The 121,896-nt window shown below is 54.1% G+C and overlaps 5 protein-coding genes and 1 long non-coding RNA gene across 14 annotated transcripts; 2 read left to right on the top strand and 4 right to left on the bottom strand.

Annotated features, from left to right (window-relative positions):
• Positions 1–24,927: 24,927 nt before the first annotated feature.
• SOX13 (SRY-box transcription factor 13) lies at positions 24,928–55,374 on the top strand. 2 transcript variants are annotated; one of them, XM_061381906.1, is made up of 14 exons: positions 24,928–25,828; positions 42,789–42,987; positions 44,267–44,408; positions 44,551–44,637; positions 45,743–45,915; positions 46,529–46,597; positions 46,993–47,107; positions 49,559–49,644; positions 49,802–49,964; positions 50,321–50,430; positions 50,556–50,652; positions 51,560–51,703; positions 52,516–52,732; positions 53,584–55,374. In XM_061381906.1, exons 1-14 carry the CDS (start codon positions 25,707–25,709, stop codon positions 53,858–53,860), a joined length of 2,001 nt encoding a protein of 666 aa, XP_061237890.1. In that variant the 5' UTR covers positions 24,928–25,706; the 3' UTR covers positions 53,861–55,374. The 2 variants fall into 2 exon arrangements, with proteins under 2 accessions (XP_061237890.1, XP_061237891.1); XM_061381907.1 differs by having other exon boundaries at positions 46,996–47,107.
• Positions 55,375–58,716: 3,342 nt separating this feature from the next.
• On the bottom strand, positions 58,717–77,084 carry ETNK2 (ethanolamine kinase 2). 3 transcript variants are annotated; one of them, XM_061381908.1, is made up of 8 exons: positions 76,839–77,084; positions 74,897–75,156; positions 71,953–72,075; positions 67,018–67,160; positions 66,393–66,476; positions 63,497–63,642; positions 61,886–61,959; positions 58,717–60,290 (listed from the first exon to the last, which is right to left on the bottom strand). In XM_061381908.1, exons 1-8 carry the CDS (start codon positions 77,004–77,006, stop codon positions 60,218–60,220), a joined length of 1,071 nt encoding a protein of 356 aa, XP_061237892.1. In that variant the 5' UTR covers positions 77,007–77,084; the 3' UTR covers positions 58,717–60,217. The 3 variants fall into 3 exon arrangements, with proteins under 3 accessions (XP_061237892.1, XP_061237895.1, XP_061237894.1); XM_061381911.1 differs by lacking the exon at positions 76,839–77,084 and adding an exon at positions 75,389–75,577; XM_061381910.1 differs by lacking the exon at positions 71,953–72,075 and having other exon boundaries at positions 76,839–77,038.
• Positions 77,085–78,980: 1,896 nt separating this feature from the next.
• On the bottom strand, positions 78,981–90,014 carry REN (renin). 5 transcript variants are annotated; one of them, XM_061381912.1, is made up of 9 exons: positions 89,923–90,014; positions 85,383–85,533; positions 84,797–84,920; positions 84,160–84,278; positions 83,181–83,377; positions 80,812–80,931; positions 80,295–80,439; positions 79,912–80,010; positions 78,981–79,321 (listed from the first exon to the last, which is right to left on the bottom strand). In XM_061381912.1, exons 1-9 carry the CDS (start codon positions 90,012–90,014, stop codon positions 79,160–79,162), a joined length of 1,209 nt encoding a protein of 402 aa, XP_061237896.1. In that variant the 3' UTR covers positions 78,981–79,159. The 5 variants fall into 5 exon arrangements, with proteins under 5 accessions (XP_061237896.1, XP_061237898.1, XP_061237897.1 ...); XM_061381914.1 differs by lacking the exon at positions 89,923–90,014 and adding an exon at positions 89,749–89,894; XM_061381913.1 differs by lacking the exon at positions 89,923–90,014 and adding an exon at positions 88,862–88,942.
• On the top strand, positions 80,438–90,532 carry LOC133227462 (uncharacterized). The gene is made up of 5 exons (XR_009729827.1): positions 80,438–80,578; positions 80,689–81,663; positions 83,048–83,351; positions 85,782–89,543; positions 89,892–90,532. It is a non-coding gene; the product is annotated as an uncharacterized LOC133227462 (long non-coding RNA).
• A 9,932-nt stretch (positions 90,533–100,464) lies between these two features.
• On the bottom strand, positions 100,465–107,316 carry KISS1 (KiSS-1 metastasis suppressor). 2 transcript variants are annotated; one of them, XM_061381919.1, is made up of 3 exons: positions 106,135–107,316; positions 103,112–103,246; positions 100,465–100,897 (listed from the first exon to the last, which is right to left on the bottom strand). In XM_061381919.1, the coding sequence occupies exons 1-3, from the start codon at positions 106,247–106,249 to the stop codon at positions 100,593–100,595; spliced, it is 555 nt and encodes a 184-aa protein (XP_061237903.1). In that variant the 5' UTR covers positions 106,250–107,316; the 3' UTR covers positions 100,465–100,592. The 2 variants fall into 2 exon arrangements, with proteins under 2 accessions (XP_061237903.1, XP_061237901.1); XM_061381917.1 differs by lacking the exon at positions 106,135–107,316 and having other exon boundaries at positions 103,112–104,129.
• A 100-nt stretch (positions 107,317–107,416) lies between these two features.
• GOLT1A (golgi transport 1A) lies at positions 107,417–120,950 on the bottom strand. Its single transcript, XM_061381920.1, has 5 exons — positions 120,816–120,950; positions 110,814–110,905; positions 109,524–109,702; positions 108,268–108,331; positions 107,417–107,712 (listed from the first exon to the last, which is right to left on the bottom strand). The coding sequence occupies exons 1-5, from the start codon at positions 120,838–120,840 to the stop codon at positions 107,674–107,676; spliced, it is 399 nt and encodes a 132-aa protein (XP_061237904.1). The 5' UTR covers positions 120,841–120,950; the 3' UTR covers positions 107,417–107,673.
• Positions 120,951–121,896: the final 946 nt, after the last annotated feature.

Genomic DNA, 121,896 nt, shown 5'->3' on the forward strand with positions numbered 1-121,896 from the left:
TGTAGCTTGTTGGTAGAGTCTGCCTGCAATGCAGGAGACCTGGGTTCGATCCCTGGGTCGGGAAGATCCCCTGGAGAAAGAAATGGCAGTCCACTCCAGAGTTCTTGCCTGGAGACTCCCGTGGGCAGAGGAGCCTGGCGGGCTACAGTCTACAGGGGGTCTCAAGAGTCAGATGCAACCAAGCGACTAGGCACACATACACACACAAAGGCAGGGGTGGCTGGGGGGAGAATTGAATGAAAGTAGTCAAAAGGTATGAACTTTCACTTGTAAGATCCATAAATATGATGGATGTAATGTACAGCATGATAAATGCATCCGGCATCGCTGTATGTTACATATAAAATTATTAAGAGTAAATCCTAAAACTTCTCATCACAATAAAAAATATATATATTTTTTCTGTTTCTTTAATTTTGTACCTAACCGAGATGTTGGAGGTTCACTGAACTTTGTGGCAATCATTTCATGACATATGTAAGCCAAATCATCATGCTGTACATCTTAAACTTACAAGGGCTGTAAGTCAATTGTATCTCAAAAATACTGGAAGGGGAAAAAAAAGTAGTAGGAGTTTTTACTGAGAACCCTGTCCAGCTCTGTGTTGGGAGAGCTACCTTAGATACTTATCTATAGAGAACAACCTATCAGGAGGCAACTTCAAGGAATGTTTTGGAAGGATGTAACTATTATCCTTTGTTGGTTTAGAATTATGCAGGATTATGACTCAATTTGTTTATTGTAAGGGCTGAAGATAGACGGGAATGGGCATGAGGGGTATTATGGACTGAATGTTTGTGTCTTCCCCCAATCCAAGGTGAAGCCCTAACTGCTCAGTGTGATGGCATCTTGATAGGAGACCTTTGGAAGGTAATTAGGTCTAGAATGATGAGATCATGAGGGTAGGGCCCCCATGATGGGAATTAGTGTTCTTATAAGAGGAGATGAGGGTGCTCTCTCTTTACCAAGTTCAGATAGAGGAAGAATTCAACAGCTTTCAAGCCAGGGAGAGTTTTCATCAGGAATTCAATCATCTGGCACCTAGATCTTGGACTTCAGGTTTCCAAAACTGTGAGAAATAAATTTCTGTTGTTTAGGCCACCCAGTCTATGGCATCTTGTTACAGTAGCCCAAGCAAACAATTATAAGGGGTTACTGTCGTCTGATTGAGTAGAAGCAAGACTAAATTCACAGTGTTAGGATTTTACTGAACTTTCAGCGCTGGGAGAATCTGTAGGCTTTCACAGCAGCCTCTGTCTGCAGAGGGGCTGGGCTGATGGCAGGGAGTTTCAACAGCTGAGGAAGTAACTGAAAATGTGACTAGGGAGCACAAAAGTAAACATTTTAAGGGCCAACTTGGACTTCTATGCCAACAGTAGAAAATCTGGAGAGAAATCACATTGCTGGTAGGAGGGGTGGGATCAGTATAGTCATTGGTGTAGATTCTTCTGATCAAAGATTGTTTTTAACAGAATAGGTTCTTCTGTTTGCATAAATCGTTTTGTCATGAAAAAGATTTTTAAAGTGGGAACAAGTGCTAAGACCTGGCTTACTTTTCCAGATTCAAGAGAAGAAGATGCAGCCAGGAGGCTTGTATAGTCATGAAATGCAGCAGCTCATCCACCTTCATGCACCTGGTGACAAGGAAGGGTTCTCTTTCTTACCTACAGGAGCAACCCAGCAGGGATATATCTAACTCTTCTCTGAAACTGCTCAAAAGAACATCATTCTGGGCTCACCTCAAAAGAAGGGAAAGTCTGGGGGGAGATGTACATACTAAAGAGAACTGATTCAGCTGCTGTAACAAAGCCAATGTCACAGTGGCTTACCTGACATATCAGTTTATTAGTGTCTCCTGTAATTGTTCAAACCTACGTTGCATACAGCTTCCTGGGAGCTCTGTAGTATCAGAGTATCCTTTTTTAATGCCCCAAGTCATGGCCTGAAATACTTAATAGTTCTTGCCACCATACGCACATTCTAGCCAAGAAAAGGGAGAAAGAATGGACAGAATACATCCTTTCTTGTTAAAAACATGACCAGGGAGTTGCATGTATTATTAACACTTTGTGTAAATCTTATGGGGCAGAACCAGGAAGTTGTATTATCACTTCTGCTTATGTCCTGTAGGGTAGAACCTAGGCATATGGCCGTGTTTAGCTGCAAGAGAGGCTAGGAAATGCAGTTGTTTGATTGGTGGTCAGTTTTTCAGCTAAAACTTGTATTACTCTCGAAGAGAAAAACAGATGTTGTGGGACAACTAGTAGTCCCTGTCACAAAAACCTTCTGTAATCCTGCATGGAAGGAGGGCAAATCAGATTAGTCACAGATAAAGATCCTTTTATTAGATTATAAACTTATGACAACAAGGAGCCTAGCTCTTTTTGCTCTTCACTTTGTCATCATTGCCTAGCACAATTCATGCACACAGTAGGTTCTCAATATTTATCAAATACATGAATGCATGAGAGGCAGCTAGGAGGTAAGTATTCAGAAGACCTTCCACTGTGTCTCCTCCCAAGGACTGTTGTTGCAAGGATCCAGAATATTTGATTTCTTATCAAATTTAAACATGAGAAAGTATGCTGGAATTCCTTCACAAAGCAAAATTTCCTACCCAGCATAGCCATCTTTATAAATAATGTGGTTTTTTATAACTCTGGTCTAACATCTAGCGATGTCAAGTGTTGGCTGACACGGTGCACATGGAGCAGGCTGACGGCATGATAGGAGAACATTAGGCTCTTCCAGCAGTTTTAATGTGCTGTTACTACAAGCAAACTTGATGTGTTCCTGGGAGGATTTTATCCCAAGTTCTTCTATATTACACAGATTAATTCTTGTAGATGGGAGGGGCCAGCTTTGGAGCAAATGGGACATCTTCTGGGAGTTGCTGGGAGGGATCAGCTCAAGGAGGTAGAGCCTCCAGCCTCAGCTTGGGGGCTGGATCAGCCTCCCAGCTCTCCCCTGGGGCCTATGTTTTCAGATCCAGCATTTAATAAGCTGAGAGAATCAAAAACAGTAAAATATGGAAGATAATACAACAGTCAATAGAAAGATAAAGTAAACTAAGAAGAAATAAAAAGACAGTAAGAGTCGTTTAAAAAAAAAAAGGCAGCAGGCAGGCAAAATGACAATATGAACTAAAAATAAAAAAAAAATGAGCTAAAAAGAAATTAAAAGATGGAACAAAGGCACGATAAGGCAAAGGGTTAGAAATAACAGATGGAAATAAAAATATAATAACAAAAAATCTAGAAGATAAGATAAGATAAAAGACATAGTATAAAATAGCTAGAAGAAAGAAAAAACGGGATTAAAAAATGACTAAATAAAATCATTAAACTCACCAAAATAAAAGACTAAAGGGATTAAAACAATAAAACGTGTTAAACCAATACCAAAAGAAATAAAAAATTTAAAAGACTAGGCTCTGAGGGAAGAGAGTAATAGATCAATTTTGTTTCAAGTTAAAATAAGGCTGTACTGCAAGGGCAAAACCCTTCCCCTCGTGCAGACTCATTCTTCTGAGTCCAGGCATCTCAAGGCTGTGCAGACCTCCCAACACAGTAATTAGCATTCACAGCACTACATAGCATCTGGAGTAATTTGCTAGAGCTGCCTAACAAAGTGCCACAAACTGGGTGGCTTAAGCAGCAGAGTCCAGAGGTCCACGATCACAGTGTTGGCAGGGTGGGCTCCTCGTGAGGGCGCAAAGGGAGAATCCGCCTCGGCCCGCTCTCCCTGGCTGGGGATGCCTGTCTTCTCCCGGCGTCTTTCCTCCATGTGCGTCTGCAGGCAAATGTTCCCTTCTGATCAAGACTACAGTTCTGTTGGATTCGAGCTCACCCTAATTACTTCATTTTAATTTAATTGCCTCTGTAAAGACCATGTCTCCAAATATAGTCACATTCTGAAGTATTAGGGGTTAGGATATATGAATTTGGGGGAAGGGCCCAAAACAACATCCCTACAAGTTGTTCCTGGGAGGATACCCTCTAGGCAGAGAGATACAAGCAGAGAGCAGATTCTTCAACCTTTTGCCTAGTTTGGGGCCCTTGATGGAGCTAATTTTTTTTTTTTTTTTTTTTGATTTCTGATTAATATTCTTCATTTCTCTTGGATCCACAGGGCAGCAAAGCTGAGTCCCAGAAGGATAAGCCTCTGCAGTCTGACCCATTTTCTCTCATGACTTTAGGGCAGCTGGGAGCAAGAAACGACCTGGCAGCGACTGTCTGGTGGCCAACAGAGAGGCCCACCCACGAGGCTGGGCTGGTGCGCCTGGCTTCTCCTGCCAAGACACTTCTGCTCTGGCTACAAACACCTTGTGAGATCGACGGTGCCTTCTAATTCCCTGCAAACCCACAGCATGATCGCCAGCCAGGTTTTGGCGCTTGTAAGTCATTTTCTTCTGCCTTTTCCAAGCAGGAAAGCCAGGGAGAGCTGGGCACTGGAGCACCTCACTCTTAGGAATGAGTGTTCTGTTCTTGGTTACTCTCTGAGGTGGAGCTCAGGACTGCGTGCAGCGAGAAAAGACTAGAACATCCTCCTCCTGGAGAGGAGGAAGCCCTGACCCACAGATCACCTAATGCAATTTCCTTGTTAATAGTTGAGGAAATAGAAATTCAGGAAGGAAAGACTTGCTCCCAAGTGCTCTCTCCGTCTCCCACACGCAGGCACACACAGGCACCGAGCAGGCCGGCGCCCAGGCCCCAGGCAGCCTTCTGACAGGGACAGCTTCCTGGGCCTTCGGCTTGTGTGGCTGTGCAGGGCCTTGTGCTCAGAAGGGCCCTGGGCTTGATTGAACGCTCTGCTGTCACCATCTTGAATTCTTAATCATTTGAAACAAAGGCACCACGTGTCATTTTGCAGTGGGCCCTGCAAGTTGTGGCAGCGGGTCCTGCCCCTCACCCCCACTTCCCACTGCGTTCTGATGAAGAAGGAAGCACAGGCCATCCAAGCTCTTCTTGGCCACGAGCTGGGGCAGAGACTTTGGGTACTGTTCTTAGCACAAGATAAGCCCTTCAGAGAAGGCGGAGGAAGGGAGGATGCCTTTGCTTCAGGCCCAAGGCTGTGGCTCTGGCCTCGGCTCCTCAGCAAGTCCTCAGCTGGGGCATGAGCCTCAGTCACTCCCATCAGATCTCTGGCCTGCCAAGATGGCCCGTCCCAGCCCTGTTCCTTTCCAAAGCCCCTCAGTCTCCCTGGCAGAAACCCAAGGGGGCGGGAGAGGGGAGGGATGAAAGGAAAGTGAAAGTCTCAGCCTCTCTGGATGGCCCTTCTCCTCCTCCCCCCTCCCCCTGCCCCCCTGCCGTTGCCATGGAGACCAGAACAAAGCCTCTCTTTCCCCTCTTTTCTGGATTGTTAATTGTCTTTACTCCATGGTGCCTTTGTTAATTGTTGCCAGTCCCTCCCAGGATGAGGATCTAGGTCTCCTCAAGACAGGAAAGAGCGGAAAAAAGTTAGGTGGTGGGGGTGGGGCAGGGCAAGCCAGGTGGTGGGGGTGGGGATGCAGGGAGGAGGCTGCCGCGGGCTTTTCTGAATCATCCCGGCTTCTAGGAAACAAACACCCTCTTCACCTCTGTCCCTCAATCAAGTGCCTTTTGAGGTGGGACCCAGTGACCCCCCTCTATGGGAAGGGATAAGAAAGAACAGAAAGAGAAAAGGAAAAAAGCGGCCGTTGTGCATATGCCCCGCGTGTGCGTGTGCGTGTGTCTGTGTGTCTGGCAGGTGCCCTCTCAGAGGGAGGTGGCTGTCTTGGCAGTGCACCCATTCCAGTCGTCCAGTGAGACGTGCGACTTGGTTTTATCCCCAACTTTTAGCATGACTAGTGATTAGACTTACAGAGAGAATGCGTGCTAGCTCGGGAGGTGAGAATGACTACGCCAGCTCTCTCCCCCCTGCGTGAGTCCCCATAGTAGCTACACTACTATGACGAATGGAGCAAAGAAGTTTTAGAAGCACACACGAGTGTAAGTGTGCGTGTGTTTGTGTATAAAAAGGACCCAAGTCAGCATTAGCACACTCAAGAGCACATGCACTGAGTGGGCTCCCTGTCTTTGCATGCATATGCTCGTGTGCCAAGTGACAGTGGCGGGTTGAGAGTGATATGGGTCTATCCTTACATGGGAGAAAGTCCTCCTGTTGGGTGACAGGAGGTTGACTTTCACATAAGAAGCAGAGTTGTTTCTACTTCTGGGGTCTAAGCTAGAATCTAGGCTGTTAAATAATACTCAAGTGTTAGTTTATATGGTTTGGAGTCTAAGGACCCCATGAGAAGTGGAGCAGGGTGGTTACAGAAGAAAAAGCATGGATTTGAGGGCCAGAAACCTGGATTCAAATGTCACCTCTTGCCCCTTCACTATGTGGTCTCGGAAACTTCCCTTCCCATCTCTGAGTATCATTTTCCTCATCTGTAAAATGCAACTGTTCCCATCTTCACAGAGCTGTTGAGAGATTAAAGGAGATTATGCGTATAAGGTACCAGAGTTGGGCTAGATACCTCTCCTTTCTTTGCACAAAGAGAGGAGCTGGAGGAGATGGTTCTAGAAGGCTGATTCCTTCCAGACCTTATATTCTCAGATTCTGATAGGCAAATGAAACATTCTGTGAATCCATTTGTTATCTTCTTGATTAGCTTCCATAGTAATTAAGCCTGAGGATGACTCTCTGGAAGAACTCAGAACTAAGTAGAGGCCCACCAGCGTCAGCCGGAAGGGAGTGCCTCTATGAAAGCTGAGGCCCACCCACGCACCACCGGGGCACTCCTGACTTACTCCTGACTCCAGTGTCTGACTATAGGGATTGAGACAAGCACTTCCTTGGTCAGCGGGAGGAAGAGCTGGTGCCCAAACTAGCTCTGCTAGCCTGGGCCTACCTGACCTGGCCCAAGACACAAGCTCCCTCCTCAAGGCTTCACAGAGAAAGTGGCACTGGGGAGGTCGCGGTGGTCTGCCGGAAGCAGGAGGGGCTTCAGGCAAAGCAGTGAGCCAGGGCTTTTCGTGCTCTCAGCTCACTTCCTCTCCTGGAGCTTCTCTCCAGGCCCTGCTCCTACAACAGTGAGGAGAGTAATTCACACCAATCTGTGAATCTAATCCCTTTATGACTTCTCCATAAATAGGGAATATTTATACTCCTTCAGCAAATATTTTTTAAGCATCTCCTATAGGCTCTGGAAATTAAATGGAAAGTACAGCAGACAAGTTTCTTTTCTCACAGAGCCTACAGTCTAAGGGTAGACAGAAGAACGCAAGAAAACAGAAAACTAATAAAATAAGCATGACTTGCTGTGATATGAAGGAGGCAAATGGGGTCTAAAGGAATAAAGGTGGGAGATGATTGTAGGTGGGGGAGGAGGAAAGATGGAGGAAGGGACATTTGTGTTGAGACCAGAGAATGAAAAGGAGCCACTCTGGGAAGGACAGAGTTTGGGGAGGCACTTTCCAGGTAAAGAGATATTTATAGGGTTTGAGGTCTGGTTTTAAGACTGATCCTTTAATAAGGAGATCTGACTGGGATTGGGCAAATTTTGCAAGATAACAATTCAGGATTGGAGCACACAGCAAGGGGAGAGTCTTTAAAAATAAACAATTGTTTGATAAGCTAGTGGTTTGCCAGGTTAAACAAACTATTGTCCTGAGAAGGGGGCTGTCTGAGCAGTCTATTGTTCAGATAAATTGATTTTTAGCAAGCTCCTGAAGCAAATAATGAAGTTATTTACTGGTTTGCAGTCTTATCTTCCCAGGCAAGAAATTTCTGGAACAAATATTAAAGTCATGTCATTGTAAGCAGCCTTATTTAAGTTCTGTGGCCTATAAGAATTCTCGGTTTCTCAGTTCTCAGAAGCAGTGAGTTTGTGGTAGTCTAGCTGAGAGACTACCACAGTGGCCTGGGCTAGGGTGGGGACAGTGGAGATAGAGAAGTAGATGGATTGGGATATACTTTTGGAGACAGATCAACAGTACCCAGTAATCAGATTAGATCAGACAGAGGGAATCAAAGATGACTCCTAAGTTGTAGGCTCAAGCCACTGAGTAAGTGCTGGGTACCATTTACTGAGATAGGAAAGATGGTACAGGGTATAAACAGTCTTAGGGGAGTGGTTAAAGGCTCAATTTTGAACGTGTTAAGTTTAGGATGTCTGTGAGTTCTTGGGTAGAAATGACAAGCATGTGGTTGAATACATGAATCCAGAGTACATTAGGCAGTCCTAGAGATTTAAATAAAAAATTGGGAGAATCATCAGTGCCTCATTGGTACTTAAAGTCATGGAAACAGTTAAAATTTCATCTAGGGAGAGAAAGTAGAGAGAAAGAAAATCGGGATGCAGGATGCAGGCGAGCCCTTAGACACTCCCACCTGGAGACAACAGTGGCGGGAGAAATGTAAACAGAGGAGGCTGAGAAAGGGCGACCAGTGAGCTCAGAAGAGTGTGGGATCTTGGAGTGAGTGTTTTAAGGAGGGAGTGGTCACATGGGGTTAAATGTGTAAGTCTGGTATTGTCAGGAAATAGTGCAGTAGGCATAGAAAGTCCTAGAATCTTCAAAGTCAGATTACTTCCTCCCATCACTTTCTGGCTATGACCTTGAGCTTCATTTTTTCTTACCTAAATGGGGATAGTGATACCACCCTCACGGAACTGGCATGAGGTACAAACAGATAGCGTACGTGAAAATAGTACCATGCCTAAGACACAGTAGGCAGATACGATGAAGATTCCAATTCAAGTGTCGGTGATTGGGAAGAGTGGACACCAGTGATGTGAGATATCGTGGGTGGGGGTACTGGAGAGAGGAAAGCCCACTTCCTAAGCTCTCCTTTCTTCCCATCTCATTTGCCAAAACTAAGGATCCCTACAAGGAGGGATCCATAATGAGGTTACCCACTGAAGCTGATCAGCAGCCAGAGAAGACAGCCTGATACGTGGGAAACCCTGGCATGTTGGCTGGGAGGAGGAAAAGCTTGGTGGCACCTGAGAGGCTTCCATAGTCTCTGAAATGGCTTCACCCGCAGTTGGCTTCATCCAAACGCCAGTCCCTGAAGAATGAATTTTGACTTTTCTCACCTCCTCAACCCCACCCATTTCTTCCTTTCCACTCTCCTCACCCATACCTAACTCAGGCCCACATTATTTTTACCTGGTTACCGCCACTGGTCACTGGCCTCCCTGCCTTCAGTTGGACTGATCTCAGTAGAGGCCTGCTTAGAATTCCTCACTGACCTCCTATTTCCTTTCAATCAACCAACTGATCAATGAATATTTATCACGGGGCTGCTCTTTGCCAGGACCTGGCTAAACACAGGAGTCTAACAGTGAGCCCGAGAGACACATTCCTGCCCCTGCAGCACTTACAGGGGAGTCAGACAAATGAACAGTCACCATACTATCTGTGACTGGGGTCAGGGGGCGCTTTCTGAGCCAGATTGGCCACCAAGAGAGGCTCTGGGAAAGTAGATATCTGGGCTGAGACATAAAAGATGAATAAGAGAAGTTAGCCAAGGAAGGTGGTGAGGAATGATGAAATCCAAAACCTCAGAAAGTCTTAGAGCCCGGTTGACCATCAGCTGAGATCCCGGCCACCTGCACCGTGAGTGTTATTTGCAGATCCAAGATGGCCACACCTTTAATCTGCTGTTTTCCAAGATCCAGTTCAGATGGCACCTCCCCCAGGAAGCCTGGTCTGTCCCAGGCCCTAGCACTCTCGGTGGCCCCGTGCTCCACGTGCCTGGCTGAGCACCTTTCCACAGCACTGTAACCATATGCTCACTCCTCTGTCTCCTCCAGAAAGGACAGGGCACTTTCTCATTCATCCTGGTGTCCCTTGCACTCAGTTGGGTCAGGCACAGGCATTTAATAAGTACACTGATTCAAATTAATCCATCCTCCCCTCCCCCACAATATCAAACAGATCAGGGAAAAAATAAAAGGACTTGAGAGAGTGCAAAATGACAGGGCTGGGGAGTGGTCTGCCACATTAGGAAGCCGTCCAGCTGCAGGTGGGATCATATTCCTAAGGGAGGTTCTGAAACAGGGTTTTGAAGTCCAGATTATCTGTCTGGAGGGGTTGGAAGGCTGGGAGTTGGATCGACAACTTCTTGGGTCTTGCTCTAAGGAGCGAAGATCCCCTGGAATGACCTCATACCTGGGCAGTGAGAATGAAAGGAATCCACCTCTTTCTTCCATTCTCTCCATCCCTTCACCCACCTCCACCCGCGTGCGCCGCCCAGGAACCCTCGCTCTTCCCTGGGCAGCAGAGGTTTCCAGCTGTTGCTGCCTGGAGGGACCTGGCCGCAGGGAGGAGGAGGGAACTCTCTGTCCCTCCCTCCTCCTCCATCTCCCCACCCTTCCTCCTCCTCCAACCCCAGCCCGCTCTCGGTCTCCCTCCCTCTTTCTCCTCTGAGGCTGTGGAGTCGGCTCGCAGCAGCCAGCAACCGGCAGCGAGCGCCCCGCTCCCAGTCCCGGCTTGGAACTGAACTGTGTTAAGTGCGGGTCTTGGAAGCCCGGCCCGGGAGCGGTGAGCCCGGGTCTGAGCCTGGGGCGCCGCGACCAGCCTCCGAGGCCGTGACTGGGGACCGAGCCGAGGCGAGGATCGCGGAGCGGGAGAGCCGGGCGGGCCGGCGCCGAAGCCCGCGAGTCCGAGCGCAGGACCGCGGAAGGCCGGGAGCCGGCCGCGCGCCGGGGCCAGAGGGCAGAGTGCAGGGAGCGGCCTGGCCCGGCCGAGGGCGCCGCCCGGCCGGAACCGAGCTCTCCGCCCGCAACGGCGGCGCGCGGCAGGGCGCGGACCCGGGGTGGCCGCGAGTCCCGGCCGACTGCCCGGCCGACGGCGGGGGGCGTGCCTCCTCCCTGCGCGGCCGCCCCGGCCCGGCGCTCCCGGCCGCCGCGCCGCGGGGGCATGTGAACTGGAAGCCCGGGCTGCCGGCCTCGAGGACCCGGACGGAGGAGGAGCGGGAGCGCCGAGCCGCGAGCCCGGCGCCCGGCTGAGTCGTAAGTGCGCCCCTCCGTGCCCGGAGCGCGCCGTCGCGTCTCTCTCGCCGGCCCTCCGAAGTTTTGACACTCGCGACCCGACGTTTCTGAGCACACGCTGGGTCTTTTCTCTGCGAGTTTCCATCCTCGGCAAAGTTTTTCACAAAGGAACGGGTCCCCACCTACCCCGCACTACGCGGGCACTGGCGGATACCCGCGGACAGACTTGGGCTGGTGTGGAGAGGGCTGGAAGCCTGGAAAGGCCGTGGGTGGCTGTGTGTCTGTCTGTGCGCACCACACGAGCCGGGCTTGGGGTGCCCCCCCACCCCCGGCTTCTCACTCACTGCTCAGGGGCACTGGGTTTTTCTCACTTGTACGTCCAGTTCGAGGATTTCCTAGCGAGAAGCCGGGGCTACCAGTGAGCGCCCGGCTTGGGGCTCCGGTGCCCGCCCCGCAGCGCAGATCTGCCCCTGTCCTGCTTATGTTGGGTGCGGGGGGCCGGCCACGCAGCCTCTCTCACCCGTCCAGGTTTGTTTCCCAGCGGACCAGCTGGGCTCTGCATCCTGTTTGTTTTCTGCTCCGGCTGCTCCAGTTTCACCCCCCTTTCCCCTCCCACCCTAGCCTTCTTACCACCCCCAACCTCCCGCCTCTGCATGTGGAAGGAGAATCTTTTCATCCCCATTTCTCTGCAAAAGCAAATCGTGCCTGGGGGCGGCGGGTGGGAAGGGGGTCTAGACGCTCTGTTCCCAGCGGCTCGCCATTGTTTTCCCACCCCGCGCGTTCTGTACGTAAACACACACACACACACACACACACACGTGTGCGCGCCGGCTGCTTCGAGTCACACACATGCACACACACTCACACACGCACGTGTGCGCGCCGGCTGCTCGAGTCCCCAGACGCGCGGGGATCGCCCGCGGGACTCTCCCATCTGCCCGCCTGGTCTTCGGGCTGGAGGTGCCCCATTACTTAACCGGAGCTGGGGAGGGCAAGACACGTGGGGGTTGCCGGAGAGTCCAGGTCAGAGCCGAGAGCGGGCCCAGGGCGGGAAGTGAATTTTGAACTTCAGCCCTAGACCTTTCTGGGAGGACCCCGAGCGCACAAGCCGCGGCTTCCCGCCCTGGAGGGCCGACGGCAGCTGCAAGGACTCCAACGGCGCTCTTGGCAGCCTCCTCCGTGACAGGGGCTAGGAGGAAGCCCAAGAGTTTTCCTGGGAAGTTTGCTTTGACTCTGTGGGAATTTCCGGGCAGGGAGCCTTGGCGCTGGTGAAAGGATCCGGCGAAAGACAGCCAGAGAAGATGCTGGTGCTCTGGGCGGAGTTTCCAGAGACCCTGCTTTCTACTGTGCTCCCTCTGGGAAGTGGGGCTGGAGATGCTGGGGTATAATTCCCCACCTATGGACAGTGTGTGCTTGGTCAAGTCCCTTAACGTTTCCAGATTTCCCCCCCATGCAAAATGGGCAGTTATGCACACATCTTTGAAACTGGGGTCTAATGATCAGGTAAAAGGATACAGGTTTGGAAGGTATGAACTCCAAGAGGGTAGTTGGAGCATTGAAAGCCTAGCTTAGTGATTAAGAGACAGGGCTATAGACTTGGATCCCAGATACTGCTACTGGAGACATGATCTTGAGAAGTTTAACCTGTATCTGTTTGCTCATTTGTAAAATAGGTTTAATATGGACAGTACCTACTTCTTGGGGCTGTCTTAGTGAAGCTCATACAATAGTACCTGGCACATGGTAAGTGCTGGAGAAATGTGACTTATTATTATTGCCATTATTACTCAACTGACTTTGTACATGGAGAAGGCAATGTCACCCCACTCCAGTACTCCTGCCTGGAAAATCCCATGGATGGAGGAGCCTGGTAGGCTGCAGTCCATGGGGTCGCTGAGGGTTGGACATGACCGAGCGACTTCACTTTCACTTTTCACTTTCATGCATTGGAGAAGGAAATGGCAACCCACTCCAGTGTTCTTGCCTGGAGAATCCCAGGGACGAGGGAGCCTGGTGTACTGCCATCTATGGGGTCGCACAGAGTCGGACACGACTGGAGCGACAGCGGCGGCAGCAGCGGCGGACTGATTGTGCTCATTTAATCAATTATAATTATTGTCCATTTCTGGGAAGGAAAAAACCTCACACTTCTTCCCACCCTTTTCTGATTTTAGCACCTCCCTACTCCTTGTGTGAGCTTCCCTAGCGGCTGGTTGATAAAGAAGTTGCCTGCCAGTGCAGGAGATGCAGGATCAGTCCCTGGAAAGATCCCCTGGAGAAGGAAATGGCAACCCACTCCAGTATTCTTGCCTGGGAAATCCCATGACAGAGGAGCCTGAAGGGCCACAGTCCATGGAGTCACAAAGAGTCAGACACAACATAGTGATTGAACAACAACACTCCTTGTATCTTGTGAAGTCTTTTTGCTTTTTTCTTTCTTTTTCTCCTTCCTCTCTTCTTCCCCTCCTCCATCCCTTCACAATTTTTGTGAAAGGCATTTTATTCCCTCCTTTTCCTCATTCTTAAAAATCAATCTTGGCTCGAGGCAGTGTTCTCTCAGTGGAAATCAGGCCCCAGGAAGGGAGCATCCCCAAGAGTGCTCTGGCCTGGGCTCCTGGCTCAGGATTGGATGCCCATATCTGTCTCTGGGGCCGGGTGAATTTCTGGAGAGCGGAGCCCAGGTGTCTGAGGCCCCAGGGAAGAGTCAAGTGGGATGGGCTGAGGCTGTTCCTGGGGGAGCTCTGCTCCCAAGGTGCCATCTGTGTTGCCTGCTGCTGGGGCTCACTTGGGAACTTGGAATATCCCAGCTGCCTGGGCAGACTGGATGTAGGATTTGGGATAAATAAGGGGCAAAGATTCCACCTTCAATTTTCCACTTGCAGTTGCAGTGGCTACTAGGAATCTGGGTTTGTCATAAGCTCCTTGTCTGATTCTGGACCCTGCAAATGCACCGCACAAGTAAGGGGGAGCTGGGCAACAGGAAGAGGAAGGCAGCTGCTGCCCACCCACCCTACCTTGGACAATAGGTTCCTCTCTCTTCTTTCTCTGACCCCCTAACCCCCTCCCCAGTCCTGGGAGAAGATGGCCAGGAAGTTGGTCCTTGGAGATCCTGCAAGTGGGCTCTCAATGATGAGAACCAGCATTTTAGTCTCTTCATTCATCCCTTTAAAAGAAATGTGTTGAGTTCCTATTGTATGCCAGGCCTGTGCTAGGCATCAGGGCTTCAGGGTTGAACAAGACAGGTAGTGCGCCTGCCTTCTGAGAGCCTTCTTTCTGGAGGGAGGCAATAAATCTCTTGAAATAAGTAGCCAAAGCAGTATTAGATCCTGTGTGATGTTCAGAAATACAACACGGTGGTGTGATAGACAGTGTATGTGTGGGGACTGTCAGCAGAGGTCCTGGGTGGGGAGGCCAGTAAAAGCTGACCTGGGGAAAGACTCGCTCCGTCCAGGCCTAAAGGATGAGAAGGAGCTCGCTGCACAAAGACCTAAGGAAGGGGACTCAGGCAGAGGGAGCAGCAACAGAAAGACCCCTGCAGCCAGAACAGGGTTTGCAGCAGCAGTGCAGCTGGAGAGGGAGCCCAGAGAAGCCAGGAGGGCCGGGGCTGGTCACCCGGGGCCCAGAGAAGCCAGGCGGGCCGGGGCTGGTCACCCGGGGCCCAGAGAAGCCAGGCGGGCCGGGGCTGGTCACCCGGGGCCTGGTGCGGAGCCTGCATTTCAGGACCAGGTCTGAAATGGTCTCATCATTGAAGCCATTGAAGAGTTTTCAGGAGAGGAGTGACATTCTGATTTATGATTTTAAAAGATTATTTGGAACATAAAAAAAGGTTACTTGGTAGTCAGAGTTGCCCCAGGAGAGGGAAATGGTGGCTGAGGGGTGGGATGAAGGAAAGATGGTGTTTTCTCTGTAGACTCTTTTGTCCTTTCTGAGTGTATCAATAGTACCATCTGTATGTGTCCACTATGCCAAAAAAATACTCAAAACCAGAGAGCATAGTTAAAAAAGTATAGCGTAAGCCTGGAAGAGGTATATAATAAAAAAAAAATCTAAAACTGTATATTTTAGTACAAATTTTTAAAGATAATGGTATGTACATCACACACATACGTAGAAGACTAGATGACTACCTTAATGTTTGCAGAGGTTAATTCTGGACACCAGACATATGGGTGAATTGTATTTTCTCCTTTATCTTCTGTTAATTTTTCCAGCCTTCTACAATGGTCACAAATTACTTTTACAAGTGGGGGGAAATGTGGAAAAAAGGTATCACTTCGGTTACTAAGTAAAGAGTAGTTTGAAGAGGAGCAGGAACTGAAGAAGAGAGGCTGGCTAGCAGACTGTTTCTGAGTCGAGGTGACTTGGATAAGGCGGCCTGGAGGGGGTCATTCTGGAGGTAGAGCCAGTGAGTCTCATTAGCACACCATTGCCTAACACAATGCTCTGCTCTTGCTTTGAGTGGGCATTCCACCTCCAGCTCAGATTTGGTAATCAGGAATGCTGGGATCCGTAATGCTGACAATTTCCAGTGCTGCCTTGGCTTTGGAAATATCTTGGGTTTCATCTACATCCTTATTCTCATCTTTCCTCCTAGTAGGGAGGGCCCGATCCTGAACATTTGAACATTTTGCTACTGTGATACTTAGCAGCCTCAGGGCAACATGATATATACGGTAAGAAGAATTTAGAGCCAGGAGAGCTGTTCATCACATAACGTCTCTGAACCTCCATTTCCCCATCTATGAAATGGGATGACAGCAATACTTCCCTGTTAGAGTTTGGGAGGCTCACGTCTGTTTGAGTCTGTAGGTGGTCCATGAATGGTGAGGATCTGGGTTTGCTGTTGTCAGACAAGTATTCGTTTGAGCAAGGCCTGCTCCTCCAGAGCATCTAGGTGTCCCGTCCTTGAGGGTTAACACCTGATTCTGTGGGTTTTCTGCTCTCTGGGGCTGCTTTGAGTCTGGCCCTTATTGGGCAGCTCCCTCACTAGGAAGCTGAGGCAACTGGAAAAAGGGGAATTCAAATGTAACTGTGCCCACACGCCCCCTTCCCCAGCCTTACTCAGGGGTGAAGCTGAGTGTTTGAAAAGGGCTCTGTGCTGGGAAGGCCTGGCCAGGCCCACAGTAAATTGTGCTTTGAATGGGAATTATTTTTGTGTTCTGTGTTTGCTTAAGAGGGCTCACTCCTGCCTGAACTTGCTGCGATCCTCACCCTCGGCTAGTCCTCTCTTCCTGGAACTCAGGTATGTGAGCCAGGAAGGCTGTCACGGTGCTTGTCACCACTCAGGGGGCCAGGACACATGGAAGATTGCTTTCACATACCCTGTCATCGGCCTGTCTCCCCACTCCCCAGCAGGAAAGCATGCCCTGGGCTACCCCTGTTTTGACTGCCCTTTCCTTGGCCTGCCTTCCAGCTCCTTGGGATGAGATTTGTTACAGGAGATTTGTTACAAACCAGCTGAGTAGCACCACGTTTACCTCTGCCAGCTTCTCTGATCAGGAGTGACTCTTCCTTCTAAAAATTCAAATACTTCCTCTAAGCAGCAGTGATATGGTAGTTCCCTCCTAAGAGGGGTAGAATGGGGTGGATGGGACATTCAGTTCAGCTCTAGGACCTGTTGCATCCACGGGCCTAGCCAGAGAGCCCTGAGACTGACCCTGCTCAGGCCTCGTGATGGTGAAGGCCCTTGTGGTTCCCCTAGGAACACATCTCTGTCCAGAGTGAAGTGGCCAGAGTATCCCCTGCCTGCTCCCAGGGTCATCAGGGGGTGAATCCAAGGCCTGGGCACAGCCCAGGATATGCCGTGTGGGGCCCAGCATCTCAGGTGCGCACAGGAGGACCAGCTAGAGGAGCAGCAGGGGCTGGGATCTCATCCAAAGGCTGACGATACCAGCCAGGAGTGTTTTTATGGGGGAGGGATGTTGGGGCCATAGAGGAGAGGAAGAAGTGAAGACAGTATCTCTAGCTGCCAGGTTTTTTTCTTAAATAGCATCACTGCCTAGGCCCACTTGGTCCCTCTGGGAAGCCTGACACATGCCATCAAATCTTAATTCAGTTCTCTTGATACACGCAGCAGACTCCTGTCCCATCGTCAGTGGCCTTAGCATTTAAATGGCCTTGGCATGAAGCCCCATACATGAGCAGCCCAGGCGATCGCGGCCTGGTTGAGGGGGGATGGTTTAGCGTTACTCCCCGTCTTGTCCTTCTGTGTCTTCTGGGGACATGTCAGAGGTAAGGTGTCAGTGCTTTGGCTTGAAGAGAGGGGAACGCGAAGGAGCCACAGATAGGGCACGCCCACTCAGGCTCCCTTCTCTGGTGGTTTGGGTCTGTAATCCCTGCCAGACCTGGAGCTCTCTGGGGGCCCCACCCCAGAGGAGGCCAGACTGATCTCCCCGGCCTCACCTCTGCTAGGCCCGCCCCTCGCTTGACTCGGAATGGAATGTGCCGTCTGTGCAACAGGAAGGGGTGGGAGCCAGAGGGCCTGGTCCCGTCCTCTCCCACGGAGGGGCAGGGGCCTCAGGGTTCTGTCCTGCTTGCTCTTTGGCAGGGCTGAAGGTGCCCCACTCCAGCCTCAGGGCCTGCGCTGAGTGGGCATGAGGTGGGTGCCCTGGGGATCCAGGTGCAGCCTTTTGAAGGAGCAGCCAGGGTTGGGGGATTTCCTTGTAAGGCCAAGACGAGGGTCAGTGACCAGTCAGAGTCAAAGCGCACAGCGAGCCAAGCGCCAGCAGCTGGGAGTAGCCCACCCCAGACCTCCATCCTTTCTTGACTTCTGTTTTGTTTTTGTTTTTTTTTTTGACTTCTGTTTTAATTGTGGCTTATATTTTCTTATTCCTATATTTCTGTAGTTTCCAAAGGTAGTACAACAATAGGTGTTATAATCAGAACGGAAAGAATTTAAAATATATGTAGAATTGCCAGACGGTGAAACAGAAAAAGTGGTCCGTGTTTCTTCTCTGGAAGACTGGAAATCAAGGCTTGACCAATAGTAGAATATTCTGCTGAAAGAGAATGGTAGGAGAAGCAATAGTTGGAAGTATAAGAGGCCTGTAACACTGGGCTGATACCCTTTCGGGATGACCGCTGAGCAGGCCCCGCCCTGCGCGCCCCAGCCCCCTCCCCTCCCCTCCCCTCCCCGGTGGGCTGTGGGCTGGGGTGGGCTGCCCAGTGGCTGGCCCGTAGGCCTCCTACTTCTGGCACCTGGGAGGAGGCAGGAAAGGGAGTGAGCTCTGGCTAAAGCTGCCCTCCTGCTGACTCAAAAGAATCAAGTCCTACCTGGCCACACAGGCTGGCCCGTGCACCCCGGGTGTGCCGCTCTGACCCAGCCTTGCTTCAGCACCCTCACCCCAGCCCAAGGAAGGAGCCTGAAGTCATTCACCCATTCCTGCGAGGCTCTGGTTCCAGGCCCATCCCTTGAAAGGTAGGGTGGGGTGGGGTGGGGAAGGAAGCACGAATAAAAGGCTAGTGGGGAGGGGCTGGAAGGACGCTTGTTTCCAGGTACAACCAGGCGGTCTGGGGCCAGTGGGGAGTGAGTGGGGAGCCGCTGAAAGCAAAAGGGAGGGGCCCTCCAGCACCTGCCATTTCTCTGACTTGCTTGGCTCCCCTGTCCGTAGCTGGTGGAGAGGGAGGGTATGTGAAAGAGCGTGTAAGCGCGTGTAAGCCCGTGTCTGCTAGCCCTGCGGAACCAGGCAGTACCTCTAACAGCCCCTGGAAGGCAGTGGGGACATTAGACCGGTGTCAGGGAGGCAAGGGGAGAGAGAGTCCGGCAGGGCCAGTGCTCAGGAGCCAGAGCGAGGCCTCCCTTCCCCCCACCCCAACACTGGGGGCTCAGTTCTAGCCTACCAGGGAGGCGATCACCCACCATTCTCCTCTCTGCAGGGACGCAGTCTCCTCCTGTGTCATTTTTGGAGGGGGGGCGGGGAGTGTAGCCCCACCTCTCCACCAGAAGACTAGGGTTGGGGAGTTCAGTGGGGTCCCCTCGTTTGGGCTGGTGAGGCCAGGAGATCAAGGCTTCTCCCCTTAGTGGGGGTGAAAGGCTCAGCTGTCCCAGGTCCCCAAGCCAAGAAACAGGGCAGAGAACAGAGAAAGGGCATCTTGCTTGGGGTAGAGGTAGGTGGCAGGGGAGATTTTTCTCTTTGGTGTCTGAGGAAGTCAGGGATGAGCCTGACTCTCACTTCTGGGAGAGCGGGGCTCTTGCAGTTGTGCAGCGCACACCCTGCACAGCTATGCATGCTGGCTCTTTTGGAACTGATGCATGTAGAGCATCAGCCACCTGTGGTTTTCACAAGGTAAGCTCCTTTCTCTGCTATCAGATCTCCCTGCCCTGAGATCCATACTCCTCAACTTGAGACTGGCAATTTGGAGATGATATTTAGATATTTGTTTCCTCTCTCTGGGTGTTGATTGACTTGGAGTTTGGGGAACCAGAATTGAGGAAAGTGCTGTACGTGAGCATGGGTGTGTGTGTACCCGGCAGTTTTAGGGGTCTGGAGAGTCTGACTCCGGCCACCCTCCTGTGGGGTCAGCATCCTGTTCAGACAGTTCACCAAAGGGTGAAGCGAATTTCCCGAGTCCTGAGTCGAGGCTCTCAGATAGGGCAGGGAAGTGGGCAGAGGGAAAGTCCCTGCCCCCCCAACAGTAACCTCTCCCCCAGGTGCCTTCCCTGGCCTTTGGCCCGCTGAGTCTTTGTGTCCCTGCCTTCCCCATTCCCTCTCCCATCATCAGACTCATTCATCCCTTGTCCTTCAAGACCCTGCTCTTTGATCTCTTAGGAGATGACTGGCTAATCAGATTTACCCATCTAAATTCATGTGCTGGTGGCAAGTTAACAGGTAGTTCCTGAAGCTCTTTCAACTGGCCACCAGGCCCTATCAACCCAAGAGGTGACTGTCCAAGTGGGAACCTGGGGTGGAGGTGGGGTTGGCCCAAGGGCGCTGCCCCATCATGCATCCGTCCAGCAGGCGGGAGGGCAGCGGCCTCAAAGCTGTGCCCTGCACACGGGCTGAGAGACCAGTGAGGCCCTCACAGTTTTGAGGAAGGTAAAGGTTAGGTACTGACTGATGAAGTGAAGGTTGGGAGGTGCCGGGGGAGGGTTGCAGAGTGTCCAAGCATCCAGGAGGGCACCACAGCCAGATCTGGGCAGTCAGGGAAGGCTCCCTGGTGGCTCAGAGGGTAAAGCATCTGCCTGCAATGAGGGAGACCCGGGTTCGATCTCTGGGTCGGGAAGATCCCCTGAAGAAGGAAATGGCAACCCACTCCAGTATTCTTGCCTGGATAATCCCATGGACGGAGAAGCCTGGTGGGCTACAGTCCATGGCGTTGCAAAGAGTTGGACACGACTGAGTGTCTTCACTTTCTTTCTTTCTTTCAAGGGGAGGGTAAAGCGTCTGCCTGCAATAAGGGAGACCCGGGTTCAATCTCTGGGTCGGGAAGATCCCCTGGAGAAGGAAATGGCAACCCACTCCAGTATTCTTGCCTGGATAATCCCATGGACGGAGAAGCCTGGTGGGCTACAGTCCATGGCGTCGCAAAGAGTTGGACATGACCGAGGGTCTTCACTTTCTTTCTTTCTTTCTTTTAAGGGGAAGCATAGTGACCTGGAAGGTGAGGAGACAGCTTGTCGAGAGCAAGTCAGGGAGAAGGTTGTAAGGGCAGGTCTCCCCACATCTCCCAGGGCCCCACTGGGGTCTCCAAGGGCATTTCAGATATCCTGTCCCTCACCAAGGACCTGGAGCATCGTGACTTTGCAGGGGAGGGCAATTAGTGAGCGCTCAAAGACAGGGTAGCTGAGGGCTCCTGGCAGCCTTGTTTGGCTATGGATTGTGTGTGGCAGCATGGGCAGGGGGGGTTTTGGGGTGCACTGATATGCATGAGATGTGTGGGGCTGCCTGTGGTGGGAAACCCAAGTGACCCAGGGACGGGAAGCTCAAATCTCTCCTAGGCAGCCGGGGGGCAAGGAGTTGGGGGAGCTGGACGAGGGATGGGGTATAGGATTGCTCGGGCCAACTGCAAATTAGCAGGCGGACGCTAAATGCCTTTGCTGCTTCTGCCCTCCCGTCCCTCCCGAAAATCAGCAACTGTGTCAACAGCGGGGTGATTGTGCTTGGCCGGCGGCAGGGCCGGGCAGGTGCTGGCAGGGCCGCCCAGCCCCATGCTGGGAGCAGGCCACTCTGGCTGCCAGGGCCGCGGGGTAAACAAGGCTGCACACTGGCCGGCCCTGAGGGAGGGCGGCCGCAGGCGGGCAGGAGGGGGAACAGGTGTCTCAGGAGGCTGCAGACACAAAGGCCGCTTGTCTCCTCCGCCCTGGCCCGGGGAGCAGCCGCTCCCCGCAGGCCCGCCCCAGACCAGTGGCCAGGTCAGCCAGAGGGTGCTGGGCTGAGGGGAGGGCCGCTGCTGACCTCCAGACTCCCCTATCCTGGGGCTTGCTTTTTTAAAATTTTTTGCTTGAGGCAGAGGTAAAACCAGTCCCTATCAGGCGCTACCCTGGGGGCAAGACACGTGACTCTGAATAGATCCACTGTCCGTGAGGCCTCTGTGAGTCTCAGTTTCCCGTTGGAAAGACAGAAAGACCCTTGCAGCGGCTGGGGCACTGCAGGAAGAAGTGGACAGGAGCGAGGCAAAGGCCCTGGAGCTTTTCAGGAGAAGGGCAGCCAAGGTCAGGAGTGGTGGAAGGTGGAGTGACAAGTAGGGCATCCTGGGGGCTTCCCCAGGGCTGCAGGTGGGCTTCGGAGTGGAGGTGGCTGGGAGCAGCAACACCCCGTCCCTCCATATCTTTAATGAACCAAACCTTTACTGGACAATGCCAGGGGCCAGGCACTGCACTAAGGATGGGGGAGGCAAGGAAGAATAGCAGCGCCTTCGCGGACAGGAGCATTCTGGAGCCAGACGGCCTGTGTGGCCTTGGGCAAGTAACAAAAGCTCTCAGAGTCTCAGTTTCCTCATCTGTAACATAGGGTGACAGGAACCACTGCAGACAGGTAAAAGAATAATTGCAGTCCAGTCAAGTACTAGAGGCCAGGGGTGTCCAAGGGCTCTGGAATGCCCTGGAGGAGCAATCGGCTCTTCTAGGATCTTTAGGGAGTGATTCATAAAGGAGGAGCAGCCTCATTTAACTCATTAATTTCTTCCGTTTTGACTGCGCTGGGGCTTCGTTGCTCTGCGCAGGCTTTCTCTAGCTGCAGCGAGCAAGGCTGCTCTTTTTTCTGTGGTGCGCGGGCTTCTTGCTGAGGGTGCTTCTCTTGCTGCAGAGCAGAGCACAGGCGCTCTAGCTCCAGCTTGGTGGCTGCGCTGCACCGGCCCAGTGGCCTCGCGGCATGTGGAATCTTCGCAAGCAGGGATCGAACCTGTGTTCCCTGCACTGGCAGGTGGATTCTTAGCCACTGTGCCACCAGGGAAGTCCAAGGAGGGGCAACATTTGAACTGGGCTTGGAGTGAGGTCTGGGTGTTTTCTGCTCAAGAATGTAAGCCTTTCAGGCATGGGCACCCTGTGAGCTGCAGCCCTGAGGTGTGAAGGCGCCTGTTCGCACCTGCATTAGGGTCTGTGAGCCTCAACACTGGAGGCCAGGCCAGGCTCCAGAGGGCCCTGGCCGTGGGTGAAGGGGTTTGAGCTCATCCATAGCCTGCTCCAGGGTCCGGTATCTTTCTTTCTCCTCCCACGCCAATACCTTATGAACCACTCAGTGTCACTCTGGAATGCTCTTCAACTTATAGAGAAGCAGGATGGTTCGGTAAAAACACCGTGGAGTCTTAGAGTCAGAAAGTTCTGGACTGGAAGCTTTTGGTTTTTGAATCTTGAGGTTGGGCCGTTTACCTAAATTCTCTGAGCTGCATTTTCCTTACCCATAAACTGAGGCAGTGGGTTGTCCTTTTTGGCAGTCATTGTAGCCATTGGAAGGAAGTGCTGAGACACAGCAGTTGCCCAGGATTTGCCTCATGGGAGCTGTTGGGGCTGCGCTCTGCTTGGTCTTGCCAGTGCCATCACCCTTCCTGTGCCTAGGTTTCTATATCTGTAGGGGGGAAACGGTGCTCTGTTTACTTCCTTCCTTGATTTTCCAGCTGGTAACGGGTCAGGCTGCCCACTTTCTGGGTCAGGCCTGACACCCAGGGCCAGAAGGATCAGCCGCAGCCTTCCCAGGGCGCTAGCTGGGCCTGCTGGACCGAGTGCAGTGCTGACCTCCCATAGTCCGGCCCAGGTGCTGCCCCCTAGGCAGCAGTGGGTTCCTTGTCCTGCCTTTCCCGCAGCTCCCACAGGCCCTCCAGGTTCCTCTAGCCGTTGCTCTGCGAGTGCTTGTGGGGCCAGTGGGCGCTGAAGGCCTGTGGACCCCAGAGGAGACCAAGGCCTGCTCTAGACTGTGTCCTCGGGCCTGTCACGCCACCGCTAGGAACCTCGCTTTTCCCATCAGCAACTCGGGAAGGACCACTTGTACCCTTCCTGGGAAAAACTGTGTTGCTGTAGCAGTAGAGTCAGATGAGGATGAAGACAGCTACCCTGGTGATTTTTGTTGCAGTTTCAAAATCCGGTTGTGGGGTTAGACACTTAGTCACAATTCTGCATCTGTTCTTGGTGGTGCCTTCCACGCACAGGTCCTGCCATGTGGCTCATCTCAGGGATGCCTCGTGAAACCTTGTCAGTTAGGAAGGGCGGAGGGTGCCTCATCCCTCGCTTTGTGCATTGGGAGACTGAGATGTACAGGCAGGGTGGTGGGGCCTCTTAGTTCGACACTGACTGTGGGTCTGAAGAGATGAGGCTGGTCCACGGGGCCAGTGTGCCATGTGGCAACGCACGTGGGAACCATGGTGGGGTGTTTGCAGGAGCCCCTGGCCTGCTGCCCCTGGTTTGGGGGAACTGGTGATGGGAAAGGGCTAAGGGCATCAGGGAATGCCTGGGGTCTGAGGGCCTCTTGACAGCTGCAGGGAGCCCGTCCTGGGCCCAGATCTGGAAGGATAGTTGCCTTGGCAGAGGCCACCATCCTCCTCCCCTCCTTTCATTTGCTACCTTGGCCATGCTCCGTTTTGTCTCTCTCCTCTGTACTCAGCGTTTCTCAAGTAGCCTTCCTGGAGAGGTGAGGTCAAGGAGAGACGTTGATACGAAGGGGAAGGCGGGAAGATGGACTGGGAAAGTACTCTGCAGTACCCTGGCCAGGTGGTCAGATAGTAGCTTCCTAGGTAACCCTGGAAACAGCTTGAGTAAGAGACAGGCAGAAAAAGTAGAGGCGACACTTGGATTCTTCTGAGGGCTGTGTACATATTTACATATAATTTGCATATAACCAGTACACTGAACACGATTTCTATAATGTATACCTAGCCACATTCACATTTGCCTCTTACTGTTGCTCTTTTCAAAGATGTCCGCCCCTGGCTCTTTGCTCTTGTCCAGCCTCACTCCTGCTCTGTTCTCCCAGCCCCTTCGCAGAGGGCAGGGAACGCTTGCGGGGAGGGACAGACAGCCAGCTTCACGGCAGCCTGCTGTCGATCGCCCTCCCCGGGGTGAGCACAGGAGGTGGTCCCCAGTGACCCCCACCTGTGAGTGGGACTCTGCGCCTTCGTGTTAGGTGCACAGAGTTCAGCACTTAGCAAGTGCTCAATGAATCTGAGGATAAATTGAGCTTAGCGATGAGGAGGGACCTTGGAAAATGGACGTTTCCTGTTCAGACTCCTCGGCCCCAGCTTTTGTGCCTGAAGACAGGTGAAAGTGAGCCTCTGGGGAGCAGCTTTCTCCCCTGTGGCCAGAGGAGGCATCTCTTTCTCTTCTTGGTCTTGCGGAAATAGTGGTGTGGATGCTGCTGCTGCTGCTGCTAAGTTGCTTCAGTCATGTCCGATTCTGTGCAACCCCATAGATGGCAGCCCACCAGGCTCCCCCGTCCCTGGGATTCTCCAGGCAAGAACACTGGAGTGGGTTGCCATTTCCTTCTCCAATGCATGAAAGGGAAAAGTGAAAGTGAAGTCTCTCAGTCGTGTCCGACCCTCAGCGACCCCATGGACTGCAGTCTACCAGGCTCCTCTGTCCATGGGATTTTCCAGGCAAGAGTACTGGAGTGGGGTGCCATTGCCTCCTCTGTTGTGCGGATGAGAGGAGCAGAAAAGAAGGGCCAGGCCTTCTATGATGTTGTTTTTCAGATTGAGAGCCTGTTACTAGCAATTTATGATGGCCAGGTTTGCAGCCAAGCACGTTCTGTTCTCCAGTGTTGAGGGGAGACTTGCAGGGCCTTAGCAAGAGGCTCAACAGGAAAAACACCCGGGTCGCTAATTTCAGGACCGACCATGCAGGGCCTCAGCCTGTGCTGGCGGCAGCTTTAGCGCAGGGCCAGTCTGAGCCCAGCCCCATGTGGAGAGATGCCCTTCTGAGTTGCACGGCCTCCCCACGGGACCGCAAATGGCTCCTGTAAGTGGAAGGAGCCCCCTCCCACCTCGGCCCACTGGGTCTTGGGTTGCTGATTGCTTTCTGTGAAATGGGGTCAAGACAGTGATGAGAGCAGAGTCACTGTAGTTTCTTGAGACGGCAGGGCCTGGGAACACTCCTACAGAGAAAGAAGAGCGGCTGTGTGAGAGAAGACCCCGGAAGAGGGGCAGCGGGCAAGATGACCACCCTTGTGGAAAGAATGGTGCACAAGCAAAGCAACCCCCTTTCTGCAAAAGAGCTGAGCTGGTGGAATTTAGCTCAGCGGCCGCGAGATCGGGGCAGTAGATAGCGCTCTGCGGGCGCAGGGCCCGTGTGTGTGCAGGTTGTCGTGTGGCGTCCCGGAAGACCATGGAGAGGCCAGGAGCAGCACCTGCGGCGCCCCCTCCTCCAGGCTGGCCTCCGCGCTTCCCTGGATTCCTCACCAGTCCCCGTTCCTGGAAGCAAGCCCCCTTTCTCCATCCGTTCCTCATGTAAGTCGGTTTCATTCTTTCTGTGATTTCCCTTCATTCTGTTCCCAACTGTTTGGCTTTGACTAGAAGCAGCCACATTAGCCATTCTTCAAGGGGTCCGCATCCCCCAGGTGGCCGAAGTGCCAAAGGGCAGAGAGCTTTGGTTGGCGGGGGGCTTCTCGGGGTCAGGTACAGTGCTGCCTGATCCCCGGCCTCTGCTTCATGCCTGGGAGGAGCCTCGTCTGCTTCCGGAAGAGCGAATCTCTCAAGTAGCCATTTCTTGCATCCCAAGCATGTCTCCAAGCTTGCTGCCATCAGATGGTTGTTGAAAGGCAGACTCATTGGAAGGATAAGAAGCTTTTGTGGGACTCCGGAAAGAGCCAAGGGTGAGAACGTAATGCGTTGGGTAGTGGGGGAGAGAGATGCTGGGCAGTGAGAGAACTGGCCTGGTTTCCAGCTGTGAGGATTCACTGTTATCTTATTATCCTCACACAGCTGACGGCCACTCAGTCCTGAAGCAGATTCCCTGTCCTCTCTTCTGTGGGTTGACATCCTTTTCTCCTGCTAGCTCAAGGCTCTTGCCAGGGGTCCGTGAAAGCGTGAACTCAGGTCTGATCCAGCATGGATAGGTTTGTTAGCTGTGGAACACACGCTCTGGGCCGAGCACGAGACTTGGGGCTCCACTAGCAACCCCCATCCCCTGCTAAGACAGATGTTAGTAAGGCGCCTCCGTGCCAGGTGCCGTGGAACAACGGCGACTAAGCTACCAGCCAAGAGGTTGAGGAACCCTGCTGGGGTAGAAACAGGGTGGGGGGGTGAGCTTAGAGAGCAGTTTGGAAGAGATCTTCAAGGTCAGAGGGAATCTTGAACGCAGGCCAAGGAGCCGAGACTTGGTTGACAGTGAGGAAGCAGAGAACGTCAGAATGGGTGGCTCATTCATTGAAGCCGAAACCTCTCTGTTCTGCAACAAAATTCCTGCAGAACCCTGTGCTTTTTCTTTCCATTCAAAGACATTTTTGCTGCTTTCAAATTGTGCTGAACCACCTGGTAACAGAGACAACTCTCCTTCCCCCGCAGGGCTCTGGGCTCCCAGGATCGGGACCGAGCCTGGCAGCCTGCGGAGGGGATGTTCCTTCTCCTGGTCTCATGACCACACTCACCCAGGCTTCAGTCCCACGGGTGAGTGAGAGCAGCCAACTTTCTGAGATGTGCCATTTCTCCATAAATGAGCAAACTCATTTTGTTCAGGCTTGATGAATGTTAATCTCTAGATGTCTTTTTTAAAGGCAATGGTTTGATATATTTTTTAACAACTAAGATATTCAGAGTATGGATAAGTTTTCAATTCAGTTCAGTCGCTCAGTCTTGTGGCTTCCCTGTCCATCACCAACTCCCAGAGTTTGCTCAAACTCATGTCCATCGAGTCACTGATGCCATCCAACCATCTCATCCTCTGTCGTCCCCTTCTCTTCTCACCTTCAACCTTTCCCACCATCAGGGTCTTTTCAAATGAGTCAGTTCTTCACATCAGGTCGCCAAAGTATTGGAGCTTCCACTTCAGCATCAGTCCTTCCAATGAATACTCAGGACTGATTTCCTTTAGGATGGACTGGTTTGATCTCCTTGCAGTCCAAAGGACTCTCAAGAGTCTTCTCCAACACCACAATTCAAAAGCATCAATTCTTCGGCTCTTGGCTTTTTTATGGTCCAACTCACATCCATACATGACTACTGGAAAAATCATAGCTTTGACTAGACCTTTGTTGGCAAAGTAATGTCTCTGCTTTTTAATATGTTCTCTAGGTTGCCCATAGCTTTCCTTCTAAGAAGCAAGCATCTTTTAATTTCATGGCTGCAGTCACCATCTGCAGTGATTTTGGAGCCCAAGAAAATAAAGTCTGTCACTGTTTCCATTGTTTCCCCATCTATTTGCCATGAAGTGATGGGACCGGATGCCATGATCTTAGTTTTCTGAATGTTGAGTTTTAAGCCAGCTTTTTCACTCTCCTCTTTCACTTTCATCAAGAGGCTCTTTAGTTCTTCTTCACTTTCTGCCATAAGGGTGGTGTTATCTGCATATCAGAGGTTATTGATATTCCTCCCGGCAATCTTGATTCCAGTTTGTGCTTCATCAGTCTGGCATTTCGCATGATGTACTCTGCATATAAGTTAATAAAGCAGGATGACAATATACAGCCTTGACATACTCCTTTCCCAATTTGGAACCAGTATGTTGTTCCTTGTGCGGTTCTAACTGTTGCTTCTTGACCTGCATAAGCTTTACTCCATACCTCATCATGTGAAGGCACTGGGTGGGGTTGGGGAGGAGACCAAACCCTACCCACCAGGAAGCAGTAATCTGTCTCAGGAGGTAAGACAGGAGCATTGGAACCAGCTGCGTTGTGAGAACAGAGCTTTTAGCTGAGTGGGCCAGGGCCCCAGAACTCTTTTTCTTTTCTTTTTTAATATTTGTTTTAAATTTTTATTTATTTATTTATGTGGCTACTCTGGGTCTTAGTTGTGGCATGTGGGATCTAGCTTCCTGACCAGATATCGAACTTGGGCCCCCTGCATTGGGAGCTCGGAGTCTTAGCCACCGGGCAACCGGAGAAGTTCCGTATCAGGACTCTTGAAGACATTTTTGTCTCTGTGGGCTTGGTTTCAGAGGCTGGGTGCAAGGTGGAGTTAGACAGATCCCTCTTTGCATCCTATCTCTGCTTCTTCTGAGCTGGAAGATTTCTGGTAAATACTAGAACTTTCTTTGAGCTTAGTTTTTTCACCTACAAAGTGGGAAAAGAATACCTACCTCCCAAGTTTAAAAGGATTCAATGAAGTGATGTTATATATTACAGTGTCTGGAGTATACTAGATTCCAGTTAGTGGGAGCTGATGTTAGTATCATGGCCATTATGGTGGTGGTGTTGGGATGATGGTGCAACTCTCCTGCAGACTGTCTGGATGTGGGGGCAGCTCCTCCCTTGGGTCATGAGCATGGCTTACATGCGATTTGGGAAAGGGAGAGTGTGGTGAACAGACTCCGTCAGCTGTGACACCTCTCTCAGCCCCCCATCAAATTCTTCCTTCAGATGTGTACAGATGTGCCACGTGACCCTGGCCAAGTTACTTAGCCAATCTGTGCTTCAGCTTCAGGAATTATAAATTGCTGCTGACAATCATACCTGGTACTTAGAGGATTGAATAAAAAGGGTTACCTGGAAAATTCAGACACTGTCTGCTATGGGGGGCGGTGGGGGTGGAGTTCTTATCCAGGCATTTGCTGCTGTTACTATTGCTGTGATTATTCTGCTACAGGAGTGACCCATATACTCCTGTAGCCCAAAGAAACAAGGGCAAGAGCTGCTAACCCAGGTGATCCCGGACCTTGGAGCAGGGGTAGGGTGTGGGGTGGAGGTGGGCTCGGGTGTGGACCCCAGCGTGTGGACCTCACTGTGCTGGCGCTGGAGGGCAGCCCAGAAAAGACGGTGAACTTTCTCACCCACCACCTGCAGGCAGGGTGTCGCCAGGTGGAGCATAAATGATAGTTTGGCTCAGTGTGTGCGGCCTCTTGTCCTTTACCCGGTGTTGTCCCTTGATCGAGTCACTAAGGGTGACAGTTCCACACCAAGTAGAATGGACTTCTGCAAAACTGGTGAAATTCGCTTGTAAGTCTGAATCGCTTGAAAGCATGAAACCACTGCATTCACCAGACCCAACCAACTGCTGGTGAATTTTTATAATTCATAGTAACAGACCGCCTTTAACTAACCTTTGGACTCTGGGCACTCCAGAGCTCCTGCAGGAACCCAGCAGGAAGTGGAGGCTGTCCCCCAGCACCCTGCAGCAGACAGGGCTGATTGGTTTGGGTGCACCTGCGGGGAAGCTGCCTGTTCTCCAGAGTCCTTGTGCTGTGGTTTTGGATTGGAGGCAGGTGGACCTTCTGTGGGATTTGGCTTCCACCCTTTAGCTTCAGGTGCCTCAATTATAAAACGGGTTTTGTTGCTACCAAAAATGCCTGTGAGGTGCTTAGCTGGTGCTCACTCAGAAACGTGGCAGGAGCTGCCACTGTCTTTCTGCTGATGCGGGCTGCGGCCTGAAGGTGGGAACCAGGGCCTTAGCCGCACCTGTATTTCTGCAGCATCAAAGACCTTGGAGCCCTCCCCGACTTAAAGTTTTATCTCTGAGAGAAGAAATAATCATTTATCCCATGAGCAAATGGAAAAACTGAGACCTTGCGAGTTTGGGTGGTGTGTCCCAGGCCCCACAGTGAGTTCCAGGTGTCCAAACCCCTAACAGTTGTAGGGGGGTTTCTAAACCATCAAGTGTGTGAAGCATTTTGACATTTAGAAAATCACTATGCTGAGGCTCCAAGCCACACAATGTGTATGTTGACTGCCAATTCATAGATAGGAAAACTGAGGCTCAGAAAATTAGGACTTACCTAGGATTGTACCTTGATTTTTGTGGCAGAGCTGGGGCTCCAGCTCAGACCTCCGGCCTCCAAATCCAGGGTTCACTTCCACCGTGCACTCAGAGTTATCACGTGGGTCTGTGTGATCCTCTCTGCAGTGACTTTTCCCCTCCGAGCAGGTAGATCTGTTAGGGTGACTAGTCGTGAGCCAGCAGGGAGAGGGTTAAATTCCTTCCTAAGCGAGGGCAGGTTTTGAGCTGGGCACCTCTAGTGACCCCGTCACTGACCCTCACCCCAGGTCAGGGCGCGGGCTGTGGGGGAAGGGAAGGAAAGCAGCTCTAAGGGCTGGGTGGGGACGCTCATCTCCCTTCTTCGCTGGACAAAGACGGACAGGTGCCAGTGGCTCTTCCCAGTCTCCATTGACAGTCCCTAAGGTTCCCCTGTGGTGGACGGCCATCAGCAGGGCCTACCCTCTCACTCAGGCCCTGGGGCCCCGGCAGCGCTTAGAGACATTGGAAGCCCTGTGATGTGTTCTTGGGTAAGTGGGAGCTGGGCTAGTTTTTTTACCTGTAAAGGCACCAGTAATAGAGAATGAAACATCAAATGACCCTTCTGGCTGGATGGGACTTTGGTCCCCGCCTGTGATTCACTAAAGAGGAGAAGGAAGATCAGGGTGGCCCACAGAAGCCAGCGTCTCTGACGTAAGTGGTGACTCTGAACACTGGGAAGGCTTCTCCATTCCCTCCTCTCCCCAGGCGGCCCCCACCCCAGTCACCCCCTCTGTTAGCTCAGACCTATTTGAAAGCATGTGTTTGAGTTATTGTCCCTGTGTCCTCCCTAGATGGACCTCAAGGAGGTCGAGAGCTGTAGAGTAGACTGCCCAGGGCTGCTCAGCAAGTCGGGGATGGGGAGAGCTGTTCTGGAAGCCAGGCGTCACCAAGCACTTTCCTTGAGACTGCCACCCCAAGAAGGACAATTGAGGAAAGGATTTCCAGGAAAGCAAGGAGCTGACTTAAAGGAAGTGAGCAAAATCTCTTCCTCCATCCCCGCCTTCCTGCCCCCAGACCCTTCCCCTCCCCACTGCTGCTGCTGCTGCTGCTAAGTCACTTGAGTCGTGTCCGACTCTGTGTGATCCCATAGACGGCAGCCCACTGAGGAATTCTTAATACACCTGTCTCTGAGTGGCAGGGAAAAGCCTTTAATTGTACCTAGAGGCGAGGGAGGCACTGAAGGGAAAGCCTGCTGACTGGTGGGGCAGGTCCCAATCTATCTGGCTCTGGCCCTTATGGACACTTCAATTAATGATGTTAATGATGGCTTTGCGCGCAAGGGGCTCTCCGAGGCAGCTGGTCTCCAGGCTGCACAGCCCCGATACCTGGCCAGACCTGAGTCCCCAGTCCGTGAGTCTGTTTTATGCCTGTCTGCAAGATTAAAGGTGCCATGAAACTGTAAATTATTAGCAGTTTCATGTTCTCCATCTTTTTTTGTGTGTGTGTGGTGACATACATATTAATGAAATTGACCGTTTTAATAATTTTTAATTGCATAGTTTGGAAGCATTAAGTACATTTGCATTGTGCAACTGCCCCTGCTGTCTATCTCCAGAAGGTTGCCTCCCCCAAACTAAAACTCTGTACTTGTTAAATAATAACTCCCCCTTAGCCCCTCTCCCCAGCCCCTAATAACCTCTATTTTACTTTCTGTCTCTGTAAATTTACTATTGTAAGTACCTCATACAAGCAGAATCAAGAAATACTAGTCGTTTTGTATTTCACTTAGGCTTATTACATTTAACATTTTCAAGTTTCCTCCGCATTGTAGCATGTGTCAGATCTCCTTTTTAAGGATGATGATATTCTGTTCTTATCTATACCACGTTTTATTGTATCCGTTCACTCTTCCACAGACACTTGGGTTGTTTCCACCTTTTGGCTGTTGTGAATAGTGTTGTAAAAGCACGGGTGAGCAGCATCCCTTCGCGGCCCTGCCTCACATCCTTTGGTTATACACCCAGAAGGAGAATTGCTGGATCGTATGGTTATTCTATGCTTCAGCTCTTAAGAAACCACCGTACTGTTTTCCATAGCAGCTGTAAAATTTTACATTCCCACCAGAAATTGTCTGCATCCTTGCCAACATTTTTTTTTCTTTTTTTTAAAAATAGTAGCCATCATAATGGGTGTGACATGGCAGCTCACTGCGATTCTCCATCTTTTGAAGGGGAAGTCAGGCCCCAGGAAGTACTAAGACATGTCCTCCGCATTGCAGAGCAGCTAGGCCCGGGCCCATGTTTCTGGGTCTGTGTCACAGCCTCCATCCTGTACTTCTGCTCCTCAAGAGGAGGCAGACGAGGGGAGGGTTTATAGATTAGGAGGTTGGGATTAACGGATACACTCAACTGTATATAAAATAAAGCCAGTAAGAACCTACTGTGTACCACAGAGAACTCTTCTCAGTATTTTGTAATAATCTTTAAGGGAAAAAAATCTGAAAAAGAATGTATATGTGTAACTGAATCACGTTGCTGAACACCGGGAGCTAACAACATTGCAAGTCAACTAGACTTCAGGAAAAAAAGAAAAGTAAAGAAAAAGAGGAAGCAGGTGAGGCCCTTCTCCTACCTTGCTCTTTCTGCCGATTGTCAGGGCCCTTTCCCTGCCTTCTGTCACAGGAGCAGAACAGCCTTGGCCCATCAAAAGTGTCTGGAGGGTGAATGACCTTCAGGGGGAGAAGGGGCTTTCAGTGATATTGAGATTTAAAGAGTTGGATTGTTTTAACCCTGGGCATTGGGTAAATTACGGTACAGCCACTGCAGAGATGTGCAACAATTACAACTGACTTCATAACGAATTTTCTTTCTGTTTTGCTACACTGCATGGCTTGTGGGATTTTAGTTCCCCAACCAGGGATCCAAGGCAGGCCCTCACAGTGAAAGCACAGAGTCCTAACCACTGGACTACCATGGAATTCCCTGAAGAATTTTAAATAATTTCCAGTTTTTAGTAACAGGAAAGCTTCCTCTGATATTACGTGTATATGGAGGGGAATAGTGTAAAACTTCTTTATGAGCTTAATGATGAAAAAGAAAACTAGACACAGGAAAAAGATTTAATGGAAATATGCCCAAGCGTTATCAGCTGCTGCCACCTCTGGATTAATGTGAAGTGGGTGACTTTAATTTTTTTGTCTTTTTGTTATTCTAAATTTTTCAGATTATCTATTGTACATTGAGTACATATTCCTTTTATAGTCAGAAAAAAGATTGATAATAAGATGATGGCCGCTCTTCATTTGGCACATGTGTTGAGTGATCTGTGAAGTATACAGCTCTGCTCAGGCTGATGGTGGGACGCTAAGGTGTGGAGGTGTGGGGACAGAGGGCAAGGAAGGAAGGTCAGGACCCCGGCGAGGTGATCGCTGGGGGAGGTCAGGGACGAGGGCATCTCTGCGCCCTCCGATGCCGCCCTGAACTCATGACATTAGGACCCTGGTTTTGAATCATTTGATGTCTGCATGTGGCATTTGCCTTTGACTTTTCTCACTTCAGCTGAGCTGGGACCTGCCTGGACCCCTTGACCCCCGTCATGAGAGCAGCGGTGGCCCTGCAGAGGTTAGGGTCGAGGGGTGGGCGACTCAGCCTCCAGTGGGTGATTTCCCATGGCTCTTAGGACCTCGAACACGTGGGAGAGAAACCAGCATAATCCAGCGCTTTAAAGAAAGTGCTCGACAGCCAGTCTCTGGGCCAGTGTTTTGCTCACCACTCATTGGCCATAAGCTTTGGCAGCCTCCTTAAGGCTTTGTGTCCTCAGTAGTTAAAACAGAGATGATAATAGTAACTATTTCACAGGGCTCAGGAAAGTATTAAAAGAGCTAGTTAATGCCTACTGATGGCCCCTGGCTTACTGTGTGCCTGATTCCTGTTGTCTGGTTGAGAGGAAGATTCTGATGCTAGACCTCCTGGACCCAAACCACCTCTGTGCCTCAGTTTCTCCATCTGTAAAATGGAGATCATAATACCAACTATCTCAGATGGTTATTGTGAAAATGAAATAAATTGCTATAAATAAAAGTGACTAAAATAATACTCAGCACATAGTAAATACTTAGGAAATGTTAACTATGATCAGAGGGGTGCACATTGGAGTGGCAACCAGTTATGTGTGGGGGGCACCTGCCAACTCATCTGACTGTCCCAGGAGTCCCATCTCACAGGTTAGTGCCCATCATTCAGTTGTTAAATACTTTGAATGTGAATGTCCCCACTATTGTTATTACCACCTCGCGCTCCAGATGTCAAGATTCCTATCTCATCCCACCGCTTTGCCAGATTTCTCTCTTGTCTTAGTTGAAATGGTCCTGCTCAGTTTCCAAAGGGTGCTGGTGCTCGAAGTTGGGGTCCCAGACAGACTGGGGTGCAGGCTGGCTGCTTTGGAGATTGCTTGATGAGCATTTTAGATGAAATTGGACACTTGAAGCTGTTCTCCTCCCCTTGCTCCCCTGCCCTTTTAAGAAGGAGCCAAAGCCAAGAAAAAGCAACGATTCACAAATACAAAGGGGACCATGAACATGACAGACAGGAGAAATCTTCCGCAGCAGTGTTGGCTGCCGGTGGGCCGATGGGGTAGATAATGGGAGAGGAAACATGGCCTTTGCAGAGAAATAGAACGGAACACTTTGTTCACTGGAAGAATGAACGCTGGCTGCTCAGTAGGGGTTTCCGATGATGAGCTTGTCTTTGGGGAGATGATGGCGATTAGGTTTTCTCAAGGCGCAGGTGGGGTCCCACCCAGAAACCCTGGGGTGGGGAAAGCCACAGACCTGAGCAGGGCGCCCAAAGGTGAGACCAGTGCATCCCAGTGCAGCTCATGGGCCCCGGCCGCCGACTGCAGTGCCGCCAGCCACTCTGTCCCTCCGTTGTCTGCCCAAGCCGAGAAGCGGGGTGTGCAAATCCCTCTGGAAGTCCCCGAACCTTTTCTCAAATTATATCTTTTTATGGAGCCTTAGGGAGGTAGAGGGGCTTCCCTGGTGGCTCAAATGGTAAAGAATCAGCCTGCAATGCAGGAGACTCTGGTTCGATCCCTGGGTCGGGAAGATCCCCTGGAGAAGGAAATGGCAACCCGCTTCAGTACTCTTGCCTGGAGAATCCCATGGACAGAGGAGCCTGTTGGGTTATATTGTCCACAGGGTCGCAAGGAGACTGAGCAACTTTCAGTTTTTTACAAGGAGGTACATCCCAGGGAGGAGAGGATGAGGCCACGTGTATTTTCTGATTATTTGTATGCCAACTTTCTGGGTCAAGACGGTATCCTGTCAACACTTCCCTGGACATATATTCTGTACCAGATTCTCTAAGCTTATGATTACCTTCTAATTACAAAGTAGGTATTGGAATCTCTGTTTTACGTGTGAAGAAACTAAAGTTTTGAGAGACTGAATCTTCCCCCCAAGTTTCCAAAGTGACTTTGGGTTTTTTTGGTTAATTCTTCCTTGGCCATGACTCAAGAAACAACTGGAATCTTGTAAGTGGCAAAGACAGTGGTGGCTTGATCTTTGCTGGACCGGATCCTGTTACCTGGGTTAGAGGGAGCCAGGGCACAGCCAGCAGATGAGAAGACATGGATCTGGGCATTAGTGCTGGCTGAGTTCAGATGCCTCCACTGGGCCTTGCGTGGGTCAGGAGAAGGAGAGGTGAGGGCTTGCCCAGTGCCCTCAGCCGGGTGGTGTTCTGGCACGGCTTGCTCTTTTTCCTCCTCTCCCCGTGGTTAACACTTGGGGCTACCCCACAAGACAGGTCTCTGCTGAGGCTGGTCGGCCCGGACTGTATGCGGGCCCTGGACGGGACCCTGCTTGTGCGAAGGAGCAGACGCGCGCGCCCTCATCCAGGCGGGGGGCCTGGATCTGGTGCTGGGAGCGGAGGTCAGCACTGCAGCTGCCCCAGCCCTGTGGCCCAGCTGCTGATGGGGCTCGGGAGGGGCTGGAGACAGCCTCAGGTCCCGAAGCAGGAGGGCCCCAGATGAGGGCCTCCAGGAAACACTGTCTACTTCCTTGGCTTTACCCAGGTCGGTGGGGCAGCCCCTTCCTCCTGGGAATCTCAGCGGCCCTTTCACGCTGCCTCTTCTGTCTCTGAAGAGGAGACTCAGGACTCAGACGAGGCTCTGGGTGGGAACGGCACCGCCCATTTCTCCCAGCCTTTTAAGTCCTTTGGGGGTCAGCTGAACCTTGGTAGATGCCAAAGCTCCGTCTGGAGCTGGATTTCTGTGCCGGTGATGTAGGGGGCTGACTCCTCTTACAGGCTAGGACGGGCTCCCGGGGGCTCGGCGCGCCTCAGTCTAGCTAGTCTTGGCTGCTCTGCTAGGTGATGTATTACCTTGGTCAGCTCAGAAACAGCCCAGGGACGGGGGGTATAGGCCATTGTCTCCACCTGGTCTGGGCTAGACAGGGCCACACCATGGACCTGTTGACCCCCAGGGCCCACAGAGGCCGAAGAGAGGGAGAGCCTCGCAGGAAAGCTTTGTTTCAAGCCTGTGGCCAGCCCAGCCCCCAGCTCTGAGTAAACAGCAGAGATAGGATCGGGCGTAGCCAGGAAGGGTGGCAGGGTGCGGCCTGGGAGAAGAATGGCAGGATGTGGCACTGGGCACCGTGCTGGGCACCCACGCCTCGGGCCATTGTTCAGGGCTGCCCAGGGCTCTCAACTCTCAGGGGCCCTGAAAGGAAGTGATGTTCCTCTGGGACCTGTTCCCCTGGCCCTGCCACTCCCGGCCACATGCTTCCTCCCTGGCAGTGCCCTCTGCACCACCCACGCAGGGGCGGGGGTCTCAGTAGAGGGTCAGGTGTGTGCCCAGCGGGGAAGTGTCGTCACTGACCCTCCTAGGAGGGTCTGCCTTCCTGTAGCCCTGGGTCTGAGTCACCCGTCATGCTCCGATGACTGGAATTTATCTCTATCTTTATCTGTATCTAGATGTGGGGAGGGGAGGGCTGTTGTTATGGAGGGAGGAAGGTCTGAGAGTAAAAAGTCCTTTGATTCCAATCTGGCTGGGCTGGTTGTTGTCTGATTGGGAGAGGAAGTGGCTGGTGATTTGTTTGGGGGTAGAAAGGGGCTTAGTTTTTGTGTGCCTAGGGTGGGAGGGGGTCAGAGGGGCTGGGAGAGGGTTGACTGTAGGCAGGAGAAAGAGGAGCTTAGCCCCTGGAGTGTGCCTGGTTGCAGACTCCAGAACTGGGCTCTGCACCCTCATCCCTCTGTGGGGGGCAGGCATCCGCTGCCTTGTCCTGGGCGCGGGATTTGGAGTCAGCTCAGAGACTCAAGACTCTGCGGCATCCAGGGTGGGGCTGGCCGGAGCCCTCTCCCCCTAGGGGCCTTCACTTCTCAAGATGCTCAGGTGAGGTTAAACCCAGGAGGAAGGTGGCGGAGGGCCTGTGGGGTAGGTTCCCCGGAAGGGAAGGGAAGGCAGAGCAGGAATGCTGCTCCGTGCCCCAGCTGGTTGAAGGTCCTCTGACTGTATTCCTAAATCAGTATGCCCAAACAAGCCAGGTGAACCTGACCTTTCTGGGCCTCAGTTTCTCCATTTATAAAATATGAGTAAGACTGGGCGAGAAGGAGGAGATTGGGAACACAGAAGCGCTTCTACCCTAGTGAGAGCCCTACCAGGGTGGCCTCTGACCAGAACCTGGGTGGGAACTGGGGGAGGCCAGTAATCCACATCTCCTGAGCACCAGAAGAGTCTGACTTCTGGGCATCTGGGGAAAGGGGAGGCTGTGACCGCTGACCTTAAAACCTCCTGAAAAATCATGTATATATGATTGAAGCATGGAGCATGCTTTGTAGGGAAGGGGTAATAAGGGAATTTTTTTTTTTTTTTTAAGTCTCTGGAAAAGACTTAAGGGAAGACTCCACGGGGTCTTTAAATTCATAATGTTTGGAAAATGTTTCTTACTGTCCCAAGGTAAGAACAAAAGGAAGTGGACTTGCCTTGCTACTAGGGGATTGGGGTCATTCACAGGAAGAGCTTAGCAGCAAGAAAGATGCAGCTGAGGATAACTGGCTGTGGGAGGTGGGGGTGTGGGAAATTAGCCCCAGACAGCAGCATCCATCTGATGATGATGAGTATAGTAGTTGTCACTTAGGCATTCAGATCTGCCTTGTCCTATGCTGCTGAGCTGTATTATACTCTGAGTGTTGTACAAATGTTTATTGAGCACCTATATGTACCAGGCACTGTGCTAGACTGCAGCTATACTGATGAGCAAAACTAAGCTTATTTTCACAGTGTGGGGTTGGATGGGTTCTCAGGCTAGTGGGCCAGTCAGAAATAAAACAGGTGAAGGTATCATTCCCAACTGTGAAAAGTACTTTGAAGTCACAAGTTCAGGGTGCCAAGAGAATGTAAAACAGGCACATCTTAATAGGGTCTGGAGTGTTAATGGAAGGCTAATAATCTCTTCAGCTTTGGTCTTCTCTTGTGGCTCAGCTGGTGAAGGATCTGCCTGCAATGCAGGAGACCTAGGTTCGATCTGTGGGTTGGGAAGATCCCCTGAAGAAGGGAAGGGCTACCCACTCCAGAGTCCTGGCCTGGACAATTCCACGGACTACAGTCCATGGGGTTTCAACACGGAACAGCACTGCTGCTCTGCCTTCCCTTGCAGGGTTGCAAGGTCGGACACAACTGAGCGGCTTTCACTTCAGTCTCTTCATGTTGGGAGTTTTGTTCCCATTTCACTGAGGAGGAAATTGAGATTTAGAGAGGTTATGTCAAGTGCCCGTGGTTACACAGCAATCAATTAAGCAAATTTAGGATTCAAATGGACTCAGGTGTGTCTGCCCCAGAGCCTTCTCTCTCAACCACCTGGCTCTAGGAGCATCCTGGGCTATATGGCACCTAATGGATGCTCACCCTGTATTATTTAATGTCCATGGACACCTGTGAGAGATGGATTATTAACCCATTATATGGATTAGGAGGCGGAGGCTCAGAGTTCGTTAGATTCCCACGGTAACACAAGTCAGTTGGTGGCAGGGCAGAGATTTGAATCCAGATTGTTAAACCCCAAAGGCTGCACTCTGCATCAACCCTGGGCTGTTGCTTCTCCATAAACCAATGAATCCATGGAGGGGACCAATGGAGAGCCAGGGCCAGTGCCTGCAGTGGAGACAGACGCCTGTGGAAATGAAGGGCCCTTTTCTGGGCTGCTAGCAGGATCTGGCAGGTAATGGGGGGTTGGGGAGGGGGAGTACCATGCCCTGGTGAACAGACTGACACCTCCAAGCTAGCTTGACTGGTCGCCAAGAGCCATTTTCTTTGTTACCAGGCTCTGTGTCAGAAGCTGGGACGGACTGTTGGGAGCACCCCCCCCAAAACAAAAATAATCCCAGTACCCAGTTGGGTGTACTCTTGGGAGTTAAGAGTGGGTAGAAAAGGCCATCAAGGTCAAAGGGAAGAGCTGTCTTAGTGCAGCAGGGTCCAACAGAAACATAATGTGAGCTACACTTATACACGTTTTCCCTAGCTACAATAAGAAGTGCAAAAAGAAACAGGTGAAACGAATTTTAACGATGTGTTTTATTTAACCCCAAAGTGTCCAAACTTATATTTGAACGAGTAATCAATAACCAATGAGCTATTTTACATTATGTTTTCGTCCTAGCCCTTCCAAAACGAGGGTGTAGTTTGTACTCTGCATGTTTCCACCGGGACCGGCCGTGGTTCAGGTGCTCAGCAGGGGGTGGCGGGGGACCCGGCCCGCCCGGCCCTGGGGTTCCTTAGGACCGAGCATCACCTCCTCTGCCTCGGCCTTCCGCGGCGGGGGCAGGGGGAGGGTGGTTCACAGCGGCACCGAGTTCTGGGGTGCGGCGGGCGCTGGGGCCCCCCGGGTGCCGCCGGGAAGCTGGGCCGCGTGGGGCAGCACCCTGAGGGTGCCCGGAGGAGAACCCCCCAAGACCCCGGCCCGGGCGGGGCGCGGGGGGGCGCGGAGCCGGCCGGGGATCAGAAGCCCGCGGCCCCGCATTGTTCGCCTGTCACACTTCCTTTGGCTTTATTGCCTTTGTCCAACACCCTATTGTCTGATTTCCTTTTGTCCCCCTTTCAGCGCTGCTGTCTTTTATTTTCCAGCCAGCCTGGTTGTTTTCATTTCTTTTGTCTGAAGTTCCTGAGAGGAAGGTTTTATTTTCAGCGGTTTGATTAATTCACAGCTTGAGCCCCGGGTTGTTTGTTATGTAATTGCGGCCCTCGGCTTCGGGATCGCGCCCCTCCCCCGCGCCCCTCCCCGCCCGGGTGGGCCGAGCGCCGGCTTCCTGGCTGCTGGCCGGGCCGCGCGGGGCGGGACCCAGACGCACCCCAGGGCCCTGCTGGGCCGCGCGGGGGTCTCTTCTGCTTTCTCCTCACCCTGCCCTTCCTGGGCCCCACACCAAGCCCCCAGGGCACCTTGCCCTTTGAAAGTGGCAAGAGAGTCTGGTCTGGTCTGGTCTGCAGGATGGCATCAGATCGAGCAGATACATCTTATTCGACTGGAATGCTTTCAGTTATTTGAAGTGAAATACTGTGCATGTGTACATCTGTCGTATGTAGCACATCGCATCATTCCTTGTAAGAAGCATTTTATACAGAGGTGATGTAATATACAAATATACTGCACCTGCAATTTAATTTGAGGGATGTTTTACTATATATAATTTTTGCCTTACGTTCCCCTCCTAAAAATGTAATGCCTGGGTAAACAAATTTTTTAAAAAGTAACACAGCTTTTCAAACTACTATGTATCAGAATCACCAGGAGGGCTTGTTAAAACAGATTCATGGCCTCACCCACAGAAATCCTGATTTGTGCCTGACCCATGACTTCACCTTTCAAACTAGCCCTCAGGCTATGCTGGCTGCCTCCCTGTGCTGCATTCCAACCGGCTGTGCTCTAACAAAGGCACCAAGCACTCTTCTGAACACCTTGTAAATATCAATTCATCACTTCACACTGTCCATTTTACAGATGAGAAAACAGGTATGGAAAGGTTAAGTAACTTGCCCAAGATTACTCAGCAGCTCCTGGAGTAGCTGAGGCAAGACCCATGCCTTCTTGGAACCTGCTGTATGTCCCAGCTGGTCTTGTCTCTGTGACTTTGGAGGGGGAGCAGGTGAGCTCTGGGCATTTGCTGCTCTGGCCTTGAGCCTGGCGTGACCACCGAAAACGACTCCCAGGATCCTGCTCAGCTAGTTGGTGATCCCACACGGCATGGTGTCAGCAACAGAAGTAGGAAATTCAGTCTCTGCTTTCATTACACCGGGGATTGCAGAGGCCCAGAGGGGGCCAGACTCTAATTGAGACTCTAACCAGATCTCTTAAGTATAATACTGTTCTACAATTAGACCAGTTCTATAAGGAACAAGGGAAATGGGTAGAAGCAATGGCACCCCACTCCAGTACTCTTGCCTGGAAAATCCCATGGACGGAGGAGCCTGGTAGGCTGCAGTCCACGGGGTCGATAAGAGTCGGGCTCGACTGAGCGACTTCACTTTCACTTTTCACTTTCATGTGCTGGAGAGGGAAAATGGCAACCCACTCCAGTGTTCTTGCCTGGAGAATCCCAGGGACAGAGGAGCCTACTGGGCTGCCGTCTATGGGGTCGCACAGAGTCAGACACGACTGAAGCGACTTAGCAGCAGCAGCAGCAGCAGCAGCAACCAGATACAAGAAAATATTTCTCGGAAAGCTACTCATCTCTTAGGTCACTTCAACTCACCTCACTTTTGGTAAATAGACAGATGGATTCAAGGAATAGTTGCAAATACTTCACTTTTATCTTGCCTCTTCTATAAGGAAAACAAAGAACAAGTGTATAGGGTAGTCAAAACTTGGTTTCACGTTAGGGGAGTAGGAGGGAGTGTGAAAGTGAAAGTCGCTCAGTCGTGTCCAACTCTTTACAACTCCATGGACCGTAGCCCTCTAGGCTCCTCTGTCCATGGGATTCTCCAGGCAAGAATACTGGAGTGGGTTGCCATTCCCTTCTCCAGGGGAACTTCCCAACCCAGGGATTGAATCCATGTCTCCCGCATTGCAGATGGATTCTTTACTGTGTGAGCCACCAGGGAAGCCCCTGGTGAGTGGTGGAGAGGGAAACAATCTGGCCTCTTCATAAAGAGTAACTGCTACTCAATCCCAGTTATTGCCCCAGGCTAAATTCAAGAGAGTCCAAGCCCAGATTTTTATGTGCTATCTCTTGATTTTTAAATTTTGATAACTAATTACAAATACGTACTTAAACATACACAGACACATACTGTATATATGATCTTGGTTTTACTGGGCTTGGAAACAGCCAGTTAAGTTTCTAGCCTTCTTGGTGGAACCCATCAGCCCGCTAGTCCCAACGCTGCAACAAGCAGGGTACAACAGAAGGCGGCCCAGTCTCCTCTAGGCCTTTCTATTAAAAAAAAAAGGCAGGGGTGGGGGCAGACCAGAATCTTTTCCAGTCACAGTGAGTTCCAAGTGGAGCTGGTCTTTTGTATGAGTGTACCTGTTTGGGGCTGGAGCAGCAGTCACTGCCTGGGGGCTCAGGTCCTCGTCCCGACTCTGCCCCTCCTCCCTCAGGATGTCTATGAGGAGCCCTGGCTCTGCCCAGCTGGTCCTGGATGAAGTTGGCACCATGGTGAACTGTACTGTCAAGGCAGAGGGGAAGAAGGAGCCCTGTTACGAGGACCCCCAAGGCTCGGCCACTGCAGCTGAATCGCAGCCTGGAGACCCAGCCCGCACCCCCCAGAATGGTGCTGACCCGCAAGCTCCAGCCCAGGTGCCCAGCACTCTCTTGGGTCCCCTAGGTCAGGGTCCCCAGCCTGCCTCTGCGGCTCCTATGTGTGTGCCCATCCCCCTGGAGGATGGGCCAGGCATCACCAGGGGCTCCTGGGTCAGGGTCCCCAGCCTGCCTCTGCAGCTCCTGTGCGTGTGCCCATCCCCCGAGCGGATGGGCCAGGCACCACCAGCCTAGCAAGGGGCAGGCAGACGGGTGGGTGGGTGGGTCAGGCTACCTGTCTGAGCAGGACATGGACTCACGTCTGTCCTCACTCACCTGATACTAACTGCTCGCCTCTGTGTGACTGGTCCTTACCCTTGAGGACTAGTTGAGAAGTAAGATACACGCATTTACAGTCTGGCTTAAAGCTAATCTACCAGCTTTGTCTAATAGTAGACATCTACTACTTTCAAATCTACTGCTGATTCGAGAAAATCAGTCTTATTACCCAAACCAGAGTTTAAATCACTATTAAAGACAATATGATTCCTCATCCTTAAAATGAAGGAGCTGAACTATATGAGTGGTGATGATTCTTTCAGCTCTTAAAAATTCCATGATTCCATTTAAGAGATGTAAAAGGAAATATATAATCAGAGGCAAATGAGAAAATAAATAAATTTAAATTAAAAAAAAAAAAAAAGGCAAATGAGTGAAAATGAGGAGAGTTTTAGGGCTCTGAGGAGGGATCCAGCCAGGAGGAGTAGGCGAAAGGGGGCTGGAAGTAGGGGTAGTGAATCAAGGAGGACTTCCTGGAGGAATAAGACTTTAAGCTGAGCCTTAAAGAATGGAGAAGACTCAGATGAGAAGAGGAGAAAGTGGGCAATGTCTGAAAGAGAATGGGAGTGGGGACCCTGAAAGTAACCAGCCAGGCTGGAGTGTAGTGCATGCAAGGGAGGAATAATTAATAGCTGACTTTTGGCCTTTGCCTCTGCAATGGCAAACCTCATTCACATTCCTTAACTCCTTTGATCCCAGCTACAATCCTATGTCAAAAGGAGGTATAAGTATTTCCATTTTCAGAAGAGGGAGGTCAGGTTCATAGAAGTTCAGGAACTCATATGGGATTAAGCACATTGTGAGTCAGTGAGCCCAGATCTCTTGTCTTAAAACCTTTTGTTCTTTTCACGAAATCGATTAAGCCGAGTCAGAGCAAAGGTCGGGAGGTGGGGAGAGAGGGCCCTACTGAAGGCTGGGAGCTGGGTAGATTCTGGGGTTCCCCAGGGCATACATCCCTGGACTGCTCAGCGCCACCCCCCTCCTGTCCCTCTTGTCTTAGGGTGACAGGGACATTCAGTGTGTCTCGCAGGACAGCAGCTCCCTGGAGAACAGTGAGTCCCCAGAACCCAGGAGACCAGGAGGTTCCGAGGCTGCTTCTGGAAGCCAGGAGAAGCTGGACTTCAACAGAAACTTAAAAGAAGGTGAAACGTCTGCCCAAGTTAGAGATGGGGGCCTGGTGGGGCGGTCTTAGGATGGTGCTTCTCAGCCTTCTGCCCAAGTTAGAGATGGGGCCTGGTGGGGCGGTCTTAGGACGGTGCTTCTCAGCCTTCTGGTGTTTTCCAGTTGTGCCGGCCATCGAGAAGTTGCTGTCCAGTGGCTGGAAGGAGAAGTTCCTGGGAAGGAGCTCTGTGGAAACCAAAGATGTCAAAGGTGAAGGCCCATGTGGGTGGGCAAGGGGGAGACATCTGAACCCCCTTCCCTTCTCTAGGCCTGCAGGGCAATTTCTGGGGTTCTTGGCTCCCTCACACATGACCTGTGCCCCTCTGGCTGCTGCTTGGCCCTAGGGGTCAGCACCATTCTCCACCCAAGCGCTGGACCTATTTCCGTGCAGCAGAGGCCTGGTGGGAATCAAGTCCCCTGGGACCCTTGTGACCTTGGGCATGTCATTGCCACTTCCCATATCTCACTATGAAATGGAATGTTCCCTCTCACTGCTGGAAATTCTAGGCCATCAGGACCTCACTCAGTACAATAAAGTGTGTTTGCTTAGGTTCACTCCCAGTGTGGTGGTTTAATTTTCCGAGAGGAAACTTTAAAATAATGCAGATCCCCAGATTCGAGACTCACAAAGGATAGGGACCTAGGCATCTGTATATTTCAAAGGTTCCCTGAGTAATTCTGATGCAAATGGTCTGTATCCTGGCACTTAGGAGTAACTGCTGTATCTGATATGAGCCGCACTGGAGACAAGTTAGACATCGCTAGCTGAGGGCCGTGTACCAGATCCACGACTGAGCTTTACATTCAGTTCCCATTACCCTCACAGCAGCCCTGTGAGGTGACAATCACGGTGCTTATTTATAGATTCAAAAAACCATAAAATGCAGAGAAGTTGGTCGCTTGCCCAACAGCTCCTGGGGGGAATGGGTTAATAGCGGAATTTGAACCCAGCTCTGTCTTGCTCCAAAGCCTGTCCGTGTCCCTCTGGACTCTCCTGCGGGACAGTTATCCACCTGGCCCTATGGCACTGGGCTCTTGAGGACACCCCAGGGGTGGGCCAGGCCTGAGACGTCCCACCATCAGCATTTCCAGGGCCTGGAAGAGCAGCTGATGGTGGGGAACTTCCAGAGCGACCAGTGGTCAGCTGACTAGATGAGGAGCCTGCTCCAGGGCAAGGATCATGTTCCGGTCTTCTCTGTGGTCCAGTCCCTGGCACGGCCCTGGGGGATAGCAATTGCTCAGTGTCCTACAGATGAACTGGTGGACAGATGAACAGACAAAAATTGTCAACAATGGCTCTTTCCCTGTGGAGCAGGGACCAAGGAGAGCCTGGCGGAGAAGGAGCTGCAGCTTCTGGTCATGATCCACCAGCTGTCCGCCCTGCGGGACCAGCTCCTGACAGCGCACTCAGAGCAGAAGAACATGGCCGCGATGCTCCTGGAGAAGCAGCAGCAGCAGATGGAGCTGGCCCGGCAGCAGCAGGAGCAGGTGGGCCCTGCTCCCCGGGGCGGGCACCCTCAGAGCATAGCAGGGAGCATGGTGGGCCCTGCTCCCCGGGGTGGGCACCCTCAGGGCACAGCGAGGAGCGTGGGGCGGGCACCCTCAGAGCACAGTAGGGAGCATGGTGGGCCCTGCTCCCCAGGGTGGGCACCTTCAGGGCACAGCGGAGAGCATGGGGGACCCTGCTTCCCAGGGCAGGCACCTTCAGGACACAGCAGGGAGCGTGGGGCAGGCCTGGCTGGTGCAGGCTGAGGCTTCGGGCGGGTGGGGAGGGGGCCACAGGAAGGGGCTGGGATTCCCGCCTCTGGGGTTCATCAGTCCTTGCAAGAGGACCAGGGTGGAGGTTGCTGGGGGAGCTCTGAGCGAAAGCAACCAGCTGCTTCCTGCCCACCCTCCCTGTCTGGTCTCTAAGGGCGAGCTCTGCAAAGGGAGAGTAAATCCTGAGGGCTGGCCGGCTGGCTTCTTATCCTGTCCAGCTATCCTGCCTGTCTGTCCACTGGTGTGGAAGGCAGGCTATGGATGGGGCTGCAAAGGCTTATGGGAAGTGGGATCCTGGAGCCTAATGTCCACACTCCCATTGCCTCCTCTTTCCTTCTGCTAGATCGCTAAGCAGCAGCAACAGCTGATTCAGCAGCAGCACAAAATCAACCTCCTTCAGCAGCAGATCCAGGTAAAGGGGGGAGGGCTGGGCTCTGGGAGGGCTGGAGGCTGAGGGGCTGACACCAGTGTGCACAGGTTTTGTGAACAGGGAAAGACAGTGGCTGTGGATTGAGCAGAACCACTCAAGCATGACCCTAAGCATGGGGGCTCATGTTTGTCCTAGCCCCTTCCCTTGTTTTTGTCACCCGTTTCAAGGGCAGGGCCCAGAATATCTTCCTCCCAGCGGGGATCTGAGGGAGCAGACAGGGGCCCACGGAGTGGATGTGGGGTCAGATGGATCCTTTTGAAAACTGCCCTCAGCCCATGTCTCTCTTCCCCTGGTCCACCCTCTGTTTCCAGGCCTGACCACACCTGGGTAACTGGTTGGGACCCCCAGGGACTTACCCAGTGTTTCTTTGCCCTCAGCAGGTCAACATGCCTTACGTCATGATTCCAGCCTTCCCCCCAAGCCACCAACCTCTGCCCGTTACCCCCGACTCCCAGCTGGCTCTGCCTATTCAGCCCATCCCCTGCAAGCCAGGTGAGTGCGGGCGGGGAGGGCCGGCCTGAGGTCAGGGAAGGAGCCCAGGGATCGCAGTCGTCCATCGGTTTGCAGTGTCACCTTTCTGGGTCTAAGTTTGGGATCTGTCTAGTCAAAAAATAATCCCTTCTTTCTGAATTTCACTGGGAGAATGAAAAGAAATAGCACATAACCATGAAGTGCTTTCCAGACTAAGGATGTTGCCAATCTAGGTCTAGTCTCCCAGTTCTGGGACACTTCCTGTACCAGAATATTAATACTTGAACGTTAACTCACTTATACATCTCCCGAATTCACACTCCTGCTTTGCTCTGCCCCGTCACGGGACTTGGTGACTGCAGAACAGAGCACCAACCATGCATCCGGTGCTGACGAGTTGCTGGGCAGCCATGAGGTGATAAAATGTGGACTCTGAGCTCAAGGAATTTATGGTCCCAGGAGGGAGACAGCAGAGTACCTGGGAGGGCTTCTTGTGGTGCTCACTTGGGTCCTGGGGGTGCAGACTTATGAGCATGAAGCTGGGAACCTGGTGGAGGGCCAGGGCCTGGATCCTGGGGCCGGAAGCCCAGTGGGGTGTCGGAGTGAGACGGCAGCAAGTGGGACACGCCTGGGGAGGGCAGCAGGGCTGAGCACAGACTCTGGAATTTATCTGTAGGATGTGGGATGCGCCTGGACGTTTCAGTAGAGGCCGCGTTGTCACTGGCTATGGGTGGTGGGGAACAGGGTGGGTACCAGGTGGAGTTGAGACCAGGTCGGGGGCTGTTGGGGGGATTCTTGAGATGGGGGTGACAGCCCGAATGAAGGCAGAGTGGGGTGGAGGCGGCGAGGGAAATGTGAGCACAGAGTCCTTATGAGCGGCCCTGGGGGCAGGCGGAGGTGCTGCCCGTCACTGGTCCAGGAGGGGAGCAGGTTTTAAGTCAGCTCCCTTTGGGTGATGTTCCCGTTCCGCCTGAGAGACGGCAGCGGAAATCCAGTGTGGGTCCAGCACCAAGACCTTTGGGCTGCAGGCACAATTCCTGGGTCAGCCCCCCGATTCAGGGTGGAGGCAGGGAAAACATAAAGGCCTGGAAAGTCAGGCCCTGCTTTGAGGGCAGCTTTCTGGGGTGAAGGCATGGGAACTGGGGGTGGAGCGGGGTGAAGGGGAGGGCGAGTTGCACAAAACCACAGCACCTCCAGGTGTTCACGGGCTGAGCTGCAGGGCTGGGGAGGGCAGAGCCTGTGCCAGGATGGGACCACAGCCTCGTGGAAAAGGGAGACAGGAAATACATTTTGGGAGACCTGCACTGGCCAGGCTACCACCTGCTTCATCTGCTCCCAGATCCTAGTGGGCAGGGAGCCCTGTGGCCACCAGCTGCGCTGCCAGCTTGCGAGCGTTAGTTCTACGGCCCTTAGAACAGGGTCCAAATTCCCAGGCTCGGCCTTCACAGGCCACGAGCCCCGCTGATCCACGCATGCCACCCTCACTTGCCACCTTCTGCTTTGGCACCCGCCCGCCGCCGCTGCACCTGCCCACCCACTGACACCTCCCCTCCCCCTGGGAGGCCTGCTCCAGTCTCCCCAGCTGAACAGAGTTGTCTGGCACGCCACGCACACAGCCCGTATCACCACCGATCATGTCGGCAGAGGCTTATCTCCATGGCTCATCTCTCCATCTCGATTGTCAAGTCAGTGAGGCTGGGCCTCCTTGAGGGAGAATGAGCCCAGCTAGGCAGAAGAGAGCTAGTGCCTGTAGAGGGTAAGACCTGGGTACAGATCTCAGTGCTCCACTCATTAGCTGTATGAGCACCTGTGTCATTTCTCCTGGTCTCAGTTTCATTATCTGTAAAATGGGATGATGTAAACTGAGTACCTATTAATTTGCCACACACTAGGGATTCTCTTGCTAATGCACATAAGACAGACTACAAACCAGGTAGCTGCTTTTGTAGCCTGCACGTGCATGCACGTGTGCTAAGTCACTTCAGTCATGTCCAGCTCTTGCGACCCTATAGACCGTAGCCCGCCAGGTTCCTCTCTCCATGGAATTCCAGGCAAGAACACTGGAGTGGGTTGCTATGCCCTCCTCCAGGGGATCTTCCCAATCCAGAGATCAAACCTGCGTCTCTTAAGTCTCCTGCACTGGCAGGCAGGCTCTTTACCACTAGCACCACCTGGGAAAGCCCCCCAGCCTGTAGTAGGTACAAAATCCGTAGAAGGAGTAGAGGTCATCTTGCTGTTGGGTGGGAACTCCATAGTCAGTGAGTTGGGAAGGGCAGGAACAGGGTGAGGAAACGGGGTTGGGGGTGGGCACAGGAGGCCTCGGCAGCACTCTGGGGCTGGGAGGCAGTGGTTGGAAGCAAGCTGGGCCTTCTCCGAGCCTCCGCCCGCTTTGAGCTGCTGGGACCTCGTCAAGCAGGGTGTCTGCTGTTCTGTGCTCACACAGGACTTTTCTCCTTGCCGCCTTTTCCATAGTGGAGTATCCGCTGCAGCTACTGCACAGCCCCCCCGCCCCAGTGGTGAAGAGGCCTGGGGCCTTGCCAGCCCACCACCCCCTGCAGGTACCGCCCCCCACCGGCCCGGCTCCCTCGGGGATGGGGGCTCCTTTGTGTTCCCCTACTTCTACCCTCGTTTCCCGCCTCCTTGTCTCCTCCGCTCCGCTCTGGCCCACGTGCCCCTGGCCCCTCTTGAGTTGCTGACCCTCGGCGCCTCCCTCAGGAACCCTCCCAACCGCTGAACCTCACGGCCAAGCCCAAGGCTTCGGAGCTGCCTAATTCCTCCAGCTCCCCCAACCTGAAGCTGAGCAACTGCGGACCGCGTCCCCCAAGCCACGGGGCCCCCACGCTGGACCTGCAGGCCAATCCCCCTAGCCTGCCTTTGGGTAAGCCCCCTACGCCTTTCAGTGCTAAGGGAGAGTGAAGAGGGTGGGATCTGAACAGGTCCGTGACAGTTTCTATGACCAGGGGTTAGACTCGCTCCTTTCAGCCCCCTTGAGTTTCAGCACTCGGCGTCCCAGAGACCCTCCCTGCTCTCCCCCCCGGATCTGATTGGGCAGCACCCCCACCATCAGGGATCTAGGCCTTTCTCCCGTCTGTCTGTGGGCACCAGGACTCCACGTCAGTGGCGCCCTTGGGGGTGTGCAGGGCAGCAGAGGGGAGGACGGTGCATCACCCCAGGGGTGGTAAGACATGACCTCGCTCAGTCACCCCTCTGCTCCTCTCCCCGCCCTCTCCCCAGGCTTCCTCGGTGAAGGGGACGCTGTCACCAAAGCCATCCAGGATGCCCGACAGCTGCTGCATGGCCACAGCGGAGCCTTAGACACTTCCCCCAGTGCCCCCTTCCGTAAGGTAGGGCCCCCTCCCCTGCACCCGGGGAGCCAGGGGGACACAGAGGCCGAGGCTACTGAAGGGAAAGCAGGGCAGGGAGTGGGGTGTGCAGAGGGGGCTGATGTATGAGTTCCCTGTCTCCCCAGGACCTCATTAGCGTGGACACATCTCCAGCCAAGGAGCGGCTGGAGGACAGCTGTGTGCACCCACTGGAAGAAGCCATGCTGGGCTGTGACATGGACGGTGAGGATCTGTGGCCGTTCCTGCTCCCCACCAGGGCCAGGGCAGACCTGGGGTGTCTGTCTGCAACCCCTTCTCCCGTAGGCGGTCTGTGGAGTCCCCTTACGGGTCCCTCCCTTGTCTGTCTCTTGTCCCTAGGCCCCTGCCGGTCTTCCCTGGCTGCTGCAGGAGGCTTCAGTGACCCCTGGTGGTGACAGAAGGGAAGTCCTTCTGCCAGCCCTGGAGGACTCTCCTTACCCCACACTAACTGCCCTGGGGGACTCTCCTTACCCTACACTAGCTGCCCTGGGGGACTCTCCTTACCCTACACTAACTGCCCTGGAGGACACTCCTTACCCCACACTAGCTGCCCTGGAGGACTCTCCTTACCCTACGCTGGCTGCCCTGGGGGACTCTCTTTACCCTACATTGTCTGCCCTGGAGGACTCTCCTTACCCCACGCTGTCTGCCCTGGAGGACTCTCCTTACCCCATACTGGCTGCCCTGGAAGACTCTCCTTACCCCACACTGGCTGCCCTGGGGGACTCTCCTTACGCTACACTAACTGCCCTGGAGGACACTCCTTACCCCACACTGGCTGCCCTGGAGGACTCTCCTTACCCCACGCTAACTGCCCTGGGGGACTCTCCTTACCCCACGCTGGCTGCCCTGGGGGACTCTCCTTACCCCACGCTGGCTGCCCTGGAGGACTCTCCTTACCCCACGCTGGCTGCCCTGGGGGACTCTCCTTACCCCACGCTGGCTGCCCTGGGGGACTCTCCTTACCCCACGCTGGCTGCCCTGGGGGACTCTCCTTACCCCACGCTGGCTGCCCTGGAGGACTCTCCTTACCCCACGCTGGCTGCCCTGGGGGACTCTCCTTGCCACAGGCGGGCTCCCCATCCAGGCTGATTCCTCCCCTGCTCCCCAGGCTCCCGCCACTTCCCTGAGTCCCGGAACAGCAGTCACATCAAGCGGCCCATGAACGCCTTCATGGTGTGGGCCAAGGACGAGAGAAGGAAGATCCTCCAAGCCTTCCCAGACATGCACAACTCCAGCATCAGCAAGATTCTCGGTGAGGGCCAGTGGGGTCTCAGGGCTGGGGGTTGGGGGACAGGGTATGGGCCCTCTCGGAGCCATCGTCCAGCAGGATGGCTGCAGGAGTCGGCTGGGTCTAACTGGGCCTCACTGGGTGAGGGCCCAAGCCATGGTGAACTCCACCAGAGTCTGCCGGTATTTGGGAACCAGACAGGAAGCAGGGCCGGGGGGTCCTAGAGTCTTGTACCATGGTGGGGCTCTTCTGCACCCGTGAACTTGGGGGAGAGAGTGTACGTGTGCACATTCTCTAGCTCCCCCTCTCCTATCTCTCCCTAACATTGTCCTCCTCTTTGCCCAGACCCTTGGAGCTGGCTCTGGCAGGAAGCAAGAGAGACGTATTCTTGGGTTGTCAGTAGAAAGGATTTTGAAAGTATACATCCTCTTTGGGGGCCAAGGAGAAATGGAGGGCAGGGCAGGTGGGTTCAAAAAGGCAGCTGTTTTCAAGCCTCAGCTCCTCCAGTTTAGGCCTCTGGTTATTGTTGAGGGCCTGGGGGGCTACTCTTTTACTTATGCAAATCATGCAGACCAGAGGCTTCCCACAGTGCCAGGTAGTTTGATATGTGGGTGAGGGCTGTGTCTTAAGCTAGCAATTGGGTATCCTTCCACCTGCCAACCTCATTCATTTGCTCAGTATCCGTGGAGCTCCCACACTGGGCCAGGCCCTTGCTGTGTATATATGATTGCACATGTATCTGGGACCCAAAACCTTCGTGGGGCTTCCAGTGCCCGCAGGGGGCGGGCCGTGTCAGCAGAGCCCAGCGCTGACCGCCTGCCCTGGGTCTGGGCCAGGCTCCCGCTGGAAGTCCATGAGCAACCAGGAGAAACAGCCTTACTACGAGGAGCAGGCCAGACTGAGCAGGCAGCACCTGGAGAAGTACCCAGACTACAAGTACAAGCCGCGGCCCAAGCGCACCTGCATCGTGGAGGGCAAGCGGCTGCGGGTGGGCGAGTACAAGGCTCTGATGAGGACGCGGCGCCAGGATGCCCGCCAGAGCTACGCGACCCCGTGAGCGGCCTGTCCGCGGCTGCGCGCGCGTGCGTGCGTGCGTGTGTGTGTGAGAGAGAGAGAGAGTGTGACAGGGGTTAGTGTGGGCTTCCAGGGGAGCTGTGCGTGTGTGTGTGTGTGTGTGTGTGTGAGAGTGAGCGACAGGGGTTAGTGTGGGCTTCCAGGGGAGCTGTGCGTGTGTGTATGTGTGTGAGAGTGAGCAACAGGGATTAGTGTGGGCTTCCAGGGGAGCTGTGCATGTGTGTGTGAGAGAGTGAGCGACAGGGGTTAGTGTGGGCTTCCAGGAGAGCTGTGTGTGTGTGTGTGTGTGAGCGACGGGTTAGTGTGGGCTGTCTTTTGGCTGTGTGTGTGCGTGTGGCTGCAGGGATGACTGTGACTGGTGAGTCCCTGGTGGCTCAGGATATAGATTTGTGACTGGGGACTAGCAGGTGTCTAGAGAAATGTGCCTGTGGGTCCCATTTTTGACAAACTCGAAAAATTCAGGGGTACTAAAGATCATACAGAGGATTCGTGACTTGACCAGAGGATTCGTGACTTGACCAAAGCAGGCATCCCAGTGGATTCCTTTAAATAGGAAACTCACTGGGGCATACGAAATATACTGCTTTCCCAAACTGAATTCACACAATCCTCTAGGAATATCTGAACGTGTGGCCCTGGGGCTGCATGGGCTGGGGGTGGGCGGGGGCAGGTCTGTAAATTTGCCATCAGAAAAGCGCCAGGGAGCAGGTGTGTGTGTCTTGGAGCCAGAAGGGTGGGAGTAGGAGGACGTGCCCTGAGGAGGCCCAGAGGAGAGTGGGCCTGGGGTCGAAGTCAGAACACCTGTAACCGCGCCTGTCCTCCGCCCGCAGCCAGCAGACCAGCCAGGTGCAGATGAGCCCCTCAGAAGTCCTGTACCCGCGGGTGGCAGGCGTGCCCCTGGCACAGCCCCTGGTGGAGCACTGTGTGCCCCGCGGCCTGGACCCGAACATGCCGGTCATCGTCAACACCTGCAGCCTCAGGGAGGAGGGCGAGGGCACAGAGGACAGGCACTCAGCGGCTGACGGTGAGGTGTACCGGTACAGCGAGGACGAGGACTCGGAGGGCGAGGAGAAGAGCGACGGGGAGCTGGTGGTGCTCACGGACTGATCCCGGCGGCCCGGGCCTGGCCCTCCTCCCTGCGGAGACCTGGGCACAGCCACCCTACCCACTGGTACTTGGACTCGGGCCTGCTGGAAGATGGGCACAGCTGTGCGTGCGCAGATGCCTGCGCCATGGGAGATGACCCCTCCGCACACCCACTGTGGGCACACTGAGGTGCTGGTGGCCTCGGTGGTGATGGGCTGGGCTCGCCGAGCTCCACTGGGGCGCTTGGGGCTCGTGGCCAGGGGGCACTGTGTGACTGCCCCTTCTGCAGGTCTGCCCGTCCTGGGGGTATGGCAGCTACAGACCTGTTCCTCTAGGGCCGCAGTCTTTCATTTCCATTCTTGTTCTGGCTGGACCAGCAACCGTGGGACCAATCTGCACCCCAGCATCACCACCACAGTACCCCAGATGGCTCCTGGGACCACCAGGATCACTTTGTGCACAAAGGTCTGGCTGTCCTTGCCGTCTTTACCTTCTGCCAAGCCTTTCGTGTCTCTGGCTGCTGCGTGTGCACGTGTGTGTGCACATGTGTGCGTGTGTGCGTGTGTTTTCGTCTGTTCTCGCATCGCATGAGGTATTTATTGAGTGCCGGGGCTGCCGCTGAGCTCCCGCGGGTGTCTCCTGGTGCCGCTCTTGCTTCTCTGGGGGGCTCTGTGCCTCTCTTTGTCCCTGAATTGCTACCTCTCCACGTCAGTCTAGGCGTCTCAGGCTCTGTGCGTCCTTACTGTGTTTCTGTCCTTGCCTCTTTGCAGGGCCTGTTTGGGTCTCTCCCTTCCCCAGTGCCCCCCTTGCCCCTCTGGCACCCACTGGGTCTCTGCAGGCCCCAGTCTGCCCCGGGTCCCCGGGCACCCCCCTGCTCCTGCCCACTCCGTCACTGCCTCCCTGACCCCTGGAGCCACTTCCAGCTCCCGCGGCTGGGGACGTACTAGCCTCCAGAGGGCCCTGTCCTGCTGCCTCAGCCCTGTCCCAACCTGAGTGCCAGGAGCAGGGCAGAGCCCTGGCGGTGCCCCTTCTGTAAGCGCCAGGAAACTGGGAGGGCTCTTGAGGCCGCGGGGCTCCACGCCCCTCTGGAGCCGGAGGTGGGCGGGCTCCGTGTTCTAGGGGGCTTCGTCCTCTTCCCCTGCCCCCCGCCTGCTGCCCCCTCCCCTGCCCCACGCCACACCAAGAGCTTGCCCGGGTCCTGGTCCCTTTCACAGAGGTTTTCCCCAAGAAAATCAAATCCTGATGGCACCTGACTCCAAAGGTCCGGAAGAGCCCTGGGCAGGGTGGGGAGGGAACCCACACCCCACAGGGACAGATGTGGAGCTTCTGTCTGTTCCCCTGTCTTCCCCCTGCTCCTGCCCCACGCCCAGCTTTTCTCCAGCTGTTTCTTTTTTTTATGACTGTAAACATAGATAGTGCTTTATTTTGTTAATAATAAGATAATGATTAGTAACTTAACCAGCACATTTCTCCTGTTTACACTTGGGGGGATTTTTTGTGTTTTGTTGATATAATAAAGACAGACCGTCTCAGAATCTGGCCCTTGCCTGGATGGGTTAGGGTTAGGGTTAGCCCCAGCCCGGCACCACTGCCCCTGGTGGCAGCCCCGTGGAGCCGAGGAGGAGACATCCCAGGCCAAGGAGGCCAGGCTAGACGCCCCCCAGAGCCAACACGCGATGGCCACCTCTGCTTCAAGGAGGGGAGCCCAGCCTCACCACAGCGCCCCCTCACGTCCGAAGAAGAGAACGCAGTGTTAGGAGCACCGTGGTAAGAGGCAGGAACTCAGGAAGCTGTCCCCAGAGCTGGCCGTGTGGTCCTGTGTGTGTGCTGGGGGGACGTCGTCTCCCCTGCATGCCTCATTACCCTCATCTGAGAAACAAGGATGCTGTGCCTTAGCCAGGGCTCTTTTCCTGTCTTGGAGAAGGAGCCCTTTGAAAACCTAATAAAAGTACGGACTCTCATTCCACAAAAGGGCTCACGTAGACACCATGAGCCCCCCAGGATACTGATTAACGAAGCAGGGTCTCTATGTACTTCAGGGCTCTGTGACCTTACACTCTGAAATGAGGATTCCAAATATCTATGTATCACAGTAAGGGAAGTAACAGTCCCTAAAAGAGCTGGATACTGAAACGCTCCAAGTGCAAGAAGAGCTGATGAAAAGACCAACTCCTGTAGCTGAAATATTAATCCCATTAATATGAAATTGGGGCAGCAAAGCAGAACAGTGCTGTGTCAGTTAGACTTGGGTTGGATTAACAGAAGTGTGTGATGACCAGGGAGGTGAGGAGCCAGTGTGCCCCACATTCCCCATCTCAGGTGCGTCGTGGCAGCCCGAGGCCCTTCAACAGAAAAGGCCATTCTCGCACTGGAGGGGCCCAGAGGCAGGCATCCTATTCAGAGGGTTGGAGGGAGCCTGGTGGATGGACTTGACTTTCAAGGAATGGTTGGGAGGGCCAGGGATGTTTGGTCCAGAAAAGAGGAGGTTAGGGTAGGGTGGAAAGAACAAGATTGGTCTCTTTAAGGCTGTCAGCTGGGCAACACAGGTATTTGACACAGCTCCCAAGGTAGCACTAGCCTGGCCTTTTGATGAAAGTCTCAAGGGCCTGCGTTTTTGGCTTAACATAAAAAACTTGTTGACAAAGATGGACAAAAGTGGTAGTGAGCTTCCCCAAACAGGAGAGTTCTTGAATGCTGGAAAACGGATTTCTAAGTTAGAGATGGCTAGTGGTGAGAGAAGGTAGGTGTGGTTGATTCCAGGGCCACAAAGCCAAGAATTAGGGCCCCGGTCTTTTGATCTAGGGAGCATCCTGGCTGCCAGCCTTCGCTGGTTTTGCCCAGCCCAGACTCCCAGAGCTTGGAGCCTCCTCTCTCCTGCCCTCCCGCCCCAGGTCACCAGCAGGGCAGTGACAGGCAGACCTTGGGAAGGCTGACTGTGGCGCCCGCCCCCTAGTGGCCACACGGGAGAGTCGCTCATTTCCACCTCACTGTCCGTCCCCCACCAACTGCCCCTCACTGTTCCAACCCAAACTGGACAGTCGTCAGCACATGCCCAGCAAGGCTCACCCTTACCCGCAGCCAATCCTGAGCTCCCCTCACTTCCCTACTCCCAGGGCCCCCGTGGTCTCTGGAGCCTGAGGCCAATACTACCCAGCTCCCACTCCAGCAACCCTTGTCCTGTCCTGCTCCCAACTACGGACAGAGTCGCACGCCCACATCCTCTAAGGGCAGGAAAACCATGCCCGGGAACCTATGGTTGGGGCCCTGAAGCCCCGCCTGCTGGCCCCAGGAGAGGCAGCACAGGGTCAGATGGCTGGGAAGTGCCTGGACACTCCTAGGAAGCTGGGGCACACCTTGTTCTCTGCCCCCTGGGTGCCTCTCTGGAGGGTAAGGGGCAGAGCAGAGATGAACGTGTGCCCGGGAGTGCTTTGCCCGGAACACCTGCTCAGTGTCAGGAAGGGGCCTGAGGGAGCATCCCAGGCCACCCCAGAGTCTGGAAGGCCTGGTGCTAAGCCCTGTGGACAGGGGAGCTGGTCAGTGCCAGGGGCAGCGCAAGGAGACACGGTGAGACTCCAGGTTTTGTTTGGGAGCGGTGTGCCCAAACCTCCCATCACCCAGCCCACCCCGTAGGGAACTGGAGGGATGAGAATCATTTCTCAAGGAGAAAGTGGAATAGAGACTCAGATGAACTCTGGTACAGATGGTGGCCAGGCCAGGGGGATACAGGATACTGGGGGCTCTGTGCCAGCCACTGCCTGCTCACCACTGTACCACACCATTCCAGTCCATCAGGGTGCACTGTGCTCAGTCACTCAATTGTACCCAACTCTTTGTGACCCTGTGGACTGCAGGCTCCTCTGTCCAAGGGATTTCCCAGGCAAGAACACTGGAGTGGGTTGCCATTTCCTGCTGAGGATCTTCCCCACCCAGGGATCAAACCCACATTTCCTGCATCTCCTGCACTGGCAGGCGGATTCTTTACCACTGAGCCACCTGGGAAGTGGACACCAAGGCCCCAGGAGTCTGAGAACAAAGCTGCCTTCATAGTGGCTCTCTCAGCTCCAGAGGTGGATGATCTGAGGGGAACAGGGAGGGTTGGCACTGCCATTCAGTCCCCAGGAAGGCAGTGCCCATGACCCCTGGCCCCAGAGATGATCCCCAGAGGTCCGAGGTGCCCAGCCCTGGCACCCGCCCTCTGCTGGGGCAGGGCTTCGCCACGTCCTCCACTAACATCCCTCCTAGGTGTCACACTGCTGCCCGCCAGGGGCCTGGCCACCTGGACCAAGATCCTGGGTCAGGACCTTGAACAAGGCCCCAGCTTCCAGCACCAGCTCGACTCCAGAGGTTGCCACAGCTCACGGGTACTTCTGCAAGCACAAGCCAGAGTCCCCCTGGCAGGCAGCCGCTGCTGCTGCAGGTGCTACTCCTAAGGGCACCGGGCACTTCTGGGGGCCTCAAGGCTGGCCCTCGGAGTGCAGCCTGGGCTGCTCGGAGGTGCCCACCCAGCTCTGAGCTTCTGTTCTCTCTCCCTCTGGCCTACTGAGGCGACAGTGTGGATCCAGAAGTCACCCTGGCCTGCTCTCAGCAACTCCCCGCTCAACTCTTAACAGCTAGCGGCGAGCGAGCACCAAGGAAGTTCTGAGCACTTGCGTGTGGGGTCTTCTGGCCCATCACTTGGGCAGGCATCCACGCCTACTTCCCTCTAGGCTCCGCCCCCTCAGGGTCAACTTCAAAAGCAGCGGAGCTGTGAGACCACCAATTCTGAACCAGGCACGTGGTGCCAGAAGTGCACCCCGAAGGACCCCAGAGAGGAGGGGCCACACCCCCTCCACACCACCACAGAGCACATCACGGGATCCAGGTCAAATCCTCACTAGTGGCTCTCAGGTTGGCCCATACGTGACCATTTTAATGCAGGAAATGATGATCATTTACAAATGAATCATTTTATCAGCCAGAGCCAGGAGGACCCGAAAGGCAGTGAAGGAGGAGGGGGAGGCCACTGGGAGCTGGGGAAGCAGCTCCCAAGCACCTTCATAGCCGATCCCACCCAGGCCCCTGCACACCGGGCGAGCCCTGGCCATCCGTGGCCCCCGCCCTCCGACTCCCACTAGGCACTCCCCAGGGGGAAGACCGTGGGTCAACCTCAGGACAGAAGACTGTTCCCGGGAAGTGAGGGTCTGGAGGGCAAGGAGGGAGGGGACAGGATGCTGGCCACCGTGCAGCCGCCCACTCTGGGCTGCGGCCCCTCCAGCTGAGGCAGCGTGAACCCTAGCCAGCCTTCGGCTCATCCCCTCCCTTTCCTCCCGGCAGGTGGCAGAGGGACCGAGCACAGGCCTGGGGCAGAAGGGGCACTGGGGGAAAAGCATGTGTCCTCAGGATGGGAAGGGTTTATCTGGCTGGATCTGCTTTGGAGAAAGGGAGGGATCTCAGAGGAGGCGGCTGCTGGGGGAGCCATCAAACCTGACTCTAGACGCCTCCCCCAGCATCCATACATCCATCGGTCAGAGTTGGCAGGATACTCGTCTGGACCCAGCACCTCCCACATGGGGCACGCAGGGGTAGACAGGCTGGAGGCTCGGGGCCCTGGAGGTAGAAAGGAGCCCTTCCACCCTCCCCTTTCCCCAGGCCAGGAAGGTCAAACACACGAAGGCAGCCCAGACTCGGGATGGCCGGGGTGGGAAGGCTGGGCCTCCCAGGGTGGTTGAGGTCTGAGCCCAGACTCAGGATGGCCTGGGATGGGAAGGCTGGGCTTCCCAAGGTGGTTGATCCCAGCCCAGACTCAGGATAGCTGGGATGGGAAGGCTGGGCTTCCCAGGGCAGCCCTGACTCCAGGATGGCTGGGATGGGAAGGCTGGGCTTCCCAGGGTGGTTGAGTTCCAGCCCAGACTCAGGATGGCTGGGATGGGAAAGCTGGGCCTCCCAGGGTGGTTGAGTCCCAGCCCAGACTCAGGATGGCCAGGATGGGAAGGCTGGGCCTCCCAGGATGGTTGAGGTCTGAGCCCAGACTCAGGATGGCCGGGATGGGAAGGCTGGGCCTCCCAGGGTGGTTGAGGTCTGAGCCCAGACTCAGGATGGCCGGGGTGGGAAGACTGGGCCTCCCAGGGTGGCTGCAGTCCCAGCCCTGCCTGGCTTCAGGCACTCCCCATTACCAAGTCTGGCGAGGTGGAGAGGACCCTCAGGGCTGGGTTCTACCAGCCCATCCAAACAAAATCGGTCACCAGAAGCATCTCTCAGGGCTGGGGACAGGGGCAGAGCGCTCTTCAGGGACAACCCCCAGCCCCTTGCCCACCTTGTCCAAGGTGCAGACCCCAGAGCAGAGCCGGGCCCTGGAGAGCAGGTCTGGCCAGGCAGACGGGGGAGGACTGGGAAGGGTGGTCACTTTGGCATCTCCAGGGCCGCCACTTGAGGCTTCACCTTGAAATACTGGTTGAATCGGATCACTGCATACCTGCCAGAACACAGGAAAGGGAACTTGCGTGAGAAGGGAGGCCAGGTGAGCCCTGTTGGGGGCACTCACACCATGGGGACAATTTCTCACCAGCTCAGCCCATCTAGGTCTGGATAAATGGACCCCAGCCCAGGTTGGGGTTTTTTGTTCATTTTGTTTTGACTTCAACTATAATTTTTTTTTTCTTAGATCAGACTGGAGCAGCTTCTCCCCAGACATGTTTGTTTGTTGATTCTTTACAGCTCAGTGTGGTCAGTATGTTCGCCTTGTTGAGCAACAGAGCTCCAGGACTTGCCATTCTGTAAACCTGGACTCTCCCCGACACAGCAAGTGCCCGGCCCCCAGCACCCACCATTCTACTTCCGTCCCTACGGATGTGACTATTTAGTTAGCTCATCTAAGTGGGATCACACAGCATTCGTCTTCTTGTGACTGGCTTATTTCACTTAGCACAATGCTCCTAAGGTTCATCTGTGTTGTATTATGTGGCATAATTTCCTTCCTCTTCAGAGGCTGAATACCATTCCCTGTGTGTACAGACCGCGTTTTGCTTATCCCCTCACCCATCAATGGACCCTTGGGGTTGCTTTCACCTGTTGGTTACTGTGAATAATGCTACTGTGAACACAGTTCTGCAAATATCTGTTTGAGACCCTGCTCTCACTTCTTTTGAGTACACAGACCCAGCAGTTAAGGCTGCTGGATCATACAGTAATTCTACGTTCACTCTTGGAGGAAGGACCGTATTCTTCTGCACAGAAGTTACACCATTTCACGGTCCCAACAGCAGAGCCCAGGGTTCCCATGCCTCCACGTCCTCACCAACACGTGTTATTTTCTGTGTATTTTAAAAGCAGCCATCCTAGTGGGTGTGAGGCGGGGGTGACTGGGGGTTCGACTTGCATTTTTCTAATTTGGGGGAACACTTTGAAGCCAGCATTGTGATTCCTTTTCAGCTGAGGGTGGGTAGGGACGATAAAGACAGAGACTGGACCAGAATGGAAGGCAAAATGATTCCTGGTCCTTCGGGGCCACGTCTCACACGTCAGGGCCACCTGAGTGGTCAGTACTCACTACACTCTCAGGACAGCCCCTGATGGGTCACTAGGGGCCCTTAAAGGAGCACTTGGGTCCAGGACCCCATGCACGGAGCACCAGCCACTGAACGACCTTGCCGGACATCCACTCTCTGGACCTCTGTCCCTTCTGCTATCAAATGAGGGTTGCACTCATGATCTTAGACTAGTTTCCAGCAATTTCCATCAGCGCCAGGCTATGTGGGGAAGAGCCAGCCAGTGGAGCAGACAGCAGGCTACAACAGAGGAGGAGGAAGCAGCTCAGCAGGAGGCGGGGTGAGAGGCTTCTGACCCCTTAGAGAGGGGTCCTGGGCACATGTACTCTGCAGGCGTCCGGGCAGCAGCGGCCCTCCTCGGCAGGGCTGGCAGGAATGGGGGCGGTGAACGGAGCAGAAGCATGCATCCTGGGCGGTCTGTTCGGGGTGTCCTTCACCCCCACACCCTGGGCTCAAGGCTCTTCCTCCCCCTACCCTCCACCCCTGCTCCCCCAATAACTCCCAGCTTGCTCCCCGCACTCACCTGAGGAAATCAAAGTCGATGGTGGAGAACTGGTTCTGGATGAGGGCCCAGAGTGCCCAGAGGAAGTGAGATGCCTGAAAACAGGTCAGAGAAGATCAGTGTGGTGAGCCCCCCAAATCTGTCATGGACCCTGACAGCTGGAAGGACACGGTCGCCGTGGAAGACACACAGAGCCAACACGCTAGCAGAAACACACGGGTGGGGGGAGTCCGGGGTCACTGCATGGCGCTCGGGGCCTCCACTCGTGCTAGCAGAAGGCAAGCAGGGTAGGTTCTCCCTGCCCTCAGGCTTACACAGACCTTCAGCTTGTGCCCCAGCTTCAGCTGGACCTGAACTCCAGCCCTGGCCTCCCCGCTACCCAGGAAAACCCCTAGGAAGAGAAATCCCAAAGGCAGAGCTCAGGCCTGCTTGCTAGTGGGGGGCTGGCACCCCGTCCACAGTGCCCTGGCCACAAAGGCATCAGAGATCGAGTCACAGGAAGGCCTCTACACTGCCCTCTCTCCTATCATGAGGTGGGTGGGCTAGGAGATAAACACAGACAGGAGCCAGGCCACCGAGCAGGGGTCCATCTGCTGCCCAGGCCACCCCAGGCTCCAGAAGCCAGAGCGCTGGGGTGCCTGCTGCCGGGTGGCCCAGGCCAGGGCCCGCTCCCATGATCTCCCTCTCCACCCCAAGTCCTGCCCACTCTGCGATCGGCTCTGCAGTAACTCGCTTGTCTCGACTTAGATCAATTAGCAAGTAGGAATGGTTACTAAAAATTTAGCCAAAGGAAGGCATGGGCGAAGAACCTTAAAAAGAGTCACTTGGTTGTACAGCAGAAATTAACATAACGTTGTAAATCAACTATGCTTCAATAAAATAAATATTTTTAAAGAGGAGGGAGAACCTGACAAGAATCACTTTTATACCAATAAGGAAAATAGAATAGGCAATTCAAAATTACATGAGATTAAAGATTTTATTACGCTCTATAATGCATTGTGAAGCTCAGGTCAGCTGATGTGTCTTCTTGCTCATGCATGACTGACATTAGAAAGGCTAGCTAGCAATCCCCTTGGCACTATCAGTAGAGACCGGATGAAGCATGTACCTCGGGTAAGCAGTGCTCAAAACAGAACTGACAGCACAGTAATTTCAGAAGAAAGAGCCTGATGGGAAAGGCTGACAGAGTTCTGAGTAAGTCAGCGGGGACAGTCAACAAGGAGGATTTTTTAGAACTGACACTCTCTACTTTTTCCAAAGGCTAAAAAAAAAAAAAAAAAAAAATGGGATGCATTTAATTGTAGCTTGAAAGGCTAAGGTTAGACACTAGAAAGAACTTGTCCAAATGAGAGAACTGCTAAAACAGGAATCGGGGATCTTCCTTGGAAATAGTTCTCCAGGAAGGAGAGAGAACCTGGACTTGATGGAATGAATGGGTGGAAAGCAGAGAACAGGGCATCTTAGTATTAAGTCCAAGATGGCTCTTCCCAGACTCCGCCTCAAGGCTGGAATGCTCTGGACCTCAGCCCTGACCCTGGGCTCTGCTTCCTCCGATCACAGGGCTGTGAGGGCAAGGAGCTGAGGGTGAGTCCTCCTCCCGGCTCCTCCCTCCCTGCCCCCAGCACTCACCAGAGCAAACTTGTTGACTTGCACGTAGAGCCTCTCCACCTCTCTGGGGGTCACAGCTGTCCCTTTCTGGGCCTGCAGGTAGTAGCGCAGCCACAGCAGCTGGGTCTCGCGCGCCGGGTACCGAGAGTAATCGACCTCGTTCACACCTGAGGGCGACGCGGCCGCTCAGAAGCTGCTGGGAGACGAGCCCACTGGGGGTCTCCTCCAGCTCTGCAGGTGTTCCCCGCTGCCCTCAAAACCTCCATCTCCTTTGCCCCGGGGGGCTGTGCCAAAGAAACCTGCTGCTTTGACCACCAAAAAACTCTAATGTATGGAGAGCCGACCCCCATCCCAGCTGAGGGCACTGCTTTCAGCTGAGCCGGAGGAAAGGACAGAGGGAGGCAGATTTGTTGAGGGGCAAGGCACTGTCCTGCAAGTGACGGGGGTCCCCCTAAGACAGCACCACTGCATCCCTGAACCCTATACAAAACCACAGCACATAGGAGGCGCTGGGCCAAAGCCCCGAATCAGGAGTCTAGTTGTCTTAGATCTAACGCTGCTGCTGCTGCTGCTGCTAAGTCGCTTCAGTCGTGTCCGACTCTGTGAGACCCCATAAATGGCAGCCCACCAGGCTCCCCGTCCCTGGGATTCTCCAGGCAAGAACACTGGAGTGGGTTGCCATTTCCTTCTCCAATGCATGAAAGAGAAAAGTGAAAGTGAAGTCGTTCAGTCGTGTCCGACTCTTCGTGACTCCATGGACTGCAGCCTATCAGGCTCCTCCATCCATGGGATTTTCCAGGCAAGAGTCCTAGAGTGGGGTGCCAGTGCCTTCTCCCAGATCTGACGCTAACCTCCAGTTAACTTTGAACAAGCCCTTCCTTTTCAGCGGCCTGAATCTTATTTATAAAGCAGAGGAACTGGATGCAATGTATCAATATCTGAAGCCCCGCCTCCTTTTTAGGCAACCAGTGTTGAACCAGTTGCCTAAAAACATCACCTGGAGTGCTTGGCAAAGATACAGACTGCCAGGGACCCCCCCTGTCCCGCTCTCCAGATGATGTGGACACACAGCCATGCTTGGGAGCCCTGAGCTAAGCAGCCTCAATGCCTTCTAGTTCTGCCCTTTCTTGAGTCCTCAAGCTGCCAACCCAATACACACCAGCCACATCCCGGGCACGGTGGCAAAGAGGCTGACTGCAGAGCCGGCACAGGAAGAAGCGGTTTGTTAAAGACGGGACCAGGACTGGGCTACTTTCCCTTGTCTCTTCCTCCCTCTCTTTTCTCCCTATCTTTCTCAAGCTTCCTTGTGTTCCTGGAGAAACACACAGTCTTCTGGGCCCCCAAGAGTACGGCTGGAAAAGAAGCTGCTGGCATGGACCTACACTCGAAGGCCCAGAGGGAAGACAGTTGTTCAAGGTCACAAAGCCAGTTAGAGTCTGGTTCTTAGCTCCCCTTCCTAGCAGGGTCTCCCTGTACACTCCCTGCTCCTAAGAACCCAGGAGGTGCCTCTCCTCCACTGCTCTCCCCATCCCCCCATCCTAGGTTCCTGGCCTTCATTCTCAACTTGGAAGCAGGATATGATCTTGGCCCCTTGGAGAAAGTCCAGCTGGACTCTGCTCTGTGTGGTGGGTGAGAAGGACTTAAGATGCTTGACAGTTACCCACTTTAGAAAGGCTGGTGGGTTTGGCAACAGAGCAATCACAGGCCCAGTGCTCAGCGGTGCCAGCCTCTGCTCCAGGCCATACCCCACAGTTCAGCTGCTCTGTCCAGCTGAGGCCCCACCACCCCGTGGGTTTCTGGGTGCTGCTGGTGGCACCCTGGGGAGTCACACCCTCAGGTACAGAGCTTGACAGCCCTGGTCACCTGGGATTCCAGAAGGGGAAGAATTGGCCCGGTTGGCTGGAGCGGGTGCCTTCCCTCTCCGAAGCCACGGGGACTGGTCACATCACCCCAGCACCCCACACTGCCAGCCTGGGGATGTCCCTCCCACCCCAGTGCCCACCTTCAACCACCAGTCACCTCTTTAGCCCCATCAAATTGTTTAACAATTAAGCCCCCAAGCTGGAAAAACCTGCCCTGCTTCTTCTACACAAACGATTCCATTGTACACACCTGTCTTTATGGAAGGACAGCCTACACCGGGACATACCCCTCATCTAACCTCTTCCAAGCTGCTCCAGCCTCCCTTGAGCGCTCCCCTGACTGATGCCAGCAGGCTTGGGGCTTAGTGTGTGCCACGCTGGTGTGTGTGTCACGCATCAAAACCATGAAGCAGGCGCTATCTTCTCCATCTTACAGAGGCACAGAGAATGTAAGGAACTTGCCTTAAGGGTCATACAGCTAGTCAGCAATAAAGCCAAAAAGTGAACTGGGGGAGTCATGTTGGGGCACACGCTTTGAACCAGTTCCACCACAGTTAATCTCATCGGGCCACCAGGCCAATAGCTACTTGCTGCTTCTGCCTTCTCTGCCTGCAGGGCCCCCATTTACATGGGCTGCACTGGGCCCAAAGCAGCCCAGACGGGGGTGAGTGGCAGCTGACATCAAGCTTCGCTGGAGCAGCGGGTGGGCTATGTCTGCCCAGAGGAAGGGGTCTCTTTCTATCTTACCTGTCAAGCTGAGCGTCCTCGGGGATCCCACAGAGGGCATGTTTTCCGAATGTGTACCAAAGTGCCACACGGGCTAGCAGGGGCTCGCTGTGTATACGGACCTGCCCACTCCCCACCCTACCTTGAGACCTGGGGCCTCCTCAAGCAGGCTGTGCCCGCCCCTCCGCTGAGTTGTGATATCTTGAGGACAGGCGTGTCCAGCCTCCCTTCCCCATAAACCGAACCCCCTCCCGCAGTTCCCCCAGACCCGGCCCCCCATCTCAAGGAGGCTGTCTTGGACATAGGCTGAAGAGCAACACCCTTCTCACCTGCAAACTCATTGAAATGGTTGCCAATGTCAAAAGCTTGGTAGTTGTAGCCAGCATATTCATAGTCAATGAACCGTACATGACCTGTGAGGTAGAGGAAAGGCAGGGAGGGTTGGCCGCAGAGCTGGACACAGGGTTTAGTCAGGCTGTGCCAGACTCAGGAGTGCCCCCGCTGACGCTCACGGGCTCTGCAGCAACCCAGCCTAACCCAGCGTCTCAGTGGCCATCTTCTAAGCTGCTTCCTTCCGTCTGTCCATTTGCCCAGCTCCAGCTCCCCCTCTCACCCAGCTGGGCCCTCAGCTGAGGACCAGAAAACAAGGCTAAGGCCTCTGTGGGGGCGAAGCTGTGGTCAGGAACTCAGGGAGGTTGCTCTCCGTGAAGGCTCAGGGCAGCCGGGGCGTCCTCACTGTCAGGGAGGATGGCTCCACAAACCGTAATTTTGAGTTCTTTTGCGGTTAAGTTTTCTAACCAGGAATTTGTTTCTTTTTCACTTCTCTCCTACTAATCAACTTGAGACCCACAGCAGACGGTCTCCCTCTGCTTGCCCAGTGCCAGCCTGCGGAGGGTCGCCCTGCAGCTGCTGACGGGGCCGCAGCAGTCCGCCGCCCCGGGCCGGACACACTACCTTTGCTGCTGTCGTAGATGATGTTTTTGCAGAGCAGATCGTTGTGACAGAACACCACTGGGGAGTCCAGCTGAGGCAGGTGCTCCTTCAGCCAGACCAGCTCCCGCTCCAGCACGCCGGCCTCAGGGACGTCCGCGGACAGGCTGCACGGCGGCAAGAAAGGCGGCCGGTGAGGGGCTGAGGGCGGGCGGGCCCGGCCCCCACCCCGCCTCTCACTGCACGGGGACCCTGGACAGGCGGTCGGCCTTTCGAGCCCTCACTTCAGTCGCGTGTAAAAGGGCACTAAGGCTTTCCTGTCCTTCTGACTTTCTGTGGTTACTCTGAGAAGCTGTTTAACACATGGGCACGCAAGCACTTTGCGAAGCATACGAGTCCCTGAGTGAACAGTGTCCTGCTTCTTCAAAGGCAGCAGGAGATAGGAGAGGCTCAGGAGGCGTCAAGGAGGAGAGAACAAACATCCAAACTCAGTTATCCCAGAAAGGAGAAGGGCGGCAGGGGAGAGATGCAACAGACCTCCTCAGAACAGTTCTGAGGGCGAGATGTAGCTCTCTTAAAGAAGAGCCCAGAACTCCTCCCGTGGGCGAGGGACGGAGCCCTGGAAGTGCCTGGAGCACTGAGGCCCTCTTGAGCAGGCAGAGGGACATCTGGGTGTGTCTCCCTCCTGCCCTGGCAGCTGCTGACATGGTCAGAAAGGACCCGAGACCATTTCGACTAGCTTCCCACTGCACAGAGACCACTCGGGTCCACGTAAGAAAGCCAAAAAAAATGCTTCTTAGCCCCACGTCTACAAGGCCAAGGCAAAACGAGGGCCTCTCGGTAGAAAGACACTTCTCTTGCGCCTCAGTAACTCACCTCTTCCTGCCTGAACTGTGGGTGTGTGACCCTGCCCCGGCCCCCTGCGTGTGTGAGGGCAAGTCCAGAGTAGGAGTGAAGATGTATACCTGTGGATGCGCGACCCACCTGTCCCTCAGCCCACCCCACCCTGCGGCCCACGGGAAGCACTTCTGCTAAAGACACACATTGATGAATGAATGAACGGGTCAGTCAACGAGGCTCTCAGAGGCCATGGGGAGGCTGATGCGGGTGCTCTGGCACCAGTGTCCTGAACTTTGGTCCTGCAAAGCACTCAGGTCTGTGTACACTGCAAAACTAAATAGTTAGCAGAGCCCTTAAACACCTAGCCTCCTCCCCTCCACCCACTGGTGGTTCTGGGGTTTTATCTCCATTCATGTGACTCCTATTTGCTTTCTTGTCCGGGGCAGCTGGGATACATGCAGGAGGCTGAGAATGAGACGTGTCCTCATTGACTCTCCCATAGGATGCCCCACTGGCCCTCACCCAGCCCAGAAGCCAGAATGTAGAGTATTCAAGCGGCTGAGGCACCTTCACACAGCCCTGTAAAAGGACGAGCAGGAGGCTTCCCCCAGGCTTTAAGAGGGTCAGAGCTAAAGAGCATCTGAGGCCTCCAGTCCAGCTCCAGGGGGAAACAGAGGCTCAGGGCAGAGGCTTCCTCCCACCTCCAGAGTCTTACACACCTGGACACTCTACTCCCTCACCTAAGGGGAGCAGTCCTTGGCGTGTGCAAGAATCCAAACCCAAGCCGAGCCTCTGCCCTGAGAGGGTGTCAGCGCCCTCAGGCTCTGCACTGCCCACTCTGAGTCTGCGGGTCCATTAGGGGCCGGGCTGGGGAGGCCGCCCCTCACTCTCGCAGCAATGTCTCCGTGTCGACAGGCCTGCACAAAGTGCATTTCAATCTTGGCTTTCCTTAGAGGCTCCCTTTTCTTCCCAGATTCCTTCCCGCCTCCCACCTTGAACTGACCATCCCAAGATAAGCATTAGGAGCTTCCTTTGGCTTGCCCAGGTCTTAGCCTGAGAAGCCTGTCTCTGCCATCCACGATGCCGGCCGCCCAGGCCCTGACCCCTGTCTGACCCTCCACTGGCCACCCCAAGGCCACGCTGCTCGTTATACTGTGGGAGCAGCCCAGACCTGCCTCCTCCGTGCGCTGCCCTGCTTCCCTCCGCTGAGCTCCGGAAAGAGTGCCAGCTTTGCTGCCTTCAGCCCTGACGTCTCTCAAGGCTGAGCGGATGGCAGAGCAGTAACCACTGCCGTGTCACAGAAACTCCCACCCCCCGAGCAGACAGCTCCTCCGACTCCTCTGTCCCTCAGAGGCAGTGGGAGCGGGTGACAGCGCTGGGGGCCCCCTCAGGGAAACCTGGGGATGTCCACCGAGCTCTCAGATTCAGGTGCGCTGGTGTGGGGGGGTGGGGTACTGTCTCCCTGGAGAAAGGGCTTTCTAAGTGTTCACACGTATGTACCAATCAAGCCATGCACACCGCCTCCTGATGCCCCCTGAGCAGTGATCAGCCCCTGTCCCCACCACGCTGGGCCCCTCCAGGCCCCCACCTAGCACCAGACCACCATGCCCATCCCGCCGGGCCTGCCTCGTCCCCCTGTCCTCCGTCTCCCCGGGAAGCTGCCATGGCAATGTTCCTCGGAAGGCAGCTCCCTGATCCCCCGCCCAGAACACCCAGGGAGCCTGTCAACATGCAGATTCCCAGGGTCTCATGTAAGACCTCCCAATCAACCTCCAGGGTTAGGCTCAGAATCTACACATGCAAGAACCCAGGGGGACCTCATGCTCCAGCTTAGGGACCCGAGGCTTAGATATTGCCCATTAGATTACAACACTCCCCCCACTGGCCTCCCTGCCTCAAAGCCCCCAACTCCCACCCAAGTCTGCCCTTTACAATGAGCTCCTTACAAGGTGAAGGTGTCTAACACTTTCACAGTGACTCTCCACTGCCTGCTAAATTAATCTGGGCTCCTTTACCCACCATGAAGGCCCCTCACAATCTAGCTCCAACTCCCCTCTGCGGTCCCATCTCCCACGACCTGCCCCCAGTCCCTCCTAAGACTGGCTCCAGCCACCTCATCCACTCATCATCCATAAACAAGCCTCTCCTCCAGCCGGAGGCCTCCCTTCTCATCGCTGCCATCTACCTCTGCCAAGAAGACGGTCCCTGATGCTCCCTCTCATGCTCACATACCCTGCACAGGCGGGTCCTATTTACATGGATGACTTCTAAGCTCCTTGAGGGCACGGCCACTTCTCCCTCAGGTATTTTTATTGTTTTAAAGTCCAATCAGTGTTTGTGAGATGAACCCTAAGTCAGGGTTATTAGGCAACGACGGGAACTCAAGTGCTTCCAAGTCTCATCCAAGTGATTGTTCGTCGCTGTCCTGCTTGTGGCAGGTTAGACAGCTTAGGGCAGGGTCCATCCCCTAAAGAGGCTCAACTTAAGCAGCTTGATTTGCCCAAGGTCAAAGGTGTGATGAGAGAAAAGGAATTCGGCCAGCTCTTCTTCAAAGAGCACGCCCCTCTCAACAAGGTCACCCTCTTAAGATTACACAGTGACAGTACAGTCAAAAGAAGCGGCAGGAACAAGAGTCGTGCCTGAACATCGAGCCTGGGCTCCAGTCCTTGAACGGCCATTGATCAGGTGGGCAAGCCCATCTCTCCTCTGGGCTTCAGTTTTTCCATCTGCCAAGTGAAAGTGGGAGGCTGGCTGATCAGAGGGTCTTGCTCTCTGTGTGCTGCTCAAGTCCTAGAACAAGTCCTAGTCCCTTCCTAGAGGGAAGGCGGTTCTTGTCCCAGAGACACTGACGTGGAAGGTGTGAACACGGGCCATCCGAGACAAACAGTCCCCAAGTGGTGCTTAATAATCAGTGAGAGGGAAGACCCCAATACAGTCATGAGTGCATGCGTGTGACAGAGATGCATCCTCGGGATGGTTAATTACTGTCTTATCTCAGAGGGGACATAACACCCTTCCATCAGACCTCTTCTGTACCCTGCCCCTATGAACATTTGGAAAAGAGTGATGCTCAACCTCAGTGGGGAACATGGAGAGATCGGAGACGCACTATGGCCTTTTGAGGGGGCAGGGATGCTGCTGCTGCTGCTAAGTAGCTTCAGTTGTGTCCAACCCTGTGCAACCCCATAGATGGCAGCACACCAGGCTCCCCTGTCACTGGGATTCTCCAGGCAAGAACACTGGAGTGGGTTGCCATTTTCTTCTCCAATGCACAAAGTGAAAAGTGAAAGTGAAGTCGCTCAGTCGTGTCTGACTCCTAGTGACCCCATGGACTGCAGCCTACCAGGCTCCTCCGTCCATGGGATTTTCCAGGCAAGAGTACTGGAGTGGGGTGCCATTGCCTTTTCCAGGGGCAGGGATGACTTCAGTCTACCTATTCAAGGGTAGGCTGGGGAATCAGGGATCTGAAGGCTAGAAGGATCTCAGGTTGCTGGCCAGAGAGCATAAGGAAAGGTCCAGGGAACTCCATCTCACCCGGGAAAAGGCACTGTCAGGAGGGGCAGAGCACGCCCTCCCTGGGAAGAGCAGTGAGGTAGCAGCAGCTGTCAGTTTGAACAAGGTCGGGGAGTGGGGTCCTGGAGCCGTGTGGGGGCAAGAGATGTCCGGGCAAGTAGCAGGAATCTTGACGTCCCAAGGGCTTGTCAGCTGGTGAGCTGAGCCCCATACTGTTCTCTCAAGAGGGCCAGGCCATCCCTTCCCAGGGCTCGGAGCCAGCTCAGGGAGAAAGGGTCCTGCAGAAACAAGAGCCCTGCCTCGGACTAGCCCTGGGACCCCAGGAAAAGCCTCGTCTCTGAGCTCAGTATCCTTCAAGTGAAATGGGGAAACGTTGTCCTCAACCCTAGTACCTGCCATAACCAAAAACTGAAGGAGAAATAAGCTCATAAGGACAAAACTGTGGGAACAAGTTCCTGAGATTTCACGGACTGGCCGCACTCTGCGTGGAGAGAGAGGCCCAGGAATCGGGACTGAAGCTAAACCTTCTGTCGAGCAGGCTGGGCCAGGGGCCATGCTAAGGCTGCAGCGACAGCGGAAGCCTCGGGCTCTCTGAGATACTCGTACCTGGGGTTGATCTCGTTCTTCACGAGGGCGAAGTAATTGTGTATCTTGTGCCAGAGGGTGGGCTTAGGCAGGCTGCCGTTGGCATGGATGGTGTGGATCTTGGCCATTTCTAAGGCGATTAGCCTGCAGCAGAAAAGAGGGAGGGCAGAGTCTGAGAGTGGGGCCAGTGTGGGACTATCACAAGTCAGGAGCTCTGGGTCCTGCAGAAGGAAAGTCTCGGGACCTTCAGGACGTGAAAAACATAAGGCCTTCAGCCCAGCAGCTGGGACAGCATCAGGGAGCGAAAGGGCAAAGCAGTGAGCTGTGGCCACAGGTCAAGGACCTTGCCCCACCACAAGGTTGAGTAACCACGGCAAACCCCGAGGACAGAGGGGTCACCTGGGCATGGGGGCGGAACCCCTCCCACCGCCCCACCCCGCCCATCTAGACTCAGACCCATGCCATCAGAATGAGGTAGATGCCCGGCCCCAAGGAATCAGGGTGGTGATGCCAAGCAGAGGAGCAATGCACATCTCTTATCAGCCTGGCCAAGGTGGGGAGGGAGGCAGGCCGGCCCTGGGCAGCCCCTTCCTCTGCAGCAAGGAGGCGATGCTGGCGGCTGGGTGCCAAGGACGCAAAACAAACCAGCGTTCTATTTTCAAGTTCTCCCGTGGACACTATCCAAGGTCCCAGGAGGGAAGCAGGGGGTGGTGGGAGGGGAGAAAGCAGAGCTGGGGAGGTTGCTGAGAGAGGGCGGGAGTGGACAGAGGACGGGTTGCTCAGAGAGGGAAGGCCCTGATAAGGAGCCCGGCGTCTGAGGCCCTCGCCCCCGTGGGCTCCCCCGCCCCCTGCCAGCTCCCCCTCCTGCAGCCCCACCCCCACCCAGCTGCGAGCCTCCAACATTCAAGCTTCCTTCGCCCCTGCCTGCTGCTCAAATAATAATCGCTGGGAAAGACAACAAGAGCATTGGCTGTTTGAAACCTTGTTACTAAGTTGTTCTAGGGACAACCCCTCCACTTGCCAGGTCCTGGCAAGGAGCAGCCATCACCCACCAGGAGAGCTGGACAGACCAGGGGCTCCCCGAGAAGCCCCCAAGGCTCTCACCATTAAAGGGTGGAGGGGCAGGAGGCGTGGTAGCAGCCAAGTGGGTGAGAGAGGAAGCCTGTCCTCTCAGGGGCGAGAGAGAGGCCCTAGGGCAGGAGTGAGCCCACCAGAGCCTGGGCAAGGTGGGGATGCAGACCTGAAACCCGGGGCTCCCCTACTCCAGGGAAGATTCCAAAGCAAAGAGCCTAAACAGAGCGTTTTCCTGAATATCAACAGGGTTGTTGTCTGGAATAGCAAAGAAAGTAACCTTAACACAGCATTTTTATGCTGCAGAGCATGAAAGCATCATGCGGAGGTTGGGAGGTGAGGTTCAGGGACAGCCAGGGAAGTAGCTCCTGTGCCTCCCCTCTGCCTTTCCCCCAGAGATCCACCTTCACCAAAAGGACAATGGTCCATCCTGGGAATCATGGAGGAAGCGTCTGCTTCCTGCCTCTATCCCAAGTTCTGACTCTCCCCTAAGTGTAAAGTTCTTCTTCTTATCAAACCTAAATCCATCTGCAATATTCCTGACAGTGGTAACTGTTTCCACGGGAGGATGCCGGGCAGTATCCGTGGGAGAACGGGGGTGGGGAGGATCTGTGAACTTCTTGGCACAAGGCTGAGGGGGAGCTGGGGGGGGACTATGGGAGGAGTCAGGATGGGGTCCGCCCCGCTGCAGCCCACTCTGACCTCATGTCTCCAGCTGGGTGCGTATGGACCTGCAGCCTGAGAAAACCCTCTCACGGGGGTGCACATTCCATCCTTACCCACCCCACACACGCAACTGCACGTGAATATCCTGGGGCCCAACCAGCCCAAAAGGCAGTGCTCTCAGAGTCCCTTCTTCCACGTCCCCAGAGGGCCTGCTAGGGCTTCGCTGCAAATGGGGCAGGGGCACTAACTAACTTGGGGTTAGCTGGGTAACCTCAAGATGACGGAGCAAAGATGCTTCTTGGTCTACTCCCTAAGTGGGCTTTCCTGTTTCCCCTCGAGAGCTGAAAAGCTTCTTCCCCTTAGGGGAGACAGGACAGATCCCACGGATCTCAAGCAGACCCCTCTGCTGCTATCGGGGGTGTCTGGGGTAAATTTCAGCCTGCCTCAAGCCTCCCTGTGGTCTGAACGCCCTGCCCGTGGGCGTGGCAAGAAGGAGAATCCTGCCCGACCTCCCTGCCCAGCATGGTAAGAGGAGAGCATCAGAGGGCTCTTCTTTTGTTCTCCCCCTTCCAGACCCCCAACAGAAGCATCCACAGGTTAAGTCTAGTTCCTGGGTCCTACACATCCAGGCATTGAATAGGAGGTGATCCCTAAGGGGTATAGGTGCTTAGGAATCTCTGGAAGGAAGCCTCAGCAGTCTCCGAACCTGGGCTCCCACCCTGTCAGGAAGAACAGAAAGAGCTCGTATGGGGAGAGGGCTGGCACCTTCTGGGAGGGGACAGCCACACTCAGCCCGGGTAAGGCCTGTTCTCCAGGAGTCCCTGGGCTCTTGGCAGGAGGAGGGAAGCAGGAAACCTTGAGCGCTCTGGGGATTTGGCTCAGGTTTCACTTCCAAGGCTACGCGATGTTTCCCGGTCAGATGTGGGGTGGGCAGAGGACTGAGGCATGGGCCAGGAAGCAGATCCCCTTTGGTTTCACGTTCAGCAAAATTCTCACTTGCCTCCCCAAGAACACATCTTTTTAGCAGACCTCACTGAATATCGAGACAAAACGACAGCTGCTCTCCACAGAGCAAGGCACACACACACGTTTCATGCAATTTCAAGGAGTTCATAGATCTTAAGACTCTTTCACGGACTCGGCTCCACCAGGGAAGCTGGCCAACGACTTCAAAGCCCAGGGCCTGTGGAATCCTGGAGATGAACAGTACCCCGGGTGCCCTCCTTACCTGAAGAGTCGGGGCTCACGGATGTGCTCTGGCCCCAGGGCCACGCCCCTCATGTACTCATAGCACAGACCATTCTGGAAGGTGCAGTAGAGTTTCGGTGCACAGCCGTGAGCCCGCAGCAGCTGGAAGTTCCGGACCTCGCTCTCACGGTCCACCAGCAGCTCCGTCCGCTCCCCATAGACTCGGACCAGCACACAGTCCCGCATGTCCTCCTCCACGTAGCAGGCCACCAGCTTGTTGGTGATGCCGTCAGTGAAGCGCTGGCACAGGGGAGAGGGCAGTGCAGGGGCGTGTGGGGCAGGCAAGGCACCCCGTGCTGCCCCAGCTCCAGCAGGTGCTGCTGGTTTGAATGCTGAGCGCAATCACACAGCACCCACATCCTTTAGCCCTCTCATTTAGTGAAGAGCTCAGCATTGCTCTTAACCCTCCACCCTTTCCCAACGCTTGAGACAGACCAGAGAGTTCAAGAAAGAAACAGGAGCTTGGGCTCACCCCAGACACACTTCTCCTGGGTCTGCCTCTGGTGAATGGGATTTGGCTGCTGAAGAATTTTCACACCACTTAGTGGGCAGAAGCCTGCCCCACCACTCCCTACCCCCAGGTCCCATCAGGCCCTAAAAGAAACCTCCGTGGGCCAGAGTGCCACAGAGGGGGCAAGGAGTTGCCCAGGATGGGGGCAGCCTGACCTGACTCACCTCTTATCTCTCTGCCTGCCAGACCGAGGGCCCCTTGCCATCCCTCTTGCCCCACCCAGCGGCAGCAGTACAGGAGGGTACTGAGATTGGCACCCGCTCCAGGGCCAGGTGGTCACAGCTCCTTATGGCCAGGAGAGACAGACAGAAGATCCTGGGCTGGGAGAGCAGGTTCTCTGAGCAGGGTGACAAGGGGGAGTGAACCACGGAGTTTATGGGGTACAGAGTGAGAGGGGTGGAAGGGGCCTTAGGGGACATCTGAAGCAAGAAAAGGTGGGGAAGCTGAGGCGCAGAGAATGGAGGGACTGGAAGGCAACATGTTAGGCCAGTGCTAGAATTAACCTCAGGCCTGCTTGATGGCCTGACAATTTTACACCAAGGTGGTCTTTTACTGTGAAAAGGTTACCCCTCCCCCTCTCCCGAAAGGGTCTGTAAGCCTTCCCAGGTCCTGAACCTCCCTCTCCCCACCGGCAGCCCCAGCAGCGCGGAGCCCCTGCTGCTCTAGTACAAGCCGCAGGTGCCCACTCAAGGCAGCAGCCCCCACATGCAGCTCCCGGACAGGCTGGGGCAGCTGAGGACCCTCTCCCGAGGTCTGCTGGGGAGTCAGCCTGGGGCTGCTCAGGGAGAGACTGCCCGCGTTTGTGTCCCTACGCCTGTGCCCAGCGGAACAGGGAGGTGCCCTGTGTAGGGGGTGCTGAGCCAGAGCTCAAGGCAGTAGAGAGGCTTTCCACCGGGCGCGGGGCTGGGGGCTAGCTCGAGTTCCACAGGGTGGCTCCTGGGACCAGCAGGAGCAGCTCAGAGCCCGCAGACTTCGCTCCCACTCTGGGCTGCAGCGGGGGCACTGATGTGAGACGTGAGAGTGTGGGGGGCGCCCTTAAAAGTTCCTGCCTCCGCAGCTTTCAGAGCCGGGTGGGCACCGGCTTCTGGGCAGGGGGGACACGCGCGCACAGCGCCCGGGGGTGGGGCCCGCACGCGCGGCGCGCTGACAGTGGGCAGGTGGCCCTCTGGCGCGCCCGGGCCCCGAGAGGAGGGGTGCGTGTGCAGGGCCGAGAGAGCGGGGAGCCTGGCTGTGCTCAGGGACCGAGACAGAGAAAGAAGGACCCAGGCACGCCGCCGGCGCACCCCCTCGCATGCAGCAGCGGCGCGCACCCCTGAGACCCACACCCGAAGGGATGCCTGGCCAGACGCGCGGGGAGCCCAGCTGCAGCCCCGCGGGGCCGCGTCCCCGGCGGCCCGCCTGCTCGGCTTACCTTGGTCCGGACTCGTTCGGGCTTCCAGCGCGGCCGCAGCTCCCGGATGAGGCGCAGGGCGCCCGGGAGGATGTCGTCCTGGTCCACCGAAATGCCGAAACATGGGACGGCGGCGGCTCTCGGGGGTCCCGGGGGCGCCCCGCGGCCGGCGCCGGCCGCCGCCTCCATGCCCCATGCGCGCCGCGGGGGTGGCCCCGGCCCTCAGGTAGGAGGGCGGGCCGGGCAGCCGGGCCACGGCCGGCCCCTGCAGCCCCGCCCCCGGAGCGCCGCGCAGACGGGGGCGCGGCGGGGGCGGGGCCGGGGTGCGGCGGGGGCGGGGCCGGAGCGCGGCGGGGGCGGGGCCGGAGCGCGGCGCGGGCCGGGGCGCGGGCGGGGGCGCGGCGGGGGCGGGGCCGGGATGCGGCGGGGGCGGGGGTGCGGGCGCGGCGGGGGCGGGGCCGGGCGCCTGCGGCCGCGACGTCACGTGCCGCCGGCCGGGGCGGCACCGCCTCCTGCACCCTTGGCTGCCCGCGCGCGGATGGGGCAGCTCCGGTTCGCTCCCCGATTTCCGAGGCCGCGAGAGACCTCCTCCCTCCAGCCCCGCCGGAGGCCGCGCCCCCGGATAACCGGGACGGGGCCCGGGGAAAGCGCCCCCCGCGCCCCGAGTCCGCCCGGAGGTGTGGAGGTTCCGCCGCCCCCAGGTGGTCAGCTTGGGCGGCACCACCTGAGCCCCCAGTCCCTGGACTCCTGCAAGAGGCTCCGCTGGAGTAGGCCTTTTGGGATGGCGAGGGGACTGGGGAGATGCATTTTGTGGGCGGCCGTGCCCGTGGGGACCTCAGTCACCAGCCGGCTTGGGAGAGCGCTCGCGGCGCCACCCAGGAAAGTGCCTGTTTCCCCACGTGGCCCCTTTCACCTCTTCGGGAACCTCCCAACCGCAAGGCCCCTGTCCTCATCGCTGCCCAGAATCCCGCTCTGCCCCGCAGAACTTCTGGGCTGATGAGTGTTCTGTTTCTGTCTTGTCCAGGGCTGTGGCTACCAGCCACATGTAATTGTCCAGCGACTGAAATGGGGCTAGTGTGACATTTAGTTTAATTTTATGTCTAATGTAAACAGCCGTATATGGCTGTCTTATAGAATAGGACTAGAAGATGTTGGGGATGGGAGGGTGTGCTACTTAAGGTCACGGAATCCAGGATGTTGGGAAAGGACCGTGACTCCAAGCCTTCCTGCAGCGAGGAAATACAGCTAAGCAGGCAAGAAGACTCAGAGAGTCATGCTCCTGGCTCTGCACAGGGATGTCACAGATGTGGGAATGCTGCCAGGGAGAGGTCCTGGGGTTCCAATACAATCCCAACAGGTGGTAATTCTCGAGGTATGAGGTTTGCTGGGGCCTGGGTGAGCCCCTCCGTGCCTCACTCCTTTCAGTCAAAAGAGGGGTGAGCAGCTGTCACGAAGAGGGACAGTGTCAGTGGCTTCAGTCGGGCAGATACGGTCTCTTATTCCCCGAGCTACACGTCTCCCACAGACAGTCCAAGGCGTCGGAGTGGGAGCAGACCTCGACCTGAGCCCCAGGTCTTGTGATGTGGAAGATCTGTGTGCTTGTGCACCTGGGCCCGTACCGGGGTGGCGGAAGCTCTGAACCTGTGGAGGTCACCTGTATGTGGGAAGGTGGGAAGCGCCCAAGGTCTGAGTCCGATGGGCAGCCTTCTAGTTGTGGTTTTTCACATGTCACTGAGCAACCCTGGCCAAATGCTGTCACTCTCTCAGGCTCAGTTTATCCTCATGTACAAAGGGAGTATTAGGCAGACCTCTGTGGTTCTATGTTTTAGGTGTCAGTGCCTTCGATGGCATGTTACATGGCTGTGTGAGGAGGCACGGAGCCTGAGTTGGCGGCTAAGCTCCATGAGCCTGGGGTGTCTTCCTGCCTATGGTCTGCCACGGCGTTAGCTTTGGTTCCCCAGGGGCTGGCTCTCTGCAAACTTCCCGCCCAGGGCAGTGTGAGCAACTCCATCCGAACCCTGCCGACATCGCACGGGTGGCATCAGCCCTGCGTGCAGGAACCTGTGCTTGTGTGCTTGTGAGCTTCTCATTGTGTCACGTTCTGTCTGCACGAGATCACACACTGTCCTTCCCTGTTTCAAATCCTTGAGAACCCAGGTGCAGTGGGGTTGGGAACATGAAGTCTTTATTCTGTGGTCCTCAAAGAAGGGAAGAGCCAGTGCTGGGGGCAGGGCACACATCCGGGGGGAGTTCCACCCCGCTGAGTGAGGGCGCAGGCAGGGGTTGGGGGGTGGTCCCAGAGAGTGCTCTAGTTCCGGGCCAGGGCAGGGCAGCAGAGGGCCTCAGCGGGCCAGGGCAAAGCCGATTCGATTGTTACGCCGATCAAACTCCGTGTAGAACTTGCGGATGAAGGTGGCACCCAGGACCCAGACTGGTCCAGTGGGTGGTGGGATGTCCATACCATGGAGGGCCAGTGTGCACAGATCATCATTATTGTAGGGGTCCTGGCAGGAAGTAGAAGGGTTCCTCCACTGCCTGGCACATAACCACCTTGCCAGACTCCTCAGCAGCATCTGCCCACCTGTGCCCCATCTGCACTGGGCCTCCATCACATCTTGGCCCTTTCAGCCATCATGGGTCACACCCCTCCCAGAGGCAGGCACTAAGCCGGATGCTGCTAACAACGCATCGGGCACAGCGCTGCCTTCAGGAGCTCACAGTCTGGCAGAGCTTCTGGTCCTAGACAAACTATTAACACCTCTAAACATACTGAGTATAAAAAGCAGATAGCATTACTGGGGACATTTGATCAGAATGGAGATCAGGAGATGAGCACAGTGATTTCCAAATCTGGCTGCACGCTGCAATTACCTGGGGAGTTTTGTAAACATGGTTGCCCAGTTACCCCCAGAGGTATCAGTTGGTATGGGAATGTGGCTTGTTACTGGGATTTCTAAAAGCTCCCAGGTAACCCTAATGTGCAAGTTTGAGAACCGCTGGTCTAGCAGGTAATCTGTGCATAATGACATGTCTGTTTTTGAGGGCCCCTGCCCCCTCTTCCTCCCTGCCACCAAGGAGCAGACTGGAGCCTCACCTGTAACACATAGTCCGCACTGGTGAGTGTGTAGGCTTTGCCTCCAAGGTGGAAGGAGATGTCGGGGAGTGTGGGCATCTGGTTACAGTTCACGACATACTGGCAGCGGGTAGGGTCACAGGAGCCCCTTTGAGTGTGGGAGGTACCCCAGGAGACGCAGCCCTGTGCTTGTGGCCTGGCCCCTCTGCCGGAGAGGGGTGGGCACAGCCCCCAGCTTCCCAAGCCCCCCCTCCCAGGGCCCGGGCCACATGTGGAAGAGTGTGAGAGGCAGGAGAGGAAGGCCAGAAACGGTCCCCTTCAGAACCAAAGCATCCTGGGGTGATCTGGGGGCCTGGGCTGGTTGGTGCGCCCTCCTCCCTGGTGCCCGCCCCCCAGCTCCTTACTTTATCTATGCTCAGCTCCTTGGCCCCCAAGGCCTCCATGAGCAGTCTCAGGGAGCTGGTGGGGCCCGAGATGTAAGATGCACCAGTATCCACTATGACCATGCAGCCCTCCTCACAGAGCAAGGTAGTCGACCTCACAGACACCCTGGGGAGGCCACAGCGTCAGACAGACAGCTGGACAGAAGGCTGAGGGGCACCACCAAGCTGCACAGCTTTCCTGAGTGCGGGCAGGTGATAAGAGGCCATGCTGGAGGTCCGGTGACGCGGAGAGGGATGCGTGACACGTGAGCTGGAAGAGGAGAATGCTGCCCACCCCAGCACATGGCTTAGTGACCCTCCGCCTCTTCTTGTTGCCCCCTCCCCCTGACCCATCATCTCCATGTCCCTTCCCCAGACCAAGCAAGCAGAGAGCAAGGGCTGCACTCGGAGAGAGGGCGGGATGGCAGCCCGGCCCCCTTGCAGGCCCACCCACAGCAGCAGCAGCACTTTCAGAGGGAAGAGGGTTGAAGGTCCTGACCCTTTCATTCTGATCTGCCAGGAGCCAGGCTTGCTGATGCTCACGTAGTGGAAATTCTCTTGGTAATACTGGGGGTCACTGCCTCCCAGCACGATCTCGCCCCCTAGCAAGTGGGAATTCCTAAAGGGAAGATTAGAGTAGCATGGACACCCACAGCCTCCAGGACTCAGTAACCCCGGCCACCAGGGAGGCTGGGCCCAGGCTCAGGGTCGGCGGCAAGGCTGGGGCGCGACGTGGAGGCCGCTTCTCCACCTCTGCCCGTTCCCAAAGCTCAGTCTGGGGGTTCCAGGGTGGCCCAGCAGCAGCACCCAGTAAAGCCTCCCCAGAGAGGTCACAGAGGAGCAGACACAGGACAGGGCAGAATGCGTGCAAGACGCAGATTGCTCCCACCTCACTGGGGCCTGAGCAGTGGGGGACCTGGGATGGACCCCGGGTTGCTGCTGGGGTGGTGGGCAGGGGCGTGAGGAAGGCGGGGGTGGGTGGGGAGCTTGGGCATCAGTGGCGCCTGGCCCGCTGCATTGAGTTTGGGGCAGATGGCATGTGTGATTCTGGGCCAGGCGTTCTGGAGGGTCAGGGCCAAGTGAGGGCTTTCCATCTCCTTACTTGGAATCTCTGCAGAGAAAGAGACAGCAGAAAGGAAGCTTTTGTTTCAGATGAGCCCCACCAGCCCGTTGTTTGGCAAGGTGGTATTACACACTCTTTTTACCCTACAGGCAGTGGAATCACCAGGAGGTAAGTCACTGAAGCCACCCTGGCAGTGAGTGCGGGACTGGAGCCAGGACCTCTGGTGCCCCATCCGAAGCTGGTGCCCCTTGCTTTCCTCTCCTCCAGATGGCATGATGCCTCCCACAAGTGAGGGTCTACCTTAGGGATGGTTTCCTATGTGTGTGGATATGTGTGTGTGTGTGTGTGTGTGTGTGTGTGTGTGTATTTAAGAGAGAGAGATGGGGTTTTCCAGCACTCTTAGTAGGAGGCATGTGTGTGTGCACGTTGAAGCACGTAGGTCACACATGTTATTGGTGCGAGTGCATTAATTGCATCATTATAAATCCAGCACATGTGCACCTGGGCTAGACAAGTTCCCCTTACATCTCTCCCAACACTTCATGATCTCTCTGGACGTTTCCTCCTTCTCATCCCAGAGTAAAGGAAGAGGCAGTTCTCTCCTCAACAAGGCCTCTTTGCTGGGATTCCCCTCCATCCCGTGGCCTCTCGGCTCCTGCCCTCAATTGTCTCCTCTTTTCCCGCCTTCTCCGTTGCTCACCTTCTGCTGGCTGCTTTTCCCACCTGCCCGTCCTCGGGCACCCTCCAGCATTTACAAACACTTGCATGTCTCTCCCTGCTTCTCTGCGCAGCTGTGTCTGCGTCCGTCCCCAGGCAGACTTCTCAGGGTGGGCCTTTCCCTTCCTGACACCCGCACCTGCCTCTGCACTGCCTACGGAAGCCCTTGCCCGACTTCTGCAGCAGTTCCTCCCAAGACTGCCCTGCCCGCCAGTTGGTGGCCTTTTCTCAGCCACTCTCTTTCTCTCGCCAAACCAGACACTCCTTTCCGTTTATCTGTGCGATGTTTCTGGGTGCTGACCTTCCCCTCTGTCCTCATTGCTTCTGGCCTGCAGTTCTCACGCCTGACCCCCTGTCTCCAGCTCGTGCCCAGCAGCTCAGGGCAGATCACAGCTCTGCTCCACAGCTGGTGGCCGCTTCCCCAAGCCTGGCTGTGCTGCACGCAAGTTTGGCCTGGAGTTGAAAGCACAGGGTTTCAACCTCGTGTCCCCTGTTTTGCTCATCATATTGTAATGTTTCTTGTCTTCCCTGCTGGACTGTAAGCTCTGTGAGGGCTGGAACTCTGTCTTGTACACTGCGTTCATGGTTGTACCTCTAGAGCCTTGCACAGCGCTTGTCATGTCCGTGTCCAGTGTTTGGAGTTAGGGACTGAGCAGATAAGTGAAGGGACTAATGAATGAAGTCAGCAGTCCACATGAGAGGAGCCAGGCCCTCACAGGAGGTCCAGCGGGCATGGCAATGCCTCACTTCCCATCACCCCCACTCTGCTTTCTTCTCTTGCTCTAGAGCACTGCTGAACTAAACTTTAAGTAAAAGACTCGTCTGCCAAGATGGAAATGTGCTGTACTTGTATAGTCCAGTGTGGGAGCCAGTAGTCACTGTGGCCACTGAGTACTTGAAAGGTACAGTACGACTGAGGATTTGAGTGCCTGACTTTATTTCCTTTTCATTTAAGCGCTGGCTTCCATGTTGGATCGTATCCCTCTGGATATGGAGTGAACACCGCCTGATCCTGAACACAGCACAGTCCTGCTCGGACCGCCTCCTCTTGCCCCGGCCCCGCCCCGGCCCCGCCCCGGCCGGCCCACCTGCTGTAGTAGACGGAGAAGACGTCGTCCGTCAGCACCCGCTGGGCGAGGATGTGGTCAAAGACCGGCGTGACGCCGCCGACGGCCTGGGCGGGGAAGCCCATGCCCAGGACGCCGTCAAATTTGGCCAGCATGAAGGGCAGCAGGGGCAGCTCCGTGACCTCGCCAAAGGTCTGTGTGACTGTGATCCCACCCACCTGTGGAAGGACGAAGCACCAGGGGAGACCAAGCCCGCGGCCCATCCCCTGGCCAGAGTCCGGTCCCGGCCTCTGCACGAAGGGCCCCAGGGACACACCGCGCCAGGGTGTGACACTTCATCAACCCCACGTGCACAGCAGCCCTCCTAACACACGTCTGGGCTGGGGGTCCAGAGGGACTAGGCGGGGCAGAGGCAGAAGGCCAGCCCTTCACGCCCCCTTTCCCCTATTTCATGGGCTCACACTGATTTCCTCCCAGTTCCATGGGTACCCCTACCCTAACTCTGCCAGAGCAGGGAATGGAGAAGCCTAGAGATGGAGGCGGGTCAGACACAGACCAAGTGACAGTGTGAACCAGGACTGACCCTAATTCCAAACTCTGAATTCAGCTGTGAGCTTAGAACCTGTGCCTAACTCCAAAATGATCCTGACCATAAGGCTGATGGTATCCTTGACCCTGACCCTGACTCGGGATTTCAGTCTAGGGTCTGGTTAAGAGCTCAGTCAGAGCCGGATGACCCCAAGCAGGTTCCTCGATTGGAGACTGGGCTCAGGACAAACTCCACGAATGCCGTAGCTGCAGAGGCCCTCACAGATCACTCGGGTAGTGCCCAGAATTCAGCTCTGCTCTGCCCCAGGTGCTTGCAGCTCCAGGGAGCAGTCGCAGAGGAGGGTGCTCCTCCAAGGTGGGCTGGGCTGCACCATCCCCAACCGCGGGCGCTAGGGTGGCAGAGGAGGTCTGGGGACTAGGAGGGCAGATGACCTGAGACAGCCTCACTTACAGTCACCAGGTCCTGGCTCAGGAAACCTTTGACCTTCCCGGATCCATAGTGGATGGTGAACTCCGTCCCATTCTCCACATAGCTGGAGGATTCCAGGGAGTCGTAGAGGCTGTGAATCTCTGGCGGGAAGACAAAGGCTCAAGGCCGAGAAACACAGGGAAGGGGTTGGAGGCAGGTGCTGGGTGGGGCCCGTGTGTTGAGGCCTGAGTGCAAAGACGGGGCGGCCCTGAGTTGGGAGGCTTGAAAAATGTGGTTAATCAATCAAGGTCTGTATTTCTTGGGCCCCTGTAATGTGCTCATGTCTCTGAGAATTTTGTCTCAGATGAAGTGTCTTAAAGTAATTGCTGATCCTAGGATGGCGAGAGGACTCTGGTCCCCAGAAGCACTCAGTGGTTCCCTGAGGTTAAGGAGGACAGAGCCCATGCTCTGAATGGGTCTGAGAATTCAGTCCTTCTGGAGCCTGCTTTTTACTTGGTGGTCATGTCAGAACAATGGGAGACATTCTCTCCTCTCCTCTCAGGGGCAGGGGGCACAGAGGCAGACAGGAGGAAGCTCAGGGGGCATCAGGAGGTACTGAGCTGGGGCTGAGGCCTGACAGGGGAGCGGCGTGGGGAGGCACCCAGGCCCCTGGTCTCACCACAGGCCGTGTAGAGGGGGCTGCACTTGGTGGACGGCACCCAGAGGTTGGCGGAGCCTGTGTCAAAGACGACTTTGAAGGTCTGCGGTGGGGTGCCGATGCCGATCTCACCGTAGTATTGGGTCTGCAGGGCAAAGGAGAGAGGTGGCCTGAAGGGCTTGGGGAGACTTGGGGTCTTGCCTGATACGCTCTTTGGAACTTGGGGTGAGATGAGGCAGACCACGTAGCCTCTCTGGGCTTCCATTTTCAGCAGGGATGGAGTCAGAGGCTTAGCAGTGTTTCATGACAGGAAGTGGGAGGCTCGGTAAGACCAAAGGGCAAATTAAACGTACTGCCAGTGAAGCAGGGGGGGGCCCCATGCCCCACAGAAACCCTGATGCTTCGCTGAGCCCCTGCCCCCGCAACACCCTTACTTGGGGGCCCAGGGCCTGGACCCTGCCTCTGGGCTCCTTCCGGTCCTCTGTGCCTCAGTCTTTCCAGCTGTGAAATGGGAATTTCGTGAGGTGCTCAGAAAAGGCAAAAATGCCTTAGACCCAAGAGAAGAAGGAGAGAGTGAAGCGGGCAAGGGACCGAGCAGGGCACTCACGTCCAGGTAGTTGGTGAGGACCACAGGGGAGGTGCGGTTGCCAAAGGAGAGAGTCTTGGTGAGCTGGCTCCACTCAGCACCCAGCCGGGCCATGTCCACACCTCGCTCCTTCAGGCTTTCCCGGACTGAGGGCATCTTCTTGAGGAAGATCCTAGCCCATGATGGAGTAAGAAAAAGTAGAAGAGCTCTGTGCCCTCCCACAGTAATGGTAGCGTTCTAGAAGCTTCTAATAAAACTCCCCCAACCTTAGCCCAGGCACCTAGGGATCACTCTAGAGCTCTTAAGTCTCTGAAGGAGACTCCATGGTTACCTGTGCTGGTATTAAATGATCCTCAACTAACTTGCTCCTGTTGTTTGATTTTGCTCATCATTTTAAGATCATTCACTCCACAATCACAGGTTGGACACCTACTCTGTGCCTGCACCATGCTGGATGCTAGAGATGCAGAGATCATCACCGCCTTTGAGGGGCTCCAGCGGTGGGAAGATGCAGGAGGAAACAGCACTGACTTCCCCCTGAGGAGGTGAAGGCTGGGCGCGCCGGCTCACAGCTGGGTGGGTGAGGCAGTGCCACGCGGGGCCTGCAGGGGGCAGCACACGCCCACGCGGCCGGGGCGGGGCCGCAGGAAGCCCCAGGCAGCACCCAGCCCGGGCCCTGGGGCTGACTGGGTGGGGTGGGGGGAGGCAGGCGTCTCCAGAGTGCCTGTGCAGCCCGCCCTTGGGAAGAAGCGCCTTCCTGAGCCTAGGTCCCAGGCCCTCCGCTTCTTGTCCTGACGCTTTCCTGTCACCTTCGGGAGGCAGAGTTAAAGAGATCTGGGAAACTCAGGTCACCCTGAGCTGCCACCGTGCGGGCGCCCAGCACTGTGCAGGCCACCCCCACCACGTGACCTCGTTCCCATCCTGCAGGCTGGCTGTCCTCACTCTGGGGTGAGGGATGAGGCGACTCAGGAGTAGGTGCAGCAGGGATTCAAGGTGCCCTGACTGGCCCATCTCCCACACGGGTCCCCAGACTCTGATGTGAAGGCTGTGTGCCACAGCCTGAGCCATTGTTGGGGGTCCCAGGCTTGCAGCCCAAAGTCTGGAGGGTCCCTGTTTCTTCTTATGTACTTGCACTAGCCTTTCCTTGTCAGGCCCCATGCATTTTGCCCACAAACGTGAATGCAACTTTCATGCTTGTTGGTGTTAGTATTTTAACAGAAATGACCTGCCGTATTCATAACGTGGTCTATTCTTCCACAAAGTATTTTCACGACTATGATCTATTGGATTCGCAGCCATCACCTGAGGTGAGTAACTTTACTATTCTCATTTTACAGATGGGAAAATGGAGGAACAGAGAAGGCTAGACCCGAGAGAGGGCTCCGTTCCCACTGTTTACTCTGGACCTCTCCTCTTACCCTCTCCTTTTAGAGAATCCCTTCCTTCTCCCCTTCCCCCGCCCCCCAACACCAGCACTTCCCAGCCCTCGAAGGCCAGCGTGCACCCCGCCTCCTGGAAGCCCTGTGCCCCCACGCTGGCCTCCCCTTTGCCTGGGCGCCTGCCCTGTTTTCCCCGGGTGTCTGTACCCAGCACGGCACAGCCTCATGCCGTCTGTGATGAGGGTGTAGTGGTCGTGGGATGTGCTCGAATCCCCTCCTACCTGCCTGATTCTGAGCAACTTACCTGACCTCCTCTGGGTCTCTGTAACCAGGGACTTAATGTAGTACCTACCACCGAGAGTAAGCACTTTGCAGATTGAGTTGCCCAGTGCTCAGTACATGTTGTAAAAGGCGTCTGTGTGTAAAAGCACCTTGAGAATGGGATCTGCCATTCAGGCGCCAAAGAGCCTTGCATAGGGACACTGAGGCTCATGTCAGTTAGCAAAACTCCTCTAAGTACATTTGGAAAGCCTGACTCCCTCTTCACCCTGGTCCAATTCATTCTTCTTCTCATGCTGAAGAGATGAGGGAGAATGTTTTTTTCCTTTCCCTCCCCTTATCCTGGGGGTGGGGGCCAACCTCAGGCACACGCTGCCACTGGGAAGCGCCTCTCCCTGGCTGGGGGCACACCATGCCCCCAGCCCAGCAGCTGCTCTCCCTGGAGCAGAGGAAAGAGGCTTTGGAAACACATGTAACAGCGTGTGCCCAGGCTGACCTCCCTGAACCTCAGTGTCCCGAGCTTTAAAATGGGACTGTTGGGAGGATGATTTGAGCTGAGACACAGGAAACAATCCTATGAAGTCCTCAGCATTTTACAGGCCTAGCAACTCCCACTGTTATGAAAGCCTGCCCCTTAACTTCAGGTCTTCTGGTCCCATCTGCTTCCCCAGCGTGAAACCCTTTCTCTAGGAGGCCCTCTCCCACCTGCCTCCCCACTCCTGCAGCTTTGAAGAACTGCTTGTTCCCTCAGGGAAGAAAGTGAAACTGAAAGCCACTCAGTCGTGTCCGACTCTCTGCGAGCGCACGGACTATACAGTCCATGGTATTCTCCAGGCCTTTCCCTTCTCCAGGGGATCTTCCCAACCCAGGGATCGAACCCAGGTCTCTCACATTGCAGGCGGATTCTTTACCAGCTGAGCCGTCAGGGTTCCCTCAGGGCCTGTCGCCAAACATGGATGTAGGGTCTTTATCCTCCTCCTTTGGGCTGCCTTAAACCTTTCTTTTAATGTTCGTGATAATCCCCCTGGAGATGGTAACAGCTGGGTTTTTACAGCATGCCTGCACCAGGCTGAGGCATTTACAGGCAATATCTCATTCACTCTTCAAAGCAGCTCTGTAAAATAGGTTCGTCTCTGTAAAATATTATCCCTGTTTTAAAAATGGTAAACTGGAACTTCCCCGGTGGTCCGGTGGCCAAGACGCCATGCTCCCAGCGCCGGGGGCCTGTGTTCAATCCCCGGTCAGGGAACCAGATCCCACGAGCTGCAACTGAGTGTTCTCACGCCACAACTAAAAGATCCTGCCTGCTGCCGTGAAGATCCAAGCGGGCAGTGTAGCCAAATAAATGAATACTGAAAAATAACAGTGGCAAACTTGGACATGGCCAGGTTCAGGGTCTTGCCCACGGTTCCGGAGTTAGTTGGCACTGCTGGTGCAACAGAATTTAAACCAGGACTATTCAGCTCTGGAAGCTTTGCATTTAACCACTACGTTGTCCTGCTTCCCTGGTAGAGTTAACAATACCACACCCTTCTTAGTAATTAGTCTGTGAGCTCCCGAGGGGCAGAGAACATGTCTCAGTCATCTCCGAGTCCCCCCAAAGTGCCTAGCCTGGTGATCTGTGCAGGAACTGAAAACTCTGGGCTAGGATCAAAAAGGCCCAGCTAGTGCCTCTGCTGGCTGTGTGACATCGGGCAAGTCACCTGACCTCTCTGATTGGGGCGAAACTCTCCCTGCCCGGTTGCTTGTGAGGACGGGGTGACATCACTTGTTTGAACCACCCCCCCAACCTGTGTCAGGCAAGTGAGGATCCCTCCTCCCCCCACCCTTTCTCCCAGTTACCGTCTGAAGGCGGCAGTGTCTGCAGGGAGACTGAAGGTGCAGGAGCCCCAGAGCACCAGCAGGAGTCCCCAGAGAGGCATCTTGCTGCACTGGTCCACACTTCGCCTGGGTGCCCAGCTCGCTCTGGGGTCCCCTGAAGCACCCTCTCCTTTTATACACGCACACTCGAGATGGCTGCGATTCTGCTCTGCCCTGATTTATTACCGCGGGGCAGATGGCGGGGCAGCCGGTAATAAATCCCTCAATGGGGCTGAGCTAAGTGGGTGAAGGGTGACCAGGTTTCTGACGTGGAGCAGGGGGGCTGGAAGAAGGATGGCTGTGGGAAAGCAAGGCTGCGCCCAGTGACGCCAGTAGCCCTGTCTCGGCCTGGCCCTGTGACCCCTCAGGGAAGACCAAAGCCGATGAGAAACAGCACCACTAGGGAACCAGGACAGGGCTGGAACAAGCGCAGGACCCCGGTTTCCAGCCCCCAAGCCCGTCTCTTGCCTCTGTGTTAACCTTGGCTGTGCCCCTGACTGGCGACTCCCAGGCTGCGTCTCAGTGTTACCATCTGGAACATGGGTGATCCCTCCAGCTCATTCCCTGACAGAGCCAGATCCAGGGAGTCCCGACGCGGCCTCCCCTCAGGTCTCTGTTAGCAGCGGCTGTTTATGGGAAAGTGCAGCACAGACCTCCTCTGGAAGTAAGGAGCTGGGGGCAGGGACGTGGTTCCATCTTAGATGACCTGTGCTGGTGGAAGGGAAGGGAAGCCCCAGGACTGGGGGAGGCTGCTCTCTGCCAAAGAATGAGGTGGAGCAGCTGGTCTTTCCACCCCTCTCCCTCTCTCTGCTTCTCCCTGAGTCCTCTCTGGGGCATGTCTGCCTCCTTCCCTTTCCCTTATGGCTTACCAGCAGTCTGGAGCCGCTCACCACACATCCACCTGGCCCCTGAATCCCAGGGTGGATGCTGTTTACGCAGCCTAGGACCTCCTCTCCTGGCTCTTCCCTGCTCACTCTTTGGGGCCCACTTCCAGGATCTCTGTCTCCTCCAGGAAGCAGGCGTGGATTCAGCCTGGAACTGACGGTCTCTGCTGGGGCTCCCACGGTGCAGACGCGCGCCCTCTGTGAAAGCACAGGCCTCGGCTGTCCACTCTCGGAATCGTTTCGATGTGCATGCCTCTGCCTCTCGCCCAGAGTGGCGCTCACCGCTCATCAAATGAGCGCCCAGTGAACCGTGACGGGCAGGGCCAGGGGCCTGGCTTAACTTGCTGCGTGACGTGGGGGCGTGCGCCCCTCTCTGGGCCGTAGTGCCCAAGCGGTGTGAGGAAGCCGACGCTGGGCGGCCCCAGGGTGCCCGCCCGTGTGGACGCTCTAGCAGCCAGGTCCCGTGTCTTCAGCGTGCTGCTCTCTGCACCTGTGGGCGGAAAGAACTTAACCAGCGGAGTGAAACTCTGCTGCCGCTGTGCGGACTACTTAATGCGTCGGGATCTCTGAAATTATAACACCCTAGCCGAGGGATGAGAGAAGCTGGTGCTTCTTGGTACATCACTGGAGAATTTTCAAGCGTTGTGGTTGGCACTGGGGGAAGCATTTGAGGGCCCGGGAGAACCTTTCAGTGGGAACTTCTGTCTTATCAGACTGACTAAATATTCATTAAACGTCCCTATGGGTCTCAGTGCTCTTCCATTCATTAGCAAGTATCACTGAGCGTTTCTTACGTGTCAGGCACTTGTCCAGATGCGAGAGTTACAAAGATGACAGAACCACGCTTCTTTCTCCGCAGCCCTATGAGGGGCGACCGTCAGACCCCCTGCTCAGACAGGAGGCTGAGGCTTCAGAGGACTCAGGGAAGGGCAAGCCGAGCGGTGTGCCCGGGACTCCTGGCTCCTCTTTGGGGCTTCGTGCCCGCCCGAGCCCACGGGATGCAAAGGAGAGGGTGCCGGGCTGGGGCTGAGTCTGCCAGCCCGCAGAGCTCTCTGAGAGCTCTTCAGAGCCGCGGCCTTGCTGCAGTGTGGACGCTGGGCACAGTGGGGCCCTCGGCTGTGTCCTAGCTCCGACTCCAGACCCTTCCATGGCAAAGGTAGGGCCGGGGGTCCCCCCAGCCGGTCCAGCCCTCTGGGGCCCCAGGCACTGTCTAGCCAGAAACACCCTTCCCGCCCACCTCCCTGTGTCCTGCCAGTGTGTGCAGCTTGCACGGGTGCTGGCCCTGTGCACCAGTGTAAATAGAAGAGGGAGTGACCTCCAGGAGAGACATACATTTGTCAGATTGCAGACCAGAGTCGCAGGCACCAGAGGGGAGGCAGGGAGCCAGCTTCTGAGGGGTGACGCGGCCCGGACACCATTGGCTCTAGCTTCTCCCAGGACCCCGGCAGAGCTGGGAGCGGCAGCTGTTTCTTGCTCTTTCTCACCAGCTCCTCTCAGCCTACCCACCCCGCCCTTGTGGGACCCGGATCCTGAGGCCAGACAGCAGGTAGCACATCCCAGCGAGACTGTGGCCCGGAGTCAGAACCAGCAGGAATCCAGGAAGCGAGACCTGGAGGTCCATGGAGGGCTCTGCAGAAGCTTGACTGGGAGCGAGAGGCCTCAGGGGTCACAGAGCCCTTGAAGGTTCTTCCACAGAAGCTGGAACCAGAGCTGTTTGTGCAGCCTCATCGTACAGAGCTGAGGTCTGTGATGGCAGGAGAAAGAATCCGGTTTCAGCTCCACTCTAAGGAGGAGCAGTCAGCATCGTCCAATGACCACAAATGCCCTGCCTGGAGTCACCTCGGACCCTGGGACAGTCGGTCCGGGGTTTTAGGATTCTGTGGTCCTGCCTGCCTGCCTGGTGGCCAGCCTGTTCCTCTCCCGTCTCTGGGGTCGTGTGGGGATGGTCTGGACGGTGGGTGGGTCTCCCTCTGAGCTGTGGCCCACCAGTGCCCCGTGCTGTGGGAGGGAAGGAGCGTGGGTATGTAGGGACCTTTCTCAGGTTATCGAGCGGCCCCATCAGCCTGGGTCCAGGGTTTCTCACAGAAGCCCCCGTGGAGTCCCAGGCGAGGCCCCAGGCTGCGTCACCTGGAGGTCGGGAAGCAGCCGGGGCAGAGGCAGGGGCTGGGCGGCACCTGCCCTCTCCCCTGGGGCAGGCCCGTGACGCCAGCGCCCTCCGGAAAAGCGTAAATCCCTCCAGCCTCTGCTCTCTCTTCAGATCCGCTGGGCGTGCAGGGTGGGGGAAGGGACTTTCGCAGGGGGCTGGGGAACTGCAAATCTCTCAGGAGACAGTGGGACTCAGGGTTTCTCTACAAGTGGTCCCAAACCCCCTTTGCTCTAGGACAGTGATTCCAAGGAGATTCAGGATTGTGACCAAGGATGGAGGGGCCAGCAGGGGTGAAGGGTAGACGGGGAGAAGGCTGAGTGGCACAGAGAGCCTGGTTTTTGCTGCTTTGAAAGGTTCATGGATTTATTCCCACCAGCATTAGTTTAGTGGAAAGCTCTTGCCAAGGCTACATACAGTCCTGGGGAAGGTGGAAAGAGGTCGAATTCACGAGGCTTGGAATTGGGGAGCTAAATATCTCTGGACTGGTCCTGCTTCTGTGCATAAAAAGCAAACGGGGAAGCAGGAACAGAGATAAAAATGGACACATCTTTTCTTTACCTGTCTTCCTCCCCACGTCACACTTAACCGTCTGTCCCCAGAGGGCCCAGCTGCCTCCTCGGAGGAATTTTTCAATCAGATGGGAGCACTGAGCTTGCAGAGATGAGCAGCTGGGGCCTTGAGAGGAGGGCCTTGAGACCCAGAGTGGAGTTAATAGCCAGCCAGGGCTGGCTTTGTGTGGGTGGACCCTCCGGAGGGGATGACTACTTGGAAGGCATCGGGGCTGGGACCAGGAGCACCTTGAAGCTGGGGGGTGGGGATGCAGAGAACCAAGTGTCCTTAGCTGGTTGTTCTGGGGACCTTGGAGGAACAGAAAACCAGCCACAGGGTTGGGGTGATCCCAACTCGAGGCCTGCTCAAGCGAAGGCCCAGGAAATTGAAGGCAGGTCACCCAGGCCTTAGGAGGTGCTGGGGCCCGAGGGAGATGATAGGACTGGCAGGGAGGCTGAGGGCTTGGTGAAAGAGCCTGATCAAAGGAGAATTTCTGAAACGAGACCCACCAATGTAGTGGAACCAGACCCCATACCCTGAGGCATGGAAGCTGGAAGCATAATAAACTGCTTCCCCAGATCGGGGTCTGCTCCATTATCAGAGAAAGCTTAAACTAGAAGAAGGTTCCTTTTCCAGAAGAGGGGTACCAGTGGAGCAGCTTGGTGGAGGGTGTGTGTGTGTGCGTGTGCATGTGTGTGCACACATGTGTGCGCGCACATGCGTGTGTGTGCATGTGCGTGTGCTAGGCGGGGGTGATGACCCGGGGCAATGGTTCTGACGGGAAGGTGCTCGGCTGTGTGTGCTCGTCTCACCAGGGAAGTGGAGGGAAGTGGTTGTACTCCAAGAACATTTCCTAGAAAATGGACCCCTTCCTCTCTTTCTTCTCTCTTTCCTTTCTTTATCAGAGAAATAAAGGCTCTAGTTTTAAAACCCAGCGGAACCCAAAGGCTTTTAAGGGTAACCAGCACCTCCAGCCCTGCGTCCAGTCCCCATGACAAGTCCTGCTCTCCCGAGGCAAAACCCTTCATCTCTCTTGGCTATTTTGCTATTGTTGGTTGTACATATCCCTAAAGGTTATGCTTAAACTGCCATTTCTAGATTTTTCAATTTTATTCATTATTACTTCTTTTGTGGCAATTAAAGATTTCTCTTATACTCTGTCCCTCTTGATTTGGCAAAATCAAAAGTCAGTACTTAAATTATTATAATTAAACTAACATTCACGTGTATTAAAATTACATTTCTTCGTGTAATTTTCTGCTTTCCATTAAGTTCGTCATCACCCCCCTCCTTTCCCACTCCTTGTTTTTCTGTGCCCAGCTGCTCCAGACCACCCTGCGCCTGGTGGGATGCCCAGCTAATGCACCAGTGGGATTTTCTCCTGGGGGCTCGGTGCTCCTGAGTTTGCAGCACATCATTGTCTGGGGGATCTCTTTGCTGCTCCCCTCTGCGGCTTCCTGTGTCCAGGCTCTGGGGCTTCTTCTTTCTCAGTTGACACGTGTTTAAGTGGAAGATGTATTCCAAAGTTTGCAGAGAAAAAGTACAGGATAAGTAAACACTTCCTGTACTGGCATGTCTAAAAATGTTTCCATTACTCCTTACTCTTCAAAGTGTGAGTAGAATTCTAGGCTGAAGCTTATTTCCCCTCTGAAGTTGGAAGTTGTTTTCCAGTATCTTTTGATTTTAACAAGTATGGTACTCTGACTCCAGACTCTTCTATGGTTTGATCTTTAGGGTGTCTCACCACCTTCCCTACTCCTGGCATGGATATTTTCCCATTTGTGTGCTGAGCACTCAGTGGATGCCCTCAACCTGGAAATTCATGTCCTTCCCTTCTGGAAAATCATCCTGCATTAATTCTTTGGTCATTTTTTCCTTTCCATTTCCTCCTTTCTGACTTCTGGAACTCACATTATTAGGATATTACAGCTTCTGTTTGATTCCTAAATTTCCTACATTTTTATCTCCTGATTTCTTTTTGTTCTACCTTCTATGAGATTTTTTTAACTTGATGTTCCAACTTTTATGTCTTAAAAAATTATCTCCTTTAATTTTAACTTCGAAGGACCTTTCTGATTCTTTTATTATTCCTATTTTATTGTATTCACTATTTGTTTTGTAGGTGCAAAATTTTCTCTTATGCCCTCTGAGGATATTAATTACAGACTAATTTTTCCAAAATGATTGCAGATGGTGATTGCAGCTATGAAATTAAAAGACGGTTACTCCTTGGAAGGAAAGTTATGACCAACCTAGATAGCATATTACAAAGCAGAAACATTACATTGTTAACAAAGGTCTATCTAGTCAAGGCTATCGTTTTTCCAGTAGTCATGTATGGATGTGAGAGTTGGACTATAAAGAAAGCTGAGCACCGAAGAATTGATGCTTTTGAACTGTGGTGTTGGAGAAGACTCTTGAGAGTCCCTTGGACTGCAAGGAGATCCAACCAGTCAATCCTAAAGGAAATCAGTCCTGAATATTCATTGGAAGGACTTATGTTGAAGCTGAAACTCCAATACTTTGGCCACCTGATGAGAAGAGCTGACTCATTTGAAAAGACCCTGATGCTGGGAAAGATTGAGGGCAGGAGGAGAAGGGGATGACAGAGGATGAGATGGTTGGATGGCATCACTGACTCAATGGACATGGGTTTGGGTGGACTCCAGGAGTTGGTGATGGACAGGGAGGCCTGGCGTGCTGCGGTTCATGGGGTCGCAAAGAGTTGGACACGACTGAGCAACTGAACTGAACTGAATATTTTCACTATGTCTCTGGTTTCTCTGTGTTTGTTTGTTTTGGTCTTCTCTTCCAAACAGAGGTTTTATTCAAGCTCCTGGGACAACTTGGTTCTCCATTCATTAACACAGACAGGTAGAAGGGCCTAGAAACTTGGTGTGCAGGGGCAAGGTTCACAGCTGGTGTACCCTACTCTGCTGCTGCTGCTGCTGCTGCTGCTAAGTTGCTTCAGTCGTGTCCGACTCTGTGCGACCCCATAGACGGCAGCCCACCAGGCTCCCCCGTCCCTGGGATTCTCCAGGCAAGAACACTGGAGTGGGTTGCCATTTCCTTTTCCAATGCATGAAAGTGAAAAGTGAAAGTGAAGTCGCTCAGTCGCCAACCCTTAGCAACCCCATGGACTGCAGCCCACCAGGCTCCTCTGTCCATGGGATTTTCCAGGCAAGAGTACTGGAGTGGGGTGCCATTGCCTTCTCTGGTACCCCACTCTAGATGAGGGCTTTCAGCAGACTTTTCCCTGGAGCACTGCTACAGATGAATGTTTGTGTCCCTCCCAAATCATATGTTGAAATCTTAACTCTCAGTGTGATGATATTAGGAGGTGGGACCTTCATGGGTGATTAGGTCATAAGGGTGGGGCCCCCATGAAAGGGATTAGTGCCCTTATATAAAAGACCTCAGAGAGCTCCCTGCTCCTTTCTGCCATGTGAGGACACAACAGAAGCACAGTCATCTGTGAACGGGAAAGTGGGCCCTCACCAGGTAAAATCAGGGTCCCTTGATTGTGGACTTCCCAGCCTCCAGAACTGTGAAAAATCAATTTCTGTTGTTTATTAGCCACTGAATTTGTGGTAGGTAGTTAAAACAGCCCAAGTGAACTAAGGCATGTACCCTTCAATGTCAGAATCTTTTGGTGTTTCCTTTGGGGCGTTCTCTATCCCGTTGCTGACTACATTCTAAGAAGAGGTTGCAAAAGGTCTGGGGACTTACCCAGCAAGACTTTCACACAGTCCACTCTCTTTTTCCCTCTTTTCAGGCACTCTCTTTATCCCCATCCTCACTGTGCTTGTGACGCCCTGACTAGAGTCTCTACTGAATCCTTGAGAGAAAGCCTCTAGCTTCTTCCCGATGGGGAAGCAGGAAGCATGGCTGTGTTGGCTGGATAGAGGGGACTCAGGAAGTCTGGCTACTCACATAGAGATTTCCAGCCAGTCCCCCATTTTCAGTCTAGAATTTGTCCCAAGTACCTCCAGGTACCAAGAGTTGGCTCTGGGAGTCAATCAGTTATGGCCCTTCGGTAGTCCCCTTTTGCTGGCTTTGAGGTTGTAACTTCCTTCATTCTGCCAAGTCCTCCATCTAATTTCCATCTCCAATATTTGGCTGTCATTTCTCACCTGCTGTGGTTTCCTAACCCTTCTCTCTGTCCTTGGGAGTTTATTCCTTTCTTGTTCCTTTGCTATCTTTTAAGGGGTTTAAGGAGTGAACAGGCATGAATGAGTCAAAAGTGGTACCGTGAAACATTTTGTGAAGGTAATATGTCGACAAGATAGTTGTTAGACTATATTGTGACCAGCAATCTCACTCCTGGGCATACAGCCTGAGAAAACCACAATTCTAAAACACACGTGTACCCCAGTGTTCATCACAGCACTATTTTTGATAGCCAGGACTTGGAAGCAACCTAGATGTCCATCAACAGATGAATGGATAAAGAAGTTGTACTACCTGTATACTCTGGAATATTACTCAGCCCTAAAAAGGAAAGAATTTGAGCCAGTTCTAGTGAGGTGGATGAACCTAGAGCCTCTAATACAGAGTGAAGAAGTCAGAAAGAGAAAAACAAATGTCATGTATTAACGCACATGTATGGAATCTAGAAAAATTGTACTGATGAAGCTATTTTGGGGGCAGGAATAGAGACACAGACATAGAGAACAGACCTTGGACATGGGGTGGGGAAGGAGAGGGTGAGACGAATGAAAGAGTAGCATTAACACATACGCATACCACATGTAAGAGAGATAGCCAGCAGGAATTTGCTGTCGGATGCAGGCAGCTCAACCCAGTGCTCTGTGACAACCTAGAGGGGTGGGATGGGGTGGGAGGTGGGACGGAGGGTCAAGAGGGAGGGGACATATGTATGTATACCTGTGGCAGAAACCAACACAACATTGTAAAGCAATTATCCTTCAATTGAAAATAAATAAAAAAATTTTAAAGGCTATATTGGACAGATAATAAATAAAATATAGGCAAGCAAAGTCCAAAAAGAGGATGAAATTGGCTGCTCTTTGCTGTAATCTGGCTCTCTCCTGATGACCAAAATCGGCCCTGCTGGCCTCCAGGCCCCCTGCTCTGAGCCTGTTGGGCTCTGATGTCTAAAATGGAAGGAGGCACCCAAGGTGAGCAAGGGCACACTAGCTCCCCTGGGACTTGACACCTTCGCCTCCCTATGACCAAGTCTGGACCTGGGGAAGCTGCTTCCAGAGAAAGAAGGAGACAGACAGGGACCAAATCAGTTGCCTGATCCCTAATAGGAGGTTTGAGGGGAGGAGGCTTGCTCTGGGGATTGGTGAGCTCACCTGTGTTGTTATTAAAGAAGTCAGAGAGGGATCAGGATACAGTTACATTGACTGCCAGAGACCTGCTACCCAAGACAAATAATTCAGGAAGATGGCTGGCTCTGCCACACAGCAGAGCAGAGAAAGGAAAGGTTGTAGTGTGTAGGAAGATGATGATACTTGGAATTGGAAGGTCAGAGTCTCACTCTGGCTCTCGAACTCGCCAGCTATGTGACCTTGGGCGCATCACTTAACCTTTCTGAGAATACTGCCCACTTCATACAGTTGTTGTGAGGTTAAAATGGAGTAGCCCTGCACTTGGCACAGTGTAGTTTCTTAAAAAAATTGCTCGTTAATATATTAAGAGTGATACTAGAGGCAGAAACCCCCCTGGATCCCTCCCACTCCCACCCCTCATACGCTTCAGGCCATGAGACCAACGCCCTCCTAGTGCAACAGACTTACCAAAAGGGGAGGAACGTGGAAAGAGGTCCTCCCACTTCCCCTTCCCCAGGGAAAGATGCCCAGGCCTCCTGGGTTCTAGCCCCTTGGGGACTGTCCAGAGTTTTCAGGAAGGAGTGCATTTGAGAGCCCCTAGGAGCCCTACCTCCAAGTCTTCGGGCCCTGTTGCCCTAGCTCTCTGAGCCAGAGGTCTCGGGAGTCCCTGGAGCACCTCACTGCCTGCAATGTGCTCTGGACATTCCCTTCAATCTGTTCAGAGTCAGGCTGGGACCCTCATGAAACCAAAGACCCCCTTCGTCCCGTGGAGACCCCCATCCCTACACAGTACATGGGGCCAAGAACTGCAGGGCCTGGGGTCCTTGGAGAGAAGACAGGATTGGCAGACCCAGTTCTCCTCCTGCTGCCCGCTGAAGCAGCTAGAGCAGAGATCCTGGAGAGCATCTGGGCTGCAGAGGGAGCTAACAAGGCCTGCAATGCAGTTAGAGGGGCCACACCACAGATAGTCACACAAACACACATGTGCTTCTCACATTTACCCCTCTCTTACACATACCTTCTCACACACAGGCCTGCTTCTTATACCAGAGAACACGTTTCACACTTTCAGCCCTCAAGTCACACACACACACACACACACACACACACACACACACACAAGCACACACACACCTGTCTCCTATCTGCTTAAACTTAAGGTCACGAGGAGAGTTAGAGGGGATCACAGGAGATTTTGTAAAAGTAGGCTGGCTAAGAGCAAATTTTGGAGACTCGTTAACTTCTTCCTACCCATAGACTTCATCAAAGGACTAGTCCAGGAATAGGAGAAAAACTCACCTAACAGAGTAGGTGTTGAGTTTATGATTCCTCTCCTAGAAGTACAGAGACACACTCGAGGCTGTTTGGAGGATGATATATCAGCAGCATCACCCTGTCACACCACGCTAGGACCCGAGCTCACAGCAGTTTCAAAAACATGAGAGATCCTTGAGGACGGTTTCGGGGTAGAGATGAGGTGGGGCAGGTTGCCCTGTTTCCATGGCAGCCTATCTCACTGCCATAGCAACAAGATTCTGCCTCTAATCCGCGGAGCTCAGGTTTCTGTAACTGGTGATTCATGGAATGGTGGTGAACCCCACAATCCTTCTCGGAAAGAGCATTTCCATTCTAGACCAAGCAGGGTAGTGGTAGCCTGAGGCTGTCAAATAGGGCTGGGTTTTTCTGTGCGCAGAAGCCTCGATTTCCTGGAGTTTCCTAACTACTCTCTCCTTCCTACAGCAATTTAAACTCCCCAGCCATTGGGGACCCCCAGGAATGTCTGCACAAGACAGATTGACCCTTTCTGATGTCCACCACAGCTTACTCTAATGTCATGCCATGTCAGAGAAGTGTGACAGTGCGATGGGGAAGCCAGGCTCTGCAGTCAGGAGCCTGAAATGGCTTGCTACTCATTGGCTGTGTGCCTCGAGTGTTATTCTTCTTTTCAAACCTTAGGGTATTCACTGTGGAAAATGGGGTCAATACATGCTAAGCCCCCTGGGTGCCTCCAAGGATGTAGAGAAATGATGCACGTAAAATCCACCCAGGGTTTCCAGGGGGTGCGGTGGATCCACCCAGGGTTTCCAGGGGTTGCAGTGGTGGATGCATGGCCCAGTCCCTGCTGACACTCCTTGCAAATGGAGTGGGGCTTTAGGGTCTTGTGGCCAAGCACCCCAGTGGAGGTCTGACTGTGGAACTAGGGTGATATTTATACCTCAGTGAACGGGGCGGTGGTCAGTATAGTCTCTCAGATCAGGCTGTTCAACTGGCTGAAAACTTCCCTGGGAAAAGGGGCAGTGCTTAAGCCAGCTGCCTTCCCCCTCCTCAAAGTGTGGGCACGGGGCTCAGGGCCCTCTGTAAAATGCTTGCTACCCAGCTGCAGTGACATAAGTCTAGGAACTGAGATAACGTCTTCAGAAAATTTTATAGTAATTTGATGTTGCTGTAATACCACCCAAGCAGCATCCAACTGGGGTTTCTTTTTGGTTGTTTTTTAAAGTCTTAGATTCTGTGTGTGTGTGCGTGTGTATGTGTGTGTAATAGTACTGATCTGCCCCATTGGGGGAAAAACAAGCTGGTCCTTCACCACCTCTAGTTTGAAAAGCACTGACCTCGATAAGATGATAAAGCCACCTTAAAACCAGCTAAAGATGCAGTTGAGAGACAGGGTAACAATCTCACCCGCGCCACCTGCAAAAATGAGCCCCAGGTCACACGCAGGTGAGTCGGCAGCATTCCCTTTATTGCTTCGGGACACAAATTGCAGGTCGACAGCCCTGCCCTGCCCGCCCCACTCCGGCCGGGTGGGGCTGGAGGCGAAGGCCCTACCTCGGCGCTCAGCCCCGCGCGGCGCTGCGGCTCCCGGGCAGCGCCGCCTGCCGCCTGCCGTAGCGCAGGCCGAAGGAGTTCCAGTTGTAGGCGGACACGTCCTTCTCCCGCTGCACCAGCACCGCGCCCCTCGGGGACGGGATCAGGCGGCTGCGCGGGGCGCACGGGCCCAGCCGCTGGGGGCCCGCGGAGCTCTCAGGGGGGCACAGCGCGGCCCCCCGAGGCCGAGGCCCGGCCACCTCGGGCTTCCCCGCCGTGCACTGCGGGCTCTGCTCCCAGGGCGCCCGGAGCGTCGCGGGTCCAAGCTGCGAGCCTAGGACAGAGCCACAGGGAGATGCTGAGTGAGGCGGGGTCCCGGAGAAAGGCTTTGGACCACCTCCTCACATCCCCATCTTCGGCTTCCCTTTTGTCGCTTGACCCCTAGGAAGCTCAGCGCTCCACGCTGGGCACCAGCAGCATCTTAGCTTGGGTGGCTAGTCCATTTGCTCCTCTCTCCTTCAACATAGCTATGATTTCAGATATTTCACAGGATTTTCTTGAGTGTCTTTTACATTGAATTCTTCTTCTTCTTCTTTTTTTTTTTTAAGGAAGCAAGCAGGATAGAGCTTGGAAATAATCAGCTTCACTTCTCTTCGCGGCTGGCTGGCCCTGTACCCCTGCTTTTCATCAGGCTCCTACTAGACCGAGCTCCTCGGGGTGGCTGGGGCCATGTCCACTCATCTGAGTCTTTCAGAGTGCCTTGCTCATAGCAGGGCCTCAAAAAGCCTTGTTAAATATATAAAAACTAATGAAAGGCTTGCAGTCATACAAATGAAGAAAGCGAAGCAAAGACCACTGTGCTCCCACACCCTCAGCAAATGTGACCCCTAATAAGCTATATCAGGGCTTCAGCAAAGAAGGGGAACTGGGTCACCTCAACCAGCTCGCCTCCCCTACTCCACGTGTAATCTCTCCCCTTCACACTGAGGGCTAATGAGGCTAACTTGGAAGGCACTTCACATGCAAGGCTCATTAAGTTCATTAAATTGTTAGCAGTAAGATAGTGCAGCTAGCTCTCAGGAGACAATGGCCCCAGCCAGTTGTGGCCAGGGATAGGTGGAAATGCGGTCTGGGGTGTGAGTGGGTGTGTGTTGGGTGGAGGAGGATAGTTGACTCTGAGCCCTGCTCTTCAGTGCCCCTGCACTCTCTGGAGGAGAGGAGCGTGGGTGAGTCTGGCCCAGGGTGAGTGATACTCTTCCAAGGAGGGCCCTGGGCCTGGCTGAGATGGGAGGGACGAGGACCTCTTGTCCAGTTACAGCCATCATCCCAGCAGGTGGGTCACTACTTAGGCATCACTGTTTTTAGCATCACCTAAAAGGTTTTGCCAAAAAGAGCCAAGAGCTCAGTGTCCCCAGGGCGGTGATGACATTATTCTCCGGGGGATCCTCCCTTACCCAGAAAGAGCACCCGGTCCCAGGAGAGATGTTCTTGGCAAGGGACGCCCGCGTCCATGATCTCTTTGCATTGGAACATCTTTTTTTTTAATTTATTTATTTTAGTTTTGGCAGCACAGGGTCTTCTGCACATGGGCTTTCTCTAGTTACAGTGAGCAGGGGCTACTCTCTAGTCGTGGTAGGTGGGCTACTCTTGGCAGTGGCTTCTCTTGTGGAGTCCCAAGTGTGCACACATCTCAAGTGTGCGGGCTTCGGTAGCTGTGGTTCTTGGGCACTAAAGCACAGGCTCAGTAGTTGTGCTGCTTGGGCTTGGTTGCTCCTTCCCAAACCAGGAATCAAACCCATGTCTCCTGCATTGGCAGGCAGATTCTTGACCACTGAGCCACCAGGGAAGCCCCCTTTGGGATATCTATGGGCACAAGGACATCTTGTGTAGAAAGAATGGTGCACGTTCCATCGCTGGAGAGGAACACAGGTCCCAAGAGGCCAGGCTGACCACCAAGCAGCGTTAAACCTTGATTCCTGACTTGGGGGTGACCACTAGCTCATGCCCTGTAGAGGGCCCTCTTGGGGGGAGCTCAGCACCTGCTGGGTTTCTGCAGCCTTGGATTGAGTGACTTTGGAAGGTTTCTTTACCTCTTTGGGCCTCAGTTTCTCCAGCTCTTCAATCCCACAATGAACTCATAAGATTGAGAGGTATTAAGGATCTATCCTTTTGTGTAGGTTTTTTTTTTTTTTCCAGATTCCCCATAAAGGAACTGAGGTCACTGATAAGATAGACTTGCATAGTAAATGCCTGCCCAGCAGATCTGCACAGAGGAGCGGTTGGCATCGAGCAGAGAAGCCCGTGAAGGAGCTCGGGGGTTACCAAGCACCTGCACTTGGGTGAGCCTCCTGACGTCTGTAACGGCAGAAATCCGTCTCTTGCTCGCAAGGCTAGTGGAGCCCCGTGTGTGTTGCATGTGTCACCTTAGGTTTCCACTGTGCAGCTTTACATTCATAGCAGCAGATTAGCCATCTCTGAAAAATGTGGCAACTCTCATTTTGCATCAATTCACTGCTCCCTCCCAACCTTCTTCCCAGACAACTCATACCTGTGGTTCTAGGATTCTCCATGGGCGCCACCTTTTCCAATGTCTCCCTGAAGGCGGTGGCACAAAGGAGAAGCATCAGCTGCCAGGAAAGCAGCACGTTCATCCTGGTGAGAAGATGCAGGTCTTGGAAGTGCCCTGAGTCCAAGACAGAGAGAGGGAGGAGGAACGGGGTTAGGCTCGCTGCCTGGGCTAGGCCCTGGGGCAGAGCCCCGCGTGCAGCAGGCACCTGGAAGGGAGGAGACAACCCTGCCCATGGAGGGACAAGCCTGAACCAACACAGCATGGAAATAGGACTGAGAGCCCTCGCGCCATATAGTTCAAGCTAAACTCATGATAAGGTGAAGATCATCAGGGAGGGCCTCCTGCCAGGCAAGGCCAGTAAAGTTAGGAAGGAAAGAAGGGAGGGAGGAGCCATACTTGTGGAAGGGGCAGGACTGCTCAGGTTGGAAAATGGCCAGGGTTCTGAACTTTGGGTTTGCTTGAGAGGAATGTTGGAAAAACGAGGAGTGAGATGCAGTGTAACGATGAGCAGGGAGGGGTTAAGTGAGGTGGGCAAAGAGCTGCACTGAGTGGAGGATGCTGAGGCCCCGGCCATTTCCCTGGAGCCTGGGAGCAGGGGCCTCTTGCCTGCACGCTAGGCTTTGCCGGAATCACAGCTCTCCGTGCTCCACTCTCCCAGCTGGAGCGTGCCTTTCTAAATCTGGCCCAGCCCCTCTTGCTGTAACAGGAACTTCTTTTTTTTCCTTTTTCAAGAAAAAAGGAAGAAGTAATCATCTTGCTTGCTCTCATAACCCTTCATAGCCTTGAAAACCATCATTAAATTGTCTTATTGCCTATAATTCAGGAAAGAGAAAAAGGCTTTCCCTGATGGATCAGGTCGATTGTCTCCACATTCTGTTCTCTGCGGGCCCTGAGAGGGTATGGATTTAATTGACTGTGTGATCTTGGCAGTTGAGGGGGGAGCTGTAGACTCTGACCCCCTTTTCACCCTCTTCCCTTCTCATCCTCCACTGCCCCCCCCCCCCCCCGGCTCTTCCAGCTCTCAAGGCTGATTTCTCTTTGGAAAAGTCATCACAGGCACTTTGAGACTGTCCAGCAAACACAACAGATGGGTGGAGAACAGGCAGCACTGCAGGCTGAGCGGAACGGGTGTGGGTGCCGGATCTAAGGCCGGACCTCCCTGTGCGGTCCGGGGGAAGTGGGTGGGGGAGCTGTTTGTACCCATCGGCTGCCAGTGGCAGCTCAGCCCATCCATCCCTCTGTTCTTGCTCCTGCGCCCCAGTCCCCTCCTGCTCCCTCCGAGATGCAAGTATGGGGTAGGATAAGAATGGTATCAGAAGGACTCAAATGTGGCTGCAGCTCCTCCCTCCCTCCTGTGAGATTAGAACAGGTCCACCCCCAATCTCTGGATCTTATTGTTACCTGTGAAAAATAAGAGCATTGGATCAGACTGGCCACTAACTGTCCCCTCAGATGGTCACTTTCCTTGTAGACTTTGACTCTGTGATACCCTGAAACCCAGATCATGGCTTTCTGCACCAGCCTTAAGGCCTGGGGCAGGCTGTGGAGTGGAGACAGGTTCAATCCACTAGAGAGAAGAGTGTAAAACTGTTTCTGTTGTGGCTTTAGGCCATGGATGCACAGGGTCCAGGTCAGTTCAGAAATCATTCCTGGTAACAACAACAGGTATTGCACACCTTCCCCGGGCCTTCCCCTGAGATCTAGCACAAGAAATTGAGTCATAAGCAGACCGTCTCAAGGTAACATGGCCAGTGATTGACCGGAGGCTTGTGAGCACGTGGGTGGGGTCGGGGAGACCCTGAGCCCCTTTTCACCCCCTTGCCTTCTTATCCTCCACTGCCCTCCTCCGGCTCTTCCAGCTCCCAAGTCTGACATCTCTTTGGAAAAGTCATCAGGCACTTTGAGATTGTCCATCAAACAATGGAAGACAGACTGGTGGGGAGCAGGCAGCACTGCAGGCCGCCCGGGGTGCTTTAGAGCCCACCGGAGCCTGACCTGGAGGGTCCAGGCAGGTTTTCTGCAGGGGTGGCGCCTGAGCTGAGTTTCTGAGCACAAGTCAGCCAGGTGAATAAAGATTCATCGACGGCAGTCCCAGCAAGGAAGCCGACGCCAGGAGTAGAGGGAAGTGCCGCCCTCCAGCCTGCCGGGGGGGTGGGTGTTGGCTGGGGAGAGAGTGAGCGATGAGGCTGGGAAAGGGGCCACCAGAGGCTTCATCTCGGAGCGGTGTGAGTCAGACTGGAGTGTGTGTAGATGAGCTTTCGGATGGAGAATTCAGGCTGCTCTTCAGAAGCAGGGTGGTACATGAGGGAGGGGGCAGTGGCCAAGCTGTGTGGTTAGGAGGTGGTGTTCCTCCTTCACGCTCCTCTCACTTGTATTGCGTCCTCCCCATCCCAGCAGAGGTAGTGCTTGCCATGGGCGCCGTGTGAGAACTTTGGTTTTTCCCTCCTACCTGTCCTGCGCACAGGGGCTTTTAACATGTGGTGGAACTGAACTGTTTGGAAAAGAACCATCAGCTTCCAAGGGCCACAGTGGCGATTTTGTGGTCCCGCTGTCCCAGGGGTTTTGAACCTAGAGAGTAACGGAAACTCCAGGCTTGCTTGGAAAGCTTTTGGGGTGGGGTGGCTCCCTTCTGGGGTGACCCCATCTCCTAGTGCCAGGGCTGGCAGGGCACTCACGAGCTCTTTGTTTATGTCTGTGTTTGCCATCTGCGCAACGGGGAACTGCCCAGAGGAGCCCCCCGTGTTCCCCAGGCCCCTCCAGATGCCTCTGGGACCCCTTATCCCAGCCACGGGGAGCTCATTCACTGCAGTCACTCCCCAGAAAGTAACCCCCAAGGTCCTGGTTTCAAAAAGTGCAAGTCAGTGTATTTACCCCGACATCCCAGTCATCAGGGAAGATCAGCACCCCTTTGGCCTGCCTGGACACATGCCTGCTCCCACCTCGTGAGCCTCCCTGGGTCCGGCCAGACCCCTCCCCTGGTGTGGAGGCTGCAGGCCACCTACCTTGCCTTGGCTGTGTCCTGAGGGGTCTCCAAAGGATGCCACCGCTTGGGCGGGGTGGCACCTGGAGGCAGGCGAGCTGGGCTCCTGGGCTCACTCTCACCGATGCCCTGATCATGTCCCTTATAAAGCCCGGGGTGACGTCTGCAGGCACAGACCCACCTCTGCCCGCCCCCAGCCCCTCGGAGAGTGCAGCCCTCCTGCTCCCTGCTGCTGGCTCCTGCCTCCTGGTGCCCGTGGCTAAAATCAGCCTTTTGCTCCCTCTCCAGGAGTCTTCCAGGGCTGGCTTTCTGATTCCTAATAGTTCTTTGCAGCCTCCTCACCCCAGGCCCACTCACAGATCCACTCTGCCCCCAAACAACGTGGAAAGGGACTGTTTGAGGGATGGGGGAGGCTCGGCACGCTTGTCCCCCGTGACCCCCCAGCCCTGGCAGCTCAGCTGGGGTCTCTGACCAGACAGCGGCTTCTGGGTTGGGGGCTGGGGTCTAGGGCTTGGTAGGGGGATTGTCTCTTTTTTCTTCTCTGCTCCCTTCTTTCCCCAAGCAATTCCTGAGCTCAGCTCAGGGTTTGGAGAGGAACGTGCGGTGGTCAGATGGGCAAGACAGGCATGAGAGCAGCCAGCTAGGAAGGCAGCGCAAAAAGGCAGAAGGCGGGTGTCCCTGGGAGTGCTGAGGGAACGGAGGAGAGCTCTCCAGGTGAGGGTGTGTGACCTGCGGCTCCTGCAGCACCTCGGCCACATCCTGTGGAGCCACAGCCTCGCCATTCTGAAATCGCCGTGAACCTCTCTTCAAAGTGGGGAGGTCTGCTTTCCTTGCATCTTCAGTACCCGCTCCCTGGTTCTGCACAGACGCAGGGGCCCTCACAGAAACGTATTAAATGTGCTCATTGCAGGGGATTCCTGACTCTTTCCTGGGCCTGCGAGAGTGCGCTTTACCCTTAGATGAGGGGCTTCCCAAGACAGACTGGGGCTCTTAGAAGGTAGGGGCACAGCCCTCTACCCCAGCACAGAAGCTGCCTGGAGAGTGTGCTGTGCAGACATCCACCTAATCAGTAGCTGGGAAGCACTTCCCACCATCCTGGGGATTAATACTCATCCCTTGTTTAACAGCTGCCGCTAACAGGGGCTTGCAAACATCTTATCTCCCTCATTAGGGCTGGTAAACACCAGGGTTTAATGATGGGCCGTGAGGGCTGGCCTGCCCCTCCTTGGGCAGAATGATGACTTGCACCCACCCTGGGTCAGAGAGTGGGCTTAGTAGGCTAGAGACACTGAGTCTCGGGCACGTTCACAGCTTGGGGGTTTAATCTCTGCTTTTCCTCCCGTGGGCCCTGGGTCTCTGTTCCCAGCAGTCCTGACGGCTTCCTGCATTGGCTTGGGGATCGAGGTCAGTCCCTCGGCTCCGTCCGTCCTTCTGGACCTGGAGAGGTCCGGATGCGTCAGGGGAATGAGTCAGTGCGTGGTGGGCGCCTGCGAGATGTCTCCCATTTCCTTTCCAGCCCCCTCGCCCAGTGATCCAAGTTCAAGGAGTGCATCTCTGCTGTTCAGACCATTGAACTGGTGCCTTGAAGCCTCTGGAACAGCTGTGGGAGGCAAGAATCATTACTCCAGACAAAGAGCGGGGAGCAGACTCAATATCCAGGTCATTATGAAGCCAGCCTTGAGAGCTGGAGTGCCAGGTGCAGGTATGGAGGGGGCTGCGGGGTGTGCCGGGGGCGGGCGTGTCGAGGGGCGGCCGAGGGCCTCCCTGGGCTTCTAGAGGGCTGTGTTCTCTTCACTCCAGGTGCTTCAGAGAGGGGAGGGGCGGGGCCGGGGACCACCCCCTGCCCCAAGAAAAGGATAGAGGCCCAGTTCTCCAGGAATCTGGCACTTTCTGCTGGGTCACTGAGACCCCTTAAGGCTCCGTTTCTTTGGCTCTAACAGGGAGCTGTTGACCGACACCATTCCCAACACCCACACCTTTGGCACAACTGCTCACAGAACCCTCATCCGCTCTTGTCGGAGAAAAGGGGCTGAGACGGGCCAGCTGGGGAGGGGTTTTGAGGGGAGATGGGAAAGGATCCTCTGCAGCTTCACCAAGTCCGTGTGCTTCCCCCTCCCCAAGGACCACCACCAAGCCATTCACATGATTCACTTACCGAACTCAGGAAGGGGATGTTGGAGGCGCTGCCCAGGAAGCCAAAGGCAACAGGGAAAAAGCCCCTAGGAACAGAGAGGCGGAGGGGGGATCAGGGATGAGCCGGAGGGGAGGCTGAGGTCCTGCTACAGGCTCCAGCTTTGGCTCCTGGGAGAGCAGGCCCTTGGACCCTGGGTAGGCATGGCTCTGCACCCCTGCTTTTCAAGAGGCAGTATGGTGGGGTAGTTATGAATGAAGGCCTTGGGGTCAGACTCCTGGGGTCCCATCTGGACTCCACCTCTCACTGGCCCTTGGGCAAATTCCTTAACACCTCTGAATCTGTTTTCAGTTGTAAAATGGGGTTAATAGTAATAGCATCCACATCTCCACAAAGAACTGCTTGGGAAATGTTTATTTTTGTTAGTCGTCTCTCCCTAGACTGGCTGTGAACCAGCAGCCACAGGTTTCCAAGCCCTGGGCACGGATCACCGTTGGGGGCTGTGCTCAGACTGTTCTCCCCACACCCCTCCCCTGGCAAGAATGGTGACCCTCCAAAGGGCTTGGGGGCACAGAGGCTGGTGTGGGGAGGGAATAGAGATCTGAATTCTGGCTGAGCTACTTCCTTTCCTTGGACCTCGGTTCCCTGAGGTCCACTTGCAGTTCTGAGGTCTCTGGTAGCTGTGATTTTCTTCCCCCTTCAATGCTGCTGCAAGCTGTCTTTGTCAAGGTTTACTTTTGGCTAGAACTACTGAGTCTGCAGAGGCCCCACTCACACTTTTGATCCACACTTGGATCAAGTTCAGATCCTCTGCATGCTCCTTGTGAGAGTTCAGGCAGCGGCAGCCTCTCTGGGCCTTGGTTTCCTTATCTACAAGAGGACAGCCCTACGGTGGGTTGTGGAGATGACAGAATGAGGGGAAAATTGTGAGCCTGCTCCGTGCCTGTGAGGGGCTTCGCAGATGTGAGTTCACTGTCCCTGTTCCCTGTCTGACTGCTAGGCTTGCGGGCAGGTCGTGGGCCTCCTCCCAGGTGCTGGGCACAGTGATGGGCACACAGCAGGCACTCCATGTTTGCTGGTGGGTGTGCCTGTTCCTCCACCTCGCAGTGTCCACCAGGGGCCCACCCCCATTCCCAGCCCTTCTGAGTCTCCGCCTCTTTCGGGATAAAGTCCGGCTTCTGCACGCACTGCCAGTCACTCTGCCCACACCCGCTGGAGCCTGAGCTCAGCTGCTCAGAGGCCCTGGGGTGCCCATAGCGAGGCCCGGGACCTGTTCTCACCTGAAGAGGCTAAAGAAGCCATAGGTTTCCAGGCACATGCCCAAGAGAGGCCAGCGCAGCAGGACGATGACCACGCCCCCCAGGAAGAAGCTGGTGCCCTTGAATTTGTGCCTCTGGAAGAAGAAGGAGAACGTCCTCCTCAGGCCGATGATGAGAGAGAGGCCAGTCAGGAACAGCAGCTGTGAGGAGGGAGAGCAGTCAGGCAGGTGAGAGTGGGCACGCTGGCTCCGTGCCCCCGAGTCCGTGGCCAGGCACGGAGCCGCACCGGATGGGGGGCAGAGGGGTTGGGAGGGTGAGAGCAGGCACGCTGGCTGCGGGACCCCCGCCCCCCACAGAGTCCATGGCCAAGCCCAGAGCCGCACCAGATTGGGGGGCGGGACCTGCTCCTTCTTCAGACGCCGATGTATCAGTGAGGGCGAGCCAGCGGGAGCCCCGAGTTACTGGAGCTGGTGATGGGCAGAAGGACCCAGAGGCAGGGGACCCGAGGCCTTTGGAGGCCTCTCGCTTGTCACCCAGCTCAGCCTGGTTTCTTGGATCCCAAGCACTTCCTCACGTATGATATTTCTCGTCACACCTCCCAAGTAACGCGGAAAAGACTCCATTTCACAGAGGCTGAAGCCAGGCCTGAGTAGGTTGGGCAGCCACACCCGAGTCCCAGGTTGCTGGCGGAGCCCCGGCCCTCCACCCCGCGGCCTGTCGCCACCTCAGCCAGGCTCCTCCCGAGCCCTGCGAGCACCTCAGGCTCCTGTCAGACTGAGCTCTCAGCCCTCTTCCAGCATGTTCCGTGCTTTCCCGCCTTCTCCATACCTCTGCTCTAGCAGATCCACCCACCTGGAAGTGCTTTATCCTCCCCACACTCTTTCTTCTCTAAATTCTTTCTCGTCCTTCTCTCACTGTGCGTACTCTTTCCCACAAGCACCTCTTTCTATATTAGGTGTATTTATCTTACAGTGACTTTACCACTGCCCCTGCCTTCCTCCCCAGCCATGAGGTTGATGTCACATTCCCCTCCCTGGGTGGTGGGATTCTGAAGGGAGGGCCAGTGTCGGATTCATCTGAATTCCCGCCCCCCACCCCCAGCCCAGGGCCTCACCCGGAGCTTAGCATGAGAATCCAGGTCCTCAGGTCCTCTGTGCCCGGGAGGCCTTATTGTCCATCCCCAGCCACCAGCCCTTGCCTGCCCAACGCAGGTGGCACACGATGCCTGGCTGGACCCAATCTGAGTAAACTCGGGGCCGACCCTCCCGGCAGTGGAGACCTCATGCAGGTTTACAGGGCTGGAAGACTCACATTTCCGAAGGCCAGCAGCACCGAATCAAAGTACAGGAGCATTCCAAAGAGGATGAAGAAGATGCCGAAGCCGGTGGTGCCCACACCAATCTCTGCAATGGGCAAGGAAGCTGTGGTGGGATGGGTTTGGGGAGCAAGCTGGGATGCTGCAGCTGCCCCCGTCGTCCCTGGACAGGTGCCCTCCAGGGGTGGGAGGCAGGGTGGCTCTGCTGTCACCCGGAACCTTGGCTTCCATGCTCTCAGAGAAGGATGGGAAGGAAGGGGCAGGTGGGCACAAGCCTCCGTTTAGCGCCTGGAAAGTGCTGCTGGGCCCTGCCCACACCCTGCCCTCACCACAGGAAGCCGGTGCTGCCCTCGCTGCTTCTATTTGCAGTTCCCTCTTGTCTTCAAGATCGTCTGACTTCTTCTCTGCCAGATCATTATCAGGGTTGTGACTCCGGCTGAACACAACCCGTTGCCTGCTCTGTCCCTGTTTTCTTGTAGTTGGGAGCCACTTGATGCCAGCTCACACCCGGGTGAAAGAGTAGCACCAAAGACTCATCACCACAGCCCCAGAGGATCTCAGACCTGCTCAGCTGGCCTGCCCTATTGCTCAGGAGGCTTGTCCACAGCCCCAGAGGACCTCAGACCTACTCAGCTAGCCTGCCCTATTGCTCAGGAGGCTTGTCCTCCTGATGATTCTCACAGCCTCTCCTTTCTTTTCTAAACTGCTTTGGTCACCGACTTTCCAGTGATGACCCTTCACACTTGATAGGGAAACAGAAGTCATCGACCAGATCATCACCTGGAAGTCTGTACCGCAGCCAGCAAAGTGACTGCCCCGTACTATTTCCCACAGAAGTTACACCATTCTACGTTCCTAGTAGTGATGCGCAAGGGATTCCAACTTCTCCACATCCTCACCGACACTTGTTACTTTCTGGTTTTTGCTCTGTTTTGTTTCTGATAGCATCCATCCTAAAGGGTGTGAAGTGGTATCTCACTGAGGCTGTGGTTTGCATTTCCTTGATGATTACTAATGTTGAGAACCTTTCATGCACTTGTTGGTCATTTGTGTATCTGTTTTGGAGAAGTGTCTATTTAAGGCCTTTGCTCATTTTAAAAACAGGTTGTTTGGATTTTTTATTGTTCAGTTATAGGAGTACTTTGTATATTTTGGATAGTAACCCCTTATCGGATATATGATAAATATTTTTCCTATTCCTATATTTCCTATCCTATTCAAATATTTTCTCCTATTCTGTAGGTTGCCTTTTCACTCTCTCGTGTCTTTTGATGCACAGGAGTCTTAAATTTTTATATAGTCCAATGTTTTTATTTTCTCTGTAGTTGCCTGAGCTTTTGGTATCACACCCAAGAAATAATTGCCAAATCGAGCATTGTGAAGCCTTTCTCTTCTGTTTTCTTCTAAGAACTGTTTTAGATCTTACTTAGAGCTAAAATGAACTTTAATTTTTATATGTGGTGTAAGGTAAGGCTCCAGCTTCATTCTTTTGCCTGTGAATATCCAGTTTCCCCAACATCATTTGTTGAAAAGACTGTCCCTTCTCCACTGAGTGGTCTTGGTGCCCTTGTTGAAAACCATGTGCCCAGGTATGCCAGGGCTTGTTTCTGGGCTCTCTTTTACATTCCATCCTTCTCTCTGTTTGTCTTCTTGCCAGTCTCACTGCTTTGATTACTGTAGCTTTGTAATAAGTTTCGAAATCAAGAAGTTTGAAACCTCCAACTTCGTTCTTCTTTTTCAAGATTGCTTTGGCTATTCAAGATTCCTTGAGATTCATGTGTATTTAAGAATGAATTTTTCTATTTCTGCAAAAAATGTCATTGGGATTTTGATCGATTATTGCAATAAATCTGTAGACTGCTCTGGATAGTATTGACAGCTTAACAACAACATTGTCTGCCAATCCACAAATATGGGTCTTTCTACATATTCAGTTCAGTTCAGTTCAGTCGCTCAGTTGTGTCCGACTCTTTGCGACCCCATGAACTGCAGCACGCCAGTCCCCCTGTCCATCACCAACTCCCGGAGTTTACTCAGACTCACGTCCATCGAGTCAGTGATGCCATCCAGCCATCTTATCCTCTGTTGTCCTTCTCCCCCTGCCCCCGATCCCTCCCAGCATCAGAGTCTTTTCCACTGAGTCAACTCTTCGCATGAGGTGGCCAAAGTACTGGAGTTTCAGCTTTAGCATCATTCCTTCCAAAGAAATCCCAGGGCTGATCTCCTTCAGAATGGACTGGTTGGATCTCCTTGCAGTCCAAGGGACTCTCAAGAGTCTTCTCCAACACCACAGTTCAAAAGCATCAATTCTTTGCCGCTCAACCTTCTTCACAGTCCAACTCTCACATCCATACATGACCACAGGAAAAACCATAGCCTTGACTGGATGGACCTTTGTTGGCAAAGTAATGTCTCTGCTTTTGAATATGCTATCTAGGTTGGTCATAACTTTCCTTCCAAGGAGTAAGCGTCTTTTAATTTCATGGCTGCAGTCACCATCTGCAGTGATTTTGGAGCACCAAAAAATAAAGTCTGACACTGTTTCCACTGTTTCCCCATCTATTTTCCATGAAATGATGGGACTAGATGCCATGATCTTCATTTTCTGAATGTTGAGCTTTAAGCCAACTTTTTCACTCTCCTCTTTCATATTCATCAAGAGGCTTTTTAGTTCCTCTTCACTTTCTGCCATAAGGGTGGTGTCATCTGCATATCTGAGGTGATTGATATTTCTCCCAGCAATCTTGATTCCAGCTTGTGTTTCTTCCAGCCCAGAGTTTCTCATGATGTACTTTGCATATAAGTTAAATAAGCAGGGTGACAATATACAGCCTTGACGTACTCCTTTTCCTATTTGGAACCAGTCTGTTGTTTGATGTCCAGTTCTAACTGTTGCTTCCTGACCTGCATACACATTTGTCAAGAGGCAGGTCAGGTGGTCTGGTATTCCCATCTCTTTCAGAATTTTCCACAGTTTCCTGTGATCCACACAGTCAAAGGCTTTGGCATAGTCAATAAAGCAGAAATAGATGTTTTTCTGGAACTCTCTTGCTTTTTCCATGATCCAGCGGATGTTGGCAATTTGATCTCTGGTTCTTCTGCCTTTTCTAAAACCAGCTTGAACATCAGGAAGTTCACGGTTCACATATTGCTGAAGCCTGGCTTGGAGAATTTTGAACATTACTTTACTAGTGTGTGAGATGAGTGCAATTGTGCGGTAGTTTGAGCATTCTTTGGCATTGCCTTTCTTTGGGATTGGAATGAAAACTGACCTTTTCCAGTCCTGTGGCTACTGCTGAGTTTTCCAAATTTGCTGGAATATTCTACATATTAGCATCTTTTAAAATTTCTTTTAGCAACATTTTTTAGTTTTCAGGGTACAAGACTTTTGCCTCTTTAGTTAAGTTTATTCCTAAGGATTTTATTCTTTTTGATGCTATGGTAAAGGGAATCATGTTGCTTCCTTTTAAAAAAATTACTGATGAGGTACAACTTAAAGTTTACATTTTATTGTTTATATTGTTTTGCAACTCACTTTATTTACTTAATATAGCTAAAATGCCTTATTTTCTTTTTGTTGAATATGAAAATCATTTGTTACGATGAACAGAGAAAGAGCTAGAGTGTCTTTTTCAACTACAACATGTATAGCTTTATTAAAAATAGCTTAATTTTTAAAAAGAAAACACATAGGTAAATTTTAAAAATAAAATTTTTACTGGACTTGTTAACTAACATCTCAGAACTGATCCTCAGCATCTCTGTGAAATTGGTATTATTGCCATGTTTCTATGTGTGTGTGCTCAGTCAGTCAGTCATGTCCAACTCTTTGTGACCCCATGGACTGTAGCTCACCAGACTCCTCTGTACATGGGGTTTTCCAGGCAAGAACACCGTAGTGGGTTGCCATTTCTACTCCAGGGGATCTTCCCAACCCAGGGATTGAACCTGCTATGTCTCCATAGAGCGTTGTAAAAAGTTGCTAAAAGTTTGGTTGTTAAGAGCAGAACTAAGAAAACAAAATAAAAACAGAATTATGAGGACAAGGCTTACTGGCTTCATTATATTTACAACTGAAAGAGAATGAAACACAATTGTCTTTCAGGTAATTAATCTTTCCTAATCTGTGCCCGTGGCTCAGTGGGTAAAGAATCTGCTTGAAATGCAGGAGACACAGGTTCGATCTCTGGGTTGGGAAGATCCCCTGGAGAAGGAAGTAACAACCCACTCCAGTATTCTTGCCTGGAAATCCCATGGACAGAGGAGCCTGGCGGGCTACAGTCCATGGGGTCGCAAAAGAGTTGGACACGACTTAGTGACTAAACAAAAACAACAACTTGTTATCATACAGATCTTAGGAGGAAATTAACACCGGTTCCAGTGTAGAAATAAGGCTAAAGGCTTTCCTTAAAAGAATCATTAAAAATACAGAAATGAGATTTGTACTGAAACCTCATTCAACTCATATTCAAAAAAAAAAAAAAAAAAAGCCAGCCTAATTAGTTCTCCCTTTTGGCAGAGTTGGATTTGTTAGGAACCAGCACAGCATCATTTCTCTCAACATATTGCCCCACCACCAGAATCCATCTGCAACGAAGAGCAATTCCTCCTGTTTCTGACAAACCTCTGTAATCTATTCAAGCTTCCTATTTCTACCTTCTAGAATGCCTGCCCATATTAAATCTCTTAGAGCCCAAGACACTGGGCAAAATACAACCTCCTTGGTCGTTATGAAGTTTGTGTTCTTTCCATTGCATGATTTTTCTACCCTCAGGGACAATAAGGGCTTCCCCAGTGGCTCAGCAGTAAAGAATCAGCCTGCAATGCAGGAGACACAGGAGAGTGGGTTTGATCCCTGGATCAGAAAGATCCCCTGGAGGAGGGCATGGCAACCCACTCCAATATTCTTGCCAGGAAAACCCCATGGAGAGAGGGGCCTGGCAGGCTACAGTCCATGGGTTTGCAAAGAGTTGGACATGACTGAAGCAACTGAGCATGCATGCATGAAGAGACAATCAACTGAGGACCAAGAAGTATTTCTACCTTGTTGTGATTATTTTACATGGGCCAGGATATTGTGGAGGAAGACCACAATCTGAATGACAAAAATATCTTAAGTTTTTATGACCGCTATAAAAACCTCTTATTAGAGGTCAGGAGATTAACACTGATACATGACTACCATCCAGCACTCAGCCCCATTCATGTTTCATCAGTTGTCCCTGTAATACCATTCCCAGCAAAAAGGTCCAGTTCAGGGTCACACATGGCATGTGCTTGCCTTGTCTCTTCAGACTGTTATGTCTAGAACAGTTCTGCAGTCTCTCCTTGACAGGACCTTGACACTTGGAAGATCTGAGCTGGTCATCCAGTAGCACTCCCTCTATTTGGGTTTGTCTGATGTCTCCGCATGTCTGTATTTGGGTTATGCAGAAATATCAGCAAGAGGTGATGCCGTGTTCTCCTCCTGCCACTGTCGGTGACGCACGATTCCCGTTTGACCGCTACTGAGGGCGTTTCTTGAAGTCGGAGTCTGCAGGACCCTCCACATAAAGTGACTCTCCAGCTCCCACCACGACCCTGCCAGGCGCCCCCCTCCTCCTGGCCAGCTGAACCCCACCCAGCGTGAACCCTCCAACCCGGGGAGCGCTCTGACGCCCGCCCTGGGCACTGCCCCGCTTCTGCAGTACGGCTTTAGGACGGAATTGTTGAAGAAGGAGGGAAAGGGGAAGAGAAAGAGCCTGTTTCTCTTTACAGAATTAACAGCGCTGACGAATGGTAGTCATTGTTAACACTGGTGAGCTCATGGTGCCAGGCAGTCTAAGCCCTTCGTGCGTATTAACTCATCTCGTCTTCATAACTGCCTATGCGGTAGGTATGCGTGCCCCCCATTTCACAGACAGAACTGAAACGTGAATGGTGTTAACCTGGGCCCCGGGGTGCACAGCCAGCAGCAGCAGAACCAGGGTGTGAACCCAGCAGACCGACTCTAGAGAAGTGACTTGAACGCCCTGTCCAGCCCACTCTTGCCCCCACCCCCTCTGCAGGAACTGCTCTGGCCAGGGTCTCCAGGCATCCAAAGTGCAAAGGATAGGGGTCGGGCCTCCTCTGTCAGCAGCTGGCCACCCCCTTCTTGCAGCATCCTCTAGTGGGCTCCGAGACACCATATTCTCGATTTCTTCCTGCTATTCTGGCCGCTCCTCCCAGGCTTCTTTGCCAGCTCCCCTTTCTCTCTCTCCCTCCCGGGGTCTGAACTACTCAGGGCTTCAGCTCCAGCTCATTTCTCTTCTCAGTCTAGTTGCACATGGACTCCCACTTCTTTAAGTATCTCCTGTGTGCTGACAATGTCGATATTTCTCTCTCTAGCTCTTGGCTTCTTTGAGCTTCCAAACTCATATCCAGCTGCCTACTTGGCATATCTGCATGTTTTTCTCTCTTCAGGACATCTTGAACTCAACAGGTCCCAACTGAGCTATTGGTTTCCTTCCTTAAAGCTGCACTTGGCTCAGTTTTCCCCAAATGAATAAAATGTCATCACCATCCACCCCGCAGCTCAAGGCAGAAGCCCAGTGGCCTCACAGCTCCGCCACCCCCTCCCCATTCGATCCACAGGTGAGTGTTATCGCTCCTTCCTCCCAAGTGTATCTTGAAAGCTGTCCGTTCCTCTCCACGCTTACGACTTAATTCTAAACCACCATTTCCTCTTTCCTGCACTCTGCGACATTCCCCAGTTAGTCTCCTGCTGCGTTCCTGCCCCCGTGATCCCTTCTCCATACAGTCGTCAGGGGTCTTGGAAAACATGCAGTCTACTCGTATTAGTGCAGCGGGCAATCCGTCATGGCTTTCCGTGGGCTTAGAAGGAAAGAGTCCTCCCAGCTGTGCCTCGGCTCCCGGGCCCATCACAGGGCCTCGGCTTGCTTTTCCGACTGCATCTCCTGGAGCAGGGCAGGCGAGAGTATGATCCTCGCCCGCCACACTCCGAGCACATCCTTGTTTCCAGGACGGGCCTTCCTACCTCAGGGCCTCTGTACACAGGGCTGCTTCCCACTTGTTATCTGGCTGACACACACTCCGCCTTCGGGTCTCAACGTAAATGTCAGTTTCTCAGGGAAGTTTGGTCTTCTGTCCATTCCTGACTTAATTTGGTTGCCTCATTTTTCTCTCTCGCAGGACTGACTTAGCACATTCTTCTTAGAACTTAGCACATTCTTCTTAGAACTTTGCACATTTTGGTTTAATAAAATGTAGGCTTGTCCCTGGGCTCAGGCCTCAGCCCTCTTTATTTTTCCTCCAGGTCAGTGTTTCTCAACTTGGTGGGTTGGGGGAGGGCTGATAGATGGTGGTTGGCAATTCTGTTCGCAAGAAGGAAATGGCAACCCACTCCAGTGTTCTTGCCTGGAGAATCCCAGGGACGGGGGAGACTGGTGGGCTGCCATCTATGGGGTCACACAGAGTCCAACACGACTGAAGTGACTTAGCTGCAGTAGCAGCAGCAGACAGGCTGATGGTCACAGTCGGTGGTGAGAGTGTGCTACTGCCATCTAGTGGGGAGAGGCTAGGGATGCTGCTAAAATCCTATCATAGGAAGTTCATTTCAGTTCAGTTCAGTCCTCAGTCCGACTTCTTGCGACCCAATGAATCGAAGCACGCCAGGCCTCCCTGTCCATCACCAACTCCTGGAGTTCACTCAAACTCATGTCCATCGAGTCGGTGATGCCATCCAGCCATCTCATCCTCTGTCATCCCCTTCTCCTCCTGCCCCCGATCCCTCCCAGCATCAGAGTCTTTTCCAATAAGTCAACTCTTCGCATGAGGTGGCCAAAGTACTGGAGTTTCAGCTTTAGCATCATTCCTTCCAAAGAACACCCAGGACTGATCTCCTTTAGGACGGAGTGGTTGGATCTCCTTGCAGTCCAAGGGACTCTCAAGAGTCTTCTCCAACACCACAGTTCAAAAGCATCAATTCTTTGGCGCTCAGCCTTCTTCATAGTCCAGCTCTCACATCCATACATGACCACAGGAAAAACCATAGCCTTGACTAGACGGACCTTTGTTGGCAAAGTAATGTCTCTGCTTTTGAATATGCTATCTAGGTTGGTCATAACTTTCCTTCCAAGGAGTAAATGTCTTTCAATTTCGTGGCTGCAGTCACCATCTGCAATGATTTTGGACCCCCCTAAAACAAAGAACTGAAAGTCACGTCCGACTCTTTGTGACCCCACGGACTAATCCATGGAGTTCTCCAGGCCAGAATGCTGGAGTGGGTAGCCTTTCCCTTCTCCAGGGTATCTTCCTAACCCAGGAATTGAACCCAGGTCTCCCGCATTGCAGGCGGGTTCTTAACCAGCTGAACCACAAGGGGAGCCCACAAGGGAAGAATACTCAAGTGGGTAGCCTATCTCTTCTCCAGTGGAACTTCCCAACCCAGGAATCGAAATGGGGTCTCCTGCCTTGCAAAGAACTACCCTGCCCGCAAATGTCAGTAGTGGGGAGGCTGAGAAAGTGTGCGCCAGACAACCTCCTGGTTTAAATACTATCCGTATGCTGGCAATTCCCAGATTTCTCTCCCTTCCAGACTACCTACTTGACCACAAACTCAGCATGTTTAAAACCCAATTCCTGCTTTCCTTCTCAACCCTTCTAATTGCTCAGGCTGTAAATATTGGAGGCACTCCTGAGTTCTTTCTCTCACACCCCACATCCAATCCACAGCAAGCCCTTTGGGCAGTTTGCTCAGCGCACGCCTAGCACTATTTCCCACCACTTTGATGCTACCACCCTGGTCTCCCCACCATCTATCAGCTCGGAGCGTCTCCCCGTCACCGTCTCCTGCCTCTTACCCGGCCTCTCTGTTGCTGTCTACTCTCAGGCCAGTACTCAGAGGGATCTTTTAAAAACGTAAGCAGATCTACCACTCCTCTGCACAAACTCTTCTAACGGCTTCCTGTCTTCTGCAGATGAAGCTGGAATCCTCACGCAGCCTGACTGCTGGGTGGCCTCCTGACCAGCCTCCTGCCGCTCTCCCGTCCTCGCTGAGCTTCACCCACTCTAGCCGCCTTGTGTTCCTACCCAATGCCTCCGGGCTTTGGCCCTGGTGTTTCCCTCTCCCAAGAAGATCTCTCCCTCCATACAGCTACGTGGCTTTGCCCCCTCAATTCCCATGCACTTTCCCTGGGGAGTTTAGTGACCACTCCAAACAAAGCAGTAACCCCTCCTACTTGTCACTCGCACGCCTCTTTACCCTGTTTTATTTTTGTCCAGAGGGTGTATCACCACCTGACATACTACATACTGACCTCTTCATCGGCTAGTTACCTGTTTCCTCATCCTGGAGTATAAGCAGAGAATATATGTTTCATGCATTGGTGCATACGCTGTGCCCAACACAGTGCTTGGCACATAGAGGAGACAGTGAATGAATGGATACTGTCTCCAGTTCACAGATGAGACACTGGCTTTAAGTAACTCACCCAAGCGAAACTCACAGAGCCACAGTTCTCATCACTTTTCCCGACCCTGGGGACTACCTCCCTGCCCTCTCTCGGCAAGAAATGGGAAAGACACTTAGGAGTGAAGACAGGGTGATTTAGGGAGAGGATTTGAGTTTAGTTTCTGATAAGAAGGTGCCAGGGCTACAGGAGACTTTAAGAGTTTGTGGGGGAAAAAGTCTGAATAAGAGGCCTTCTAGGTTCACCCTTGCAGTACCCCCAGTTTCAGAATCCTGAATGGGGATGGGATCAAAGTGGTGAGCCTGCCAGTTCCTCTGGGCAGCAGCCTCTGGCCTCCTGGGAGCCCTGAGCAGCCCCCGCCCTGGACGGCAGGGATCCCAGCTGGCCTCAGCCCTGCGGCCTGGAGGAGGCCAACGTGGCAGCTCCCAGCCACTGGCTCCGGAGGTCACCTTGCAGGTTCCCCAGGGCCAGCCAGGCTGGGAGGGGCCGCACCTCCCCGCGCCCCAGCCCAGCCCCCTCAGAAGCATGGGCCCAGCCCCCAGCACTCACTCTGCCATTCGGTAATGGAGATCATGTCGAGGGCTGCCTGGGGGACGCTCCAGGAGGAAGCTGGCCAGGGGCAAGGAGCCCTGGGGACCGAACCTGGACATGCTCAAGGGAAGCTGACCCTTGGTAAGTTGTGAAATGAGCCTCTGGCAAATCATTAACACAGACACACACCTACATGCACACAGACACACACACTCACCCACATACATTCACATACAGGGCTGCTTAAAGTCACAGTTTCTCCCGGAGGGCACTGCTCCCTCCCTCTGGGAAGTCCACACCCATCTGACTCCTGTAATTCCTCCCAACCCATCCACTGAGGCTGAGTTCTGCAGTTTCCATCTCTCTGGCAAATCTTGGACTGTTTAGGGAAGAACTGTTTAGGGAAGTACCTGGCTTCCTTACATGGTTTGGTAGATGGTGTGGGAAGAGTTGGGATCTGTTTCTCTTTGGGAAAGTACTATTAATAAATTCATTTGTTGATTAAATTCATTAATAAATGCAGTATGAACTCAGAAATGAAGTCAAAAGCAGTATTACCGTAATACCTCCAGCCAGTGTTAAGGGATGCATAATGCAAATTCAAGTTGGAACCGACCAAAAAAGATAGCCCACAACCAAAGGCAAAGGAGAAGCTGCAACACGATGGTAGGAGGGGTGCAATCGCGTTTAAGATCAAACCTCATGCCCCCCAGAGAGCTTGGAGGGCACAAACAAAACCTTGCGTGCACCAGGACCGAGGGAGAGGAGCAGTGAGCCCACAAGAGACGGGCCAGACCTGCCGTGGTGTCTGAAGGTCTCCTGCAGGGGCCTGCTGCAGGGACAGGGGCTCCGGCAGCAGCAGTCCTGGGAGGTGCGGCCTGTGGCCCAGGTCCTCTTGGAGGAGTCACCATGAGCCCCACTGTCGGGCCGCCAGGCGGGCGACTCACAAACTGGAGGACAATCATACCAAAGAAGTTCTCACTGCTCTGAAGGTTCCAGGCCCCACCAGACTACCCAAGTAAAGGGACTCAGTATCCCCGGGGAATCTGCCTTTGAAGAGCAGCGAGATTTGATTGCAGAACTTCCATAGGGCTGGTGA

This window comes from Bos javanicus, chromosome 16 (assembly GCF_032452875.1).
Source record: "Bos javanicus breed banteng chromosome 16, ARS-OSU_banteng_1.0, whole genome shotgun sequence".
NCBI lineage: Eukaryota > Metazoa > Chordata > Mammalia > Artiodactyla > Bovidae > Bos > Bos javanicus.

What these genes read in the sequence shown, in the direction of transcription:
- SOX13 (XM_061381906.1), top strand. Translation starts at nt 25,707, where the DNA reads ATGGAGAGGCCAGGAGCAGCACCTGCGGCGCCCCCTCCTCCAGGCTGG. An exon ending in GGAAACCAAAGATGTCAAAG is followed by an intron (nt 44,638 to 45,742) that starts GTGAAGGCCCAT and finishes CCTGTGGAGCAG; the next exon opens with GGACCAAGGAGAGCCTGGCG. An exon ending in CAGCATCAGCAAGATTCTCG is followed by an intron (nt 51,704 to 52,515) that starts GTGAGGGCCAGT and finishes GGTCTGGGCCAG; the next exon opens with GCTCCCGCTGGAAGTCCATG.
- REN (XM_061381912.1), bottom strand. Translation starts at nt 90,014, where the DNA reads ATGCACATCGAAACGATTCCGAGAGTGGACAGCCGAGGCCTGTGCTTT. An exon ending in TCCTCACCAACTACCTGGAC is followed by an intron (nt 84,921 to 85,382) that starts GTGAGTGCCCTG and finishes TTTGCCCTGCAG; the next exon opens with ACCCAATACTACGGTGAGAT. An exon ending in TTCTCCGTCTACTACAGCAG is followed by an intron (nt 80,932 to 83,180) that starts GTGGGCCGGCCG and finishes TCTTCCCTTTAG; the next exon opens with GAATTCCCACTTGCTAGGGG.
- GOLT1A (XM_061381920.1), bottom strand. Translation starts at nt 120,840, where the DNA reads ATGATCTCCATTACCGAATGGCAGA. An exon ending in CTCCATTACCGAATGGCAGA is followed by an intron (nt 110,906 to 120,815) that starts GTGAGTGCTGGG and finishes TGCCCATTGCAG; the next exon opens with AGATTGGTGTGGGCACCACC. An exon ending in ACATCCCCTTCCTGAGTTCG is followed by an intron (nt 107,713 to 108,267) that starts GTAAGTGAATCA and finishes TGCCTCCCACAG; the next exon opens with CTGTTCCAGAGGCTTCAAGG.
- ETNK2 (XM_061381908.1), bottom strand. Translation starts at nt 77,006, where the DNA reads ATGGAGGCGGCGGCCGGCGCCGGCCGCGGGGCGCCCCCGGGACCCCCG. An exon ending in CGTGAGCCCCGACTCTTCAG is followed by an intron (nt 72,076 to 74,896) that starts GTAAGGAGGGCA and finishes TTTCTGCTGCAG; the next exon opens with GCTAATCGCCTTAGAAATGG. An exon ending in ATCGACTTTGATTTCCTCAG is followed by an intron (nt 60,291 to 61,885) that starts GTGAGTGCGGGG and finishes GTGTTCTGGCAG; the next exon opens with GTATGCAGTGATCCGATTCA.
- KISS1 (XM_061381917.1), bottom strand. Translation starts at nt 103,394, where the DNA reads ATGCTGTGTTGGTTCAGGCTTGTCCCTCCATGGGCAGGGTTGTCTCCT. An exon ending in GGAGAATCCTAGAACCACAG is followed by an intron (nt 100,898 to 103,111) that starts GTATGAGTTGTC and finishes GCTCTGTCCTAG; the next exon opens with GCTCGCAGCTTGGACCCGCG.